Source organism: Vulpes vulpes, chromosome 2 (genome assembly GCF_048418805.1).
Source record: "Vulpes vulpes isolate BD-2025 chromosome 2, VulVul3, whole genome shotgun sequence".
Lineage (NCBI taxonomy): Eukaryota > Metazoa > Chordata > Mammalia > Carnivora > Canidae > Vulpes > Vulpes vulpes.
In genome coordinates, this window is record NC_132781.1 from 100,460,855 (window position 1) to 100,568,385 (window position 107,531).

General features: G+C 39.7%; 1 protein-coding gene across 5 annotated transcripts; it reads right to left on the reverse strand.

The window, feature by feature from the left end:
* Window positions 1-554: 554 nt before the first annotated feature.
* On the reverse strand, window positions 555-93,305 carry PRTFDC1 (phosphoribosyl transferase domain containing 1). 5 transcript variants are annotated; one of them, XM_072749411.1, is made up of 11 exons: window positions 93,146-93,271; window positions 92,545-92,740; window positions 84,020-84,126; window positions 78,090-78,273; window positions 18,624-18,689; window positions 7,963-7,980; window positions 7,643-7,699; window positions 6,527-6,609; window positions 5,990-6,036; window positions 2,959-3,035; window positions 555-1,811 (listed from the first exon to the last, which is right to left on the reverse strand). In XM_072749411.1, the coding sequence occupies exons 2-11, from the start codon at window positions 92,566-92,568 to the stop codon at window positions 1,764-1,766; spliced, it is 711 nt and encodes a 236-aa protein (XP_072605512.1). In that variant the 5' UTR covers window positions 92,569-92,740; window positions 93,146-93,271; the 3' UTR covers window positions 555-1,763. The 5 variants fall into 5 exon arrangements, 4 of the variants coding, with proteins under 4 accessions (XP_072605512.1, XP_072605511.1, XP_072605513.1 ...); XM_072749410.1 differs by having other exon boundaries at window positions 92,536-92,740; XM_072749412.1 differs by lacking the exon at window positions 92,545-92,740 and having other exon boundaries at window positions 93,146-93,303.
* Window positions 93,306-107,531: the final 14,226 nt, after the last annotated feature.

A 107,531-nucleotide genomic window follows, 5' to 3' on the forward strand; every position in this document is an offset into this window, starting at 1 on the left:
TAATTCGAATAAACATACAGTCCTCAAAAAGTTATACCGATGTTTATTAAAATTCAACATTCTAAAAAAATATTTTAATACAAATTATGGATAATTTTATATTTATAATCAAATGTATCTGGGTTTCTCTAGATCTTCTGATATAAATGCGGCAGAGTGGAAATTATATTTAGAACATGAATTTGATCATTCAAGAAACTGGCCAAATTGAATTATCAGTCTCTAACTTGGATACTGATTCTTCTGTGGAACAACGCTAAAAGGAATTCCCTTTGCTGGTTTCTCACTTGGGATATCTAGGTGTGGTTTATTTTCTTCTCTGACTGGAACAAAGATATGCAGGAAAATCTTTTACAACTAAAATTCTTTGTCTTACAAACAAGCTTGAGAAGAAAAAAAAGCAGTAGATCAAGTCTGGCTTAATCGTTTGCTTATACTAGTGCATATATAATCTGGATTTTTTCCAGTAGCTTAAACATACTACTGGCTCACACACATTTTAATGGCTGAAAGTATATAAAAAAAGTTGAAGGAGGAAGAAAAACAGTAAGCAGTTATGAGACGTTAACATAACAAAGTTTTTTATTCTTTATTAATTTAAAGGAAGCCAGGACCTGATAACAATATGCTGCATATGGTTCAGAACCAAACAAAGGCTGCTTAGTTATTTATTTTGCATTTTCTCCTGTTAGGAAGTGAGAAAAAACAGTTCTATTGACACTCAGGTTTATTTTCAATTAAAATCCCCATAAACTGGAAAACATCTCATAAAAACAGTGGAAATAGAAAAAATGTTATTTAGAAAAAAAAACCTTCTTAAGTGCGCTAGTTTTCTACAGTGCCTTGGGCTGTAGGATAAGTCTTATAAAACTACTCAAAAAATAATTCAATCTCTGTGTTCATGTTGATGATAATATATAGTAGTGTCTTGTCCTTTGATGTAAATAAGAGGAAAACCTGATACTCACCAAGTTTTGAATTGACACCCCCCACCCCCGCACCGCCCTGAATCTGCCATTTGCAAATGTCCCACATGAATAAAAAGATGCAGCTTAGAAATGAGGGCCTTGCTGCCATTGTATTTTTTCTAATTAAAATGCAGAGTATTAAACACAGTTGAGTACATCCATGCATACATGACATACTGTTATCACATACCGGAAGCTCCGATCAACAGGACTGAGCAAAGGCTCATTTCATAACATCATTAAGATTCATTATACACTGCAGTTCAAAAGGTTTTGTCAAAGCAAATAGTAATGGCCTGCCAGCAATGCCCAAACAGAAATTTATATTAAATTGTCCTTTCCCTCCTTTTTTCCTATGGGAATCTAGTTGCATTCCTAGTATTTGGGTTCAGAGTTTAACTTAAAAGGCTTCCAGTTTCTTCAGATTGCAAAATAGTACCAAAATAGAATATTAAAAAAAAGTTAAGTGAAAAATATTTGAGTAACTAGGTGGGAGAATAGTAATCAAGTATAATGACTGTGTCAGAATAAAAGAAGGTAAAGTTCCAGAGTGGGAAGGTAGATAGAAAGCATGAGTCACAAGGCAGAGTATTTAATTTGGAACAAGTCAAATAAAAGCATTTGTTACTTTTTATGTTATAACCTTAGAAAAGAAAGCTCTCTCATTAAAACATTTTTTTCTTTTATACCCTGCTGAGTGAAGATGCCTGGGGAAACAAACTTTACATGCTGGCTTTCTGACTGTAGTCGTAAGTATGATGTTATCTGGAGATTCGATGGTGAGAATTTGCTTCTTTAGACTCGATACTTTTCTTTGCCGTGTTCATTGATCACACATATGTGCTGAAACAATAAAGGATTTAAATGAATTGATTTCTTTAACAAAATATAAGGTGCAGAAAATGTAATGCAGTAATAACAGAATGTCATCTTGTAATTGGTTAAAGTTCATTCAAATATACATGTGTGCATTTATGTGTGTACTCATACATAAAATCTAAAGAGACCCATTCAAAGCTTCATTGTTTTAGTTTTGAGCCCTATTCCAAATCTGGCTCTGTAGATCAGAAATGCTGAAGGAGGGCATCGTTAGCCATGGTAGAGATAGAAGTTTGCACCTGGTAAAATTACAACCTCTAGGGAGAATGGAGAAATAGCCATGGTAAACACAACATTGACTCTTATCTGATCCTTTTTGGGTAGCAAGAAACATGTTGGGAATAATTTGATTGCAAGGCACAGAAGTGGAGTCAGGCTAATGTAGGCAAAAAGGGTGGGTTATTGATAGGATAATGAGGTAGCTCAGAGAATCCAAGGAAGAACACTAGTGAAGCAACTGGAAGGCCAGAATGGGGTAGTCCATGGTGCTTGTGGATACGCTCTCTGGGGTCCTGCCATTCAGTGGTTTAAGACCAAAATCCTTTGATTTCTGTGACTTTGGGTTTAAGTTTCTAATTCTTAGGAGAGAGACACTCACATGCATGATTGGTCTATTTTGGGTAGGATATCTATCTCTAGATCATTCAACATTGTTTGAAGTCACACAGCTGGGGGTATAAACTGGCGGTCCATCTATATATGTTGAAACCATTTTGGAACGCCTAGGTGGCTCAGCAGTTGAACGTCTGCCTTTGGCTCAGGGCATGATCCCTGGGTCTTGGGATCGAGTCCCACATCAGGCTTCTCGTAGGGAGCCTGCTTCTCCCTCTGCTTCTCCCTCTGTGTGTGTCTCTCATGAATAAATAAAATAAAATCCTTTTCTTTTCTTTTTCTTTTTTTTTTTAAAGAAACCATTTCTTATTCATAAGGGGAATAGTTAGAATTGTATACAACTGTAATTGGGATTATGAATGCAGAGTGTCCGGAATATTTCTGATGCAGAAGATACCTAATCAGTGGCACCCATCATTACTACTATTTCAGTAATTTGTTAAATTTATATAACTGTTATTTGTGAAAAGAAGGCTAGGGATTTGCATGCATGACTTACATTCAGATCTCTGAAGTATTCATTGTAATCTAAGGCATAACCCACGACAAATAAATTCGGAATCTCAAATCCAACATCTGAGTAGGGAGAGAGAGAGAAAAAAAAAAGGAATAACATATAGATAACATAAGGAGAAAGCCATCATATGTTATAGTTGGCACTTACACTGTGAGGACCTTTCATTTAGGCAGAAGTGAGAAAAATGATAAGTAATGCATAGGATGAGCCCAATAGGACCTGGACCAGAGTGACGAGGCAGGAAGACAAGATAGACAAGCAAACATACAAGGAAGAATGGCTGTACTCCTACCACATGGAGCTAAGAGAGGGCTCAGATAGTCCAGGGGATAACAAGAAGTATCTATGAGTTAGTCATATAGTCCCGCTGTTCCAAAGCAAGCAGTATCCAATGATATAATGCCAAAGGAAACACTTTGGAGCATAAAGTTCAGTTCAGACAGAAGGTATTCCAGTCCTCTGGTAGGTGACTAGGTGCACAGGCTTTTGCCACCAGGAAGTGGTTCTCCCACTGTGCTCAGAGTCCTCAGCTAGATAAAGGGCAGAGAAGCAAAACCTGGGAGACAAGATGAAAGGAAGTGGGATTGTTTAGTGTGAGGAAGAGAACACTAAGGGTTATTCCAACACTAGTCTTTGAATCAAGGAGGCAGATGATATTAATTAGCTCTCTATCTCTATTCAGGGAAGAATAGAAATAAATGGATTTAAATGCAGTATGAGGTACTTAGGTTAAATAAAGGAAAATTTGTTGTAAGGAAGATAATTTTTATGGAAAAGATAGTAGGAACAGAGAATAGCTCTCCTTCAGAGGTCTTGAAACAGAATAAATGTGCCTGTGGTCCAATGGTTTTTCAAACTCTAGTTATTTTAAATCTGTTTATTACAACATTGCAGATGAGAAATATTCTTGCTTACTTTCATGAGACTGTACTTTGGTATAGCCAGTGGACTTAGAGCATGGAGAAAGTTATCCCTCTGGTGAACTATTCACCACCATTTTGATCCCTATGACCAAAGATGCTTTCACATGGAGAAGGCAACTGATTCCTGCTTGCAGAAAGTGCTGGAGGTGAGACACTTACTTTCTAGAGGGTTGCATTACATATCACTGATAAAGACCCTCCTTTGTCCCTCCAAACTGTAGGTTGCTTTGAGAAATATAATCAAAGGAGAGAAGCAAGAACAGAAGAAAAGATGTCAGAGCATATAAAAGATGCCATTGAACATATGGGAAAGAGTCAATTATGAGAAAGGAATCAAAAGTATCAAGCCTCAGAAATCCATGGAAACGAAACAGAGATTCTGACCCAGCTAAAAGGATATCAGTAAATCCCAGAGAACCCAGGCTGTTACCACAATAATGACTCTACAGTAAATGGAGCAATCTCTACAGTAGGCAGGGCACCTCAGACTGAGAAAAGCCAATTCAGAAGGCCAAACCTTCAGAGCTGTCATGCAGTAGAAGAAGGACGCTGGACAGGGGAATGGTTAGGAATCAGAGTGACCTACGTCTAGTTGGTAAATGGATGCAGTTCCTACACTTCTATTTGCAACTGCGGTGTTACTTATAGATGTCATGCAAGAGCAAGGGCAGTGATCAGAACCAGACTGCCTGGGTCCAGTACTGATGCTACGCTTACAGCAATGTGACCTTCAAAAGCCATTGAACCTTGCTGTGTTCAATTTCTTCACCTGCAAAATGGGTATATCAGTAGCATCTACCTTGGATGAATGTGGTGAAGAGTAAATGTGTTAATCTCTGTGTAGCTCTTTAAAGAGTGTAGGGCCCATCATAACCTCTTACCAGTGTTACCTATTATTTTATTCATGTCGTTGCTGTAAGTGACACAAATCATCTGTAAGTAGTTGGCTATGTCTGAAGTGACTCTTTCAACTTCAGTTAAAATCTTATCTATATGGGATCTTACGTGATTTCCTTAGAAGATTTCTATTTCCTCACTTTGCCTGACTTTACTGCACCCAGATTATATTCCCCACGCCAGTAACTGGACAGAAACGTGCTGTTGGGTCTCTGTGCCCAGAAATGATGTTGTCTAGATTTAATACACCCAGCATAGATGAAACTTGTTTTTAGAATAAAGAGTCACTGGCGAAATGTCATTGGCACATTACTCGGCCATAGTGTACTCCTCTTGCTCTGATGTTTTTTCAGCTTGCTGATGGGAACTGTAGCCAAATTATCCCAGAGGATTTAGAGCAAATGTAAGTTATAAAAAATCAAGCTGAAGTCCGCCTATATGAGTGAAAAAAAGTTGCCTCTAGTGTTAGAATAATAAATTATCAAGCTGCTTGTTTATTCTTCCTGGCTTTGGAACTATTTGTATTATCAGTAAAGTGCCCTGGATGAGCAAAGTCCTCCAGAACATATGTCCGAAGTCAAGTGTGAAGATGGTATCTGGAGATATTTGTTCTGCCAATTCTCTGTGTTACTGAACTTTTCTTTGAAGGTGATGGGAGAGGTGTCTCGGATTTCCCCTTCTGTGTGCTAAAATTCAGGCTTACTGAAGGTCAGCATTATGCATTGTCTGGTGGCGGTTTCTGGAGGCAGTATGTGAATCCTTCTAACCCTTTATGATGCCCTCCCATGCCCGTCTGACATGGACAGTGGACAAGGCAGGGATCCTGTATGTCAGCCAGTCTGGCGGGGTCAAGTCTCCCTCTACCTCCCTGATACCTATTAGCTCAGTTTTTTAGCTTTACGGTACTATGGAAAACCCAAAAATGAAAATATCCAATTCACACGACAGAGTTTCTGGGAAAAACGCAAACTGGAAATTTAAAAACCCTTATTGTAGAGGACTCTATCCTTCCAGCAAGGCTGGGGAGACCTCGAGAGATTTGTGGGAGTATCAAACCTTAACAGCTTGTGCTTCATATGGAATACTGGCAAATAGGAAATCAGAGAGTCTTCAACATGAATCAACACCACCAGCCAACCAACCAACCAACCAACCAGCCAACCAACCAACCAACAAAAGCCAAAACCACTTACAGTCGGGTCTAAAGCCATCACTTCTAGGTGTTCTCTTCACTAACAAACTACCATTAAGAAAAAAAAAGAAAGAACAAAGAAAAAAGCACTTAGTGATCCAGATAAAACTTCTGTGCATTGCAAATAGAACTAAACATCATTAAGATATGTATTTTCCCCCTGGAGCATGTGGGGCACCATCACGGTCCCCTAATTCACCCTCCTGCTACTGTGGCACCACATCAGTGATTCTAGATAAAAGGAAGGGAGAGAGACTCTGGCACCAGGCTCAGCCAGCTGCTCCTGGAAGCCGCTAATGGAGGCACAGTAGCGAGAGACTCAGACACCTAGCAAAGCATGTCCTCTTCCCCTTCCTCTCTCTCAGGCCAGCAGTCAAATGGGCTATTTGTTCAGTGTGGTCAAGCCATAACGCTCCAGGGCAAAGGGGTCACTGGTTTGGAATAGACTGCTCTCTTTGGAGATAACATCCTGTGTTAGCATCCTTCTCGGGCTTATGGGGAGATGCAGAAGCAACAATGATGTGAATGTCCTACTCACCTGGCTACCTTAATCATGTTGGGCTTGTATTTCTTTATGCTACTGAGTAGCACTTTCATGGTTTTCCCAGTTCCAACAACATCCTTTGCAAAGAGGACAGATAGATTCAGTTGAGCGCATTTGGGCAGCATAATAGATTTTTCATCCAGACAGATGATTGTACTCCTTATTAATAATGCATCATAATTAGAATTGCCATCAGATGGAGTCAAAGTAGGAAGCAGAGTTGGTTACATTTTTTAGACAGGTGCTTCTCTATGAAGCCGGGTTTAGTGATGAATATTTCCTCTTGGAATCCTTGAACTGTGTTGAAAGCTACGTTCGGCCTTTGGAGAGCGTACGGGGCTGCTCACTGAGTACATTTGGCCTTGTGCATGCACATTCAAGGACTAAATTTGGCCTTGAGGTTATGCAACACAATACGGAACACATGAATTTTCATGGACATGGGATGTACAGCTGAATACGCTGAATGGATAAACACCTCCCCCTTGCCCTCCCCACTCAATAGGGGATTCTACGGCTGGGAAGTGAGATGTGTCTGGACGGCAGCTGGTGACAGCCTGTGAATTCTGAGGGTGCGAGGCTGCGGCGAGCCTCGGCTCATCTCTGCTGATGAGCTGCTGCACAATTAGAGGAGAATGGGCCGCAGAAGTGTATTGTCCTTGGGACAGAAATCAGCTGTCAGGAGCTGATTATCAAAACAACAGGTCTGGATTTAGCCAGGGTTGGGCAATTCGTTTGGCTAGAGGGCCTACTTCGTGGGCCATGTCTGAGCCAGGAGGACTGCAGATACATATGGCACACACAGGCAATTGTGTAACAAAAGCTTGAAAACAGCTCCCTTGAATTTTTGCCAGCTGATAAGACAGGCGTGCTCTTGAAGGAAAAGTGGCCATGTGCTGTATTAAGTCCACGGCTGCCATAGGGCCCATTACCTTTCATTTTTTTATTAGCAGAAAACGTAAATTAAATTATAGCTTTTTCTTGGATTGTCATTTTAAAATGGATTGTGTTTATGATTTGGTTGCTGAAGGTAGGATTGTTAGAAGTCATTAGAGGTTGCTAGCAAGAACATCGAATTAAGGGTGAAAAGAGTTCAAATCTTGGCTTTACTATTATATACATGTGGTTCTGTTGGGCTAGTTTCCTCTTCTGTAAAAATGCCTGATTCTGAAATAGATGTAAGAACCAATTTAGACATGTGTGAAATTAGACATAAAAGTAGATAAAGTACCATGAAAATATTATTACAAAGCTTTTATTCTAAATGGTTTCAAGCCACTGATTCTAGTTAGCTCTTAGTACATCTGGAGAGCCATGCACACAGTGTGAATTCAATAAATCCTTGTCTACTTTGATAATAAGTTCTATTTTCAAAACTCACCATTGGATTCTTTCAACTTTCAAATATGGATAAAGAAAAGTCAGCTTACCTCAACAATGAGGACATTCTGAAATTTAAAAAAAAAAAACACGGTTATTTAGAATATGATGCAAATCTGGCTCATGAGAGGCACACATTTTTGCTTACAGTTAGAAATTTCACAATTTGCTTAGCTGGTCCTCCCCCATCCATCTAACTCAAATGCTTGGAAGTAATGTAGGCATTCCAGATTCATGCTAACAGTGTCTCTGCAATTACTGGGTGCTGCAATATTGGTGTCTATATTCAGGTTGGCAGCAGGGTTACCTCAGATCCTATACCTCTCTGAAGAGCTATTCACAAGGTCATCCCATGTCCCTAATTCTGGCAGACACCCCTATCCAGCATTCTTTGGTATACAAAGTTTACTAGGAAAACAACCATATAAACTATGTTGTCAATGGAGACAGTGCTCTGCAGAAGGATCACACATTCAACTGTGACTGTCCTATATTCTTGCATAGCCACCAGTCACAGGGATTCTGTATTTACTCTCCAATTTTCAGCCTTAAGGAAGGAAGGGTTGGCCTGGAGACAGCACTGTGAAGTGCCTGGTTGATATTTTTAGAAACATGGTTGGATTCCTTGCTATGTGCTCACAAGGCATACTTCTCTTTCTACCTAAAAACACCGATTATGTTTCATATCAATTCCTGTTTTTTAATTTATTTTAAAAATTTTATTTATTTATTCATGAGATGCACAGAGAGAGAGAGAGAGAGAGAGAGAGGCAGAGGGAGAAGCAGGCTCCACGCAGGAAGCCCGATGTGGGACTTGATCCCAGGACTCCGGGATCATGCCCTGAGCCGAAGGCCGACGCTCAACTGCTGAGCCACCCAGGTATCCCTCAATTCCTGTTTGATATCTGTCTTCCTACTAGAATATAAACTCCACGAGGGTGGGGATCATGTTTGTCTTGTTTACTATTGTATTCTCAGTCCCTAGTATATATATATATACCTGCATATAGATGCTCAGCAATTATTTACTGAGTGGAGGACTAATAACTGATGACACTGATTAATGAATTAAAACCAACCAATTAAATGGATTAGTAGTTACATGTCAATACTGTCTCACCAAATTAAAATATGAATTTGTTAACATGATATTGCAATGAACTAAAGGGTGTGGCTATTCCCTCAATGTAATGTCTCTCTTTAGATGACTCTTCATTATCCCTCTGATTCATATAAGACTTTGAAAATTCTATCAAGCCTTACACCTTAGAAAGCTCACTTATGTCTAATGCAAAAGAAATTTAAGTAATGAAAGTGTTAGCTACCCAACCAAAACCATATTTACTTTATGAGTCAAATACTTCTTAGGTGGAAATATCTTTCTGGAAGTGTTTTTCTCTCAGGTATAGTCATTAAATAGTCATTTAGTCATAAAATACATTTTATTCTTTTTAAAGATTTTATTTATTTGAGAGAGAAAGAATATATGAGTGGGGGGAGGGGCAAAAGGGAAGGGAGAGGGACAAGCAGACTCCCCACTGAGCATGGAGCCCGCTGTGCAGCTCCATCCCAGGACCCTGGGATTATGACCTGAGCCACGGCAGATGCTTAACCAACTGAGCCACCCAGGGGCCCGTATTAAATACAGTTTAAAAACCTTAGTTTTATCATTAAAATGTAAGGTTATCTTGTCCATTTTTAAAGTAGGTCATGCCCACAATATCCCCTACTCTAAGAGTCACAGTGACAGAGGAGTCCCCTTGGTATTCTGAACACATTTGCTGTGTTCTTAACCATTTACCCACAATAGTTAGTTAGGATGTGCATTTTTAGTCTGATTGAGGCTTAACCAACGATGCCTAGTAACCAACCTGAAAACTTGGAGAATACTTGGAGAATTTAATTCCCTGGTTCACAATCTCTTTTTGTTTCAATCTTATAATGTAAAACTCTTTAAAACTTTGTTAGTCTGCATTCTTGCCTAATTAAATAAAGCACACTGAACATAATTAAATTTGCTTTTTAAAAGCTTAGAACCTTGCAAAACAAAAGTCATCTTTGAAAAGATAGCTTTAACTATAAGATATAGTGGTGGCTGGGTAGTGGGACTTGAATGTGTACTAATTATAATGGAGAGATATATTATCAAAATAACTTAAACACATTTTAAAACTAAGGAATGCATATACAGATTCAAAGTCAAATAGAAAAGTCTAAAGATTTTGTAAATGTTGATGTAGACCCAATTGTAAAGTATTTGACCATGCTTATGTACTTTAAAGTTATCGTGACATTCTATATTATGCATAACCAAAATATTATCACATCTAACAAAAATGACAATAATCTATTTTATTTTATATTTTTCATTTTTTCTAGTTTTATTGAAGTATAATTGACATACACTTTAAAAGTTTAAGGCGTACAGCATAATGATTTGATTTATATATGTTGTAAAATGATTACCTCAATAAATTTAGTTAGCATCCATCATCTCATATAGATACAATAAAGAGAGAAAGTAAAAAAGAAAACAATGTTTTCCTTGTAATGAGAACTCTTAGGATTTACTCTCTTAACAACCTTCGTATATACCACACAACTATAGTGTTAGCTATAGTCATCATATTGTACATTTCATCTCTAGTACTTATTTATCTTATAACCGAAAGTTTGCACCTTCTGACAAACTTACTCTGATTTCCCTGCTCCCCACCCCCTGCCTCAGGTAAACACAAATTTGATCTTTTTTTCTATGAGTTGTGTTTTTGTGTTGTTTTGTTTTAGATTCTACATGCAAGTACAATCATAAGTATTTTTCTTTCTCTGTCTGACTTATGTCACTTAGTATAATGCTCTCAAGGTCCATCCATGTTGTTGCAAATGGCAAGATTTCCTAGTTTCTTATGATTGAATAATATTCCATTGTGTGTATGTGTGTGTATGTGTGTGTGTGTGTGTGTGTGTATGTGTATCACAAGTTCTTTATCTGGCAACAATTTCTTAATATCGTATAAAACCTAGGACATATTTAGATTTCCCTAGTTATCTTTAAAATGGCCTTTGTAGCTGGTTTGTCTAGTTGAAGCCCATGCACTGGGTCTTTAATTCTCTTTTAATTTAAAATAGTCTCTTTTACTATTCTTCTATTTCTCAATTTAATAATTCTAGAGATCATCTATTTACTATGTTATATAACGATGAGAACTTAATTCTTTTATACTATCTCGCTTCTTTTTCCATCTCCCAGGGTAGATATTTGTTATGACTGTATCTTCTTGTACTGCTCACATTTTTTTCCCAGTACAAAGTCAAGTAGTATACTATAATTATGTTCCCCTTTAAAGCTTGTTTCTTTACTTGGAATTCCTAATTGCTTTCCTGTCATCATTCAGTGTTTTCAACTGCAATAGCACTTCCTTGTCTGCCTTTCTTTCTTTCTGGCAAGCTCTTCTTTCTTGGAAGGATTAGTATGAGGAAAATATTGGTTAATTATGGTTTAACTATATTTCTCAAAGAATTTGGAGGATTAAGGAAGCTAAGTGGGTTGATAACATCTGTAACAACACAAAGAACTTTCTGAGTTGTGTACAGTATTTAAAAAGTAAAATTATTTAGTGGGTTCATAAATGATGGATACTGATATATGAATACCAATGAATACTGATATAAAAAACCCATCTGTTACTGAAAGAGAGCTATGCAGAAATCTAGAGTTTCTCAGTGAGTTAAATAGAACAGTCAATACATATATATTTCTTTTCTTTTATCGAACATCACACTATTTTCATCACACATATTTTCAAATTCTTTCCTAAGTAATACATGGGTTTACTGTCTGGATTGCTAGCTGCCTATCTGCTGTTCACCTCCAAAAAAGCAATATCCTAGTACCTTTGGAAATTACTATACAAAACAAGTAGCCCAAGAGTATGGAGAAAGTGACTACCCTTAGAGGCATTTTCAGTAGTGTCTGAGAGAACTAATCTCTTCACACTTCAATATACCAGGGTTAGCTCCATAAGCTAAGGGACAAAGACAAATTCATCTTTATATGATCAGCATATATCATGGAGACCAGTATGTAATAGGTGCTCAAGAAATGCAACAAATTGACAATTTGAACCTTATTTCTTTCTTTAGTTCCTTATACTTTTAACATATCCCCTCTGTTTTTTTTTTCCTTCAATGATGTACAATTCCTCCTTAACTGAGCTATAATTAATATTTACTGCTTTTAATTTTGCACCAAGAAATCTCCCAAAATTCCCCTCACTTTCCCCTCTTTTTCTGAGCAAGTAACCTTGGAAATTTTTTCAGGACACGCCGTGCCTCCTAAACGCTTCCAATCTGATAATTCCGATCACTGAATCTGAGATGTCTGCCAGTTACTGTCTTAGTCTTCTCATCACACCTAGCTCATTTCCTCCTGGAAAGTAAGTAAAATTTGCAACCTTAGGGCCGCAGGCAAAAATTCTATGGGGTCTCTGGAGTGTGTCCTTTCGTTGCTATGGTGCAGTCCTGATGGAAGCTAATCACCTTGAGTTTCTTGAAGGAAAAGAAAGGAAAGATGAAAAAGAAGAAAAGAAAGAAGGAAGGAATTATGTAAATCTAAATGATTTTCTTAACTAGGTTATTCCCACTTTCAGTCTTTTAAAATGCAAAATGATTAGCACGCCACAGTCTAATCGGCAGCAGCATAGTTTCGCATCTATGGTCACGCCAAGCAGAGGGATGGCAGTAATGATGATGGGCTCATTGTGGGTGCTGAGCATGGGTAAGAGTGTGAATATGAACCCCATGGAGAAAGGAATGTAGTTCAGCATTTCACTTTATGTGATAAGTCACAAAATTGCCAGAATCATCAGTCGGTGGGCATTTCCATTATTGTTCTCAGCCTAGTCAGATGCAATAAAAAGGAATGATTTAAATAGTTAAGGCAGCCAAGGAGGAAATTTGGCAGGTTCTGACGCTTCATTCTGGCATTTGATTAGAAACTTATTTGGGGGGGGAAGGTGGCACGTCTCCTGAAATCTTGCATTTAACCTGCACATCTGTGTTTTCCCGTTGCCAGATTTGGGTCTGTTTCCATGCATTTGGTTTTATTCTACCCCTTTCAGAGATTTCCCTTGAACATGAACAAAATCTTCTTGCTTTAATGGATACACACATTTTATGAAGTGCCAGGATTAAATCAACTTTGAAAAAAAATCAACTAGAGAGCACGTTGTGCAGACAGCTTGAACACACCAAGGAAAATGCTTTTAAACATTGTGAGCCGACGAAGCCATTTAACTTAATCATTGAGGGTTCCCTTTATTCAACAGCCATGACCTATTTAGAACCATGACTCAGCCAGCTTCCCTTATGAGCTTCCTTTTCTTTGCTTTAAAAAAAAGTAGAAAGAAGGCAAGGAAAAAGAAAAAAGAAAGAAGGAAGGAAGGAAAGAAAGAAAAAGAAAGAAGAAAAGAAGGAAAAAAAATAGAAGACAAAAAAGAGACAGGTCCATGGGGGCTATTGTCTCTTTTCTGAATATTTTAATCCACGCATCTTTACAGAGTTTAAGAAGTTATGTAGTACAGTTATGGGATTTATAATGTATAGACAATTATATAGGTGAGTGATGTCCCTATGTTTTTAAAGGTTCTTTTATGAACAAATCTGAATTTAAAAAAATCTTTTCACAGTGTTCTTTTATGGACAAATCTGAGTTAAAAAAAAAATCTTTTCACAGTGTGTGGGTGGCTCCATCAGCTCAGGTTCTGATCTCAAGGTAGTGAGATCGAGCCCTGCATCAGGCTCCATGCTCAGCTGGGAGTCGGCTTGAGATTCTCTCCCTCTGCACCACACCCCCCCCCCCCCCCCCCCGCCCACACACTCTTTCTCTCTCTCAAATAAATAAATAAATCTTTTAAAAATTTTAAAAATCTTTTTTAACCTTCTCTCCTTCATTTCATCACTGAGCTCTGCTGCTGCTACTTTGGACAGCACTGTGCCTTCTGCAGTGCTCCTATTTGGCTCTTGTGGTTCTAGTGCTCACACTTGCTCCACCCATATGACCTCCAGACTAGTTTCTCTGCCTGGAATCTCTTTCCAGTCCTCAGTGATTCTACCCTCCTATCAAGTTCATGTTCCCAAAGCATAGCTTCTCGATGTCACTTTTGCCCAAAAACTTTTGCAACTCCTCTTTCCTTTTCTGAGCAAAGTTAAACTCTTTACTGAGACATTCCATATATTCTACAAACCAAACTTAACTTACATTTTTGTGGTTTTAAAGTATTGTTTCTCTATTTCAGGCTGATTTCCTTCAGTCACATTGGTCTGCTCTTGTCCTCTGGCTCTCCTATTTCTCTCTTTTGTACCTCATTTCATGATCCTCTTCCTCCCTTTTCTGTGTTACTCTCCAGCTTTCTGGTCCCAAGTAATACCTCTGGCCCCTCTTATGAAGACAGTCACAGTCCCCAGGAATCGTTCCTACTTTGGATTTCTTTTATGGGCAAGGAAAGAGTCTCATGTGGAAATACCTGTGAAGCTCTTCCCTAGGGGCTGAGCATTAAAAAAAAGAGGAGTGTACAAGTTCAGGGCAGACTAATAATATAATGATAAATACAGCTTCAGTATAAATTTGTTGATTGAGAAAACGTATAATCACTTTGTAAGGGAAAAGTTAGATGATGATTTACAGCAATGCTTCCATTCTATGCAGGTATTTACTGCAGTTTGACTTTCTTCTACAACATTAAAAAGAGTACCCACTAATTGTTTGGTACTATTTCAAGTTTTTTCCCCCCAGCTGGTGTATATTCTGCTTGATGGAAAGATTCTGAAGGGCCTCTGAAACTTATTTTTAAAGTTCTCTCAAACTCAACACCTAGCCTTTCTCTGAAAAGCTGAAGAGTGGGTGAACAGATCAGGCCATATAAATGCCTTCATCTGTTTTAAGGAAAAGGGAATTCCAAATGTTAAGTGAAATTGTTTTCATTCCTCCACCTTCAGGTGTGCAGCGTTCACCAACCCAGTCCCCACTTTGAATCTTTTATGACACCAAAGCCCTTATGCTTCTTGAAGACAATGTGTCCTCACTTGACAGCTTTCTCACTGAACTTAAACCCAATTCACTGGTTGATGTGCTCTTTGGTCTGGCTAGATGGGCTTCTATTTACTTTCCCTCTACCATGCCCTCCTTTTCTTACCCTTCATTGAACACTTCTGTTTTTGTTTTTGTTTTTGTTTTTTTTTTTTAAGAGAAAGAAGAGCCTGCATTGAATGAGTGACTTGTCAGCTAGATATCTTGCATGATGCAGGAGATAGGATGATGAATAAGATAGACAAGTCTCTATCCACCTTATACTACATTCTGGTGGGGGAAATAGACAAATAAAAATGTTAGTTAGCCTCCAAGTAAACACTCCAAACTGTGGAAAGGGCTTGACTTAAAACCGGGTACTGATATAGAGATGACTGGGGAAGGTGAGTAGCATGCAGGGGAATAGTGCTCATTTTAGACCAAGAGTCAGGGAAGGACTCCCTTACACTGGAGGCTGAGACATAAAAGGTAGGCAGAAAATGGATTCCAGGTTGGAAGCCACATTTCCTCCAAGGTCTTGGTAGGAAGGAACTTAACCAGTGTGATTATGGCACTATGAGGAGAGGTGAGTGGTGTATGATGATGCTGGGAAGGAAGCAGGGCCAGACCACACAGGTCTAAAAGGCTGTGAGAAAGAGGTTGGATTATAATCTTAGAACACTGGGAATAGGGTTCCCAGATAAAATATGGAACACCCAGTTACATTTCAGATGAATAACAAATAACTTTTGAGCTTAAGTATGTTCCAAATATTGCTTGTGACATGCTTATACTAAAAATGTATTCATTATTTATTTGAAATTCAAATTCAACTTGGCATCCTATTCTCTCTCTCTCTTTTTTTGCTAAGTCTGACAGCCCTAGTTGAGAGGGCGCTGAAAGGTTTTCAGTAGGCAAGTGAGGCGATCCAATTTGTATTTTAAGAAGATCCCTTTGGCTTTTGTTTCTTGGAGGATAGTTTGGAGGGTAGCAAGAGTTAAATGAAGGCAGAAGTTCAAGGAGACTAGTTAGGCTACCGTAACATCCCAGAGGAGGGATAGTAGTGGTCTGGCCCTAGAAGACCAGTGCTTCTTAAATTTGCATATGCGTAGGAATCATCTAGGGATCTTGTTAAAAGGAAGACTTAACTCAGAAGATCTGGGGTGGGATCTGAGATATTGCATTTCTAATTAGTTTGTAGGTGGGGCTGACCTTGCTGCTTCCTAGTCCAAAGGTCAGCAAACTATGGCCCATCGGAAAAATCTGGCCTGCTGCCTATTTTTCTAAATAAAATTTTATTGAAACATGATCCATGTCCCTTTGTTTACATTTTTTCTATGGCTGCTTCCTGGTTTCATGCTATGATAGTGGAGTTAAGCAGTTGCAACAGAGACCGTGTAGTCCACAAAATCTAAAAACATTTACCACCCAGCCCTTCCCTAAAAAGTTCATTAACCCATGCCCTAGACCACATCTTGCTACTGCAAAAGTCTAGGCTTGGGTGATTACTGCGAAGACGGTGAGAAGTGGGCAGATTTAAGACACATTTGAAAGCACTGAATAATGAAACACTCCCCTCTGATGTGAGCCCAGGTACCCTGAACTACATAAAAACGCATCTTTAAACCTAAGCTATTGCGACAATTGAGAACCTGGCTAATCAATGTTGATTCATCTTAGAAATATTTACCCATTCTAAGCTCAAGGGGTTACTCAGCACACATTTAGATATATATAGAAATCCATCTACGCACCCATAAATGCAAGTGTAAAGATACCACGGAACAGCAACTGGTAACCTGGAAGAATCATTTGTCATTCGAGAAAAAATTGAAGTTGATTCCTGCTTGTGCTTACTGCCAGCTGATTTTCCATCTCTCCCATCTCACCTCCCATGATCTCTACTTTCTCATGAAGGGAGAGTGTCTTTGTATTAATTCTAGGAGGGGATACTGAGGCACAGCACTATGACCTCTCCTATCACTCGGCGCCTAGTGATACCCTAGAAATACCCTTTCCCCATCCTCTTCTCTACGTCTTAAGGAAAGGGAATATCCGGTACTTACATAAGAGGGAGATCACTTTAAAATGAGATAGAACACATGATGAGACGAGCATTGGGTGTTATACTATTGCTAGCAAATTTAATTTAAATAAAATAAAAAAAATAAAATGAAATTGAGGATGATTTTAGAAAGTAGGAGAGAAACCCAATTTTGGGTGCAACCTTCTTCTTGGCATTCATTTAGGATTCTTAGAATTGCCACTCTAACAGTTCTGCTGGTAATAACACACAGCAAGAGGTTTGTACCACACACTGTATGGTTTTTCTCTTGTGTCATACACCTGTTAAGGCCCCAAATGACTTATCCTTTAAAGGCCATTTCAGGGTTGTTAAAATTTGTGAATTTTTGGAAATTGCTTTAGAGTATTTTAGCTTTCTAGGATGTTATTTTTATTTTTTATTTTTTTGCAGCGCTCAAACTCACAACCATGATATCAAGACCTGAGTGGAGATCAAAAGTCTGAGGCTCCACAGACAGGGCAATCAATCCAGGTGCCCCAAGGTTGTTTTTTCATGCACTGACGTCTTCAAATGGTGGTCCAGAGATGCATTAACATAAGCAAGATAATTCCAGTTTTTGTGGAACATAATTTCTGTCTAGATAGCAATGGCACACTTGGATGGCTACTATGCTATCTTCAGGGTAGAGGGAAGGAAGCTGGTTTGTATAGTTAGAGTCCTTGTGACTCTGTAGTTTTCCTAATGTTATTACACAGATTTTTAATACATGTGCCTGCTATTCCTTCTCCCCATCCGGACACTGCATAACAATAACAGCCACAAATGTGAGAGATTAAACTTGAGGAAGAAACTGATCCATTTGACTCAGACAGCTGAAGTTGTTCAAGGATAATGAATACAAGATAAGTCTGGAGAGCTGTTGCTTGCATTCACAGCAAAATTTGAATCTCAAGTCCCATTTCCACAATGGCCATGTGCTTCATGAAACAACTCTTCCTTCCACGGGATACATTTATGTCACAATCCAAACAGATTTTCACGTAATTATTAGGCATTGGCAGGCTTGGAACTCCATGTTGAAAGTGGAGTTGTCAGCCCCATGAGCTAGTGTATTATGTTCTTTTGCATGAGAGTGAAAAAGGCATAAGGTTGAAAACTGTGCTCTCAAGAAATCCTTTTTTTATTCCCTCCTTAAATTTTAGATATTTCGACAACCCTGTTTAAATGTCTTACTACAGTGCCTAGGTGCTGAGGCATAGATGAGAGCCAATTAAAAAAAAAGCAGACACATAAAGGAAAAGCTTCCTTTTCAAGAAGAACCTGCAAGAGGAGAAAAGGAAGAGAGCAGGAGTGCCAAGGGATTTTGTAATGAACTGTTGTCTGAAATGAGATTGGAAGGAAGGTTGGAGACGAAAGATCTGGTCAGACTCAGGTCTTGGAAGCATTATAAAAGGAGTGTTTTATAAGGAAGAAATCATTAAAAGGATTCACACATCCATTTGCATGAATTAGCAAACCCGGGAGAGTGTCTGAAATGCATTGCAAGAGCTGACCTGAAATGAAGGTCATTGATTTCCCCATGACATCAGTGCAGACCGAGCAGAGTTACATTTACAAACCTTTCCAGCCAGTGTTGAAAGATCATGGCCTCCAATTATCTGCATCTCGCCCATGGACTGGTCGTTCTAAAAAAAAGAAAAGATAATATTTCACTGTACCAGAAAACCTTTACAGCACATTTTCCCCCATCTACCCAGCTTGCGGCTGGATTGCGCCTGACAAATACGGCACAAATAGCTGGTACAGATTCCTGGTTGCCCCTGGTTACCGAGAGCCACTCGCCTGCTACCGTGCTGGAGACAAAGCATTCTAATGGCTTGAGGGGAGGGGAGACACTGCGGTGGGGGGATGTTAAAGGAGTGGAGAGAAAACGAACAAACCTAATTTAGGAACACAGAAGTGATGGGAGGTGCCTGAACCTACCCCAAGGCAGATTGAATTGGGGCAGGCAGTCCTACTCTGGGACCTCCCTGGGTGGAGGGGGCTCCCCTGGGGGCCCCCAGAAGTGGACCACGCATTTGTGTGCTAGGCCAACAAGCCCCAGTCCTCCGCCAGCAATCAGATGGTGATTCCCCAAGAGATTTGAGGCCTCCTCTACTCCTGCCAACACAGGTCCAGACTGTCCTCTGAGGTTGAGGGTGATTCTAACAGTTCACAGATCAAGCACTATGGCACTTAGGCCTTCAGGCAGGATTGAAGAAGCTTCAAGAAACTCTTGCAGTCCCAGGAATACGTCTAAGAGACTTTTTATACCCCTTTCATTAGAGATCATGAGTATTCACTTTTTTTTTTTTTTGCATATGCACTTTTGTGATGTTTTTATATCATACATCATCCTGTCCTAATTAAATCACACACACACACACCCCAAAATGGATTGTCACATAGCACACATCACAACAAAATAACATGGAGACAGAACAGGAGACAGAAAGCAGGCAACTTGTTTTCTGGCCTCACTGCAGAGACAGGGCAAAGGGACGGACACACAAACCCTACAGACAGTGGCTCGGAGACCAAGCAAGAATGCGGTCATGTTGCAGTCCCTTCTAGCAATAACCTTAGGGAGAAGATGATGGTGCAGGCACCCTGTGAAGTATGTGCTGAACCAGAAAACACCTTAGGTCACTGCTGTGGCTTTCTTAGCTTAGGATTTTCCTCTCTTATTCCAGCAACAAGGCTCTGACTCCTTCCTGGAGGTGGGGTGGAACTGTGTGGGGCGGGCGGATGTCGTTCATTCCCTAAGGATCAGGTGGGGCCAGGCCTTGCTAGGTAACCAGCTCCGCCTGAAGCCGAATCCAGCCTTGGACTTTCTAGCTACTGAAGCCAGGGTCTCCCCTTAGGAATGTTCCTGGGTTGGTTTGAATTGGATTCTGTCACTTGCAACAGAGTCTCTATCGAGGCATAGTTACTCGGTCATAGAATTGGTCATCTGGGAAGGGAAAAAGCAGCCAAATAACCAATAGAACCGTTGTTCCAATGAAGCAGCTGTTTGTCTTTTTACCTTACTGCTTGAGAGAGGAGAAAAATGACCTTAAAATGTTTTCACTTCCTCTTGGTAAAGCATTCACTCTTTATGGCAACAGGGTGGAAGGGATGTCCAACAATTAGATAAGTCCAAAAAAATTCTTAATGGGAACTGATCTAAAAAGGAGAAAGTCAAGAACATCCAGAATTCACAGATCTCTTGCTGTTTTTGAATGAACATTTATTTATTTATTTTAAAGATTTTATTTATTTGAGAGAGAAAGCATGAGAGAGAGAGAGAGAGAGAATCACAAGCAAGGAGAGGGGTAGAAGGAGAAGCAGACTCCCTGCTGAGCAGGGACACCCGCCCGCCCCCGGCCCCCCCCCCCCGCCCCCATGCAGGGCTTGATCTCAGGACCCTGGGATCATGACCTGAGCTGGAGGCAGACACTTAACCAACTGAGCCACCCAGGTGTCCCTTGAATAGGCATTTATAATCATACATTCACAAAGAGTCATGCTTTAGGTTAGGAACTTGTCAAAGGAGAAGATTTTCTTGTCACTTTTAGAGGTGCTGAGATACAGGCGTTAACATAGGGGGACTGTCTGCATATTAGACTGAAATGTGTTGTTAATAGCAGCAGGAAAAATAAAATTTCAATACCTCCAGAGGACGGAGGTATGCAGAATTGGATGCAACTACTAGACCACAAAGTTTAATGTAACAAACTAGATTTACCCTCTGCCAAATCAGAGTAAACTTCATAATAATTCTACTATGATCATCTTCATTCTATTGATTGAAAGCAAGAACCACACTATATCAGAAACCTAAATAATATGTTATAAGTCACCCATTCAGCATGTTGCCACGCAAGTCTTATATCAGAAGGTCTTACTTAGAGTCCAGGTTTATAACATGTTTTTATTATTAGATCTGTCCTTAACTCATCTGGAACTTATGTCTTCCAAGTGTGTATATAGTCAATTGTCCCAATACTACTTATTGAATTGTTTGGGGTATTTCCCCCCTTCTGGTTGGAAATGTCATTTTTATCCTATCTTTCTTTCTCACATGTGAGGGCCAATTTCTATATTATTCTGTTTCATTAGCCTAAAATGCCCATTTTCACATTCATATATACTGTTAAATTATTATCACTTTTTAGTATTTGGTAGAGAGAGTCCTGTTTTTGTGTTCTTTTTAAGAAATGGTCTTAGCTATTTCTGTATATCTATTTGCCAATTTACTGGGCTGTTATGAAGGTCAAATGAATTAATATATACTAATTATTTAGAACAGAGCCTGGCACACCATAAATATTTCCCTCCCTCCCTTTCTTCTTCCTTCTTCTCTGCTTCCTTCTTTTTCTCCTTCCCTCCTTCCTTCCTAGGAAATGGTCACTCCTCAGACCTCTCTGGTACTCTGGAGTCTGGAGCTCCCTCTGGTTTGATCACACCAGCAAAGAAACCTTTCGTGTCTTGCTGGAAGGGAGAGCAGAACTTCCAGGACCATCTTCTCCATTCATCCATTACCCATCACCTTGCTGCTTTTAGCCCATTCCTCCTTCTCTCCACCTTCTAAGAACCTAGAGACTAACTTGTGAGGCTTTCAGGAATTCTGAGGTATGAATCCTGTATTTCTCATTGACAATTCCCTCCATAGGCATTTAGGTGTTCACTTTGCCTATTCGGCTGAGTCAGTGCCCTTCCTTAATCCGTTTTGCCTCCTAAAAAGCACTGACATCTCTTATCTGCTGAGGTCTTCTTCCCTCCTCTTTGTCCTTGCACATGTGTATACCTCATTTATTTCTTTACTGGTATTTTGGTGGGATTTCAGGAGGGAATAGAGCTAATTGTATGCATTCAATCCATTGTGTGTAGCCATGATATTTTTCTGATGGTCCAAGAGCATCCTTTAATTCCTAGGATTGATGTATATTTTTTAAAGATTTTATTTATTTTTCATGAGAGACACAGAGAGAGGGGCTGAGACACAGGCAGAAGCAGAAGCAGCAGGGAACCTGATGTGGAACTTGATCCCAGGACTCCGGGATCATGACCTAAACCAAAGGAAGACGCTCAATCACTGAGCCACCCAGGCACCTGGATTGATGTATTTTTTAAAACATCATTGGTTTTGATTTGATAATATTTTATTTGGGATTATTTGTCTTATCTTCATATTCATCTCATCTTCATTCATCTTATCTTCCCAAGTCTTATCTTCATAAGACTGCTTCGTCTTATTTATTTCATTAGTAAGATTGGCTTATAATTTTAAAGCAAAGTTATACTAGCCTCATACAATTCATTGAGTGGTTATCTTTTTTCTATGCTCTAGAAGACTTTGCATAGGAATGGACTGATCTCTTTTGCTAAGGTTCAGTAGAGCTCAGTATAGGTATTATAGAGCTCAGTATAGGTATTACTTAATCCACAACTTACAAAAGAGGAATCTGAGCAACGAGCATTTACAGACCTTGCCCAAAGAATAGCTGCTAATAAGTCAAGGGATCCAGTTCAATCCTGGAATTGCCTGGTTTCATAGTATTCTGGTGTAACCTACCCCAGCCCAGCACCTGCAATATTCCTAGAAGAAAGAAGCCCATAGTATGTCTTTGAGAGGAACCTGAAGAAGGAGTGGATCCTGCTTATACTAATGAAGTGAAATATGTGAGCTTAAATGGCCAAGAGAATCCAACATCTTGGTAGGAATGCTGGCAGCAGTTATGTAGATTTAAAGCGCCAAGGGAATCTCTGACATTTGGTTCAGGCTTCCTTGAAGGAAATATTTTGGAAATTACCAGTTTAGGTGACCTGGTCTCCAGGTACAAAAAGGGCATGCCCAAGTAGCCCTGCAAGTGTGGCGATTCCTCCCATGGAGACTTTGGACTGCTTAGATAATGTTTAGAAAAAAAAAAAAAAACAACATTACTGAGCAAGAATAAATATCCTGAATTCCTGTCCTTTTGAGGAACAGGAAGGGGAAAAGTAAGGAAAATAAATAAACAAAAAACCACTCTCTAAGCCATTCATTTTCTTTCTTCTTTTTTTTTAAAAGATTTATTATTTATTTATTTATTTATTTATTTATTTATTTATTCATGAAAGACACACACACACACACACAGAGAGAGAGAGAGAGAGAGAGAGAGAGGCAGAGACACAGGCAGAGGGAGAAGCAGGCTCCACGCAGGGAGCCGGACGCAAGACCCCATCCCGGGTCTCCAGGATCACGCCCTGGGCCGAAGTCAGACACCAAACCCAGGGATTCCCCTAAGCCATTCATTTTCAAAGTCAGAGACACTTGCTTCAGAATCTGTACACAGGAGAGCTTTTTCAATATTCTCAGTTACCACAGATCCCTCAATTTTGCTTTCCCCCCATTAGTCTTATTTTTCCTCTCAGCTATTCTGTGCTCAGTAAGGTCATTGATCCTATTTTAAATGGTTAGAGATACAAAACAAAAACCAGAGATACTTCATTATAAGGAGTTTTAATGACCAAACTGCCTGAGTTTCTAATTAAAAGGGTGCAAACGACTATTCTTTTTTTTTTTTTTTTTTAACTCTAACATTTGATGCCAAGTCACAGAACGAAGACAGGTGAATCGGTTCCAGCATTCCCAGTTTTCTTTTCAACAGTGGTTGATGTAGGACAGGACTCTTCACTGGATCCCTTAGTCCTTTAAGCTGCCTGATGTCAGAGTGGAGGGCACAGAGCAGTCAAAGCCTGTGTAGCTTCTGTGCCCCTTGCTTCAAACAGAGCAATTCCACTTACATCGGCTGGATTCAAAGTTAGTTGGTGCAGGCAAAAAAAAAAAAAAAAAAAAAAAAGATTCTAAAATCATTGTGTTAGTGTTTTCTCCTTTGAAATTGGCTTACTTTTTGGTTTCCTATTCACTTAAATACCCATCTGTTTCTGAGATCGTTTAGGAAATCATTCTTACAACCTATGGGGGAGAATGCTGTGGAAAGAAGAATGTGGGGGTTAACTGACCAGGCAGCTGGGGTCTCCAGCTACCCGCAAGGACCAGACTGTCTGGGTTCTACTCACAGCTCCACTCTCCATTAGTTGTAGGACCTTGAGGAAGTTACTTAACCTTTCAGTGCCTCAGTTTCCCTATTTGAAAAAAAGAGCATATTAATAGTTTCTACCTCTTAAGATTATTGGAAGACTAAATGAATTCATGTTCATGGAGCACTTAGAAAGGTGGATTTAAAATTATCAAGTGCATAAACTAGGCCCTGTATTCTCCTAAGGAACTTGCATATCTACCTGGTGCCCAAACACTGACTTTGTGATGTATTCTTTGTTCGGTCCACTCAGCATATTACTACTCTGCGGGTGCCATGCACTCTGTGGTTAGGGTTTACCAAGGCTAACCACTACCCATGAGGCATGTGGGTGAGGAGGACTCATGTCCTTGCACTGCCACTTTGTATCTCGACGGCAGCTTTGGTTAAAAACGACCTCATATGTGTTTTCTTTTGGGGTTTCTCAGTGACCTCCCAGTTCCCACACTGTGGTGTCTGAAACTTTACAGTGGATCATTTGGTGGGCATAATTTCTGGCATTTCACTCTTCTGTTTTCATCTTTCTCCTCAACAGGCAGAAACCAGAGATTGTGCTCCGACCTACTTTTGTACTTAGCTCTCATTAGATCCTTGTGGGAGCCACCTACAAGTCAATAGAGCAAGGAGTTTACCTTGAAACTGCCTTCCAAGATGGCAGCAGAAGGTCTGTGGTAGAACGTGAGAATGGATGGCTGGGTTTCTGCTCTCTTTCCAGGCCCAGCTGCATTTTTACTTTGGAGATCATGAGATACCCTAATTTCTTTCACCATTTAGCTTAACCATAAATTCACCATTTTAGCTTAATGTAATCTAAAATTGATTTATATACTACTTATAAACAAAAGAACCTCAACTAAGATACCATGCTAACTTACAGGAAAAAGTATTTGCAAATTTTGATAAATATTACTAGTGACAAATTACTTGTGGCACATCTCATCCCTATTGATGAACACCACTGTCCTGCATTGAGACCTCAGGAGTTCCCGGCATACAATCTACTGTGTTACCCTCTGTGTCTTAGCCTATACTTGTTCATACCACACTTCTCCAACTTTCTTCACATGGGTAATTCACACTCTTTCATCAAGACTCAGTTCAGGCCTCATCTCTTTTAGGAAGCTTTCCTAGAGTCCCCTGGACTTTATATGTGTCCCAAGAACACTCTATGCAGATCTGCGTGTTAATAGAGCATAATCAACTGGAATTTTTTATGAATGTAACAATTGCCAATAGAATAGAAACTCCTTCAGCATAACAGCCTTATTATCATCCTAATTGTATCCTCTGTTGCTGGCACATCGTGGTATCCAGTGTTTCTGAAGCCATACTGAAGCATCTGAGTACATACATTGGCTATATTTTTAATACTTCTCCTACTTAGACAACAAGTGTTCTTGGCAGCACTTGGTTTCTATTACTTTAAGCTCTTTCTCCAGCTGTCCAGAAGCCTAAAGGAGCTTATTACTCAATGGGAGTCAGAGAAAAATGAAAATTATAAACAAACTCATGAGAAATAACAGTAAAGCTCAATTGAGAAGGACTTAAATAAAGTTGACTTGAGTAACTTGGAAGATGGGAATACGGGAAAAATGTAAACCTTCCTCTGTTATGTCTGATTTCCATCCAAATTATATTTCTTTATTCTCATGCTTTTATTATGTCAGTTCCCAAACAGTCTCCTCAATATTTTTAAAAACCTAAATGCAAATATCCATGTGAATTCTGAACACTAAAATTGTGAGAATATGATTTATTAAGATACTTAATAATAGGAATTCATTTCATAATTAGTAAAAGATACATTTTAAAAGCCAAACTCATATTTTAACCAGAAAAAAACCCAAATAGGTTAGTATGTACAATTTCATTCATTTGGAAGTCCACATGTATTTTGCATTTCCTGAATTTGGTGTGTCTAACTTTCCAAACATGATGTGACTTTATTCGAAGACAAAATGTCTTTCTGTTTAATGACAATGATTTATTACTCCATTGTGATTGGTATTCTACTCCACCCAGTCTCCAAGAGGGGTAGTGGTTAGCTAAGAGTAATCTCTACCCAACAGAGAAAGGCTCTTTTCTTTATGAGAAATAAAGGAGAGTTGAGTTAGAAGAAGGGGCCACAATGATGTGAAGAATCTATAGGCTAGAAGGAATAATGAAGGGTCATCAAAAAGAAAGAAAGAAAAAAGAAGAGAAGGAGGGAAGAAGGAGAAAATAGACCTTTATTTTAATTTAGTTATAAAGGACCCCTGGAAGGAGGAAACACAGTTTGAAAACAGATCCAGTGGGTTTGCTTTACATGAACTGTTTGAAATCTTAAAGCGGGATATCCTTCTGTTTTGAATCTTAGTATGGACTGCTGTTTTGGTTTAAGTTATGCTTTTAAATTATGGATCAGAAGGACAAACAAGTGAAGCCTCTCAAAACATGTGAGTGACCCCAAAAGACTTCAGTAAAATCTGTGTTTTAAAACGTGGATGGCCATATTGCAGTGGTGACTCTTTCTTGAAAGACCATTTTCTCCACACAATTTTTTCCCTCTAAATAACCCAGGGAAGATTTATAATTATAACTTAAAAAAAACACAATTGAAAATAGTTGTTCAACAGTAATGAAATCTTAAACCAGCTCTCATGAACTGGTTTTAGGATTGCCAGGGGAAGGAATGGTGGACAGCAAAGACCAAGACTGGCAGCCGATAGCATGCCAGAGAAACTTCTAGAACACACACCACTTTTGGACATTAAACTTGGGTCTATCTTCTTTCCTACCCAATTATACTCTGGGTCCAAAGAGTTCTGCTCTCTTGTGTCACTTCTTAGCTCAAAATATTTCTGAAGATGCTCATGCTGCAAAATGATGTCTGATTTTGTCTGATTTTTTTTTTTTTCCACCTGAGGGGCCCTGCATACCACAAACACCAAAACACAAAGACATTTGCTTTTTTTCTTTTTCGTTTAATAAGGAAGTTTCTGGAAAATTCTGTTAACAGTTTGAGCTAATGAGAATTATGCAACAGGGACATGTGTGCTGAACTGGGCTTTGCTCTCTATCCGCTTGTAGAGTCAGGTTTGTTGTGCGGTGAGGGGGATGGAGAGTATGGTGGTGGAGAAAGGCAAGCCTTTTCTTGGGAAACCAGAAAAATGGGCTGATATTTCTTCAAGTTGGCGACCCTAAATCACTCAAAGCAGGTGTCTCAGAGACCAAGCTCCCCAGATAACCAGATAACTGTGTTCCCTCTTACCTCTCTACTCAGAAGGTATAGTCTTGGAGGCACCTGAATCAGGAGAAAGAGGCCTGTGGGAGAAGAATCTAGCTGTCCCAACTCCCTGAAGAGCTGAAGTGGGTCAGTCTCTTGTGGGTTTTAGGCAGGTTCAGTCACCACCCAGGAGCTGGTCCTGGGCCCAGCTTATGCCCTGCCCTGCCCAACAGACACAGGCTCTGCTCAGGCTTGCAGCCTGCAGGGATGATGAGTACAGCTCCTTTCATCTCCAGCTCAGGTGATCTGGGTAGAAACATGAGCCCAGCCATGGACAAAGCTATAAAACTTCAAAATATTAAATATTTAGAAATATGGTATGTGGATCTGCATTTGTAATTTTGCCTGGGGCCCTCTAAATATTAGAAGCAAGGCTGACTTTGAGAACCATTTTTTAAAAAGATTTTATTTATTTATTTATTCATGAAAGACAGAGAGAGAGAGAGAGAGAGAGAGAGAGAGAGAGGCAGAGACACAGGCAGAGAGAGAAGCAGGCTCCATGCAGGGAGCCCGATGTGGGACTTGATCCTGGGACTCCAGGATCACGCCCTGGGCCAAAGGCAGGCGCCAAACTGCTGAGCCACCCAGGGATCCCACTTTGAGAATCATTTACTGAACATTTACTAAGTGCCAGGCACTATGCTAAACACATCACTTTTATGAATTCTAACAAAATCCCATGAGGTACCATCCAGCAACCATACTCTTTGGTATTTACCCAACAAGTTGAACATTTATGTCCACACAAAAACTTACACTTGAATGTTTACAGCAGTTTTATTCATAGTTACCAAAACTTGGAAGCAACGGAGATGTCCTTCAGTACGTGAGAGGATAAATAAACTGTGGCACTCCCAGACAATGGAATATCATTTAGTGCTAAAAAAGAAATGAGCTACCAAGCCATGAAAATACATGGAAGATGGTTAAATGCATATTCCTAGTGAAGATGCCAATCTGACAAGGGTATATACTCTATGATTCCAACCATAAAACATTCTGGGCAAGGCAAAACTATGGAGACACTAAAGATCAGTGGTTTTCAGAGGTTGTGGGGAGGATGCATAAGTGGAACACTTATAAGTGGAACACAGGTAATTTTTAGGGTAGCATAAATACTCTAGGATACCATAATGATGGATATGTGTCATTACACATTTGCCCAAACACATAGTTTTGAGATGTCAATGTAGGTTCACCAGTTGTAACATATGTAACACTCTGGTGAGGGATGTTGATAGTGGGGGAAGCTGTGGATGTATGGGGTCGGGGGTACATGGGAACTCTCTGTACTTTCCCCTCAATTTTGATGTGAACCTAAAACTGCTCTAAAAAATTAAGTCCATTTTTTTAAAAAAAAAATCTTATGAGATAACAAGTACTGTTATCATCCCAATTCAAGTAACTTTGCTAAATAACAGTAACAGGTTCTACAACTGGAAAGTGACAGAGCTGGAAACAGGATAAACCTCTGTCTTGCTCCAAAGCCTCCACTTAACTAATACATTCTAGAGTTTTCCTCTAGGGTCTGATCAGAATCTACCTTCATACTATACTTTGTCTCCCCTAGAGGTGTGTCATGTTCACATGAATCACCCGTACAGACTGTGATCTTGAGGCCTGAGAATCTGCATTCCTAGTGAGCTCCCAGGTGATGGGGAGGGTACAGGTCCCTAGGCCACCTCTCAGTCATCAAGGTCTATGTTCTACCCTGCCAGCTAAGTCCAGCGCACACCTTGCATTTTATCATCGTGTGTCTTATGGATGCTCCCTCCACCCAGAATGTTTTTATGTCACGTCTCTTCTTGTTAAAATCATAACTTTCCTAGACATATAAAGTAAACATCACCTGATCCTCAGCCCACCACCACCATCAGCCAGAACTGATTTCTCCCACCAATGTCTTTCCTTTGCATTAAGCACCAATTCCTGCAGTTCTTGTTATACTACTATTCCTTGCTCATCATCTATGCATCTGTTCACTTTTGCTATTCTAAAGGCAACTTGGGGATAGAGACTTTAGATCTTTCATCTTTGTACGTTCCTTAACACTGAGCAAGCCTTGGATGCAGAATGGAACATGACGTGTTCCCCTTTTCTGTACAGTGAGGACAATAACACTGTTATTGTTATTGTTTGGATTGTTGTGAGGTTTAAGTCAAATGTCATATGTAAAGTGCTTTGCCCAGAGTAGGCCCCTGATAAATATTTATTGAATTGGATTTTCCTTCTCTGTTATCCATCAAAGGGAAGGGGGAGAGTGTGGGAGTGAATTAATGACAAAGCCAGGCCTACCTTAAAGTATCTTAATCATATGAATAACTTTATTCACATGATTTTTTTTCTATCAAGCTCTACTTCACTTTGTTTTGTTTATTAACTTCCAGTCATTCATGTAACTAAAATTTATCAGTATTTATAGAAGGAACCTGGAGTATTATTTCCTGGTTCACATTTTCTATGGAAATCATTGTCTAAAACTCAACATGGCTTACAGACACAAGGAATAAATGTGTCCTTACATCATGGTAAAGTATAAGGTAATGTAACAATACATTTAATGTACATCTATAATCTAGTGGTATGTCCATATAACTCAAAAAACCAAATTTAAAATTAGGTAATGGTTTTCAGGTAACATGATTGTATAAGAAGAAATAATTATGACCAGACACAATGGTTATCTTAACCAATTACTCACCAGGACACCTTGGCAAACTCACTTGATTTCTCATTTACTCCATCTGAAAAACGGGGATAATACTGCCTGCCTTACTTGCTTCCCAGAATTCATGTCAAGAACAAATAGGTTGCCAATGCTTGCAAATGCTACAAAAAATAGAGCATACTTTTTATGTGCAAAAATGCACTAACAATATCCTCAGCCACAATACAAAGCTAGAGGGAAAAGGCAATTTATATGAAATACAAAGAAAGTAGAATACCAAATGTCAAGCATTTCATTTACTATTACTATATATTAGGTTTATGGTTTTGGGCCAACTTCTCCAGGTATCTAATGAGACATGAGCATTACGTGAGAAGGTTCGAGAGCAGAATGCTTCTAGGGCCACCTTTTATTTTTCAGAATAAGAAAAGATGGTTTATGTGATGTAGGCATGTTGATTGGCAGTGCAGGCTTGCAAATTCCTTCAGTATTAAGTCATGTCTTCAAAACTGGGTGGGGCGCTGAGTTATTAAATTTTTTCTTTGCCTCTGGAGGCCAGGGCTTGGAAGTAGCTGAAGACTACATGTGAACTGAGCTGGGTGGTCTCGGGAAAATTCTGTGTAAACAGCGTTGCTCATCTAAAAGTAGCACAATACCCTGCACATCTGTCTGTCCATATTATACAAACAGAATCTGGACTCCATTAATGTGCCTGAGGAATAAATTATTCTCTAATAAATATTTTTATAATCACAGTGGAAAGGAAGGGTCTAGGACAGCAAAGGAAATGAGACTCTGCTGTACCAATTTGTTGGCGGAAGCCTGGAAGAAGAATGGGAGAAGGGAGTAGACCACAGCTGTGTCTGACTTAAAGTGGGCATGCCTTCTTTAAGATGGGAAAGGTGGGGTTCCATATAGACTAAGGTACAGGAGAGTACCTTATACTATACTTGCCATTGAGGAATGCCAGATCACCCAGGGAAGGTGGCTTTTGCTCTTAGGTCCTACCAGATGATCGAAGAAGAACTCAATGACGCATCCAACTAAGGCTGTAGACCCGACAACCTCTGTGCCCCAAAAGTCAGAATGTCCACATGAGGTGGCCTGACAGAACCAGCAGCCATGGAACAAGGCACTTGGGCTGTTCCTTATGCATCCACATATTACTAATGCATAAATACCTACTCTTCTCTCTTTACGCTCATCAAGTATTTGTTGTCATTGGCTGATGACACCAGGGCCTTTGTTTTGTAAGAGTAGCAGGAGAAGTTGTTTGAGTCAGAGATGGCAGGAAAGAGAGAAGAGGAAGCTGGAGGCTGATATGACCACTGTTCTCTGTCTGGTTCCTTTCACTGCATTTGAGCCCTGATGTTGGAGGACTGAACTGCTTTCATTAGAGGCTACAATTCTAGGAAGAGTCAAAGGTCTGAAGCAGGGCATGTTCACAAATGTTTGGGGCCCCTGCCTCTGTGAAAAATCTGATCCTGCTCTGGCACCCACACTCGCACAGACACAGGCACTCACAACAGGCACCGTTAGCAGTGGCCTCGGTACCAATCCTAAGAAGGGGCTTCTCAGGAAGAAACACTGAAAGCAGGTACTGGAGCAGGGGCTGGCAGAGTAGGTGGCAGATAGTCTGTAGTAACTGCAGCTGACAGACTGACTTATAGACACATTGTAAGGATGCCCTTGTGAACTCAGAAATAACTGAAGAGTAAATTCTTAACTGGGCAGGTGGGAGACGTGTAATCCCAACTCAGTGCACTTTGGCATACTCATACCTGGATCTACTTTTGTAGTTAGTGACTGGTAGTGCTAAAGGTGAAAGTTGCATAGAGAATGATATTTGGGTTTCAGAAACTTCGAATATTTATTTGGTATTTATATAACCTCCCTCTGATTACATCAAATTCATTTGCTGTCAAGTTCACAATGTCCTTCACATTACGGAGTTCATGAAACTGTTTCCTATTATGGCACTTTGGTTTTTTATTTAAAAATTTTAAGGGAGTGATTTTTGTTGTTGTCGTAGTTTTAAAATCTCATTGTATTTTGATAAGTCCCCGTGACTTCTGCTGCATGCCAAGATGGAATAACAAACACCAGATTTATCCTCTTTCCTTTTTTTAAAAAAAAAAAGCAAAATGTGGGCAACAACAGTTTCAAGACACTGGATGTCAGGCAACAAAGAAGAGCAATCTCTGAGACGGGAACAAATGAAGTGGATCCTAGGACTGCCTAGTTAACTGTCTTGGTAGAGTTTTCAGGCCACAGCATAGGGAAGGAGAAATGGTGGGGCCTGGGAGCTGAGTGGAAAGGATGGAGCTGAACATCCTGGAAGAACCTGACAGCCATTTCTCAGGACAGGATACCAGAGGGAAGGCCTGCAGAAGGAGAATCAGCAGCTCTACAGATACAGACGAAGAATCTACCTGATGCCAAGGAAAGAACCATCTAAATGGATTAGAGGGAACAGTGCCCAACATAAACAGGGCCAGGAATAGTACCTGTCCCCACCAGAAGGGGAAATACCACAATTGATGGGGAGTTGCGTAGAGTACTCTGGAGGATCTTGCCTCAGTGGTGAAGCATTACTAGCCCTAGCCCGAGGTTTGCTCTGGACCCACCTAACAAATCATAAATATATGATTTGAAATGATCTAACTGCTTCCAAGTAACAACTACATCTCAAAATAAGGCTCAAGAATATATAAGGTAATAAAAAAAATTACCCAGCCATAAACAAACGAAAAGATACTCATCATTACTAATCATAAGAGAACAGCAAATCAAAACTACAATGAGATATCACCTCACAACCGTTAGCATGGCTACTATCAAAAAACCAGAAAATAACAAGTGTTGATGAGGATGTAGAGAAACTGGAACCCTTCTACATTCTTAGTGCTAATGTAAAATGGTGCACCCTCCTTAGAAAACAATGTGGTGGTTCCTCAAAAAATTAAAAATAGGATTACCATGTGAAACAGCAATTCTACTTCTGGGTATATATCCAAAGGAACTGAAAGCAGAATGTTGAAGAGATATTTGCACACTCCGGTTCACTGCAGCATTATTCACAACAGTCAAGAGGTAGAAATAACCCAAATGTCCAACAGTGGATAAACAAAATGTGGTATATGGATATAACGGAACATTATTCAGCCTTAAAAAGAAGAAAACTTTGTCGTATGCTGAAACATGGATGAACCTTGAGTACATTATGCTAAGCAAAGTAAGACAGTCACAAAAAGACAAATACTGGTAGCTTCCACTTATTTGAGGTGACTAAAGTAGTTACAATAATAGAAATAAAAAGTGGAACTGTGATTGCCAGGGACTTGGGAGAGGGGGAAATGGGTGAGTTGTTCAGTTTCACAGAGTTTCAGCTTTGCAAGATAAAAATTTCTAGAGGTCTCCTGCCAACAAAGTGTAATACTGCACACTTAAAAATGATTAATGTGGCAAGTTTTAGGTGTTTTTATTTTTTCAAATAATTGTGTTTATCTAAGAAATTCATCACACCATAAGGTACAATTCATTTTTTTTTCCATAAGGTACAATTCAAAGTGTTTGACATCTAATGAAAAATTCTTAGGCACAGAAAGAGGCAGGAAAATGAAGAAAATAAAAATCAATTGAAACCAACCAAGAACTGACCCAGATGTTAGAAGATAAGGACATTAAAATAGTTCTTAGAGTTGTATTCTATATGCTCAAAACCTTAGAGACTTGGAAGATATAAAATTTTTAAAAGACACAAATGGAGCTTCTAAAGATGAAAAGTAAAATATCTAAGATGAAAAATGCATGAGTGTGGTGGGCATAATTCTTAGATGGTCCCAGGACTCCCATCCTCTGGTATACACATCCTTGAGTGTGAAAGAAACCATGAATATGAAGGAATATCACTCCTACACTTATGTTATCATATATGGCAACAGGAATTTTTCAGATGTGATTAAAATCCCCAATCAGTTCATTTTAGCTAAACAAAAGGGAGATGACCCAGGTAGGTCTGAAAACTCAGGGGAGTCCATCAAAGAAATAGGAAGCTTGCTGGCTTTGGGAAGCAGACACACATTCTGCTGGCTTTGTGAACAGCTGGCTTTGTGAACTGCCACGCTGTGGAGAGAGCCAAGTGGCAGGAAATAGGGGGCAGTCCCCAGTAGGTGAGGACTGCCCACCACTGATACCAGAAAGAAAGTGAGACTCTTCACTTGCAGCCATGAGGAAATGAATTCTGCCAGCAACCTGGAGGAGCTTGCAAGGGTGTATTTCCTGAGCTGGCTTTATAAGGATGCATCCAGCTGACAACCTTGGGAGACCCTGAACATCCTGGCACCAGACTCCTGACCCTGACAATGTGGGATCATAAATGTCTGTTGTTTTAATCTGTTAAATTTGTAGTGATTTGTCATGCAGCAATAGAGAACTCATACAGATGACAAGATGAATGGCAGATGAGATACTGCAGGAGAAATGATTAGTGAGCTTGAAAACAGCAATAGAGAGTGCCCCAAATGGAACACATAGACAAAAAACAATTTTTAAAAGGTAAAAAGATCATCGATGAGCTGTGGAGCAACTTTAAGATATGGCCTAAATGACATGTCTGTAGAGCTCTTGAGAATGGGAGGTGGTGAAGAAAATTATTAGAAGAAATAATACTTGAAAATCTCCAGGTTTGATTAAATATATACACCCACAGATCCAAGAAGCTTAACAAAATCCAGGTACAAGACATATGAAGAAAACGACACCAAAGCATGAAAATAATCATGACAATGTAGCTCTGGTTAGAAACAATTCAAGTGAGAAGATAATGGCACAACACATTTAAAGTACTGAAAAAAGACTGCCAATCTAGACTTCTGTACCCAGCAAAATTATCATTCAAAAACCAGGAGTGAGGGGTGCCTGGGGAGTGCGGAGTCCATTTAGCATCTGACTTTTGACTCTGGCTCTGGTCATGACCTCAGGGTCATGAGATCGAGCCCTGCAAAGGGCTCTTCGCTGGGCATGGAGCCTGCTTAAGACTCCCTCTCTCCCTCTTCCTCTGCCCCTCCCCTCGATGTGTGCTCTCTCTCTCTCTCTCCAAAAAGGGTGGTGATATAAAAATGGTGTCAGACATACAAAAGCTGAAATAATTCATCAGCAGCAGAACTACACTGGGGAAAAAGTTAAAGGACAAACTGCAAGCAGGAGAAAGATGATCTGAAAAGGAAATATGGGTTTGCACAAAGGAATGAGAATGACTAGATATGGTTAAGTACATAAATAAGTAGAAAAGATTTTTTACATTTTGTATTGAAACCTTGGTATTGAAATCTTTTAAAAAAGTACTCTGTCAATTTTGGAATAATTGCAGATTTAAAGAAAAGTTGCAAAGTTAGTAGAAAGATTTCCTGTATACCCTCTACAAAGTTCCTTCTATTGTTAACATATTAGATAGCTGTGGTCTATCTGTCACAACTAAGGAACCAGTATTATTATATTACATTAACTAAACCCTCAAGTTTATTTGGAGATCAGTAATGTCCTTTATCTGTCTCCCATTCAGGATACCACATTATATATAGTCATCATGTCTCTAGCCTACTCTGGTCTGTAACTATTTCTCAGACTTTCCTTTTTTGTGACCTTGACAGTTTTGAGGAGTGCCAGTCAGATGTTTTGTAGAATGTTCCTCAGTTTAGGTTTGTGAGATATTTTTCTCATAGTTAGACTGGATTATGGGTTCCTGACAAGATGATCACAGAGTTGAAATGGCGTTTTCATTAAATTATACCAAGGGTACATGCTATCAACATGACTTGTCACTCATGATATTAACCTTGATCACCTGGTCAGGAAATTGTTTGCTAGGTTTCTCCACTATCCAGTGACTCTTTTTTTTCTCTGCTTTCTATATTCTGCTAAGTCACTAAGCACAGCCTACACTCAAGGGATGGGGAATTTATCTCCTTCTCTTGGGAAAGGGGTGTCTACATAAATTACATAGAATTTTTGGAGTCCATCTTATTTTTTCAAATATGGATGTGCATAGGAATGAAATGCATCAGAAAAAGTAACTATGTGAATGTACATAAAGACTTAGTTTCTTATTATTTACATTCCTTTAAAAGAATTATCTTTAAATGAAAATTTAGAAAGTAATAATATATTGTGGCATTTATAACACATGTATTAGGAAAATACATGATAACAATAGTGTGAAGTACAGAAGGGTAAAAATGTAAATATACTATTATAAGGTTCTTATAACCATAGATGAAATGGCATATTAAAACTTTAAGGTAGACTGTGGTAAGTTAAAGATGTTTCTATAAATACCAAACAACCACTAAATTAAAGAAGAACCCAGAGTTTGGGCTAGTTAGCAAACAGAGGCGATATATCAGAATCACAAAAAATAATGAAATGAAAAGAAGGCAGAAAATAGTAAATGATAGGGAGAAATAACAAGATGACAGATTTGAACCATATCGATAATCACACTGAATATATATGGTATCCACATCACAAGTAAAAAACAAACGGTATCACATTGGCTACATGCTGCCTTCAAGACACCAGCCTCTGCATATTAAGAAACAAATAGGGTAAAAGTAAAAAGCAAAAAAAGAAAAGAAAAATATATAACATTAGTATTCATTAAGGAAATACAAATTAAAACATGATGAGACACCTCTTTTCCTTTGAATGGCAAAAATTAAAAACTATATCAAGTGTTGGTGAGGAGATGTGAAATGGTACAGCCAATTTGGAAAACAATTGAAAGGTTTTTAGAAAATTAAACATACATCTACTATAACATCCAGCCATTCACCCCTAATTATTTATTTAAGTAAAAAAAAAAGAAAGAAAGAAATCCTATGTCCACACAAAGACCTGTTACAAATATTAATAACAGCTGTATTTGTGGTAGTCCCAAACTAGAACCTACCCACATGTCCATCAACAGGTGCCAATTAGATGGGTTCAAAGAAGGCTGCTGAGCATAGGAGGTGGAAATGACTCACAGTGGCAACTGTGTGAATGAATGCCCAGTAAGATGCCTACGCTAAGTTGTTGTGTTTTTTTTTTTTTTTTTTAGGAGAGGTCATTTTTTAAAAAAATCAATACACATATTTAATGAATGTTAAATATTTATCCTCTACTGTAGCCAAAATTCTAGGCATTCACTCCAAGTCTTCTAATCCCATTGCCACCATAGAGACCAAGTCAAACTTCTTTCCAATATGCTTTTTAAATCCACTTCAAGTCACTAGTGTTCTGATTAAGTCACTTCTTAAAACTTCCAGCCTCCTTCTCTTTACTCATCACCATCTCTCTCTTCTGCACATTCACCCCTGACTCTCATCTGCTCAGATTGGCTATGCACTATTATTTTTACCCCCTACAGTCAAAATAAATCCTCTTCTCTTCCCATTTATCTGTTGCTGGGGCCAATAAGTGATGGAGCTGTGTGGTTCCATGCTCATATGCCCTGCAAGCACACCTAATTCAACAATTGAAATTTAAAGATGAATTGTGGGTGCTGTAAGTACACTTCTCCACAAATAGAAAGGGACTGAGGTATTTCAGGAGGTAGGTGGCAATAAGAGCAAATTCTTCACTAGAAAATTGACATTTCAGGTTTTATTAAAGCATTAGTTATTTCTGGAGCAGTAAAGACCTAAAAGCAAATTTTGCTGCCACTGGCTCCATATTAAGGCTGCATTAGTGAATTCTCAAACCTGCCACACAGAACACTGATTTCTGTAATTCCAGTTTTCATATGGCTGAGAGAAAAGGGAAAAGGAGTTTCCAAATTCTCTTAAAACCCTGGGATTTAGCTATCAATAGAAAATAAAATCCACCTAAACTCTGATCATTACAGTATCTGTCTTTGTAATGACAAAGTCTGGCTACCAGGAACATGGAAATAGCACATCTCATATGACATAATATTACATATTTGAGAAAGAAACCTCACATAAAAATCAACCACAACTTTCAAAAATACAATACAGTATTCTTATTAACTATAGTCACCATGTTGTATACTGCATCATGTTAAGAGAGTAGATCTTAAAGGTTCTCATTACAAGAAAACAAATTTGTAACTATTCGTGCTGATGAGGCTAACTAGAATTATTGCGGCAATCATAAAAACAAAAAAATTTAGACCCAATTCAAGACAGTATCCAAACAACAACAAAGTTTTAAAGTCTTTATTTATTTATTTGAAAAGACAGAGAGAGGGGGGTGGGGGTAGGGGAGAACAGAGGGAGAGAATCTTCAAGCAGACTCCCTGCTGAATATGGAGGCCCATGCCGGGCTTCATCATCTCATGGCCCTGAAATCATGATCTGAGCTAAAACCAAGAATCGGATGCTTATGCAATTGAGTCACCCAGGAGCACCTAAAAAAAGTTCTTAAAGAGAAGAGCCCATGTTTCAATAATCAGATTACCATATTAATAAAGTTTTGGAAATACTTATTTTTTTATAACTAGAAGAATATATTTCATTAACTTACAATATTAATAGCTAACCTTATTGTGATAGATACTGTGTTGGGTTTTACCTACTTTATTTCATTTTATAGATGAGAAAATGGCATCTTAATTAAACAGCTGGTCCAAACCCACTCAGTAGTTGGTGGGGCCAGACAGAAACCCAGGCCTGCTCATAGCAAAGTCCTCACATTTGACCATTATGTTGAACTTCAGGGAAATGATGCAGTAATCAACTTGGCAATGTTAATGGCAGTGGTGCTCAAAAACAAGGGCCTGAAGATTCCTACTTATTATGTCTATTAATAATGTGATGGATTCAAGACAGAAGGAAGTGCAGAAACTGCTTGTCTCCTGATAATGTCATTGTGGCCTGCAAAGGAAGTATTAAAATAGGGCTGCTCTGCTGGCTCTTTGGCTATTGGAACCACCGCTTAAGCTGTGAGTCATGCTCTTGGGCCTCTGCCTCTGTGGACGCTGACTGCTCGATCTTCACTTAGAAACTCTCCTGGAGAGGAGGCAAGGTGGGTGTTGCTCTATCACGGCCTTGTGTAGTCATGGGAGTGTAGTGGTTTCTTTCCCATGTTATGCAGTTCAGAGTTCTGTGAAAGCACAGTGGAGCCAATGTAGGCTTGTAGATGAGGCAAAGGGGCCGACACTCACATTCCCACTCTACTTAGCCCAAAGAATACAGTAGCTCCACTTTTGAGGTTTTATGGCAGATATCACTTAAAACATTTCAGTGTGAAAACACATTTGAAAACCACCAGCCTACTGGGAAACAACATAGCATGGTGGTAAAGATCATGGCTTTGGAGCTTGATAATGTGGGTTCAAGTCCAGGTTCTACCATTCCTGGACCATGTGCTCACAGAGCAACTTAATCCAGCCCTTCTGAACCCCAAATACATCCTGGCTTAGAATAGGCATCAGGAAATGGTCGTTATTAACACTACCATCTGTCCCATTAGAGGATGACGAACTAGAGGGGAATCAGGTTAAAATCCAGAAAGAGAAAAAAAAATGCCTAATGCTTTTCTTTATAAAAGAAAAACTTGGGGCCTGGCTCCCCAGACAGGCCCGCCTGTGCTATATCTTCTAATTGTAAAACTGAATACCACTGTAGAGAATACTCAATCCCTTTCCTGTTATAAATGTGAAAACTGAGATCCAGGGAAGCTGTGATTTGTACCAAGGTTAAATTAAAAGCCTATAGCCTATAAGCCATTCTGTTTCTATCTCCAAATAGGTTTTTTTTCTTCCTTCTGGAAATCTCTAAATTTTCTTACTCAAATAAATAAAGTAGTTTTCTATACATGGAGGGGCGGGGGTTGGTGCTCATGTGACATTAGGGAAAAGGTATAACACTGGACAAAAAGGGAAAGAAAAACCTTAAAACGTAGGAGAAATAGAGTTGGCCTGCATCCCCACCATATATATATATTTAAATATCATTATTATTGATATAATAGGTTAAAATAAGATTGCATTAAGGCATATTGATTTTCACTTTTAAATCAGTCTGTGTTTTTCATAGATACGTATTTATATATATATAAATGTAAATGGATTAAAATTAAAATCAATATATTTTTAAAATATTTTATTTATTGGGGCACCTGGGTGGCTTAGTGGTTGGGCATCTACCTTTGGCTCAGGTTGTGATCCCAGGGTCCTGGTATAGAGTTACACATCAGGCTTCCTGCAGGGAGCCTGCTTCTCCCTCTGCCTATGTTTCTGCCTCTCTCTCTCTCTGTGTTTCTCATGAATAAATAAATTCAAAAGATTTTATTTATTCATTTGAGAGAGAGTAAGAGGAAGGGCAGAGGCAGAGGGAGAAGCAGATTCCCCGCTGAACAGCAGGCTCGAAGTGGGGCTCGATCCTAGGGTCCTGGGATGATGACCTGAGCCAAAGGCAGATGCTTAACTGACTGAGCCACCTAGATGCCCTAAAATCAATATGCTTTAATGAAATCTTTTGATATACTAGGACAGATCCAACTATATTAATTTTTTTCACATAATAATTTTCAGACCACTGGATACTAGATCAACATATACTTAATCACAAAATAAAGTGAAAATAGTTCCCTCCTTTCTTTCTTTTATTGCATGGACAGTGAAAATCTCAAGCATCGGCTAACTCTTTGGCCCTATCACACTCATGCCATGTATGCACAAAAGGGGCTTTTGGTCCTGGACAAGAGCAGCAGAGAAGTCAACAGTGTGTGCTCTAAAGGATGCTTCCCCAAGTTTTTAATTATGAGACATGGCCTGTCTTCACTTGGGGACTCTTCTTGAGAATCCCAGAGTTCACAAGTTCAACTTCTGACAATATAATGCTAGTTTTAGCCTGCTGCTAATGGAAGGGAGTGCAAATGCACCCTATTTGGAATCACTGCAAAGGAAAAGAGAAAGTGTGTCATTCAGTCTTTTGTGAGAGCACTGGGCGGTCAAACATTGCAAATGCTTTGGAAAAGGATGACGTGGAAGAGTCCTGAAAAGTGCCTCTGTGAAATCCAAGGTCATTCCAGCTCCATAGCAAAAGAACAAACTATTGTGAGTGCATTAAAAAAAATTTGAGAGCAATATGAGCCAAAGAAAGTCTCCTCCTTAGGGTCAGTTTCTCTGCCAGTAAAAGGGCTTTCCCATCCCCCTCAATCACTAAGTCTAAATGTAACAAAACCCAACAAAATAAAGCAAAAGTGCTCCTGCTACCTGCAATCATCTCTTAGGCTGTTTACTTGATGGTTTCTCTTCTCCTGCTTTCAGCATGAAGAGTGTTGTTGGTATTTTGGATCAAAATTAGGCAACGTGATATTTTGACAAAACCCTCTGATGGCAGGAAACTCTGTTAGCATTTTGATAGAGTGAGTCAGGCAGCGGCCAAGCCTTAGTACAGTGATAGGAGCGCCACCAGCATGATGCTTTAAAATGTAACAGAAACCCAGGCCTTCTTTATAGAATGACCTGCTTTTCCCAAGAAGTGCAAACTGAAAAAACAATGAGTTAGCGCTTTTTGCTATAAAAATTGAGAAACATATTAAAGAAACAGAATGATCATATCCCGAGGTGGTGACAGCTGAAAAAAACACACACTTGCATAGACTGCTTTTGGAAATACACATTAAATACAAATGTTTGTGAGGAAAATCTGGTGCTAATGTATCAAAAGCTTTCAGAGAAATGTATAGAGAACAAGCTGGTGGTTGCCAGAGATGAGGTGACTGGGGGAATGGGTGAAATAGATGAAGAAGATTAAGAGGACACTTATGGCGATGAGCACTGAGTAATGTACAGAATTATTGAATCATTATACTCTACACCTGAAATTAATAACACTGTATGCTAACTATACTTGAATTACAAAAAAGCTTTTAGGAAGATCTGGTGACAACATATCAACATATCAAAAGCTTTCAAAGTACATCCTAATGAGACAATCCAAGACATATAAAGCATTTTATGAATAAGGAGGTTTATCACACCTTATTTATGGTGCAGTAAATTTTAAGGATCTAAATTCAATAAGAGAGGATTACTTGAAAACTGTGAATATATTCAGATGGTGGGATTCTTCCTTGCATTAAAAGTGATATTATAGGGGCACCTGGTAGCTCAGTGGTTCAGCATCTGACTTTGGCTCAGGTCATGATCCTGGGGTCCTGGGATCAAGTCCTGCATCCTCCCCTGAGGGGAGCCTGCTACTCCCTCTGCCTGTGTCTCTGCTTCTCTCTCTCTCTCTCTCTCTCTCTCTCATGAATAAATAAAATCTTTTAAAAATTTTTATAAAAATTTTAAAAAGTACTCAGGATTTTCTCAAGTACAAGTGATGGGTACCCCAACTGAACTAATTTAAACAGAAAGGTGATTAATTGAAAGGAAGCGCTGAACAACCAAGTTTAGGAAGGTAGGACACAGGGCAGTTTGAAGAATGGTGAGACTCTAGAACCAGGGACTCAGAGGGCCTTAGGACTCTCCCTTTCTCTGTCCTCTGCTTCCACTCTTTCTCTAGCCTGACATCTTAACAACCTCTTCACCCAAGAGGAAAGGATTTTTCCTTCTAAACTGAACTGTGAAAAATTCCATAGAAGACTTAACTGGTCTGGCTTGGATCATGTGTCGGTCCCTTGGACCAATCATTATGGCCAAGTATAACTGAGATGCAGGGATTAGCCTGCTTTGTGTCAGATATCTACCCTTAGGTCAACAGATGTGATCAAGGGGGCAACCTGGACCCTCCATAAGAGTAGTGAAGTGGATGGAATTGCATAATCAAGGCCACGGGTGCAATTGCTAGAGGCTGGGGAGACACACTAATTTGTCTCCCACAACATCAGTTGATAATATATGATAATCATATTGATAATATGATTTGTCAGTGCTTTCCACAGTAGTTTGTACTGATCTTTTTGTGAGGTTAAAGAGTATCTTTGTCTTACTTTTTTTTTTTTTTTTTTAAGAAAAGGGATTCCTTTGTGACTGTGTGGTTGGGAAGTGCTCTGGGATAAAGGGCATCGGGTAAGGGTTGCACTGTTGGAGCTGTGCATAACTATGCCCAGCCACATTGTTTGAGTGGGATCGGATAGATGAGCTGCCATCACTGACAAAAGACTTCATATCTGTCACAGAACTTAGTGGGTAAGAAGTGGTCATGGGAAACAGCCATTTATCTATTACATAGAAATCCAGTACAGTATTTCTAAAACGTGCTGATTTCTGACTAACCAGAAATGAACTCTATTATGCTATCATTAGAGATGCCATATGTGAACCATATACTTGAGAGAGAGAAAGAGAAAGAGAAATACACAAGAGCCTTTAAAAATCCAGTATCTCAAGACAATGGAGACAGATGACTATGACAAATGATGGTTATTTTAAACATGTTCCCACAGCAGTGAAATTCTCTAATTCTGCTTGAGAATAGCCAACAATGTTGTGGGAAGTATTCTGAATTAGACAGCAAGGTTGCTTTGATGGATTTTCTTTAGTACACAGATGTAGGTATCTGTGGACCCCCTAAAGGGATTTAGGAAGCAAGCAAAGATGGATTGAAAATGAACTCACAGATTTTTTTTTTAATGGAGAAAGTAGTAAATGTGTAGAGACTGCTAACTGGTGAAGGTTTGAAAATTAATCAAAAGGAACTTTAGTTGTTGCTTATTGTCCATTACTAGGCATAATTCCAGAGCTCACCCAATTGACTGATGCAACCTAGTTCTCCCTTAAGAAAACCACAAATTAATTTAATATCATTTCTCATACCGCTAAATTGAGAGAACTTAAATATTTGCCTCTTTAGAGTTTCTTTCCAAATATAAACTCTTGTGAACATCTAAACCAGTGCTGAGGAGATGTGAAAAACAGAACACGGCAGGGGTATTGGTCCACAGACCCTTCAAACGCTGGTAGTTCACGCACTATTTCATGCCAAGGCTCAAAGAGGAATAGAAACCAAAAAGCCAGAAACTCCGAGGCCTTGGTTCTATAGCTGAATTTTTATATAACCTTATGTAACTTGGTATTTTTGCAACTGAATTTTTCCCATCGACTTCTGTTGCACTAGAGAAGTTGCCCTCTTACCCTGGCCATTTAACAGAAAGGCAATACCTCAGAACCTTCCAGAATCTTGAGTGGAGATAGAGAAGAATGTGCTAACCAATTTGTGAAACAGAAATCGAGGGGAAAAAAAAAAACCATGCTCTTTGGGATACATAGCTTCTTAGTCTTTTAAATATTCTCATCAGATCCATTCATTGGATTAAAAAAAAATATCAACTGTTTCTCCGGCAAATCCAATCAACATATCTAGATAACATCACTTGTGAGCCCAGTGAGTTTGGATTCTAGTTGCTAAATTTCATGCATGTTTATTTGCAGAATTAAGAAACACTAACCCTTACTAGGGTAAGTGCTGTTTATGAAGACTCCATATAAACATTTTATATAAATAAAATCTATGCATAAAGGCTATATTTAAAAAAAGGAAATACCCTGCTTCCTGTGCATGTCCTTAAGAAAGGAGATTATTTCATGACCACCTGTCACTGATTGGTGTTTGAAATTATAATTTGAAATCTTTGGTCTGAAAGTTGAACCAACTATCAAACTACAAAGTAGTTAAACCCCGGAAATCCTATTTTAGCATCAGAAATGTGTCTAGGTTTCCAATGTGTTTCAGAATCATATGCCTCAGACACCATAACATAATTTAATAGACAACTGTATCTAGGTTCCTTTATTTACACATAGTTGATCCCAAGGCCACCATGAAAATCCCTCAGTAGTCAGGCTTTCATTTATTGAATGGCAGAGCAGGGTAACATCAGTCAGTAAGAATAAAGGAACCTACAATTGTGTGAGAAAGAAACTAACTGGATGCTTCCTTGTCAGCATCAAGTCAGCAATTAGAAGGGTAAGAGAAACCAGCTTTTAAAGAGAAATGACAATCATGGCCTCACCTCACTGATACATGCTAAAATGTGTTTTTAAAAAGGCTAAAACAAAATTTCCAATTTTCCAATGTTTTACTGGTCACACTTAAGTCTTATTTCTGTAAGACTTACTTCTGTACTGAATCACTCTGCATTTATTAGGATTTCTCTTCCTAAACATCTATGAATACCTACCCACCGCAGCAGAGATGGTCTAAAGATGTGGTGACTTGTCACAGGTATCCATCTACAAGGGTCCAAGCCCTGGAGTCTTCCCCATGACTATCCCTGCAATCCTTGCACCATCTATCCACAGAGAAGTGTTAGGTAGGCGAAATCTGCACAGCTGGGGTTGCTTTGGAGGCGAAAACTGCTTCAGCAAAGTGGGCGAGAGAAGAAAGCTGATGCTTTGGAGCAACGGACAGATTACTCATCAAAGCTGCCTGTTTAGCTGGATGGCAGAGCGATGGACTCCCTAGGATTTTTTTTTTTTAATCTTTAAAATGCTCTTTTGCCTGGCATTCTTCTCTTCCTGGTTAGTTTGATCAGAACGCATACAGCCGTGGACCTATGCCAATGGCTCATACTGTGGGTGTGGGGTCCCAGGTCATTTTTATCTGCTCTGTGGGCTACAGCCAGTCATTGTAAAGAAGTGGATGTTCTTGGAATCTTAGAGCAAGGAGGAATTCTAGCAATTATCCAGGTCTGTCTTTTTACATATGAGACCTGGTCCACTTCTGCTCAAGACCCTGTGATTCAGTAGGTCCCATCAGAACCCTGACTAGAATCTCATCTTTATAAATTGTGATCCACTGCAAACTGCCTATCTTAGGAAGAGAGACTCTTCTAGAAGCCCCAGGGGAAGTGGACTTTCACATTTTCTTTCACACTGGACCAAAGAAAGTGACAGTGGAGTTCTTCTCTCACCACACAGTGACACGGTCTCTCCCCACTGTGCTTTCTGCTCTCTCTCTCTCAAGTAAATAAATAAAATCTTCAAAAATAAAAAAATAAATAAAAGATGCAAACCACAGGAAGGAATTAATAGACACAATCCCAGTTCTCAAAGAGCTCATATTTTAATGCAGTCATCCTATGATACCCACTTATCTGCAGTTTTATTTTCTTCAGTTTGAATTACCTGCAGTTAACCGTGGTCTCAAAGCAGATGGTCCTACATCTGATCTATCAAAAGCTATGTCACCCTGTGTCATTCACCTTACTTCATTTCCTCATGAAGGCCTTTTATCATCTCACATCATCATCAGAAGAAGGGTGAACATAGCACAATGAGATTTTTTTGAGTGAGACCACTTTCACATAACTTTCATTACCACATATTACTAAATTGTTTTATTTTATTATTGTTGTTAGTTTTTTATAGTGCCAGATTTATAAATTAGACTTTATCATAGGTATATCCGTATAGGAAAAAAATATAGTATATATAGGATTCGATACTCTCTGTGGCTTCAGACATCCACTAGTGATCTTGGAATGTAATCCCCCATGGTAACTGGGGACTATTATGTTTATAGAAAAAAAAAGAAGTCCTCCTCTTTCATTTTACAAAGGAAAGTACTAAAGCCTAGAAGGGTCATAGGGCTGGTTTTGGTAGAGCCAGGGGTAGGACTCGGTTTCCTGGTTGATATTCTCTTCCTACTGTGCTTCTTCTCTTTATCAGTCTGGCCTTCTGTTTAAGGGCCATCTTTGAAGAGGGTCACTCAGAAAAATGTACCATTTCATTTCTTCCTAGCCTTGTTCTAGTCTTTCTAAACTATAAGCTGAAATTTTTAGTTTTTATGCTGATATATTATGCTGTAAATGTCTGAAATTTGATAGAGTTACCTCCTTTCAAGTGCAGTTTATTTGATAGAAACGAAGGAGGTTGCCTCTGTACCAAACACCAAACCACCAAGGTTCTCTTTCATCTGAAAGGTTTATTTTTTTTGCATTTACAAGTCTGAGATTATCCTTATCATTTCCAAAGTTGATAAAAACTAGTATGTGACAGTTATCCACTTTGGAGGAATTGGTCATACTATTACATATCTTCATTGAGATATCTTTCCCCAAAAAAGTTTCCTCCACATCAAGAGTGAGTGGTACCAGAGGGGTCCTGCAAGGTGAAGTAGGCATGCCAGTATTTGTGAGAGCACATCACAGGGCATGGCAATCAGCTGTATGGGAGGCTTGGAACATGTTAGGTGCATGGCACTGGTCATCTTCTATGCTAGCTCTTGGATCTCCTCTCCCTGACTTAGCATGCCGGAGCCATCTCCTCTGGAAACCCTAAGAATACATCTGAACCTCTAGGGACCTCTGATTATCCCAGAAATAGCCAGAGAAGACTAAACAATTGTTTATGAAACCCGTTCTCACTTGGTCCTTTCCCTTCCCTACTGAATCTTGCAAGTGTGCGCTCTTCTTCCTTACCCCACCTCTTACTATATGGATATTATCCAAAATCTTATCCCCCATTTTCAGCTCATGTTCACATTCTGTAGGCAATCTCTTCCATAGTCTCAATTCCACCTGCATACTAACGACTCCCTGTTTTATTTTTATGGCTTGTTAAGGTGTCTTTAGAGTACAAAAAGTTCATATTCCTAACAATCTGGAAATCTCCACCAGGGTGTTCCATAGGCCCTTCAAAGTCAGTCTGTACAAAAGTGTCTGTTGTCTTTCCTGCTGACTGGTTTCTTCCTCCCGTGTCTCAGTGAGGACACATTATCCATCAGATAGATACTCAAGCCAGAAGCCAAGAGTCATAAAATTCTCTTCTCTTCTTTTTATCATCCATATTCAATGTTATCTATTAATTTAATCACCCAGAGGAATTGGTTACTAGTGATTACCTATTTCAATTTTTGTTGTGTTTTTGTGTTGTTGTTTTTTGAGAGAAAGAGAGAGAGAGAGAGAGAGAGAGAGCACGAGCCAGCAGGGGGAGGGGCAGAGGGAGAAGAAAAGAGAGAGAATCCCAAGCAGGCTCCAAGCACAGCAGAGAGCCCAATGTGGGGCTCAATCTCACAACCCTGAGATCACGACCTGAGCTGATAGCAAGAGTCTGATGCTTAACTGACAGACACCCCCATGCCCCTCATATATATTTTGAGAATTAAATGAGAAAGTCCATATAAATTACTTATATAGTGCCTGAGTAGTAGATATTCAATAAATTATGATTATCAGTCCTGGTAGTCTTATCACCACTACTGTAGCTGCTTTGATCAGAGAGACAGGTAGGTGTATGGATAGAAACATAGATAGATGTAGAGATATAAAAAGTGGCAGGATTCAGGTATTCACTCAAAATATTTGTAGACTGCTGACACCAATTCCAATGTGTGGGTTGTTTCACCATACCAAGCAATTCTCTGCCACCTTCTGGGTGTCCTACAATTCAACTTAATTCTGATACTGTTTACCTGAAGATAGTATCGGATTCCACAGGTTGAGAACTCAGTCCTACAAGACTACTCTCCATTTCAGATGCCAATTGCAAGTTCCGGTTGTTACTTGTGCTCTGACCATCTGTTTATAAATCAGAGAGGCTCCTACAACCCCTTCCTTAATTAATTTTCCAAAGTGGCTCATAGAACTGAGGAAACCAGTTTACTCACTTGATTACTGGTTTATTGCAAAGGATATGAATCAACAGCCAGATGAAGAGAGACATAGGGCGAGTCCCTGAACACAGGAACTTATGTCCCTGTGAAGTCTTGGGCTTAGCACGGCAACACATGGATGGATTCTGGTTCATCAACTTGGAAGTTCTCGGAAGCCTAGCCTTTTGGGTGTTTTGGGATGCTTCATTACATAGGCATGATTGATTAAATCACTGACCATCAGTGATTGAGTTCAATCTCCCACCTTCTTCCCTCCCAGAAAGTCAGGGTATGGGGGTAGAGGGTTGGGTGGGACTCCGAGTTTCAACTCTCTCATCATATGGTAGGTTCCATGGGCTACCAGCCCCCATGTCTAGGTGCTTTCCAAAACTCACTCATTAACAATAAAAAGAAACCTTTATCATTCTCATCACAGGAAATTCCAAGGGCTTGGGGAGCTCTGTGTCAGGAAGTGGATGAAAATCAAATGTGTATTTCTTATGATAAACCACAGTATCTACAATAAGCTAGAAACTTTTCTAGGTTCTGGGGACACTAGTGAACAAAACAGGTATCTTCTCTTATGGATCTTACATTTTAGTGAACAAAGATAGGGATTATGTACATACATAAAAAACATATCTGCAGTGAAAATTTCTATCAAAAATAAAGCAGAATAAGGGGGAATAAAGGATGTGGGGGACACTATTTTAAACAGGGCAGTCAGAATAACATCTCTGATGAGGTGGCATTTAATTAAGAACCATTAAAAAAAAAAAAAAAAAAGAAAGAACCATCCGAGCAGGGGGAGCAGTGGGTGGTGTGGCTCTGAGTGTGACTATACAAGGTATATTTCAGGAAACACCAGGGGGCCAGTATGACTGGCATGGGAGTAGAAAGAAGAAGGGCTCATTGGTGGTGAGGATGGTGACCTCATCTCACCCTGATATTTTTCAAAGTAAGTGTTATTATATTAACCTCACAGATTAGAAACCTGAGGCTTATCAAGATTCAATTCTTTGTCCAACTGCCTTCAAAATACTTCCACAAGTCTCAAGCTAAGCCTGTTCTATCTGCTGCTTCCCCTCTGTCTTTGCCTTAGCCTAGAACCTCTTCCTGTCTTGCCTGGACTATGGCAATAGTCTCCTAACTAGCTTCCCCAATCCTAGTCTCTTCTACCTCTAATGCTTCACCCCACCCTCAGAGTGACTTTATGCATCACAGCTGAGTGCACTTTCCTGTTTAAAGTCCTCCCATGGTTTCCCATACTCCACACCAGAGGGTCAGGGTCAACTCCAGATGTAGAGCATGCTCATCTCTGCCGCTCAGCTTCCTAGCATGTCCCATGCACGTGGTCCTCTACCCATGCCACAGCAGGTTCCCCTGATTTCTCAGCTTCCAACACCCCATCTCGTCTTGTCTGTAGGAGAGCCCCACTGCACATGCATGACCCACCTAAAGGAGCCTCCTCCATCTCCCTCTGCTCCTATGCTTTGGAAATATACCTCATGACAGTTCTGATTCCATTGTGACTGCTTGGTCCTCTCTAAAGTCAAGAGAGGCCTGGGCCATCCATCTTATGAAGTCTAAAGATATTGATTATGCAGAAAGATAAAGAATTGCAAAATTGTGCAAATTAGAATGCTTACATAACACATACATGTACATGCATGCACACACACACCCATTGCTAGATGCAGGTGGACTATACTGAAACTTGGGACAAATGACTTGTATGAATGAATGAATGAATGAATGTGTCTTACCATGTGAAACAAAGAGAATAATATTTTTCTTCATAAATGGTCAGAATATAGACCACACAGAAGGCACACGAAAGGCTGTCTTTAATTTTCTTTTTAAAATACCCTTGGCATTTCTGCTAAGAGGCCAGTGAACTGGAATATTTTTATTAATCAGGGAAATAAAAGTGAGATTTCTACAAGACCTCATTTCATGGGAGCAACTGTGGCCACAAGGCTCACATGTAAGCCTTGAAAGCTGGCTTGAGGGCTGCTAGCTGCTTGCTCCCGTTTGAGCATCAAGGCTCTGGTTCTGAAAGGCAGGGGTTCAAAGGAAAAGAGAAATGGACATGTCAGGAGATCTTGGTACTCGTCCTGGTTTTGCTGCTGGTTTATCTTTCCTTAAATGGAATTCTCTGGAATATAGGCATATAGTTATGTTATAATCATATCCACTGAGAATATAAAGCAGCTTATGTCTTACTTTCCTGAGTATAAAAGTCACATGAAAACACTTTAGAAAAACAAGATAGTGTAGAGTGCCTGGGGCAGGGGGGAGTCAATCAGTTAAGCATCTGTCTCCTGATTTTGTTTTAAGTCACGGTCTCAGGGTATTGTGAGAGGGAGCCCCATGTCTGGCTCCACATTGGGTGTGGAACCTGCTTAAGATTCTCTCTCTCTCTCTCTCTCCCTCCCTCCACTCTCTCTCTCTCTAAAAAAGGAAGGAAGGAAGGAAGGAAGGAAGGAAGGAAGGAAGGAAGGAAGGAAGGAAAAGAAGAAAGAAAGAAAGAAAGAAAGAAAGAAAGAAAGAAAGAAAGAAAGAAAAAGAAAAAGAAGAAGAAGGAAGGAAGGAAGGAAGGAAGAAAGAAAGAAAGAAAGAAAGAAAGAAAGAAAGAAAGAGAAAGAAAAATGGGATAGTGTAGATAAGCATAAAAATGGAGAACTGGAAACTGATAATGAGTTGTATGAGTTAGAATTTACACAGGATAAAAGTATCTGACTTCAATCACTTCCAGGCTAATTCTTTGGGGAAAAAATGACTTCTATGAAAATAGCAACATAATCATTTTTGATTATGACACTTCATTTGGGTTCTGTCAATCTTGTGAAGCCCCACCAACACCACAGAGGAAATTATATTTGTTTCAAATATAACGTCTAACAATCAAAAAATATTTGGAGTAATTGCCTTCTTTCTTTTTCTTGCCATCCTCTTTCATTTTAAAACTACATGCAAATGCATTTCAAAGTGAAGTATTCTAACCCAGTACAAAAAGAGGACAAGGAATAAAAGACTATTTCATTCTGGAGTCAGGCAACAAAATGTCATAACCTTTGCCCTAAGAGTTTGATTTTCTGCAAAAGTTCTTTACAGAGTTTTCTAGCAACCAAGTGTTTTGAACGTTAAATGTGGGAAAATTTTACTTGAGGGCAGCACTGCTTTCTAGGATTTGATCCAAGACATTTCAAGTGAACATTGAATAAGGCCTTTTAGAATCATTTCACTGATTGCTGCTTGATGTGCAGCTAAGGCCCTTGAGGCCCACATCACACGCTCCTATCACCACCACTCTGGTACAGAAGACCCTCAGTGTATTTTTGTTTAACTGAATTGAATTGAACATGACTTCTATCTTTCATCAAATAAAGAACTGGAAGACCACCATATTGTATTTCAAGGCAGTGTTTCTAATGCCCAAACAATGTTTCTTTACACATTTTGATATTTTTCACAATCTCAGGCAGGAAGAAATATACCACCAAGTGATGAAGTGTCCCCTTCTCCCCACCACCAGGAAGAGCTTGAATGCTGGAGTTTTCCATGAGCTGCTGTGCAACTCATTGGATCTAGACCTATTTCCACTCTGGCCCTGGTAACTGAGGTGGGGTGTGGAGGCAGGGGATGAACATTTAGAATTAACCCTTCTTCTAAGTAGTCCCTTTGATTCCAGCTCCTTCAAGAAATACAGAACATCTCTGGCTGGGGTGAGCATGTAGGAAAGGAAGCAGGCGTTTTAAACATAAACTCCCCTCCTGGGATGATCAGCCTTAAACAGGGCATCTAACCTTCCTCATAAGTGAAGATCTACCGCAAAGATTAGAGAACAATATCACAGGACTTTCAATAAATAGCTAGGGCGCGAGTTCCCTTTTTATTATACAAAAGTATCCATTACTCATTATCTCACTGTTCCGCACTCATTTGTTGGAACATCTGTTTCCCTTACTAAGCTGTGGGTCCATTTAAGGACAGGGATTGTCTACAATTGTGTAATGTTTTCACAAATTTGCAAGATCTAGCAGAATCACTGATGCACAGACTTTCAGCAATTCACTTACATGAATGAATTTTAAAATACTGCATGTATTTCTTCTTAATTTGTCAGCTTTATATAAGGAAAGAAATGTCCCTTTCTTCTAATAGTGAAAGACTAATATGCTGCACCTGGCATTAGATGTAGATTTCAAAATGTTCTCACTCCATATTTTACCCTCTATTTTGAAAAATGCCACTTTTGAAAGTCTAAGAAGCACTTAGCACCTCGGTTGAAATTAGGTGAAGGGCTAAATTAGCAGCACAGGGGTCTTTCTTAGTGCCCATGGCCAGACCTTACTGACATGGCTGGGTTCTATGCAGATATATTCTAATATATTCTAATAAGATATATTCTATTGGCATACATTTGTCCAATATGATGAATAATGGTGGAGGCTGGGGATTCAGTAAGTGAAGGTCAATTATTATCCTGACAACGTACATGTATTTTAAAGACTAGAGCAAAAAGGCAGTTTTGATTGAGGGAAGAGCATAAAGCCAGAAAATGTAAGATTTAATTCTGGTTTTTACCAATTACAAGCTGGGTGACCTCAAGCAAGTCATCTAACAACTCATGGGTTTTTATCTCATTGTAGGCATATTGGGGATAATAACACCTATTTCAGAGGACTCTGGAAGATTAGGATAATGTATCTGAAGATGCAGTGTATGATCACAGTGAATACAGCAATCAAAGTTGAGTGTGAACCACCTGAGAATCTAGAATTTGTTTGTCCATATGAGAGCAAGCATTCCCCCTCCAACATAGAAATATCTTATTATAGCTCCATCCAGCTTTAGTAAAATCTAGTCTTCAAAAATAGCAATCTACAAAATAATTCCAGCGCACTTACTTTACTACAAAAGGATATTTTACAAAATGAATCACCACTGGAATCCAATAAATAAAAACTGAAACTGGGGCAATTAAAATTCAATACAACTTACAAAAACAGTTTTCCTACCTGACTTTTCAGATTTAAAAAGTCACTAAATCAAGAACTATGGTCTCCAATTTACAGCTGAGGAGACAGATGGCTAGAGAAGTAAGTATGTTTTTCAAGAGTGCTTATACAGTGTACACCTGTCTGTTTACTTATCAAATCCCAAACAATTAATATGTGCTAAACCCCCAAAATAAAAGCAGTAATATTTAGCACAACTTTTAAAAAATCGGCTCTTTTGAGGTTTCATTTATAATTTTGAGTATACAATTCAATGAGTTTTGACAAATGTCTACAGCTATGTCTCCATCACTATGATCATGATATAGAATATGTCTCTCATCTCAAAAAGCTCCTCTGAACCCCTGTGAGTTGTTTCTCTTGCCTCTGTCTGTAGGCTCTGGCAAACATTGTTCTGCTTAGTGTTCTGATAGTTTTAGTTTTTTTCTAGAATTTCATTTACATGGAATTATACATTACATAGCTTTTCAAGTCTGGATCTTTTACTTAGCATAATGTCTTTGAAAATTCATCCATGTGGTTGCATGTATCATTCTTTGCATGGTGTTCAACCCTTTTCATTGCTAAGTGAAAGTTTGACTATCCCTTTTCCAGTTCAAAAGTTATATGTGAGTTTTTGACTTTGAGGGAGGTCAGTGTCCCTAACCTCTGCATTTTTCAATGGTCAACTATATTTAACTTTATAGGAAATTGCTAAAGAGTTTTTTAAAGTAGCTATACTATTTTACATTCCCTCCCAGCAGTGTAGGGTTTCAGTTTCTCAACATCTTCTTCAACACTTGTTACTATCTGGCTTTTTAGTTATAGGCATCCTAGGGCGTGGGAAGTAGTAGCTCACTGAGGTTTTGATTTGCATCTCCCTGATGACTAATGATGCTCGGAATCTTCCTATGCTTTCATTTGCCATTCATGTATCTCTTTGGTGCACTGCCTATTGAAATCTTTTGCCTGCTTATAAAAACTGGGTTATGTGTCCTCTTATTAATGAGTTATAAGAATTCTTTATATGGTTAGATACAAGACCTTTATCAGATATGTTCTGCAAATATTTTCTTCTAATTGGTGCCCAAGTCCCAAACGTTGGAGTCAATCTTGACATCTCTGGTTCCCATTCCCTTCACAATCCAATCATCCTGGCTCTACCTTAAAATGTATCCAGAATCTGATCCTTCTCACCATCTCTGTTGCTACCAGATAGCCCTGTTACCTCTCACTTGGATTACTGTGGTGATATCTTAACTATGACCTCTTAACAGGTCTCTCTTACTTTCATTCTATTCTAAACAGCATCCTGGGTGATCCTTTTAAATCATACAGAGCAACACATCACCTTTCCACTCAAAACCTACCAAAAGCTTATTTTTATTAAGCTAAAAACTGTAGATGTTTATTAAAACACAGAAAATGCCATTTTTCACTTTTTGAAATCAGCTACGACAATACAGTGTAATACAATCTTTTCAGTAAATCAAATATAAAGAATTTCAAGTACAGCATCTAGAAGTTCTAATACCATTTGCCATAGAAACTTCAGCCACTTTTGGGGGAAAACACTAACTTTTCTAGGGCTGCCCAGCTTCCAAGGCAGGGTCATCTAGTAGAGTAACTACGTTGAAAAAGAGATAACCTTGTAATTGGCTTCCTCCTGTTGGTTCACAATTAGGTTAGCTAAGAGAGGGGTGGGTGTGATGCTGTCAGTGAATGCAAGCAATCTTGCTGTTCCTTTTAGCTTGACACTTTAAGTAACTTCATGTGTATATGATAGGTTTATGAGATCATTAATTATGCAGCTTTTAATTATATTAAAGTTCTCTATTGGGTGTTATCATTGACATGCTTGTTCTGTGACTCCAAATATTGTAACTTATGGCAGCCCCATATTGAGAATTCTTTATGCTCATAAACTTGTTAAGTAAAATTCTACTGTGATCTTCACAACAAAGAGAGATCAGAATCAAATTAGGCTTACTGTACCTAATCTGAGTATTTAGGAATTGGCATTTCTGCTAGAAATGTCCCTTTCAAGTTAACCTAAATGGTTTGCAATGCCCCTATTAAAATTTATTTTCATTCAGTTATAGTCAGAGGCTAAGAAGGGTAAGGGAAAATCAGGTAATGGTTTTAAAGCAATGTTTAGAATCTATTTACCTCTGATATAGGGACTATAACTCATGTAAGTGAAGGTCACGAAACACACAAAACAGTTGTACATTCAAGATACACAAACAAATCTTTCTTTGAGTCACATGTGAAGAAATAGGATTTCCACAGTTATTTTTAAATAGGGTTAAGATTTTTAAATGTGGGAACTAATGAAATTTTATTTTCCCTCTGGGGAAATTATAGATCTTCCTTGACTTACAACAGGCTCATGTGCTGATTAACCCATCATAAATTGAAAATATAGTTAAGTCAAAAAAATTTAATACACCTAATTTACTGAGTACTATAGCTTAGCCTAGCCTACTTTAAACATGCTCAGATCAATTACATTAGCCTATGGTTGGGTAAAGTCACCTAACACAGAGACTATTTTATAAGAATGGTGTTGAACATCTCATGTAATCTATTGAATGCTGTACTGAAAGTGAAAAACAGAGCGGTTGTATGAGCGCAGGATGACTGTAAATGTATCGATTGTTTAACCTCGTGATTGACTGTGGGCTGTGGCTCGCTTGTACCCAGCATCATGAAAGAGGGTTGGACTGTATGTCACTAGCCATGGGAAAAGATCCAAATTTAAAGTTCAAAGTACAGCTTCTACTGAATACATATTGCTTTCATATCATCACAAAGTCAAAAAATCCTAAGTTGGGCACTGTCTGTACTTAACTTCTGGGAATGTCCATTTTGTTTGATTTTTTTTTTTTTTATGTTGAATGCCCATGAACTGTAATACAAAACCAAAATCCAAAACTAACACTGCCCTATGAATCTCTTGGCTAATGTGTTTCAAGTGCCATAAAGTTTCATAGTCAAGTCAGTTAGAAAAAATAAGTCCTAGAACCAGGACTCAAAATTACATATTTAAATAAGAAAATAAAGTTAATAATAGCTACAAGTAAACATTGTTTTAGGACATAGAACCCATTTGCTAAATTTCCAAATATTTTATTCAAGTGTGAGGAATGCGACTATTTCTACTAGAAATATTCCAGTTTGGTTTGAATTACTATAAAAATAAAAAGAAAGTCATCATGTACTTTCACAAAATTATTTCTTAGGCATTTTGCTATCTGCTCTCTATTTGGTGAACCAGTGAGAATAAAACCAACACCCATGTGTATGTACATAGTGTTCTGAAGTAAAAATACATGAATGAGAAGGAAAACATAGGATGAAGGTGAGCTTAGGGCCATTTAGTGCCTCACAAAGATGTACTTCTTGGCCTGGCAACATTCTTAGACAGCAAGGTGTTCTCTTTTCTGCTCTCAACATCCCAAGGGTGTGGTATTATCTTAACCTTACACATGATGATCTAGTTTAATGAGTAGAGTTTAAGACAAGTCAGTGAAATTTATTTTGGAATATATCAAGAAAATATGGCCTTGGGCCCTAAAAGGCATAATAAATGGTTTTTGTTCAAAGAATTTTGTTAAAATTCTTTCAAAGAATTTTGTTAAAACAACAGGCACAGCCAAACCCTTTTCCAACTAGGCTCATATCAACAAATATTTAATTTTTTCCACATCAAAGCAAGTGGCCTCTTGTCTCAGGCCTAACTAGGATGTAATACAAATCATCATCATCATGATCATCATCATTATCATCATCATTATCACCATAGTTGTTATTTGTTAATTTTCTGTTTGCATGATTCTGTACTGAGTTTTCCATATGTTATCTGATTTAGTGCTCATAAAATCTTCTCATGAGATAGGCCTGAATAGCTTTATTTTACAGACAAGAACACTAAGATTCAGAAAGATTCAGTAACTTGGTATCAAAAATTAGTACATGATATTGGAATTTATACCAGATACATCTTTATTTGAAAGTTTGTGCATAGAACTTCCATATTCCTTTTTATTCTGCTTGCTTTTTCAAAGACCTCTGACATTTAGATAGGGAAAGGGCTCATCTAGCTTCCTTTACAATAGCTCCACATAAATAAGAGTTGCAAAGAGCATAACTTAGAGGGTAAAACTCAGATCCTCTTGTTTTTCTTTTCTTTTAAAGACCCTTTCCCACATTTGGCTGTCATACCTCTATAGGCAATGTTGGAATTCTGCACACCTCCTAGACAAGGAGTCATAATCAACATCCCACTCTACTTCCTATGACTCGTTGTCTAGATCAGCTGCTATTGCTGACAGATCATTTCCTAACCCTGTCCTTCTCTCTTTGTTCCTAAAGACATCTTGTCAAGCCACTAATGAGCTCCATCTTGCTAAATTGGGTGGCCAGTTTTCAGTCTTCTTATTTATTTATTTATTTATTTATTTATTTATTTATTTATTTATTTATGATAGTCACACACACAGAAAGAGAGAGGCAGAGACATAGGCAGAGGGAGAAGCAGGCTCCATGCACCGGGAGCCCGACGTGGGATTCGATCGTGGGTCTCCAGGATCGTGCCCTGGGCCAAAGGCAGGCGCTAAACTGCTGCGCCACCCAGGGATCCCCAGTTTTCAGTCTTCTTACTTGATCTATCAACTGCCCTTGATGGTTGATCAGCTTCCCTTTCACTTGGATTCCAGGAGGACATGATTCCCTGGCTGCTCTTCCTCAGACTCCATTGCTAGTTTCTTCTTGTCCTCCTCATTTCTAAATATTGGGATGCCTGAGGGTTCAGTCCTTGGATCTCTTCCCCATCTATCCTGACTCCCTGGGTGACCTCATCCTTTATAATAGCTCTATATCCCTTCTATACATCGACTGCTTTCAAGTTAATGTCTTCATCCACAGCCTCTTCCCTAAATACCAAACTGGTATATCCAATGTCCTGCTCACTGGATGTTCAAAGGGGAAATAAAGTTCAAAACCAAAGTCCTGGTTTCCCCTTACACATCTCTTCTTTTCACATTCTTCCTCATTTTTGTAAATGGCAACTCAGTTCATACTATTGCACAGGCCCCAAACCTTGGAGTCATTCTTGAAAAGCAATGTCAAATTCATTGGCAAATCTGGTGGATGGTTTCCGCTTCATTCTACAATATGTGCAGAACCTAAATACTTCTCACCACCTCCTCTGTAACCATTCTGGGTCAAGTTATTATTATTTCTCACTGTTATTCATGTAGGGGCCTTGCAAACATCTCTCTGCTTGGGGCAGCCTGGGTGGCTCAGCGGTTAAGCACCACCTTCAGCCCAGGGCATGATCCTGGAGACCCAGGATTGAGTCCCACGTCGGACTCCCTGCTCGGAGCCTGCTTCTCCCTCTGCCTGTGTCTGTCTGTCTGTCTCTCGCTCTGTCACTCATGAATAAATAAATAAATAAAATATTAAAAAAACAAAAAAATCTCTCTGCTTCAACCTTTACCCTCTTCGTTTTGTTTTTAACACAAAAGACTTCTTTAAAATGTAAGGAAGATCATATCATTCTACTCAAAACCCAACAAAGTCTTCCCATTTATTAAGAGCAAAAGGAGAACTCCCTAAAATGGCCTGCTAGATTCTACGTGATTTTACCTATCATTACTTCAGAATTCATCTCTTATTACTCTCACCCCACTTACTCTTCTCAGGCCTCCTTTGTTTTTCTTCAAATGTGCCAAACAAAGCCTAAGCTCACCTCAGGGATGTTGCACTTGATGCTCCCTCTGCTGGAATTTATTTCTCCTATCCACACTATTTGCTCCTTTGTTTCCTCTAAGTATCTGTTTCAAATGACCCCCTTGTTACATACCACCTTCTCTGACCACTCTTCCCACAGCCCCCTTCAGCAGACCCCATCTCTCTGGCCCAGCTTTATTTTTCTCTATAGTATTTTTCACTATTTGACATATTTCATATTTTCTTGTTTTTCTCATTTTCTTATTTCCTGCCTGTTTTACCTAGAATGTAAGCTCCAGAATGGCAAGGAATTTGTTTTGTTCACTCCTGTATCCCTAGCTCCTAGAACAGGGTCTGACCCATAACATATATGTGGAATGACCATGCTATGGTAATATTGTCCTCACAGAACCCCCAATAACATCATCTTCTATTTTCTGACAGACTACCTCCACCACCTAAACTTTAAACTTCCCTTATGGCCCAGTTGCCATATATTCATGTCTTCTTATTGCCCTATAGCTCAGACTTAGTTCCTGGACTCAATAGGGCCATTTGAGTAGACTCATCTCTATCTCTTCTCTTTCCTCTCTGCCACCTCGGTAATTAGCTGAGTCCTAACTCTTGTCTTCTTGTGGACCCAAGAAGACTGCAACAATCTTTACAACAAAATAAATCTTACTAAAAAAAGAAAGAGATTTCCTCATTAGACAAATAAACCATTCCTTCCTCTGGGAAGACTTGCAGCAGGTTTCCCTTTCCTGTGTCAAATACCCACTTCTTAAGTGAAAGTGAGGCTAAGAAAGCAAGTTGGCATGAGCAGCCTCTGTCATGGAAGATAGAAAAATTGAGGTTGGGAGTAAGGACATCTTTTGGATAAGCAAGCAGGAGTGCTGCACTGCGAGTACTTTCGACTTTTAAGAAATTTTTCTCCTCTCTTTTGCATCTTCTCTTATTCTGTTACAGGGTCTTGTTCTTGCTTTAGAGATACTATATCTTATTTTGTCTCCAAGGGAATTTTAAACATAATATTTTGAAGTTTTCTCCTGTTCCTTGCTTTATCTCTATTTTTTTTTTTGATGTTCCCTTTTACTTTATTGTATTTTGTGTGGCCTTTCTCATCCAAGTTAGAAACAGTTCCTCTTGTTGGTTTTTTCCTATTTAAAAGAGAGACACCGAACAAACTGATTGGGAAGAGTTATGTGTCCATCAAGGGGCAGAGAGTCATGACAGATGGATTTACTAAAGGATTCCTTTGGGGAGAGATGTCCTTTTTTGTGGGGGACTCCCAAATGCAATATGTGGAGGTTTTTTCTTTAAGGCCACTCAGTTTCTTCAAAGAAAAGCATTCATTCTCAAACCTTAGTGCCTCATTGGTGGGGTGGGGAGTAGTAATATGCCTGGCTGCTAAAGAAGGGGACCAATGATCCTAGAATTTCATATAGAAATCTTAGCTTAATTCCCATAGGCCTCTATGTTACATGGCGTCCACAATTTTGGCACCTCTTTGGTTCAATTTTTCTTGCGAAATTCAATTTTACTTTCCTGTAACAGTGGAAAAGGGGTGCTAAGGGTGGGTTGGGAGGGGAGTTGAGCAGTCACCTGACTTAAAACAAGGAAAGTGAGGTAGGGTGCCAGGAAGTAAAAATGGTCTGTGCAGACACTGGCTCACTAGTCCCTGTACCTGACTTAGTCTTTCCAGGCCCTTCTTGATTTGTTCTCTGTTGCTCTTTGGTGTCCTCCTCTGTAGGCACTTGGGTCCTATGCACCTCCATAGCATTATGTCCACTATGTCTGCCACTGTTCTATGCCTCTCCTGTTCAATTTGTCAATGGAGGTTTCATATATATATTATATATATCAAACATCATGTATTATATATCATATATATAAATATATAGTTAACATATTAAAGTCATCATATATTATAATATACTAATTATAATATATAATGTCATTTTAGTGGAGAATGCAAATCAAATGTGTGGGGTCAGTCTGTTATTTTTACACCGATATTCAAACAGATTTTAAAGATGGTATCAATTCAAATATGCTGAGACCCTACCAATCTTGAAAACTGACCTTGTCATTTCACAAAAGAAGACAGGAAAGCCCTGAGATTTTTTTCCCAAAGTGAACTGCAGTTATTAGGCGCTCCTGGAAGCCAGTGTGAAGATGTCAGGCCTTCATACTTGGTTTTGCATTTCAGCCCTATTCTCAACCAGCTCTGTGATCTTGAAACAGTTTCTTAAACTCTCTGTCACTCACTTTCTGCATATGTAAAATGGGGATAACATCAGTTACCTAACCCATCAGGTCATGGTTGGCATTAATGCATTAATCTTTGCGAAGGACTTAAAATAGCACTTTTACCCAGCAGTCCATTAATCAACATTGCTATTAGTGTGAATAAATCTAGCTCAACTTTAAAAAAAACCATGGATAATACTATTGCAGTAGAAAGAGATCTTAAGCTAAGAATTTGCACAGATAATATTAGGGTTGATTTATTTAAGTATGGGTGTTCTATATGTAGAGATAAGCTTAATAAGGCTGCTAACAGAAAAAACATCCTTAGAAAAGTTTGCATGAGCACATCCATTTGAAATATGTTTAAAATTATCCAATAAAAGAAATGAACTAGATTACATGATGGTTTTCAGTTAAAATATACTCATTAGTCATCTACAATTACTAACAATTCTAATTCTTAGAAGAATATTACCTGAAAACATTGAAAGTTACCCCTGTTTGCTGGTCCCAACTGATCTGCATTAAAAGGGAGTGGATTTTCCTTTAAATAAGGAAATGAAACCAGGGTATGTTTCTTTCACACTTAAGTATCTCCCTGCCTGTAATTCAACAACAGTGAAAAATGATTTAAAGAATTGAATATGGGCATAATTAATATCTTCCTGTGACCTAAGCTCAGAAATCAGTGGAATAAGGGAAAACCCTATTTTCATCTTAAGACATTTTCTTAATAGAGGGAGGAAGGATAACAGTGTACATTTTCACTTCTTTGATCTCTTACACACAGCCTAAGAGGAACTTCAGAAGAGCAGCCTTACTAGAATTCTAGTTGGGGCAGCTTCTGAACGTTCTTTACATCTGCCCTTGCTGATTAGAAGAGGCTCTACAACAAAACAGACAAGAGGTTAGTAGGGCACGAAAGCCCCTGCCAGTACTTTAGCAAGAGCTCGTGAGAGAGGAAGGAGTAATTCCGGGATTTTACAGGTCACATGACTACCAATGCTTCCCACTACTGTATTTGATTAATATTTTTAGTAAAGGCGGTGCTGACTCATCACCAACTACTGGTCTACCATGAGTGCTGAGTCTCTTCCTGAGGCATTTCTGCCTCGTCATTTCTATCCATGGCGTGAGCTTCGGGGTCCTTGACGTATTGTTGTGCCCTTTTATTCACTGAGAGTCATCCTGTTTTTGTGCATTATTCTCTAATTTGTCAATGTCTGTTTGGATTCCATTTCTGTTCTCGAGGAGAAAAAAAATGTTAGGCCCATGCAAAAGAAATATTTTTAAAGCTATCCTCCAAATGAATGCCAAATTAATAAAAAGAAAGTTAAATAATTCCTGTCCTTGAAAGCTGTAAATCTCAAGCATTTTCATATATGTTGAAATTACCTAAATTGTCAACAATAATAACTGCATTTAGTAAATGGCAAACTCATGCCGTGAAGTAGCCCATGCTATAATCTAAAATGAGAATAATGACCATCGTAAAAGACATCTAAAGAGATCATTTTCTCATAAATATTTCCCCAGGTCATTTTATTACATCTGTTTTTTCCCCCCTCTAAATCCAAATTATTCCCTGGTATTCTTACCTGGCATATAAAGTCCATGTTGTTTCATAAGATATGTACAGAATATGTAATTTCATAAATACTTTTATGGCCTTGATGCTAGGTCTTCTCTTCTATATCAGTTACAAAATGTTGATAAATAGTCCAACTTAAATCAGAGCAGAGATTTTTGCTGCCTGCAATTATTTTTTGTGCTGAAAATTAGACATTCTCTGGACATAATTAATAAAATACTGCATTGCATCTTTTTTGGAAAAGGTCAGGTACAAATTAATTAAAATGACTAACAGTCCTTAAGTTCCACAGGTCCAGAATGCGTGGGAAAGATCAATGGGACAAAAACAGGGACATACGATACAATGGGAATCCCAAGGCATCTGATGCAGTCACCATCACCTGCTGGGCCAGGCCTTGCTTGGTGCCCAAGTTGTGGGACCTCCACCCCTAATAGCTAAGTCACTTGACTCCCACGCCCATTTCACCTACTGACTCAACCTCAGTGAATCTCTAGGAACAAACCCAACCTTAGATGAGATTGGAACTCTGGAACTGCTGGGCAGGCAACTGGAGCCTAAAGCCTCATGACTCACTATTATGCCTCTCCTGCTGGCTTTGGCATTCCTTCTTGTTCTCAAGATCTAGTACCCACTGGCTATTTGGGGTCTTTTCTGATTCCACACAAATCTTAAAACAATTTGTTTGAACTCTCTGAAGAAAGTTCATGGTATTTTGATAGGGATTGCATTAAACATGTAAATTGCCCTGGGTAACATTGACATTTTCACAATATTAATTCTGCCAATCCATGAGCATGGAATATTTTTCCATCTCTTTGAGTCTTCCTCAATTTCTTTCAGAAGTGTTCTATAGTTTTTAGGGTATAGATCCTTTACCTCTTTAGTTAGGTTTATTCCTAGGTATCTTATGCTTTTGGGTGCAATTGTAAATGGGATTGATTCCTTAATTTCTCTTTCTTCAGTCTCATTGGTAGTGTATAGAAATGCCACTGACTTCTGGGCATTGATTTTGTATCCTGCCACACTGCCAAATTGCTGTATGAGTTCTAGCAATCTTGGGGTGGAGGCTTTTGGGTTTTCTATGAAGAGTATCATGTCATCGGCGAAGAGGGAGAGTTTGACTTCTTCTTTGCCAATTTGAATGCCTTTAATGTCTTTTTGTTGTCTGATTGCTGAGGCTAGGACTTCCAGTACTATGCTGAATAGCAGTGGTGAGAGTGGACATCCCTGTCTTGTTCCTGATCTTAGGGGAAAGGCTCCCAGTGCTTCCCCATTGAGAATGATATTTGCTGTGGGCTTTTCGTAGATGGCTTTGAAGATGTTGAGGAATGTTCCCTCTATCCCTACACTCTGAAGAGTTTTGATCAGGAATGGATGCTGTATTTTGTCAAATGCTTTCTCTGCATCTAATGAGAGGATCATATGGTTCTTGGTTTTTCTCTTGCTGATATGATGAATCACATTGATTGTTTTACGAGTGTTGAACCAGCCTTGTGTCCCGGGAAAAAATCCTACTTGGTCATGGTGAATAATTTTTTTGTGTGTGTGAATAATTTTCTTAATGTACTGTGGAAGGAGCCTCGGTGTCCATTGAAAGATGAATGGATAAAGAATATGTGGTTTATGTATATAATGGAATATTACTCAGCCATTAGAAATGACAAATACCCATCATTTGCTTCAATGTGGATGGAACTGGAGGGTATTATGCTGAGTGAAATAAGTCAATCAGAGAATGACAAACATTATATGGTCTCATTCATTTGGGGAATATAAATAATAGTGAAAGGGAATAGAAGGGAAGGGAGAAGAAACGGGTAGGAAATATTAGAAAGGGAGACAGAACATGAAGACTCCTAACTCTGGGAAACGAACTAGGGGTGGTGGAAGGGGAGGTGGGGGTGAATGGATGACAGGCACTGAGTGGGGCACTTGACGGGATGAGCACTAGGTGTTATAATGTATGTTGGTAAATTGAACACCAATAAAAAATAAATTTATTATTAAAAAAAAAAGATCTAGTACCCACTGTGGGTTCTAGATTTATGCCTTGTCCTGTTTTCTGTGCCCAAGTCCCTTCCTAGAAACTCATGCTGTACTCCTAAAGAACTGGGGTGCTCCTTTCTCCTGCCCATCTGCCTCCTAGGCTTTGGGGTCCTTTTCCTCACCCATACACAGCTCCAAAGAGGCAGCCATGGTATTGTGGTTAATTGTTCTGATCTGGGAGTTGGACAGGCCTTGCGGGTCCAAGAACTAGCCTCTGTGGCCTCCATGTCCTTACCTGTGCAAAAGGGATATTAGTAGCACCAATTTTATAGGGGCTTTGTGAGGGTTTAATAGTTAATACATATATAGTACTTAGCACAATAGTTGGCCATAATATATAAGTACTTGGTGAATATTAGGTTGCATTAATAGCAGAAGCAATAGTAGAATACAAGCCAGGTGACACTATCAGGCTGGTGGGTGGAGCTCTAAAGGCTGTGATCTTAACATCTCATTTTTCAACTACCTATTACACTTGTTGCTGGACTTCAATTTGAACTCCACACACTCCACCATGCATTGGGTCTTGTTTCTTATCCTGGATTCAGCCCCAGCCTGTAGCAGTTAAGCACAACTCTGCCCCAGAGTCGTCTGGAAACTTGGTTGCCTCTACAACTGAATAATTACTTCTGCATTATTCTCTTATTTGCCCTGTCAGTGTTAACTTTTTGTAAGGAAAGATAAATCCTAATAAGCATCTCTACAGAAGACGAAATTTGAACACAAAGAATGTATACCGGTAAAATGTAGACTTATTTACAAAATAAAGACCATAACGGATGATAACTAAAAATATTGCTATAAACTTACCATTACCCTTATTACACAATGGGCTTTGGTTTCATTTTTAAAATATCTTTTACTTGACAGAATTGGAAATCTCAAAGTAAACTTGCCTAGAGCAATGCTAAATTATCTCTTTTAAGGTCAGACTAGATATTTGCTTCATGCCAAGTTTCTTCATCCATGCATGTTGAAAGCCAGTAGTAAATACATCTTAAGAACTTAAGAACTAAAGGTCAAAGACAAAACAGGTAATGCCAACACTCTGTTTTAATAAACATATGAACATGACAGATGTTCCAGCATCTCTATCCAGAGGTCACATAGAAATTATACTCTGGTTTTTGTAAATGCTTTTGATTAATTTTAAGGATTTTGGTGGATGGATTCAAACCTCTCCATGGTTTATTCTTTAGTAAATAACTCTCCCTTTGAAGTCTGCAAAACTGATTTGAGGATATTAAAAATATTTCAGATACTAAGGTGGAAAAAATCTGCAGCTTCAGAGAAGTATATTGCCATTTGCAAAATGGTATTGGAATGATGTCACAGGACCTAAGACATAAGAATAACCAAAGGTTAAAGACAATGTTTTCTGCTACATTTTAGCTATTCAAACCCTTGCCAATGGTATTGCCAATAAAAGGGGGGACTACCAACTCATCAATTCCAAGTGGCATATTTTTTTTCATATTTTAATATATCCAAAATCAGGATGCATCACACAATCCATGTCATGCCATGGTTTAATTTGGACTATTTTTGCTTTCTTAGTGGTACATGAACTTGTCATGTATTTTACAGTCTATGATGCCTTAGGCTTAATGAATATTGGAATTTCTTTCGTCTCTCACTTTTCCTTCTCTATTCCTTTACTTTCTTTGACTTTCCCATTCCTTTAGTTTTCCTCCTTTCCTCACCTAAAAAGATATATTGATAATAGGTATACATATACACAAATTATATATATTCATATACACTCTACACACACATATATATACCTGGCTTGAACCGGTCCAGCACCCCCAGAGAACTGGAGACCTCTCTTCTCTACCTGCCCATATCAAAGAATTGAATTGGAATCCTTTTCCTTAACCCAAACCCAAGACTCTGCTAAAGGTAGGGTTCCTGTCTCAAGATGAAAAGGGACATTCAACTCAAAGCCTCCTTATATGTAGGAAAAGTTCAGTGAAAGCCAGTTGTAGGGCAAAGTGAAAACTTCTCATTAACACTAAGGATGCTGAATCTGGTTTATCTATCCCATCCCCATTCCTCACTAGCATCTGGTTTATCTATCCCATCCCCATTCCTCACTATCTATCCCATCCCCATTCCCCCCTTAGCATTCCTCACCATGCTAGTGAGGAATGAACTCTGTGAATGAGAGACAGAAGATGTATTTGTATTTCTCTTCCCTCATAGGAATAGGTTTGTGGCCAATCCTGAGCTCTAATGAGCCTCTTTAATAAAGAAGGCCAGTTTCCCCAGGGGCCCTCATGCCCTGCATGGCAACTCTCAGGATGTATTTTATCTCCAAAAAAGCTTTCTGTTGGAGCTGCCAACACATAGAATTACTGATACTAAGCAATGTACATTCAAACAGCATGGGGGAATGATCTTGGGAAACCCTAGACTGCCTCATATAAAAATTCTTGTTGGTTTATAAACCTTGAAGTTTGATGAAGACTTTAGTCTACTCACAGGTTAGCTATCCAAATGGATGGAAAACAAAGAAGTCAGAGAATTACCTTTTAACCTCACATTGGGTTGTATGTAAATTAACAATCTTTAAGTGAGGGCAACATTTTGGAGGCAATAAAGAAAAAAAATGCTTGGCAAATGATATATCCACATACAAAAAAAGCTGGCTGAAGAGTCATTGGCTGGCACCCACCAATATTCCCTTCCAACTTTTCTCAAATCCTCCTTTGTTTCTCTACTTCCAAGCCCCTTAGCATAGATATTCCCAATGTTTTCCCACCCGGATCCTGACAGAGTTTTCCCCACATACTTGGGGAGCTCAAGAGGCAGCTGAAAGATGCCTGTTTCTCCTTGATTCAAGTCTTTACTACCCCAGAAGCTCAATGCTCAAGGCTCATTTGCAATTCTGCTGGATTTGGCTTCCAAGAGCATCATCTTTAAATGAATCCAGAGAGCAAGCAGGTGTAGTGAACGTTCATATCTTTTGGAAAGTTTCCATGGTGTAAGAGGGAAAGATGAAAAGAGAAGCATAGTTTCCCACAATTTACAGGAAAACCAACAGTCAACATTCATTATTCATTTTCTTGGAAGGAACTTCTTCATAGTTTATTAATATCATGTATAAAAGTTTTTAAAAACTATGCAGTTAATTGTCTATTCATAGACATTGCCATTTTTTCCAGCAATTACAAGAGCTGGCTTAACCTTGTTAGGTAGGTATTAAAATAAACCTCAGGAAAAAAGAGTTGATTCCTTTTTAAAATAGATTTTATTTATTTTAGAGAGAGAGAGATTGCAAGAACAGGGAGAGGAGCTAAGGAAGAGGGACAAGCAGACTCTACTCTAAGCGCAGAGTCTGTCGCAGGGCTTGATCCCATGACCCTGAGACTGTGACCTGAGTTGAAACAGAGTCAGATGCTTAACAGACTAAGCCACCTAGGTGCCCCTAAAGTTGATTCCTTTGGTGAAATTTTTAGCCTACTACATCTTCACACATCAACACATTCTAGAGAGACAGTAATGTCTCAGTGGTCACAATCTTGGGCTTTGGAGTTAAACTTGAATTTGAAGAGTAGACCCTCCACTTACAAACTGTCTGACCTTGGACATGTTACTTAGTATCTCAGGCCTCAGTTTCTACATGTGAGAAATGCGTATAACGTCACCCAATTATTTCTCATTTTCTGTCTATGATCACATCAATGAAGTTATGAGTTTTCTTTATTCCTTTTTATCCTTTCCACTTTCTGGGAAATCATGAATAATATACATAATATTCCTATTTCAATGGTTCTTCTTAGATTTTAAATAGGCATAGCTAACTTAAAGTTTGCAAGTCATCAACATCTCTAGGCTTCTCCTAAACAACGCTCAACATTAGAATGCTTTAATTGAATGTGGACTGGCATTTAGTATTCAGTATTTTATTTTGTTTGTATTGGTTATTATGTTAACCAATCAAAACTTTTTTGATTTACCCACATGCTTGTCAATTTCTTCTCATTGCATTTATTTTTGGGGGGTTCAATTTCCTTCTTACAAAAATATACCCTTTAAGAAGTGCTTTCAGCCAGCGTCTGTTACTGGGAAACTTTCAGCATGTGATTGCTTATGTCTCTAGCTGGCACTCACACTTGAGTTAAAGATTAATAGAGAATGAAAATCATGGTGGACAGTTATCTTCTCTCAGTATGTTGCTGATAATACTCCATGTCTTGTGATTTCTGTTGTGGCCTTTGAGAAGTCTGTTGATCCTATACTAGTGATTCCTTTAGAGACAATTTCTCTTTGTTCCTCATCTGCTTTCACAATCTATTCTTTGATTTTGGTGTTTTGTTTTTCAGTTTCACGATGATGTGCTAGGTATGATCTTACTGTGCTTCCTACTCTGAATAGTCATGTTCCTTCATCAGCTCTAGAATATGATTAGGTTTTTTAAATTGTATTTATTTGTTTGACACAAAGAGAGAGAGAAAGAGGGAGAGAGAGAGAGAGAGAGAGAGAGAGAACAAGTAGGCAGAATGGCAGGCAGAGAGAGGGAGAAGCAGACTACTTGCTGAGCAAGGAGCCTGATGCAGGGCTTGACCACAGGACTCCAGGATGGTGACCTGAGCAGAAGGCAGACACTTAACCAACTGAGCCACACAGGTGCCCCAGGATTAGGCATTATCTGATCAAAAATTCCCTCTACTCAATTCTCTCTACAGAATAGTCTTTCCTTTTGGAAATCCTAGGTGACATAATTTGGGCTTTTCATGCACTCTTTTATGCCCCTTAACTTCTCCCTCTTATATTCCATTTCCATCTGTGCTATCTTCTGGGTATTTTTTTCAGATCTATCTTTCAGTTCAGAATCCACATCCATATCAACATTATCCTATCATCTGAGTTACTATCTTATCCATTCAGTTACAATATTTTTCTCCACTAGACTTTCTATTGCTTCACTTCTAAAAGTTTTTTTTTTCTTAAAAATTTTATTTATTTATTCATGAGAGACACAGAGAGAGGCAGAGACATAGGCAAAGGGAGAAGCAGGCTCCTCGCAGGTAGCCCGATGTGGGATTAGATCCCAGGATCCTGAGATCATGACCTGAGTCAAAGGCAGATGCTCAACCATTGAGCCACCCAGGCGCCCCCACTTCTAAAAGTTTTCATTTATTTTTGTCTTCTCATGCTATCTTACTTTTTTCTTTAAATTCCTTCATTTATGTCTTTAGTCATAATACCTATAATTATTTTATATTCTTGTTCAGATAGTTTGTGTACCTATTTCTGCTATTTATTTTTGCCAGCTGATCTTGCCCATGGTGGATTGTTTCTTTGCATCCATTGTGCTTTGGATTTGTGCACTCAGCTTAAGTACAGCTTATCTGAAGGAACCGGCCTAGGTGGAGGCATTCCTTTCAGAAAGGTTTTCTGGCTTTTACCAGGCACCTTGGGGATATTGTGGTCTGAGACCAATTTTAATATTAAATTCTCTGCTTGGAGTTTCCCAGACAATGCAGGTAAAGTAAATTAAAACCTTTAACTCACATGTGGTACAGACTTGAATTTAAAAATCCCCACAGGATATTTTACTTTCCTGTTCCAGCCCAGCTAGTTTCTTGGGGTCTCCCATTATTTAAGGATGGATTTTTTCCCTGAGGGCATGCATCTTTGAGGGCACTGGCTTTGCTGGAGGGTCTCATTCAGCTTCCTATTTTATATTGGTCCAAGGCTTTATCATCTGTCTCTGTATAGGTGTGAAAATCAGATGCTGAGGCTTCAACTCCTCCTCCACAACCCCCTCACAAGCCCAGTCCCAAGTTCATCTCTTGTCTGATTCTCAGAATTTTCATTTCTATTTCTTGGAAACGCGGTAACTTCTTGTGAGCTCCAGGGAGCATTGAAAAGGGTTTAATAAACTATCATTATATTTCACCTCGCAGTTTTAGGTGTTGGTATAAAGAGGATTTTCAAGTTGTCTGTTCCATAAAACTGCCGCAATTAAACTGTGTTTGGTCTATTAACCTACCTGAACATATTACTTTGAGTAAAAGACAATGTTTTTAAAACCTGTCATGTAGTGGTATAATTCAAATAGATGAGATGTAGTGTTTCCTTAGATTAGATCTGCTGAAAAATCTGGCCTAATAGGTGAATAAATTCTTATTATGAGAAATAATTGATATTTGATTCTTTGTTAAATAAACACTGAATACTTTCAGAAATTTCATTGATTTTATAAGAAAAGCCACAAACTATGGCTACTTGTGTGCATATGGGATGTCATACATGTAATAAGTTCTCTCTCTGATGCAACTTCTAGATTTTCTCAAGTAAAGCCACTATTTATTTATTTATTTATTTATTTATTTATTTATTTATTTCAAGAGACAGAGCACATGAGCAGTGGGATGGAGGGGCAGAGAGAGAGAATCTTAAGCAGGCTCTGTGCTCAGTATGGAGTTTGACACGGGGCTCGATTTCATGACCCTGAGATCATGACCAAGTCGAAATTAAGACGCTTAACTGATTGAGCCACCCAGGTGCTCCAAGGCCACCACTTCTTTAAGGCACTTTTTCATAATGATAATAACTGTATGTATGTACTTAATATGTATCTAACATATATTTTCAGAGAAAAATATAACTAACTCCTTCATAAATGTTGGCAAACATGTTCATATCTTATAAAACAATAAAGTTTTGTGGGAAAACTTAGAAAAATTTGTGGGAAATGTGGATATGTTGTAAAGGGCACAGGCTTGAGAGACAGATGGGCCTGGGTTCTGCGGCCATCTCTTTATTGGCTGTGTGACATTGGGTGAGTTAATGAACCTCTCTGAGCCTCCTTTTCTTTATCACTAAAAGAAGAAATGAGAGATACCTGGCAGGGTTGTAGACAGAATTAAATGAGATAATGAATTCATATAGCAAGTGCTGAATGAACATTGGTGGAAAGACAAGGAAAGACAGAAGGGAAAAAGGCAAGGAGAAGAAGGGAAAACTTGAAATGCTAAGGATCTGAGGCTGCCAGTGTTCTCCATTTCATTAAAGGACAGGAGTGTGTTGACCCTGCTTTCCAAGGAATTAGCTTAATGCTAATTTCTAAATAAGCTTTGGCCAGATTGCTATCATTCATGCAAACTCATTCCATGTCTTATGAAAAGTTTCATATAACAACAAAGACGAGTCAAATTGCCTGGAACCTGGAATGCTTGAATCCATCCACCCCTTCAGGAAGGTCCCTTAGTAAAGAGTGAAGAGCACCAAGCAATGAGATCCCTCTCAGGAAAAGAGCCCCCCAAGTGACTTACGAACATGATGGCTGTGACAGGGAGAAATATGGCCTCTGCCCCAAATAGGAAATCTAAAAAGAATCACAGAGCAAGAGGCTAGGAGGAAGTAAAAAACTACACAATGCTTTTGACCAGCACCCACAATTGTACAGAGTCCTGCTCTCTCTCCAGAAACTTCCAAAGGAATAGAAAGAACATTTCATGGTCACTGTTTCTGCTGAGAAGTTCTCAAGAACAGGTTCGGAGGTATGTGGGAACACCAAACATGCTCAGAGGAAAATTAGCTGGTCCTGTTCCCCTTATTTGATGGTGTTTATTAGGTTTTGGTTTTTTAAAAATATATCTCTGCCCTCAGGAATGCTGAAAGAACTCAAGTATATAAAGGGATGGTCAGCTCAAGCCTAGCTTGACACAGCAATTAATTCATCTCTGGATGAAGACAGCTTGCTTACATGCTATAAGTAGAAAGCTGTTCACATCACACCTCAGTCTATGAATATGGTTTTTCCATTCATTTCTGAGGATATTTTATTAGGGGAAAAACTTGCTCTGACTGAGCAGGTAGGCTTTTTTTTTTTCCATGAGAGACACACAGAGAGAGGCAGAGACATAGGTAGAGGGAGAGACAGAGACATAGGTAGAGGAAGAAGCAGACTCCCTGTGGGGAGCCCGATGCAGGACTTGATCCCAGGACCCTAGGATCACAATCTGAGCCATAGACAGATACTCAAATGAGCCACCCAGGCACCCCAGCAGTAGGCTTTTATATTGTATGTGAGGTAATTTCTCAGGAGATGATCCGTGTTGCTCTATTGATAGATATGAGGAAACACATTTAGCAAGAAAAGAAAACACATGACAATTATCCTCAGGTCCTACAGGACAGTGTATGAAAATAGGTGAAGGTAGTGAAAATTTAAAGTCTACTACTGCCTCCTCCTTCATCAGAACCCTAGGCAGGAACCCCCATATCCCTCTCCCCAGGAAACATATGTTGATTTGAAAATATCTTTCTAGATGCTGCAATAATGCTTACAATGCTAATGAAGTTTTAGAAATGGATATGTTTCCTTTGAACTAGTATCATATAAATATGAGTTAACAGGGCATATAAGTGTTAGAATGTATGCCTCTAGGTTAAAATATTGATCAAATAAAGAGAAAATGTGCAGAGAAATGGACAATGAGAGACAGCAGTATTATTTAATCTGACCTAGATTACATTGTTGTTAATTTCAGCAAGACTGATGATATTCTGGGTCATAAAACTAGCCTCAACAAATTTAAAAGAATTAAAATCATACAAATTATAGTTACTGCAAACAGAATTAAGCTGGAAATCCTACAGAACTATCTCTGGAAAATCCCCAAATATTTGGAAATTAAACAAGAAATAATTCATGAGAGAAAGAGGAAGTCACAAAGGAAATTAGAAAATAGTTTGAGTTGAATGAAAATGAAAACAAAGCATCAAATATTGGGGGATGCAATAGTCAATATCCTACCGATTGAGAACAAGGCAAGGATGTTTTCTTTCACCATTCCTATTCAGAATTGTATAGGAAGTCCTAGCCAGAGCAATAAGGCAATAAAAAGAAATAAAAAGTCTACAAATTAGAAAGGAAGAAGTAAAACCATCTCTGTTCATAGAAGAAATTATAAGAAATTCTACAAGAAAGTTTTAGAACTAGTAAGAGTTTTGAAAAGTTTTAATATTCAATATACAAAATCAGTAGTATTTCTTTTCGTTTTTAGTAGTATATCTATATACCAGCAGTAAACAATTGGAAATTGAATGTCAAAGAAAAATTTACCAAATACAATAGGATCCAAAACATTTTAAATATTTAGGCATAAATCTAACCGAAGATATCTAAGATCTGACTCTTGAAAACTAGACAAACATATTAAATATTAAATAAGACCTAAACAATTGAGAAATATATTCTGTTCATGAATTGGAAGACTAAAGAGTGTTAAGATGTTAATTCTCCCCAAATGGATCTATAGATTCAAAACAATCCCAATAAAAATTCTAACAGGTTGTTTTGTAGAAATTAACAACATGGTTTTAAAATTTACATGGAAAGGCACAGAACTAGAATAGCTAAAACACTTATGAAAAAGAACAAAGTTGGAAGACTTATGCTACCTGACTTCCAGACTGATTATACTGTCATAGTAATCAGAACAGTGTGGTATTGACCAAAGAATAAGCATATAAATGAACAGAACTAGGTAGTCTCAGAAATAGACCCATACTTATACTCAAGTGAATTTCAGTGAAAGAGCAGAAAATACAATGGGGAAGGATAGTCTTTTCACCAAATGATCCCAGAACAATCAGATATTCACTTGCAAAAAGAAAAAAAGTGCCATATTAACAAATTAACACAACATGGATCATAGACCTAGATTTAAATTAAAACTATAAAACTTCTTTTTTTAAAAGATTTTCTTTATTTATTTGACAGAGAGAGAAAGAGTACAAGCAGGGGGAGTAGCAGAGGGAGAGGGAGAATCAGTCTCCCTGCCAAGCAGGGAGCCCAATATGGGACTCAATTCCAGGACCCTGGGATCATGACCTGAGCCAAAGGGAACACTTAAATGACTGAGCCACCCAGGCACCCCAAAACTATCAAAATTCTTTTAAAAATAACAGAAAAATAGTCTTTGTGATCTTGAATAAGGCAAAGATTACCTAGATACACAAGAACATGATTCATAAAAGAAAAAATGGATAAATTGGGAGTTTATCAAAATGCTTAAATTATGCTCTTTGAAAAAAAGAATTACTGTTCCTGAAAATAAAAGAACAACTCACTAGCTGGAAAATGTACTCAAGACACATACCTAATAAAGAATCTGTGCCTAAAATATATAAGGAACTCTCAAAACTCAATAATAAGAAAACATATGATCCAAATTACTGAAACGAGCAAGATATTGAACAAACACTTCAACAAAAAACCAATATGAATAGCAAATAGCAAATGAAAGTATGCTCAATATAATTACTCCTTAGGGAAATGCAAATTAAAACCGCAATGAGATTATTATCACCTATTTGAAGGGGTAAAACAAAGGAAAAGAAAAAAAAAAAAGGAAAACTAGCAATACCAAGTACTGTGGAAAATAGGGAGCAACTGGAACTCTCATCTGCTGGTGGAGGTGCAAAATTATTCAGTTCCTCTAAAAAACAGTTTGGTAATTTCTTGTACACACTCACCATATGACTTAGCAATTTCAAGAGAAGTTTACTCAAGAGAAATGCAATATAAGTACACACAAAAACCCCTATGTGAATATTTATATCAGCTTTGCTCATAAAAGATTTATTCATTAAAGATTTATTCATTTATTTGAGAGAGAGAGAGACCATGAATGCAGGGGAAGGGGCAAAAGGAGAGAGAGAGAGAAAAAAAAAATCATAAACAGACTCCATGTTGAGAGCAGAGTCCATCACAGGGCTCAATCTCACGACCCTGAGATCACAACCTGAAATTAAGAGCTAAATGCTTAACCAGCTGCACCACCCAAGGGCTCCTGAATATATGATTTTAAAACTGTGATAGTTCCATATAATGAGATTGTATTTGACGATAAGAAGAAATAACCTTCTGGTATACATAACAACATGGATGAATCTCAAATGAATTATGTTAAGATTTACAGATGTACTAAGGTTACCTGGTGTATAATTACATTCTATGACATTATGGGAAGAGCAAAGCTCTAGAGACGGAAAATGTATCAGTGCTATCCAGGAGCTGAGGAAAGAGGTGACTACAAAGTACAAAGGGACACAAGGGCATTTTTTAAGGTGAGGGATGTTCTATATACTGATTGTGGTGATTTACATGACTATGCAATTGTCAAAACTTATAGAACTGTAAACTAAAACAGATCATTTCTCTTCCATGTAAATTATACTTCAATAAATCTAACTTTAATTTTTAAAAGAGTTTAAAAACCTGTTTTCCAGGGGAAAATCCAATAAGGATCAGAGCCAAGCAAGTGAGAAAAAAAAAAATCTTCTACAGAAGCTCAGCGACTTAATCTAGGATGAAAGGAACCTAAAGAAAAGGTTTCCAAGAAAAGATGAAACTAACAATTTAAGGTTCACATGTCTATAAAAAATAGCTTAGAAGTCATTGGGAGAATACAGAATGTCTGAAGAAATGATAAATAATTTGCCAATTGCTCAAGAGCTGAAGCAACTGAATCACAGAGAGTGGTAGGTGGAACCCTAAGGCACATGCCCATCTGGTCCCTGGTGGACACACCCTGTTTAATCTCCTCCACTTGAGTGTGGGTGAGACTAGTAAATGTGGGAATGCACTCCCATGATTAGGGAGAGAGACAGAATCAACAGCAGACTCAGTACTGAGTGTGGAGCCCATCACAGGGCTCAGTCTCACCACCCTGAGATCCTGACCCGAGCTGAAATCACGAGTTGGCCGCTTAACTGACTGTGCCAACTGGGCACTCCAGGTCAGCTATTAGAAGAGGGGTCAGAGCACCACTAAATGGAAAGGTTCTGCTGTGCCAGGAACTGCCTGGTGGAGGGGACCATGAGGCAAAGCCTGAGGGCAGCCTGTAGATGCTGAAAGCGTTTCCACCAGGGAAGTAGAGACTGAATTCTGCCAATAACAAATGATCTTCTGCCAACAAGTGATCGTGGAAATGTCACTCATCTGCAAACTTCGGAGGAGATCATACCCCTGGTTAACATCTTGATTTCAGCCTGGGAAGACTCTTGAGCAGAGAACCAAGGCCCGGATGTCTAACCTAGAGAAACTGAGGTAATAAATGTGTGTTGGATTAAGCAACTAAGTTTGTGGTGGCTTTGTCACACTGCAGTAGAAAAGCCATTTAAACAATGAATTAAAATGTGTCAAGCTAGTTTAATCAGAGAATACTTTTATGGCTTTGACTCCAACAGTTCCTCACCGAACAGTAGGCTAGTTTTGATGATTTACTATATGTTGAATCAAAAAGCATCACAGAAGGTAACTTCAGAGAAGAGGAAGGACCCAGTGGATGATGTCTTTGGAGGATAAACTCCCTTGGTTCTATCCAGTGCTGTCTAAGAAAACCCAGTATAGATTGGTGGAGGGGCCTTTTGTTGGAGGTTCTCTCATCTTGGCTCACTGCACATGGTAACTCATTGTCCCTACAGGCTTCCCTTTTACACTTTCAGGCCATGACTACAGCCATCTCAGTACTAATACTGTCCTCTCTGGGCTGGACACCTTCCTATGGGTCTCAAGGGCCAACGGTGACATCCAGACCGGAAACAGGTCAGTGTTCACCGGACTTTCTTAACACTCATTGTTAACACACTCAATTGTGAGGTTAGTCACCAGGAAATAACCACTCACTTTAAAACCATAAAAGAAAATATGAATCATTCCCAAAGCATCTTTCCATATATGTGATAACAGAAAGAGGGGCTCCTGCAGTATTTCAATTACAGGCTGAAGTATCTTGCAAATTTAAAAAATGACATTCTTCATTTTCATCATATTATCAATTTTTTTATTCTAGAAAATCCATTATTCTAAACATTAGATAATGAAAACGGAATTAACAACTTACCCTGTAACTTTTCAGTCTAATGAAATCAACCTTCATAGAGACAAATCTATCTGAATTTCGACTGATGTTCTTCAGGTGTTCCACAAGATCCGCACAGAACTTGTAACCTCCTTTCAGCACACACAGGATCACAATGTCACAGTATCCTATGTCTTTCAGAATATCCTTTGCCAGCCGTTCAATTCTGAAAGAGGAATTAAAAGATATAGTAAAGCATAAGTACTTCTGAGTATTTTTTTTCCTTTCAAAGAAAATGCATGATGTACTGCCCATATTAGATTACGTAGGGGATTGTGGAGGAGAGCTCGGGAGACAGAAGCCCACAGATAAAGAAGCTTTGTTAAGGTTGGACAAAGAGAGAGTGTTCGAAACATATTTCTGATAACCACATCATCCATAGCACATTTTTGCTCCTCTGTGTCACAAGCATGAGTAAGGTGTAAAATAGATGTCAAAGATCATGAATGCTATTATTTTATCACTACAGAGCCTGGTTGTTAACAATGCCATGAAGGTATCTGCTCACTTTATAGCAAAGAGAGAGGACATGGGAAAATGACTCACCCACCTTATGACATTAGAGGAGACTGGAAGAAAAGTCAACTTCATAGTAACTATCAAAAGAATAATCTCTGTTTTCTGTTTGACAAAAATGGCACATGACCTATGTGAAAAGTGCCTAGAACACAATTCCAATAGGCATCACTTCCAGGGAGCACCATGTGAATGATCCTTTCCTGGAGTTAGGCAGCCTTGGGCTGGTATCCAATGCCTGATTTGAAACTGTCACTGTGTTTTTTCTAATTGTTTCATGTCTGTAAGTCCATTGCCCAAGCATTCATACAGTATTAAAACCTTGAATGGAGGCAGGAGCTAGGGTTGCATATTAAAAAAAAAAATTCCTGGGATCCCTGGGTGGCGCAGCGGTTTAGCGCCTGCCTTTGGCCCAGGGCGCGATCCTGGAGACCTGGGATCGAATCCCACGTCGGGGGATGCAGGCTCCAGTGCATGGAGCCTGCTTCTCTCTCTGCCTGTGCCTCTGCCTCTCTCTCTCTCTCTCTGTGACTATCATAAACAAATAAAAATTAAAAAAAAAAATTCCTACTGGCACTTCAGATAGAAGTAGATTTAAAATGTGTTAACCTTTTAGGACACTTGGGTGGCCTAGCAGTTGAGCGTCTGCCTTTGGTTCAGGGCGTGATCCCGGAGTCCTGGAATCAAGTCCCACATCGGGCTTCCTGCACGGAGCCTGCTTCTCCCTCTGCCTGTGTCTCTGTCTCTCTCTCTCTGTCTGTCTGTCTCTCTCTGTGTCCCTCATAAATAAATAAATAAATAAAATCTATAAAAAAAATGTTAACTGAATGATCCGTATATATATATGTATGTATGTATATGTAAAGCATTATATCATGTATGTTCTACATATATTACATATATGTAATAATATATTACATAATATATTTTGTTATATAACTTATGTATGTATATGCATACATATGTTATACATATATATACATTTACATATTAAATAGCAACCATGGTTTCAGACAATGTTTCTCAAAATATGATCATCAAGAAAATGTACATCAGCATGCAAGACAAAGGGACATTCATTTTCAGCATAATGGAGTGAGGCAGTCAACACATTTCCACAAAAAAGTAATTATAAACCTGGATAAAACTGCCAAAAGCAACCATTTCGGCACTCTGGAAGTTAACCAGAGACATATAACAAACTGTGAATCATTTATTCATGAAAACATTGAACAATGGGTAGAAACAGCACAAATTTGGCATTCTTGCCAGAGAATGCTCCCACCTCTCTGAGCCCTTCATCAGCTCCATTGTTCAACCAGATAGTTCAACGAAGGTGGCCCACTGCCAGAGGAAGCTCACCTGATAGGGAGCATCGTTGGTTAGTACGGCTATCTTGGTAGCCTGTAAACAGGGAGAGCCAATGGCTCCATTATCGTGAAGTTGCAAATAATCTAGTTTAATTGCTAGTCTAGTTGGGACTAGTCTAGTCAAGGATTTAATAGGGAGTTCCAGGAGGGTAGAGTCATGGGAAAAAGGACAGATAATAAACTCTTCATGTATCCCAAATTGACCAGAATCTATGCACATGCCCAGCAGAGACCAGCATGGTTCAGGTTGCCTATACATTTCTGAATGATGGAGGCTGTATGTGCAGAGGAGACACAAGAAAGCACAATGAAACAATAAAAGCCAGGGAAGACTTGAAAGAGGCTGGAAATTTGAATGTGCTTGTCAGCCCCACACACATTCATCAGCAGAAAGTAGAAGCATTACTGGCCTGAGGTGTTTGAGTACAATCTCCAACCAATCTTAGGCTGAAGACTAAGCTCTTCTGACACAGGGTAAGTCCTAGTAAGTGAGGGTTACAAGTAGAAACAAGAAAACTGCATATCACCAGAGGCTATACAGTGTGGAGGAGACAAATTCCACAGAATGGAAGACAAACAACAACAACAACAACAACAACAACAACAACAAAAACCCCTAAAACCAGAAAACGAAACCAAAGAAAAAGGTCAATGAACAGCAAATAATTACAAATATGGTAGGTATTAAATCCACTATATCAATAATCACTTTAAATGTGAATGATCTAAATACAGCAATTAAAAGACAGACTGTCAGAGTAGATTAAAAAAAGACTCTCACATATATTGTCTGTAAATATAAAGGCACTAATAGATTAAAAGTAAAAGGATGGAGAAGGACATACCATACTTATATCAATCAAAAGAAAGCAGGAGCAGCTTATTGATTTCAGACAAAGCAGATTTCAGAGCAATGAAATTATCTGGAATAAAGAGGGTATTATATAATAGTCAAGAAGTCAATTTTCCAAGAAGACATGACAATCTTTAATGTGCATGCACCTAACGACAGTGTTAAGAACCTGATAGAACTACAACAAGAAATAAATCATCTACTGTAGTTGGAGACTTCTATACCCCTCTATCAGTAATTGACAGATCCAGCAGTCAGTAAACCACTAAGGATATAGTTGAATCACATAGTACCATAAATCAAGTGGACCTAACTAGCATTTATAACATTCTTCTCAAAACATATAAATAAGAAAATGAAAAGACAAGCCACAGATGGGAGGTGGGGTATTCAAAAAATCACATATCTGGTAAAGGACTTGTATCCAGAATATATAAAGAGCCCTAACAATTCAATAAGAAGACAACCCACCCAAAGTAAAAATGGCAGAAGACTTAAATAATCATCTCTTCAAAGAGAACATAAATAGCTAACAAGCACACTAATCATTAGGAAAATGCAAATTAAAACCACAATGAGATACTTTTATATATCTACTAGAATGGCTATAGTGAAAAGTACAGAAAACACTAAATGTTGACAACTGTGTGGAGAAACTGGAATCCTCATCCTTGCTGGTAGAAATATAAAATGGTACAGCTGTTTTGGAAATAATTGGCATTTTCTTAAACTGAACTATAAAATCCAGAATACTGCTCCAAAAAATCTATCCAAGAAAAATGAAAACATACATTCACACAAAGACTTATATGTGAATGTCCATGGATGCATTGTTCATAGTAACTCAAAACTAGACATCCAAATAATCATTGATTGGTAAATCAATAATTAGATATTGTAGGATTTAACCTATATTAAATGTTTAGAAAAGACAAATTTATATAGAAAGAAATCAGACTAGTGACTGATGCTGCAAGGAGGAACATGGATTGACAGTAAACAAATTTTGGGGGATGAAAGAAATACTATAAAATGATGGTTGTGCTTGCCCAACCATAAAAATTTACTAGAAATCACTGAATCATTGACCTGCAATGGGTGAATTTTGTAGTATGTAAATTACACACTTAATTAAATTCATTCCTGGGGCTCACCCCAGACCACTGAATCAGAATTTCCAGACATAAAGCATAAGAATACACATTTTATTGGGCACCTGGTGGCTCAATGGGTTGAGCGTCTGACTCTTGGTTTTTAGCTCAGGTCATGATCTCAAGGTTATGGGATCAAGTCCAGTGTAGGGCTCTGTGCTCAGCACTGGCTTGCTTGTCTCTCTCCCTCTGCTTCTCCCCCAGCGTCCCCACTCTCTCTCTCATGAATAAATAAAATTAAAATAAAATCATTAAAAAAATACATATTTTAACAAATCACTGGTTAAGTCTCCTGTACTGGGAACTGACTTTGAGGAGCCCTAGCAGGACCCAATCATGTACTAGATCAGGATGCATTTAAATAAGTCATAAAATTCAGGTGAAAAAAAGCAGGAATTTGCTTAAACTGGGGGATTCCCAAAACAGTGTTAAGGGAAAAGTATGTCTGAATTATTAAGATGTGAACTGAATACGACGACTCCACTACACAACAAAAGTTGGTTTAATTGTTAAAGTCAAGCAGGTTTCTTTCCCTTTTTTTTTTTTTTTTGCAGGAATTTCCTTATTTTTAATATGAATTGCTAACAGGGAGATTTGACCATTTGGGAGATGTGAAATTTCCCAAGTTTATTTGATCACAGAACATTTTGTTCCCTTTGAGGATTGGGAGTTATATTCCACAGAAAGCCACTGTAGGCCATGAGAAACTCCAAGCCAGGCTGTATTTTGATAAAATATAATAGTCTGAGAGAACGTGCAATATCCAAGTATTATCCAGTAGACAAATTTTAGAGCAAAAGAATGACATTTCCTTTTGCTATAGACAGGAATTAATGGAAAGATAATATCCTGGGAATACGGACTGTCTAATGTTTTTCAAACTTTACTTTGGCTAAGGACTTATTTCATAAGTTAAATATTAACTCAGAAGAATATAATAGATTTTTTTTAAATGGAGGCAAAAGTATTACAGTTTAAGAAAAAGGAAAGCATGCGGAGTCCAAAGTTTTGATTTGCTCCTACTTCCCATTGCTTCTTTCACCCCCATTTCTGGGTGTTTAAAGAATCTCTATGTTCCTGGGAGTGCACTGTGAGGCTTGCTTTCCATGTAAACGTGAAGCTTAAGTAGTTGATATTTGTACAAGAAAACAGAGGTACATGGAATGATAAGAGTCTGGGCATTAGGCAGTTTTGTGAAAGGGGTATGACCTTGAAATCCTGATGCTTTAAGTAGGCTCAAGTGGAGGATGCTCTCTGAAAACCAAGAAACAAATGGTGACTTAGTGACTTAGAACAGGAGAAAATGTTGGCTTTTACAAAGCCAGTTGGCCAGACAAGAGCTAAAGGATATCTATATAGATGGGTCAGAAAGAACTAGAAATAGTATTCTAGAAATAGTTCTGTGCAGATATTTTTAAGCTGAAAATATGCCTATTCCCAAAACATTACCACTGCCTGGAAACCATAATTGTGCACAGACTGGCCAATCTGTGATACATTGCTTGATCCAAGATATATGCCAAATTTCAGGAAAAGTCAGGGCTTCAGGGGTGTGTCCCATGAAGGCAAAGTTCACCTGTTAATTATCCCTGGTTAACTCAAGAGTCTGTGAATAATTTAAGACAGACACTCTCGGGTAAAGAGCAATGCTTTCCCAAATCCTATTTTTATCAGTATGTACAGGACATTGTTATTTTGAGGCTGATATTATATCTATATCTATATCTATATATATAGATATAGATATATATATAGCCAGTAGACAAATTTTGTCCAGTAGACAAATATATATATATATATATATATTTTTTTTTTTCTTACCATTTCTCTGGGACAAATGTCCAGGTAAATAGTTCAGTTAAAACATCAATTCATTTTATTCCAAATTCTCTGCCTTAAAAAAAGTTCTGTCTACTTCTATATGGCAGACTCAGGAATAGGGTCATAAAGTGTATTGTATGATTTGCACAAGAGGAGGCCAGACAGCACAGGACCAAGATTGACATAAGAAATAACACTCACCTGTCCACAATGATGCCATGAGGTATGAGGACATAATCCAGATCTCCATAATAGTGCTGTGGGTATGTGAATAAATCCAAGTCATATCCTGGCCAACTGTCCATAATCTGTAAATCAAATTACTTTGGTCAAAATATTTTTCATGGGAAATTTATTTGGAAAATGTAAATAAACAAAATGTGTATCATTTGGAAAAAAGGAATAGCATTAAAAACAGAGAAAAGGTCTGACAATCAATACATTACATTACATTCCGTCAATCTATTGAAAGCTCAGTGGGAGAAAGTAATTTGTTTCATGAAAGCTGACAAAGAATCTAGTACTGAAATGAACAGAGTTTGCAATCCTAACTTTTGGCATCATACAGTGAAATATCAACCTGATGTCTTATAGCTAAACTGATAGTATTGTTTGTAAGAGTGTGTTTTTGTGAATATATCATTTATATCTAAATGATATAGTATCAAAAAAAAATAAATGATATAGTATCATGAATATAAGTAACACTATGTTCATAAGTATATTAATATGGACAGTATCATAATAAATTATTATAAATATTAATACATATACTATTACATTTTTATACATTGTAAATGCCTCATCTGTCTGGGAAAGATTACCTGTTACAGTAAATGTGTCTTGGGATTAATATAGACACAAACTTCTGAGTGGCCTACTCATTACAATAAATACTTCAAACATGGTGGGAACTTCAATCAAGTCCCATCGGGAAAAATTGTTACAGAAAATCAGCCTGTTCATGCAGTGAATACAATACTAGTCAGTCTTCCTCTTTCTTAGCACTAGATGTGCAACTTTTATGGTTAGAACAGGAAAAATGTGGGAGAGAAAATGAAGGTGAAGAGCGAGTTCCTTTTACTTTCAGATCACCGAGAGAGGATACAACAGGGAAGTGTTAGCACTCAACTCATTGCATAGCTGTATTGCAGATTCCTGATCTTTGATGACTCCTGCACCCTTCCATCAGACTCCTCTATTCAGCATGAAGCTTTTATAATGCAGAGCTATCCTGAATCTCCAGCCCATTTCCCTACACCATCATCTTCCCATCCTCAGACTGGTCTTTGGTCAAGTGGTGACCCTTCCCAGCTCTGTCTTCTGTCTTCTGTTCATTGTCTGTCTTGCTTCTGCATCCTCTCCCTCTGTATCTCAAGTGGAATCCGCAGAAGCTCAGGTCACAGGCCCCACTTATTTCTGGAGGCCTTGCTCACTGCTCATAATCTCTGATCTTCTCTCTGAAACTCCTCATAGATGAGGTCCTCATAGCTCTCTGTCTTTTTAAAGGCTCCCTTTCAGCCTCCTTGAGACGACTCTTGCCTCTTCCAGCTCACTCAATCTTGTCTGCTATAGAACCCATTCGTACTTCCTTTCATTCTGGCATGTCCTCCAGCTTTCCACCTTTCTCCTCAACCAGGACTCAAATCCTTAGTCCAGCCTCCACCCACACCCATCGCAGTTCTGGGTTCTGGAATGCCAGCCAAACCAAATTCAGAGCATTTTCTTCCAAATGTATCTCCTTCCTATCTCAGCAAAGGACAACATATTTTTCTACTTGGTCAGATTGAAATGTTGGAGTTGCTGTTGACTTCCTTCTTTCATTCCCTCATGTAACCCATTAGCAAATCCTATCATCAATTCCTTTAAAATTTAACAGGACTCCCACTCAGCATCCCAACTGTTACCTCCCAGTCCATGCTACCATTTCTCCAGGAACCACCACCATGGTTATCAGACATGCCTCCCTGCTTCCACCCTGACACCCCCGCCCCATTCTAACATGGCAGCTGGATTGCTGCCATCTTCTGCTTATCTTCTTTGGGGGGCTTCCCATTTCTCTCTGAGTACAATCCAGAGTCTTTATCATGGTCCACAGGGGCTAACTCTCTCGACTTGTCATCTGTAGGCATTCTCTTCCTCCTTCATTCTGCTTCAGCTACGTTCTTCTTGCTGATCCTGATCCTTCAATGTGCCAGGCATGTTCCTGCCTCAGGAGCTTTGCACCTGCTCTTTCTCTTGCCTACAATACTCTTCCCCCAGATTTCTACATGGCTTACAGTTCACTTCCTTCAAGTGTCCATTTAAATCTCCCCTCCACGAAGAGGACTTACCTGATCACTCATATAAAATAGCACCCTCTTCCTTCCTACTCATCTCTGAATCTCTTTTCCCCAGCTTTATTTTTCTTCACAGCACGTTTCCACTGGATGTGACGCATATACATCTGTGTGTTTTGTCTTGTCTCCTCCCACTAGAATGTCAATGCCTTCTGACAGAGACCATGTCTGAGTCATTGTTGAAACCCTAGAACACTGATCTAGAATACAGGAAGTGCTTAAAAATGTTCACAATTCTCCATCCGAAGACTGCTTAATACTACCTGAGCTCCCACCCAAACTGATTTGCCTTGATTTGTCTCCTTGCATAAAGATCACCACTGCCCAAGGCTCTGGAAATTCATATCTACCACGGGCAGATTGTTAGCCAAATGGTGTATGTCATCTGCATATTTGAAAAGTACCACATTTGCTCTGCCTCTATCAGCAAATTGGCTGTGTGCAATGATTGAATTTGCACAGAGCAACTCTGTTTCCTAGCCCTGAGAACTCCCTGGGCCTTTAACCATCAACACCACAGTTCCTTGTCAGAGCCTGAACACCAGCTGTACGTGCAGAGCCTCCAGAAGATCCTCTGGCAGGCCACGGTAAAGGCCAGACAAGAACCCCAATGGGCATGAGGCCCTAGGGAGACCATTCAAGTGAATAGCATTTTCTGGCTCTCCTTCCAGACCACACACACTACCCACTCCACTTCCTGGAGCCCTTCCAGGTGGCGGCATCATTAACTAGTGGTCTTCTGAGCCCATTCTTCCTACCATGCAAATCCTTTACTGCCCCCTGCCCCCTGCTGCATCTCAGACCCTACATTCTTCTCGGTGTTCTAGAGCTCAGCTCCGACACATACTGGCTGTGATGCTAGGGAAAGTACTCATCCTGCCTGAGACTCAGTTTCCCCCTCCTTTAAATAAGACACAATAAAACCTACGGACAGGGTTGGTGTGAAGATTAAGAAAGAACAGAGTTTCCAAACCAGGCAGGAGCAACCCCATTTGAGGATCTGCTACAAAGCAGCTGCCTCTCCAGTATTATGGACTGAATTGCACTCCCCCCACCTAAAATTCATATGATGAAGCCCTAATCTCCCACTGTGGTGACCTTAAGAGGTGAGGCCTTTAGGAAGTAATAAGGTCATGAAAGTGGAGCCCGCATGATGGAATTAGTGCTCTTATAAGAAAACCAGCAATTTCTCCTGCATGCTCTCTTTTTTTTCTTCCTCCTCCTTTGCTCCCGCCCTACTCTCTCTGTCTCTGTCTGTGTCTCTCTACCATGTGAGGACACAATGGGAAGAATAAGGCAGCTATCTACAAGCCAGCAAGGGTCCTAATCAGGAATGAAATCAGCCAGCACATTGATCTTGGACTTGCACCTTCCAGAACTATGAGAAATACACATCTATTGTTTAAAATAAGCAAACAAAATGAGAGAGAGAGAGAGAGAGAGAGAGAAAGAGAATTTATTTAGAGTTTCTAGGACATTTCCTGGTATATAATAGGTGCCTAATAACTGATGTCAAAAAGAAGAAAAGAATGATAAACAAATGACAAAACCAACCTATTTTTAAGTGTCATCATGGTAACCTGTAGTCAGAGGTGGCATGGAGTAGTGGTCAAGCACATGGACTTAGAAGTCCAGCACATGTGAAGTGGGGGGTTTATAGCTTGGGACTTAACTTAGGGTTTTAGCTCTCTGTGCCTTGGTGTGTTCATCTATAAAATGGAGTCAGTGCCTGCCTCACGTGGCTATTGCGAGGATTCAATAAGATGTATAATGGAAATAAAATTCTTATATCATTATTTAATCTATAGTACCTACATAGTAACTGCTAACCATCTAGATGTGCTAAAACATCACTAGTTAACTTGCAAATTAAAGGTCTTGATTTACAGAAGAACCTCAAACCTTTTTGTCAATGTCATGTTACCTTAGTAAAAGTTACACATTTAAAAATAGAAGAAATGTATTTGTCTAAAACTATTTTATAATTAAAACTGGACTTTTCCAATTAATCTGAAATCATGAGTTTTCCTTGTTGAGATAAAAGACAATTAGAGGTAAAGAAACTACTGGTTTACAAACAACAGGTGTTGGTGAGGATGTGAAGAAAAAGGAACCCTCGTGCACTGTTGGTGGGAATGCAAACTGGGGCAGCCACCGTGCAAAACAGGGTGCAGTTTCCTCAAAATATTAAAAATAGAACTACCCTATGAACCTGGAATCACACTACTAGGTATTTACCTAAAAAAATACAAAAACACTACTTGAAAGGAATACGTGCACCCCGATGTTTATATCTACAATAGCCAAACTATCGGAGCAACCCAAATGTCCATCGATAGATGAATAGATAAAGGTGTGTTATATAGTCAAGGGAATATTAGTCAGCCATAAAGAAAGAATGAAATCTTGCTGTCTGCAACAACACCGATGGAGCTAGAGAGTATTATGATAAACGAAATAAGTCAGAGAAAGACAAATACCATATGACCTCACTCATACGTGGGATTTAAGAAACAAAACAAACATGCAAAGGAAGAAAAAAAGGGAGTAAGAGGCAAATCAAGAAACAGGCTTTGCTTATGGAGAACAAACTGATGGTCACCAGATGGGAGATGGGTGGAAGGAATGGGTGAGATAGGTGATGGGCATTAAACTGTACACTCACCATGATAAAAAAAAAAAAAAAAAAAAAGAATATGCTGTTAAAAAAAAAAAAAGACAGCAACTACTGGTTTACTCCTCATAATTCTTAATGGCACATGAAAATTGCATTGCAAATAAGTCCTAAATCTGAAGGAATAGAGGCTGCTATGAACTGTAGATAATTATGTTATTCATCGGCTTTTTAAAAAATCAAAACAAGAAATCTTTAAATAGTTTCAGCATCACAGATAATATGCTCTAAGTTTAGCCAGAACAATACTTTCTCTGTTCAAAAACACAAAACATGGCTAGGCTAGGGAAGTGACAAACACATCAACTGAGCCATTTTATACAAAATTCAAAACCCAGAACTCATTTGGCTTCTCTTTTTTTCTTATTTGAAGATATACTGAAAACCTTCTTTAGAAGTCATTAAAAATATTTTTTGGCTTAGCATGTTTCTTGCACCATTTTCCAGTTTTTTTCCCCTAGGGAGAAAAACTATTTGAAAACACATGCAAAAAACACATCCCTACTCCTCTCTGCCTCTGAGCCCCACACCCTGGGCCCCACTCTCTCCTTCAGACTGGGAGCCTGGTTGGTGCCAATTTTCAGGCTCACATCTACCCCTCAGCTGTTAGAGAGAAAAGGAGTCTCATCCCTCAGCAGTGCTTCCAGGAACCCCACACACAAACATCGAACATTGACTGGCCCAGGCCAACGAGGTGCACTCTGATGGGTGCCTCAAACCACACGTGGAGACAATGTGTAGAAGCGGCTCCCTAAAAAGAGGGGGTCCAGATTCTGCTACCAGAAGAATGAACGGGACTCGCCAGACCAAATGACACCTTGTATCACATGTGCCTTCCTCTTCTGTGGTGGGTTCGGCACCCAACCTAGTAAAGTTGTGTTTTAGATGGTTATCTCATTACTTATCTCCAATAATGCCACAATACTGGGGCGGGGGGGGGGGGAGCACCCATAATAGAAACACAACAATCATTTTAGATTTTTCTCTCCTCCTTATACCTTCCAAACTCACTGGGCAGGTACTAACTGTGATTCTCTTGATAATGCTTCAAGAGAAAATAAAACATAGAAATAGAAATAAAACATAGCTAAGAACCTGATCCAAAAAGGCCATATTAGTAGAGATCTTTATCTCTTCCTGAGAAGTAAAAAAGATGTACCAACCACGGGCTGGTGACCTAACTGGCTCCAGATCAAATAACCAGTCAATCTTGAGCAAAGTTTCTGAACTCAGGGTCTACAACTCTATTTGGCAATTAACATTTGCTACTGCTCATTGTTAATAATCTACTAATGTCCTACGTCCTCCATTCAATGGAAAGCCATCTGTCGGCAAGAGTCATCTTAACTCTTAATATTCTCTTTTCTTGCACAAACCATGCTTCTTGTTTCATGCTTAAGTCATTGGCTCTATGCCCTCCCTGCCATCTACATCACATAGTTTCTACCAACTCAGAATTTTCTTCTGCACCTCATTTCTGAACAGCCCCCAAACCTGTCTCCATCATCATCCTACTAGCCACTACATCCTACTAGCCACTACATCCTTCACCTGCCTTAACCCAAACGGCCTCATCTTTATATGCCACATCCAATCTTCCAGAGCAATCTCATCTTGGAAGTACTTCCCTGCAATCACAGCTTCCTACATAGCACAGTGAGTGACTTCAATCCTGCTTCTGTCATTTGCTAGTTATGTGACCTTGGTGACTTTCTTAATCATTAAGGGTCTGTTTCCTCCTCTGTAAAATGGAGATCATTCTATTCCTCCTACCTCACAGATTTGCAAGGAGTAAATGAATAACACAGCAAAAACACACAGTAAGTGCTCAATACATGCTCGCTATCACTACCTGCCCCCTTTTTCACCGGTACCAGGTCTTCCCTTTTGTTTTTTGCAACCATCCTGGAGGGCTATTTTCCCTGGAAAGCTTCCTTTCTGAGCTCCGCCTTTCCTCTCTACCCTAGATGCCATGGGCTTCGAACTCACTCTGAATCTGCCTTCCCAACCTGCATCCAATTTGAATTCATCTAATTATGCCCAGCTCTACTGGAGAGCAAAAACGCAGGGGCTCTCCCCATGACACATTATTTCCATCCTCTCATGAGGTCCTCACGCTGCTTCACACCATCTTTCTCACAAAATTACCTTGCTTCCCAGAGAGCTTCTTCTGACACTAATAGGTTGGGCTATTTGTACTGTTCCATCAGTTGCTTTTAAGAATTTAACGATCTGCCTATCTTATTAGTCATATCAATTTACCTAATTCCTTTCTAAGGGTATATCTAATTAAAGGATAGCCTATATTGTTGCCATTCTATTGATGGGATGATTGTTTGAATGATTCTCACTGCTAATGGTTTTGAGATTGTTGAATACAATGGACTCTTTTCCCACCTTAGTCCTGCTTGCTCTTTCTGGAGCATCTGACACTTTTAATGGCCCCTCTCACCTCTCCACAAAACCCTGTTCCCTAGACACCTACCACCCTGTCTGTCCTCTCCGACTTGGCTCCTCAATATTGGTCTCTTTATTGGGATTCTGCTGGACACGCTGCCTCTTACATTTGGGGATTTCCAGGTTTCTATCCATAAACTTATAATTTTCCCCTCATTTTTATGGGTATCCCTATCCATACCAAGCATCAAATATTTGTCTATTTTCTGAAGATTTCCAAGTCTATCCAATCACCCTCCTCAATTGCAAATATGAATTTCAAATTGCCTACAGTGAGTGCATCTTGACCTGTGCACCTTGCAGACTCAGTTTGCCTAGAATTAAACTTATTTCCCTTTGTATATTTTCATCCCTCCCCCCAACCCCACACACACCCCCTTGGGCCTGACTGTTCTCTCCATTGCAACTGGAGTGATTTTTTTTTTTTAAAGCATAAATTGGGTGTGAGGATTTCTTCTCAGGATACAATTTCTTTGCAATCGGTATGCCCAGTTTCTCTTCTTCACATGGTTACCTCCTACTCGCCCTTCAGGTCAGGGCTCAAATATCACTGTCAAGGGGACATCCTGACCACCTGAGCACAAGCAGTGCTCCCCAGCCCTCCTTCAATCACTCCATTTCTCATTCCCCCTTTTCTTTTCCTTGCACAGGTCACTATGTGAAATCTTCTTCTTTGCTTGCCTATGTCCCTTTTTCTAGAATGTAAGCCCGATGAAGACAGAGCTTTATCCGGGTCCCTGCTGGATCCACAGAGCCCAGAACACCACCTGGAATCCCGCAGGACTGACAATAGGTGTGGAATGAATAAATAAATGAATTCTTGGTCCTTTACGATGAAAAGGTCCTGCTGATAAATTACGAACTGAGCAACACCTTTCAACCTGACTCCTTCTGTCTGCGGGTGCAGTGTTTCCTTCCCCAAGCTCCTTACTCCAGCAATCCATGCACATAATTAGTTTATTAGTGAATACCACAGATTTCTGATAAAAAGGATTGTTAATGCAGCAAGTTCGCCCCACTCTCCACCCTCACCTCTGTTAATAACCACCACCTTCTACACAAACTATTCTGGACAGGAGCCCGGAGCTGAGGCCAGTGGCCACAGGGCAAGATCGGATTTGATTCCTGGACACTGACAGATGGGTACCCTCTGGCTGACTCTGAGGGGCTCCCAGGGATAAAGAGGCTCTGGTCTGGGAATCCATCGGCCCACATCCTCCCATCCAGACACGCTACTGCATGGGCACCTCACATACAGGCTCTCCAGTTCGCTCGCTCATCGCTCATGGGGTCAAGCCCGCTGTGTCTCCCTTTAGCTGACAAGGATACCGACGCTCCAGAGGCTCTGGGGCTCATGCCAAGACCCCGGAGCCCCAGCCCAGGTTTCAAAGCTCCAACTCCGGCCATGGGAGCCACTTTCTTTCCTAGCCGGCCTCAAGAGCCCTCAGCATCCTTTTGGGAAACAAAACTTGAGGCCGGCGCTGGAGGGGTCAGGAGGAAGCCCGGGGGGGGGGGGGGGGGGGGGGGGGGGGGGGGGGGGGGAGAGGCCCGCAGAGGGGCGCGCGGGGAGTCACCCGGGGAGCGGAGCCGGCGCGCGCAGCCTGAGCGCGGGGGTCCCCGAGGCCCGGGTCGGGGGGCGGGACGGGGGGCACTGGGCACGCGGGGCGACGGCTGTCGGGGGTCGCGGGGAGGGGAGCGCGGAAGCCGTCCGCGCGGGGACGGGGGCAAAGCAGCGGCCCGCGAGTGCATTTCAGGCATTTAATCTAAAAGGAGGGTGCCGAGGAGGGAGGGGAGGGGAGGGGAGGGGAGAGAGCGGGGGCGCCCGACTCAGCCCCGAAACCCGGAGCTCGCATTTACCACGACGCCGCGCCCGTAGTCTGGCGCCTCCTCGCTGCTCCCGGCCATGTTGCTCCCGGGGAAAGCGGGAAGGGAAGCGGGCGCGGGAGGGAGCTGGAGGGGGATGGTGCCGGGGCCCGCGCGCCGCCGACCCCAGGCCTGGCTCCCGGCCCCCTCCCCGCGCTCCCCCGGGCCCCCCCCCTCCCCCGCCCCCCCCTCCCCGCGGCTCCCCGGGCCCCCCCTCCCCGCCCCCCCCCCCTCCCCGCGGCTCCCGGGGGCCCCCCCTCCTCCCCGCCCCCCCTCCCCGCGGCTCCCCGGGCCCCCCCTCCCCCCGCCCCCCCCTCCCCGCGGCTCCCCCGGGCCCCCCCCCGCCCCCCCCGCGGCTCCCGGGGCCCCCCCTCCCCGCCCCCCTCCTCCCCGCCCCCCCCCCGCGGCTCCCGGGGCCCCCCCCCTCCTCCCCGCCCCCCTCCCCGCGGCTCCCCGGGCCCCCCCCTCCCCGCCCCCCTCCCCGCGGCTCCCCGGGCCCCCCCCTCCCCCGCCCCCCCTCCCCCGCGGCTCCCCCGGGCCCCCCCCCGCCCCCCCCGCGGCTCCCGGGGCCCCCCCCTCCTCCCCGCCCCTCTCCCCGCGGCTCCCCGGGGCGCGGGCGAAGCTGCGGGGCCGCGCGCGCTCCGCCTGAGCGCAGGCCCGGGGCGCGTCCCTGGCGGCGGGAGTCCAGGGGCCCCCCGCCTGCTCCCCGGCGGCCCTTCGGCTGCGATTTTATTTTCCCGTGGGAAGGCGGCCCGCGCCCCCGCTCCCCAAGGCCGTGGTCCCCGCTTTCAGGCCCGCAGGGTCTCCGCAGCCTTCCTGCCGATTTTCCTGCGCTCTGAGCAAAGCCGTGAGAGTCCACGATGTGGGATGTTCTCGAACTATGGCTGTAGACGAAACTACCCCGACCGTGATTTTGTTGTATGTTTGTTTTTTTTTTTTAATTTTGGTTTTAAATCCTCGAAACCTCCAAGCCGGGAGTGTGAAAGAGCCCGTGATTGCTTTTACCCCGGCCCAAGCCCGCACTTGAGGATCTGGAATGCGAAGCAGGGGCCCGGCCTTCCCTGCATTGGGGGGGGGGGGGGACATTTTTACAGATTATCTACTTTACCACTTTTGTGAGACCATATGGTCCGACTAGAATGGTTTCGGGTTGCAGTTTAAAGCAATCGCTGCTCTCAGATTCAAAAGCTGCTTTTATGAATCTTTTGTTAATTGAACCCCTAATCCCAGCCTGCCCCCAGCCGATGCGCCGGTTCTTTGTCCATCCCTCAAGGGCCCGCTCTCCTGGCAGGGAGATTCATCCCGGTGTCTGCTGACCCGCCCCATTCTTTGCAGCCCCGCTTTTGGGTTTGAAGCCCCGAGCTTCTTCTTCTTTTTTTTTTTAAGATTTATTTATTTATGATAAATATGATAATATGATAATATGATAAATATGACACACACACAGAGAGAGGCAGAGGCACAGGCAGAGGGAGAAGCAGGCTCCATGCACCGGGAGCCCGACGCGGGACTCGATCCCGCGACCCCAGGATCGCGCCCTGGGCCAAAGGCAGGCACCAAACCGCTGAGCCATCCAGGGATCCCCTGAAGCCCCGAGCTTCTGAACACAGTTCTCCGACTTAGGCCTCTCTCTCCAAAAGGCTATTTTGTTCATGTCTGGGTTCTGGCACACGGCAGGGAGAGGAATGCTGATTTTGCTTGGTTTGAGGGGGAAAATAGTCATCAATCAGTTAATGTCGCGCTAGGTTGGAAAATTATTAGTCATTCAGACGTGGCTGTGCTCAGCACTGTTTGTTATTAGGCTTCCCCCAGATGCCAACGCAGAGGAAGGGAGACAGCGCGTGAGTCGCCAACACTGGGCACCTTGCTTGCCGACCCACCCTTCTGCCTGGGTGATGTCGTTTCCTCATACTAGTCAGAGGTCCTTGTTCAGGGCCACGTGTATAATCTGCCTCTCACCTCTTTTCCCAAAGGTGACAGTTACCTCCCATTGACGTTGCCAAAGACCAAGCCCAGAAGTATTTTCACAACCACTGGTCACTAAAACTTCCAGGAACTGAGAAGTACTATCATTGTGGTGTGATCAGGCTTTGGGTTTCACCACACCGGCTGGTGGAGCTGGATAAAGCAGCCTCAGGCCAGCCCCCTACCAGGCAGGTAATGTGGAGAAGCCAAAAGCATGGGGATGAGACATGGAAATCCACACAACTAAGGCTCTCAGATGAGCCAAATGCTTGTGGTTCTCAAACCATGCTTTACCTCTTATTTACCTCTTTACTTTATCTCTTATTGCTGCAAAATCAGACTTACCCATAAGAGGCTCAATGTGGGTGCATGGGTCAGATTAGGGGCAATGGGTCTCAAAATAAATTACAGATGTAGCTGCTAAACAGAAACCAAAAAGGAACAGCTCTGGGCCCAGCCCAGGCACTGTGGAAGGTAGGAGAGAAACTGTGGCTAAAACTCTCCTTATAGGGACGCCTGGGTGGCTCAGTGGGTGAGCGTCTGTCTACTTTTGGCTCAGGTCATGATCCCGGGTTCCTGCAGGGAGCCTGCTTCTCCTTCTGCCTATGTCTCTGCCTCTCTCTCTGTGCCTCTCATGAATAAATAAAATCTTTAAAAAAAATCTCTCCTAATAAAAGCCATTGATTTAAAACCAAATGGGATCACAATGAAAAAAATATAACATGCTTGAATGACAACAGGAATCGTGAATGTATGCTCAAGAACATCCTGTACAGGATATCCTAAGAAGACCACAGAATGATGAACAATTTTTTTTAAATTTTGATAATTCAGGGATCCCTGGGTGGCACAGCGGTTTAGTGCCTGTCTTTGGCCCAGGGCGCGATCCTGGAGACTCGGGATCAAATCCCACGTTGGGCTCCCGGTGCATGGAGCCTGCTTCTCCCTCTGCCTGTGTCTCTGCCTCTCTCTCTCTCTCTGTAACTATCATAGATTAAAAAAAAAAAAATTAAAAAAAATTTTAAAAAAATTTTTGATAATTCATTTTATTGAAACCAGTATAGCAAAAGTTTCTCAACATTTATTGAGATTGAGATGTTTATTCATTTTTTTTTTCAAATAAAAAGATCATTGAAAGCTGGTGTGTTTTGTGGTTATACCATGTCTCAGTTTGAAGTGGCCACATTTAAAGTTTTCAGTGGCCACCTGTGGTTAGTGGTTCCCACACTTGGGTGCTGCAAATCTCGAGTACTCTAGAATTTAGTGCATTGACTTGAAGACCTTAGGAGTGAAAGGAACTAGAGAAGAAAAGGATGAAATTTCAAATATAATTGGTCAATACATTTTCCATGAAGAAGTTGATAGAAATTATACTAGCAATACAAAAGTTGACACCAACTAGTTGGATGTTTTAGTTTTTAAATATACTTGTTTTTTTAAACAAATCATTTTTATTTATTTTATTTTTTTTAATAAAGATTTTATTTATTCATTCATGAGAGAGACAGAGAGAAAGAGAGGCAGAGACACAGGCAGAGGGAGAAGCAGGCTCCATGCAGGGAGCCCGACATGGGTCTCAATCCAGGTCTCCAGGATCATGCCCTGGGCTGAAGGCAGCGCTAAACCGCTGAGCCACCCGGGGTGCCCAACAAATCATTTTTAAAAGTAAATTTGAAAAAAAAAAAAAATAAATAAAATAAAATAAAAGTAAATTTGTTATCTTGTCATATTTTGATAACATTTTGTGTGATCTAATTTTTCTTTGGACAGCATTAATGTAATACGATGTAATACTTGATATCACAAATGGTAATTACAATGACCAATATCCAAGAATAACAGCTTATTTGGCCAGGCTTAATTCTTCTTCTTGAATTATGAGAACTTAGAGGCAAAATTCTTTTTAAATCTCAAATTTCTGTTATGTGTCTAGTGGAGTAGCTTTCCACAAGAATTCTGATTTTTTTTTTTTTTTTTTTTTAGTAACAATCCGTATGGTCTTAGCCAATGAGGCTAAGCCAATTACATCAATATAAATATGCCACAATTTTCTCGTCTATAAGAGAGGGCAATACATTGCTGTTCTATTGCATATAATGACAAGATTAACATAACAGGCAGGAGAATCCTTAGAAAAGTCCTATGAACTGTAAGGTGTTTTATTAATCTGAGATACCGTGAAAATATATGAATAAATGCTTGTAAAGTTAGTTGATCTGAAAATGACAGGGTAATTGCCTTTCTAAGATGGGTGTGATGTGATCAATCAGGAACACTTATAGTCTAGGGACAAGTTGGGGCTGGTATGAGAACTGATAAGGAATATGAGAAAAATATTAAAACAATGGAAATTTCCACACAAAAAAAGGGATATTTTAGCTCAGAATGCCCATTTTCTGATATTTCTCTGAAGGAGTTGTAGAAGTACATCTTTGCTAAATTAATAACCAATAAATATACTTGAGTTTTTCTCTCATTCTCTATATTACCTTTTAGTTGTAGATTCCCTGCATCTTATTTTATTTTTTTAAAGATTTATTTATTTTAGAGAGAGGGGGAGAGACAGAGAGAGAGAGAGAGAGAGCGTGTGTGTGTGTGTGTGTGTGTGTGTGTGTGTGTCCATAGGAGAGCAGGGGGAGGGGCAGAGGGATTGCAAGAATCCTTAAGCCAACTGCCCTCTGAGTGGGGAGCCCAATGTGGGGTTCTCAGGGCTCCAATCCCAGGACCCCAAGCTCATAACCTGAGCTGAAATCAAGAGTCAATCATTTAACTGACTGAGCCACCCAGATGCCCTGAGATTCCCTGCATTTTAAATTCTGGGATTATCTTGTGCCACTACCATGGTAAAATCACAAATATTTATATTTACCTGAATTCTCCAGTAGGCTAAATGACTTTTATCCCAAAAACACATACTGGTTTAATGACACTTTGGTAGTTTTTAAACTTTTGCCAATACTAATCTGTTACTGAAGGAGCAATTCAGTCCATGCAACTGGGTTGCCCAAAGTCTGTCACTGTAATACTGGATTCAAAATAACAGAAAGGCATTTATTTTTTCTGAGCTCTGAAACATGAAAATAAATTAAAAAAAAAAAAAAACCTCTCAGCCTGGGAATTGTGTTGAAATACATAAACATATGAAACTTAGTGACTCAGATTGTTAGTCACAGAGTCACTGGTTAGAATCTGGATGAAATCCACTGTGGACAAAGGCCAGTAATAATGGTGATGATATTTTGCTTTTCCTTAGGGCTGAACAAAACCCTTCACAAATGTTACAAGTACAGAAGAAAAAGTGGCAAGAAACTTTCTTCCAAATATTCAGGGAAAGTGAGAATCTTGCTACCTTTGAGGTATTTTGTCCCTTGTACCTAAGAACAGAAGAAATATAGTTGCAAAAAAATGCAACACAAAACAACTTAACCAAAAGCCTCATTAGTATTCAATTAGCATAGTAAGCCCTCTTTCATGGCTTCTTGTTTGAAGCAGACTGGGTCCAATGTGTAGTCTTAGAATAAAGGAAATAATGGCTCCATGGTAGTTCTTACAAATAAAGCCAGGAGCTACATTCAGAAATATGTTTTGTATTATTACACTTTCATTAGTAATTAACCTTCCACTGAAGAACACACTATGGGTAGACTTAAGCCTGTTTTTTGCACTAATGTCAGGCCTAAGTAATATCATCAACACTAAGTGCTGGGCTGTTTCAGAGATATTCTCTCACTATCTCCCCATCTGACCGGAACAGGAATTGGATAGCTTCAGAAGAAGAATAATGTGTCCATGTGTTCCTGCAGATCTCAGAGTCCTGGCAACCGACCTCAACTCTCTTGGCCACCATAAAGCAGTCATTGAAAGGACACAGCTGCAGGAACTAGAGTCTGAGCACTAAATAAATCCACAGGGCTGGAGGCACAAGTCATGTCCATGACCCTAACACAATACCTTGTGGTTATGAATGAACGGATTAGCATCTAACAGTGTCATGGCAGTTTATGCAAAATTAATTGATGCCTCAGCCAGTGTTGAGCTTCTAATGGAAAGATGTCCAGTTAAAAAAACAAAAACAAAAACAAAAAACCCAAGGAGATCTCCTGAAACTTTGGCTGGTGTGGGGAGAGTAAAGACCAAATAGAATGGGAACTGAGCTGCTTATTCTCTTAGCTGTACATAGATTCTCTTCAGATAAGCATAGATGTGCTGTCTGTCCTCATTGGCAATACTCCAGGAACTGCTACTCCTGGTACGCCAGTGTCTGGGCTGCATTCTAGATATGAAAATAGGGTGTGCTTGGGAAAGAGGTTGGGGAGACGTGGCTTGAGGTCTGGAGTTGTTTCATATGAGGGAGGATACTAAGAAAGAAAAAGGGATTGGATACTGGGGGACCTAGAGCAACCTTTCCCAAGGTGTGCTTTGTGTCACTTTCCTTTAGATTTGAAAAAGATGACATTGTGATTCATTAGGTTGGACAAACAATGAGATAAACCAAATTCAACACACTTCTGTCTTTTGGGGCTTCTAGGAGCTTGTAATATGCCAACACACACTGTCAATATTCAAGAAGCTTGTAGCAAAATGGACCGTTTCCCTAACTTTGTTGACCATGGCAACCTTCGCAGGGGGTGTTTTATAAAAGGTTTTAAAAGTTACACTATGGTAAATATTTTAATTTATAACTTTAATACTATCTCCCAGTAAGAAGTTTTATGTGGTCTCAAAAATACACTGAAAGAACTAAATCTTTAAATATAACATTTCCTACTATGTATTGGTATGTTTTTCTTTTTAAAAATATGCACTAATGGGTGCCTCGGTGGTTCAGTTAATTAAGCATCTACCTTTGGCTCAGGTCATGATCCCAGGGTCCTGGGATGGAACCCCAGGTCGAGGTGAGGGGGTGGAGGGGTGTATCCCTGCTCACTGGGGAGTCTGCTTCTCCCTCTCCTTCTGCCTCTCCCCTCACTTATGTGCTCTCTCTCTCTCTCTCTCTCTCTCAAAAAAAAAGAAATCTTTAGAAAATATATGCACTAAGAACTTACCTGGACATGAGGCCTTTCTCCATCTCTGTTCAGTCCTTCAAGTTGACATGAAACTTTGCACAGTCCTAGAAGATAAGGAACTTATTCCTACCCCCATTCGTACTTTCTCCTTCCCCCCAGCTTGTGAATAAGAGCAACCTTCTGAGTAGCAAGAAAGATGAAAGCCATCTCATTGCATCAATTCCCTTTGGTCTCTCAATGATGGTGTGGTGGCTTTCAAAGGCAACCGTTTGTAGATGCTTCCCGCTTAGAGAATATTGAGGTGAACCAGCTGGCATATAGGGTGTGGGCATGATGGGTTCCTGGTATTTCCCAGGAGGTCTCTATCATATCCAGGACAATGGACATCTATTGCAGCACACACAGTAATAGTCCTGTGGTTCGTACTTGAAGGGTCTGAGTTCTTTGTCTTTTCTAACTCGGAATCTCTTTACTCATCACCTCAGCTGTACCTGTAGGATTCATGGCAAATCAAACCCGATTCCCAGAGAGTGGGTGTGACTCCTACCATAGGGCCAATGCCAAACAGGGCTGTAGCAAGTCCATCGGAGCCCAGGGCCACTTCTGGGTCTGTAGCCAGAAACACAGGTCTTGAGTCTACCATGTAGGTATGGGCTTGCTTTCTCCAAATGGCGGCCTTCTTAAGTCTTGGGCTCCATCAGGGTTTCACAATCTCCTGCCTGGATCCAGAGCTTCCACAAAGGCATTCTTCCTCTAGGATGTCTGCCAAATAATTGTTGCTATGAAGGAATATGAACAAGGGACCTCCTCATCCACCATCTTGCTGACCTATAACTTTTTTAAAAAGAGAATTTGAGTGTATTTTTCCATTTTAAATTTAGTATGTGCCAATAATTTTAAATCAGAACATTTGAGAAAAACAGAAGTAAAGTATGAAGGCATTTTAAACATGTTCTGAGGTCTCCCAATTTTGTGACTCTCGAAAATGTCTCACATAGTTGTGACTAAACGTTTGCTCTGCATTTCTATACTTCTCTGTCTCACACTCTAAGCAAAATAAACATATAACACAAGTATTTTCCATGGTCTACTAAACTCTGTACAAATGTCACTTGAAATGGCAATGCCATTATTTATTTAGCCTCTCTCCACGTATTTTCAGTACTTCCAAATTTTGATTTCATAATTACATATAAATAAATCTGTTTGTAATAAAAACTTACATGCATTTTAACCATTTATGGAGGATAAATTATCCAGAAATAGAATTCCTAAATAAGGGAGTATAAATATTTTAAGGCTCTTGATATATATTGCTAAACATAGCTTACAATATTAGTGGCTCTCTTGGATGGAAAAATTATAGTAAATTTCATACAATTTTTAACTGAAATTGAATAAAATTTTACTGCAAAAACAATTTGAAGTTTGAGGAAAAAGGTATTAGTTAACATATGTTAAAAGCTTAGTAATTGGAACTTGAAGAAAAGTCAGTTTGAATTTGTGCTTAATTCTTAACTAAAGATGACTTTATAACAATGTGCTTTTATTGCCGTAGTCCATAAAGTAGTACCTAGACTAATGAAAAGTTTATGGTGTTCTGTTTCAGGGGTTTGGCTCCAAGTCAGGCAAACGGCTTTAAAATCAGGCTTCACCACCTATTGCCTGACCTTGGGCAAGTTTTTTTTAACTTCTTTGCCTTAATTTCTGCATCTGTTAATGAAGATAATGTCAGTTCCTACTTCTTAAAGTTGTTGAGGTTGTTGTGAGGCGTAGATAAAATAATGTACTCAGAGTATTGTAGTCAGGAGCACCCAGCACATTTAATCTATTATCAAAATAGAATAATTTTCTTGTTTTTTAAAAATTTTATTCATTTGTTAGAGAGAGAGAGAACCCACCCTGGAAGGGGGGAGGAGGAGCAGGAGAGAGAGAGGGACAAAGCAGACTTGGACATGGGGCTCAATCTCACAACCCTAGGATCACAACCTGAGCCAAAACCAAGAGTCAGATGCACAACTGACTGAGCCACCGGCTACAATAGAATAATTTTAAATGGAATTTCTGGCCAGTTGGCATTTCTGCATTAATAAACGGAGCCATTGAGGAGTTTTGAATCAGTAAACCTATAACCTATAAAAGTGTTCTCATGTAAGTGATCATATTTTCCTTGAAATTATAAAAGTGTGTGTGTGTATAAAGCAAAAAAAAATCTACAGGAAAAGAGTCTATTTAAATAGTACAAATAATGATGGACTCTGAATTAAGAGATCTATTTTTATGTTTTTAAATTTTACATTAGAAAGTAAAACATTAACTTGATTTATGCTTTTAATGTTTGGAATAGGAAAGACAACAATAAAAGTTAACTTCCCAATGTATTAATATACTTCAAATAAGCTTATGTCAAATATAAATACATCAATAATCTCAATATTTATAGTTTATATCTAAAGAATAAGTGTAAATGGACCAAATTTAGAAATCACTTAGGGATACCTGACTGGCTCAGTCAGTAGAGCACAGGACTCTTGATCTCAGGGTCATGAGTTCAAGCCCCATGTTGGGCGTGGAACCTATTTAATTAAAAAATTTATAATAGTTTAGGGACATCTGGGTGGCTCAGTGGTTGGGCGTCTGCCTTCAGCTCAGGTCATGATCCCAGGATCCAGGATCGAGTCTCACATCAGGCTCCCTGCGTGGCGCCTGCTTCTTCCTCTGCCTATGTCTCTGCCTCTTTCTCTTAGTCTGTGTCTCTCATGAATAAATAAATATATTTTTTAAAAATTATAATAATTTAACATTTTTCTCAGTGTCTCTGTAAGGTACAATTGGGAAAATAGTATAGCAAAAAGTTGTCCCTTTATGCAGAAGGGGTGCTTTGGCAAAATAGCTTTCTGTTTCTGTAGGCCATGTTAGATGCTAATCAGTTACTGTGGTCAGAGCTAAAGCTCTCACTTTGCCTCAGATGTTCCACTATTTCTTAGCTCAGCCAAATTGTCATGAGCCTCTTGCACTCAAAGCTCAGGCCAACATTGACATTATCTGACTTCGTTCTTAGCTTGAGAAATAACCTTCAGATTCTCTTTGGTTCATACCAGACACACAAATGGCAAACAACCCAGAAAATCAAAGAAATGAAAGCTTTTAACGTGTCTTTAAATTAAGGGCCATTCAAAGGAATTGGAGACTATGGAGACTAGAAAAATCTAGTTTGTATGGTAAAGGCCAAATGCTTACCTGAGAAATAATTTCTTTCTCATCCTACAGTTGACACCAATGGCCTTTTGTACTCAGATTTCCTCAGCATGTTCTACACACTTAGCCACAGAATATACACCCAGGTCACCTTTGCAGAGAATACAGGAATGAGAGATGGGTGACTCAGCCTTCTCTGTGGGTCTGAGGATTTTGCCAAAGCTTAAGTGATATAGACAGCCTACAAAATTATGAATGCCATACCTGGACTTTGCACTCATTACCTTTTCACCTTGATAGTCATGTCATATTACCTTTTATGTTACGACTTTTTTTTTTTTTTTTTTTTTTTTTTTACCCAGGACTTTTTGGCCTTCTTTTTCAACATTTTTTTTTTTCCTAAGTCTTAAGACTGGGATGCCTGACTGGCTCAGTGGCTGAGCATCTGCCTTTGGCTCAGGGTGTGATTCCAGGGTTCTGTGACCAAGTCCTGCATCAGGCTCTCCCACAGGATGCTTACTTCTACCTCGGCCTATGTCTCTGCCTTTCTCTCTATGTCTCTCATGAATAAATAAATTAAATCCCTAAGTCTTAAGGCTCACTTGTGTTTCTAAGTTCTTGCTTTGGGTACATTTCTTGGGTTCAGTTATCTAATCAACTAGAGTGCACTATTTAAGGTAGCAGACTTTTTTTTTTTTTTAGATTTTTTATTTATTAATTTGAGAGAGAGACAGAGACAGAGAGCACAAACAGGAGGAGAGGCAGAGGGAGAAGCAGACTCCTAACTGAGCTGGGAGCCCAACATGGGCTTGATCCCAGGACCTAGAGATCATGACCTGAGCCAAAGGCAGTCGCCTAACCATCTGAGCCATGCAGACGCCCCTAAAGTAGCAGACCTTTAAAAATGATAAATATTGAGAATGGTTACTGAGGTTGTCACTTGTGTGGTTATTCAGGAGCCCCTTTGTGTGAATCCAGAAAACCTAAAACATAGATTTCCAATGATTTCTCTTCTTCTTAAAGAGATTGGATATTTTAGAAAGGTTCTTTTTTCCAAATCTTACACATTTTCTGCTCCTTATTAAAAAAAAAAAAAGGAAGGAAACTCTGGATTTAAAATCAAGCTATGAAAAACGATGTACAACAGACTAGCAGCAATTCTCAAAAGCCAGTTTACTTTTATGTAATGAGAAAAACAGAGAAAGGAGATGGTAGAAGTAATTACCTAAGCCCATTCGATGAACTTGGAAAATTAACAGGGAATGTGGGAAAGATGTTCCCTCTCCACCTGTCGAAAAGCTCTAGGCAACTCCACTATGCTGAGATTCTTTAGGTTTGAAGGCCTAAAAGCCCAGGTGGGTAAATTCATATGCATTTTACCTGGTCTTGGATCAGGGTTTCTCAGCATGAACAATACTGACATTTGGGGCTGAATCAGTCTTTGTTGGGGCTGTCATGTGCATTGCAGGATGTTTAGCAGCACCCCCGAGTTTTACCCACACAAAGTAGTAGTGCCAGCTGTGGTAATTAAAAATATCTCCAAGGATGCCTGGGTGGCTCAGTTGGTTAAAGGCTGGACTCTTGATTTCAGCTCAGGTCATGAGATTAAGCTCCACATAGGGCTCCATGCTGGGCATAGCTGCTTGAGATCTTTCTCTCTTCCTCTGCCCCTCTTCTCCTACCCCACCCCAAGTGTGAGCACATGCTCTCAATTAAAAAAATAAAAGTCTCCAGAGATTAACAAATATCCCTCCTAGGGACTGGGGGCAAAGTCATTTCCAGTTAAGAATCACTGTCCTAGAGTGACAACTCTTAGGTAAAGGAAACTTTAGCCAATAGCCAATAGACCCATAAACAGTAATAGTCCTCTTGGCTATGGAATAATACTAGAAAAGTCTGAGGGAGGGTTTTCTTTTTTTCATGCTTCCTGGAATAGAGAAATACAACCAAACATAAAGAAAACACTATGTTTCAAACATAGAGAAACAAAACAAAGTTCGGGTCACAAAGCAAAACCAAAACTTGGCTGCTACACTGTCTTTTTCTTTTTTTATTTTATTTTTATTTTATTTATCTTATTATTTTTTTACACTGTCTTTTTCTTAATGACGCAATCATTTTTAATTTTCTCCTGGTCCATCAAAATAGGGAATTGAGCTTATAATATTTAATAGACCTCTAAGGTTCATTAATATTCTTTCCATTTAATATAAAGAAAGGTGAGTCTTGAGGAGGCTGATGTGCAATATACTTTAGACTGCCCAAAGTACTGATATTTTGTTTTTTTTTTTAAGATTTTATTTAATTATTTGACAGAGAAAGAGAGCGAGAGAGGGAGAGAGAAAGAGAAAACGGGGAGAGGGAGGAGCAGACGGAGAAGCAGATTCCCCAGTGAGCAGGGGACCCAACAAGGGGCTCCATCCCAGGACCCTGGGATCATGACCTGAGCTGAAGGCAGATGATTACCCGACTGAGCCACCCAGGCACCCCCCAAAGTACTGACATTTTAAATTCATGAGGCTTACAGCAGAATTCAGAAGTGATCTTCCCTTTTTAGATCAGTCTTTTATAGAGAGCTGTGCATACTGGGCTGAGCAAGCCACTGCATAGGTGAGCCCACCTGATCTCACAGGCAATCAGGAGAATTAAGAGTCACAGCTCTGAAATCTGTGTCCTGCTTCTGGCAATTTAAGTGACCCTGGGGTTCAAGATCCTGAGACTCAGTCCCTCTTGTAAAAAATGAGAACTTCCATGATTAACTGATGTGATTGGTGTGATGATTACTTTAGCATCATGATCACCATCATTCATGTTATTTTAATTTTCTTCCCTCCCTTTCCTTTCTCTCTACCATGTCTGTTCCTTGGACATGACCAGGCCTCAGGAACCACAGCCCTTGCCTACTTGCTCAGCCCCAATTCTGAGCCCCAGCACTACGGAAAGCTCATCACAATCTCTTGGATTTTTAGAAAACCAAGTTCACATGCTTCAAAAAAAATTAACAGGGCTGTATTTTAATTTCTTATTATTTGAAATGGTTTCATTAAATGTCCAAATGCTTAGATGTCTATGCATATAAAAAATTTAGTTTTCTGTGAAATGAATTAATAACCTCCAAGAGCTGGGGCAGGAGGAATATTGCAAGTCATCCAGACCAGCAAGGATTCCTTGTAGAGTGTGCCTGGTGTATGGTCAGGATACTTTCACTGAGGGGTACTCAGACCCATCTCACTAAGTTTTAATTTTACTACTGCCCTACCTTTTATATTTTGGGTTTTCTTCTGGAACATTACTGATTTAATCTCCTTCCTCATTCACTAATGAGCTACATGGCCACTGGCAGGCCACAAGCCCATAAATTTGCTGCACTTAATGGCTTTATATGTGAATACATCAAATACAAAATAATGAAACTAATTCTGCAACCACACAACCCCCCGAAACATAGTCTCATTTCTTGCATTTAATGGGGACTATATAACTTGGAAGATGACTGATCTCCCAGTGATCTGAACTTCAGATGAAGGGTTTACAGAATATATTCAGATTTACAGTCTTCCTCCAGAAGAATAAATTTCAAACACTCTCCGAAAGGAGTATGAAATAAAACCTCCAGGTAGGTCTGGAAAATAGAAAAAGAAACTTGAACATGACTTTTACAGAATTTCCCATGTAGGCATTTATGTCACCCTTGTAATTGGAGAAGAAAAATGAAATATGTACAAACATAGGTAATGTAGTCAGTGATATTGTGATAACACTGTATGGTGACAGATGGTAGCGACACACTTGTGGTGAGCACAGCATCATGTATAGAATAGTTGAATCACTCTGTTGTATACCTGCAACTAATATAATGTGTGTCAACTGTATTCAAAAGAAAAAAATGTTTTAAATGAATATATGAAAAGGCCTTAATACTAATGTGGCTAATAAAGGGGAGACCCCATTACATTTGGTATATGCAACTTTCTTACTAAATTTGAAAGCAATGCCTACACTCTCTGGGACCATAACACTCACTGGTTTCCTTTCATCCTTCCTCTCAGTGCCATAGGGCTTTTTCTGGACACCAGAAACACCTTCCTCTGAGTCACTTTCCAGGGTCAACTGAGCAGCCCATGCCGCCAACCTGGTTCCCGGACACCTTTTCCGTTATGCAATCTCCCTCTTTCTGTTAGAATGTGTCACTCCACACGGATAGGCTTGAA

Coding starts and splice junctions, on each gene's coding strand:
- PRTFDC1 (XM_072749412.1), bottom strand. CDS start 93,193: ATGGCCGGGAGCAGCGAGGAGGCGCCAGACTACGGGCGCGGCGTCGTG. Junction 18,690..78,089: donor TTAGACTGAAAAGTTACAGG/GTAAGTTGTTAA, acceptor TCTTTTTTTTAG/AACGACCAGTCCATGGGCGA. Junction 3,036..5,989: donor TGATGGCTTTAGACCCGACT/GTAAGTGGTTTT, acceptor CTCCCTACTCAG/ATGTTGGATTTGAGATTCCG.